At 41.6% G+C, this 121896-nt stretch overlaps 1 protein-coding gene and 1 long non-coding RNA gene across 3 annotated transcripts; one reads left to right on the top strand and one right to left on the bottom strand.

The window, feature by feature from the left end:
* Nucleotides 1-6596: 6596 nt before the first annotated feature.
* On the bottom strand, nt 6597-121221 carry LOC146704252 (neural-cadherin-like). Its single transcript, XM_085461273.1, has 33 exons — nt 120017-121221; nt 78657-78854; nt 72821-73046; nt 71730-71934; nt 70459-70570; nt 67388-67637; nt 63846-63988; nt 62174-62346; nt 60358-60526; nt 59629-59799; nt 59155-59327; nt 55892-56059; nt 53920-54169; nt 51712-51839; nt 51152-51338; nt 43095-43238; nt 41494-41777; nt 39410-41018; nt 38611-38704; nt 37641-37825; nt 29646-29875; nt 28908-29185; nt 26884-27098; nt 25376-25503; nt 25061-25188; nt 22790-22913; nt 21385-21568; nt 20988-21154; nt 18505-18769; nt 17828-18011; nt 14449-14696; nt 9071-9225; nt 6597-7638 (listed from the first exon to the last, which is right to left on the bottom strand). The coding sequence occupies exons 1-33, from the start codon at nt 121014-121016 to the stop codon at nt 7072-7074; spliced, it is 8742 nt and encodes a 2913-aa protein (XP_085317399.1). The 5' UTR covers nt 121017-121221; the 3' UTR covers nt 6597-7071.
* Nucleotides 97427-99659, top strand: LOC146704253 (uncharacterized). Of its 2 annotated transcripts, XR_014921154.1 has the most exons (7): nt 97427-97681; nt 98221-98316; nt 98413-98506; nt 98597-98708; nt 98801-98954; nt 99072-99199; nt 99313-99659. It is a non-coding gene; the product is annotated as an uncharacterized LOC146704253 (long non-coding RNA). The 2 variants fall into 2 exon arrangements; XR_014921153.1 differs by lacking the exon at nt 97427-97681 and having other exon boundaries at nt 98055-98316.
* Nucleotides 121222-121896: the final 675 nt, after the last annotated feature.

Genomic DNA, 121896 nt, shown 5'->3' on the forward strand with positions numbered 1-121896 from the left:
AAAGTATTTATCCATCTCCAAAGTGTTTATGAAATGGTGGTAGCTGTATGTATCCTTCAATACTACAGCTCCCAGAATTCGGAGGACTAGAAACACTCCACAAAAACTACTTTGTCAGAAATACTAAATAAAAGCAACCAAACAAACTCACACAGTAGATGCGAGAAACAAACAGTGAAATTTACAGGGCTAATTATAGAGAGTCAAGAATGACTTCTGTTGCAAATGTGCCACTGGTTTGATTTTAATTACAATCTGACAGACTTTAATTATCATTGTGTATTTTACAGTAAATAAAACAATCATAAACTCTAACCTCACAGTTATGTGTACATAAGTAAGTAAGTATATGTTTAGTGCTTTTACAGCATTCGGGAAACTTGCATTATGACTATATATCATGTCTTTAAGATTAATCTGTCATCTTGCCCTAAAATGTAAGAAGATGGTAATAATTAACATATGAGTGAAAGTAAGAGTAAAGAAAGAAAAAAAAAATTTACTATAATATTCCATTTCTTGGCAATGTTCGGGCTTACCAAGAAATCATGTTTACATGAACATAGCTAATATTTCGAGGTGTAATGCTCTGAAAAGAAGCTCTAATATTTTCACCTGGCTTTGTTTAAAAAAAACACACACACACATTTGCTTGCTCAGCATTGTTTGTCTGCAGTAATTCATCACGCAGGCTTTGAGCTATTGATGGAGCCAGCATCCTATAGCAGGCCCTTGTCAATGATTCACTCACTAAGCCCATCTGTCAGGCGCCCTCTGCTTCTCCCCCTCTTCGTCTCAAACACCACTGCTGTTCAGCTCGACCCTCCTCTTCCTCGGTGATGGATGGACAAAGTCCTCGATGGCCGCAAATGGCCGCATTCAACGCAAGAGCACCTCACTGATTCGTTTGTTGTGTAATCCTGCCTTAAAAATCCAGTTAGTTCTTGTCTCAAAGTCACCTGTGGCACAGACCAGAAACCATTTACAAGGCTGAAAGAGAAAGGCTTTGTGGGAAGGTGACTTCTGGAGGTGATTGGTAACTATTTGAGTATTCGCAGCTTAGCTGAGGAGAGTGATCAATAAATCAGCTGCTCTCAGAATCCATCACAATTGTGCCACTAAATGCTCTTAATGCAGTCAGTGATAAACTATGGCCAGAGCACTTCTGGAAGGATCCGGTGCATCCTTGCAGAGCACATTGCTCGAGCACTGAATCACATGGTGAGGGGATGAAGTAACTCTCTGGGACTGAAAAGAAACCTGAGGATCCTGATGTGAGCACAGATCAGTGGTGTGGGGCAGAGCTCAGGTGTGGCAAAGAGTGCCATCTGTGGGCTGATCATGAGAACTGCATAATGAGATGGGATAAAATCAAACTGAAATCTCGACTTTCCTTTTTTTTAAATCACTCTAAGTTCATTCTTAATACTTAGGACAGGAGCTGGAAAATGTTAACACAGCAGCTGTTTATTGGCTTTCTGGGAAATTTCAACTATATCACAAATAATTTAAATAAACACTTAATTGTCACATGTTTCTGATTGTTTGGTCAACAACTGACTAGCCTGATACAGGTCAGGTCAGAGGTGTAGGGCCCTAACAGTGCTCCTCTTATTCCTCCTTGCACAAAGGAGCAGATACTGGTCCTGCTGCTGGGTGGATGTTCATCTACCACCCTGACCATCATGCACTGGCCCATTTCTTGGTATCAAACTGCCCAGACTGTGCTGGGAGACATTCTCGTCACGGCATGAATGAATGCGCCATCCCAGGGGAGCTATTCAACCTGTGCAAGTTGATTGGGCCCCATGTGCCAACTCATGCTATCAGTAGTGACAAGGACACTTGCAAAAATCAAAACTAAGAAAAAGTCAGGAGGGATAAGGAGAAAGTAATGGTCTGTGGTCCAAACTCGCATAACTGTTGACTTTTTGAGGGTTGCCTTCCTGTTGCCTCTCATAGTTGTCCGATTAATTTGCACCTAAGCAGATAAAATAGGTTCAAGCAGTTTATCCTTAACAACTAGACCAACTCGATTAAACGTTTAACTGACTTTTAGTTATACTGTGACGATCAACTGTTTCCAAAATGTTTACTTAACTTTTTTCAGAGCAGTGTACAGGATATACTCCAAAACTAACTGCAACACATGCACACTAACATCGAATATAATACTGGGTTAGTGCAACATACATTTAGTTTTTTAATTTTATTTAATTTAAAATCTCGGTATGGTAGAAAGTTGAGAAGAAAATCCAAAGCAGAGAGTTGAAACAGAGCTCAGTTTAGTTTCAGTCTATTTTCAGAGTGTTTAGCTCTATTTAAAAAAACAAAAACAAAAGGAAACTATGATACAGAGGAATACATATTACAGTGGAACAGAGCCATTCAACCGCCCCAGTCTCATTAAACACTGAAGCACCGTGAGCAGCTTTGGTGTTGACAAACAGACAAAAACTAAAATTAAAACCTTTGCTGCATATTTTTTTATGTATTTCAAATTTGTGTGCTACATTTTTTAACACCTGCCTTTACATTTCTGTTTAATTTTAGTTACCTATGCTACATTTGGACTATTCTCCCAGCTGTTTTAATGGGGAAGATTAAAGATCTTTAAATATTTTCTTGCAGAGATTCCCTTAGTACCTCTATCTATCAGTTAGTCTATCGCCAACACACAACTACACAAATTCTTTCAAATACAGTGTTGAAACTGATTCATCGACCATATCTCAGGTTAAGTACAAACTAATTGATCTCTAATTCTTCTCGCTCACTCCACTTATTTGTTAACGATATTGTTGCAGTGTGCAGTGATTAATTGAGGCCATACATGGTGCATTTACAGTAAGAACCATGTCAGCAAACCTCTGGCAAAAGCAGATTTCCTTTCCATCCATTTTAAAACAAAAGACTGTGAGGTGAAGCATAGTTGCTGCATCTCCAGCTGTGCAGAGATCACCGCAGCTTTCACTCACCCTCTGAGAGCCTGGGCCCTCAGCAGTGACCCCCCTCACATCAAACTTGACTGCTCATGTCCTGTCTGCATGCCGAGTTGTCGTGTAGGCTGTGTCGCTCTGTCACAAGACATGTCCCACATTTGCAGCCGCCACCGTTGGCCAGCAGGAGGAGAGCGTCTGTCAGGAGAGCTGACACGCATGCCACTTTACTGGGCGACTGACAGAGGGCCACGCCACACTGTCACTTCTTCCAGATCTATTGCCTGAGGATAAACACGGACACACACACACACATACAAAGAGACTCACGCATGTTAATAACACAAGAGTAAACAGAGTTGGAATCTCAGAGAGTGACTGACTGACAGGCTGACTGGGTGACCGACCAGGGCTGAGGAAGCTGGAGCACTGTGTCACCCCTCATTCTTACAATCTCCAGCTGTCACATCAAACACTCTGCTCCTGTGTTGCTCCTCCTACTTACTCAACTCCACCACCTTCTCCCGTCCCCTACCTTACGTACTGATATCTCATCAGAAATATGTACTGCAGCGCTAAAACTCACAGTCCCAGCATGTTAGTCTTCATGTGTACTTTTTAAAACATCATTTATAGTACATGGCTGTATCTTATATGGTTCCTCCTCCTATTCATTCTGTTGGATCTGTGGGGCGTTGTGTTTTTAATAGTTCTTACAGACTTATGAAAGGGTTGATTTTACTTTCCAGTATGAGTCCCATTACTTTAATATTACTCCATAACACATGTAAGTGTTCTGAGACCAATTGATGCAGTTTTATTAGATCCTTTTTATTTATTTTTGCTTGATCTAAGGAACAGCTGCTCAGCACTTCAATTTAGTGTTAAAAGACATGCTGAATGTGTTTTGACACTGTCTTGTTAAAAAAAGGAAGTGAGACCCTCCCTAGCAAGCTGTCACCCCGATGGCAGCATATCTTCATATAGTACTTCATATATTAGCTATTTATCATTCAGTCATTATTATTGGGGTCTTCACAGGTGTGCAAGTTCCCCATACTATGCAGACTAATGTGCACTTTACCATCACGGATGCTGGCTTTTAAACTCTGCGTTCATGTCAACACTTTCCACTTCACAATTGAAGACAGTGAGCATATTTCTGTATGCATTTTTGGAGGGGTTGTATTGTTTTAATTTGCATCTGTGGTGACAAACTTTGTTCACTTGCAGCAGTTTTCAGATATGTGCCTGAATTCATCCAGGCTTCCACTTTAGGTGTCATGGTGGTGCAGTATGTAGCATCTCTCAGCAAGAAGGTCCTGGGTTTGAATCCACTGGATGAGTTCCTTCTGTGTGGAATTTGCATGTTCTCTCTGGGTATTCTGGCTTCTTCCCACTGTCCAAAGACATGCATGTTCGATTAATTATTGATTCTAAATTGGCTGTAAGCGTGAATGTTTTCTCTCTCTCTCTGTTTTAGCCTTGTGACAGACTGGCTACCTGTCCAGGGTGTACCCTTCCTCTCACCCCATGATATGCTGGGAAAGAAACCCCCAGTGACTTTCAGGTCCACAGGGATATTTTAAATGTTTTTATGTGATCCTTTATGCAGGTAGACGAGATCCTTTTCAAAGAACCCCACAAAACATTTTAGTTTAAAAAAAAATTTTACTCAAAAAAAGGGGGAAAAACACTCAATGCCCTCCCCCAACCAAAGATAAATAAATATTCAAATCAAATACATAAATGTAAGCAACAATTGTTGAATTTAGCCCCTCCATTGGTTATACAGCAGTGAGCCTCTATGATGCATCAATGCTTGTACTGGTAATTTCTGCATCGTAAATGCCTTATGTATACACTTTGTGTTCATTTTGTCCGGCAGCCTCGCCTCTGTCAGTGCGCCCCAGGGTGGCTGTGGCTACAATGTAGCTTACCATCACCAGTGTGTGAATGTGTGTGTGAATGGGTGGATGACTGCATGTGTAAAGCGCCTTGGGGTCCTTAGGGACTAGAAAAGCGCTATACAAATACAGGCCATTTACCATTTCACTTTGTCTGTAATGCTTCTTTGTTATTAGTAAAGAAATTATTTCAATGAAGCTTTTGTTTCTTTTTCTTTTAGTGTGTGTGTGTGTGTCGTATTTTTACTTACAGTAAATCTGGATACACTGTCTGAAATTTGATATAGGAACGTATGACTCTAATAGATTTTGTGGTACTTAAGCCCCTCATTGCTGGCTCTCCACTCATTTGCTGTGGTTTTCATTTGTAAAAGCCCCTCAGGCGCTGTTGTAGTTGCACCATGGGATTGCTGTGGTACAGTATATGGAACAACAGTGTCCACTAATGGCTGAAAGCTAAATTACGTCCATTGAAATAATTAATGGAAAGATAATGTTGTTGTTTTTTGGTAAAGTAAATAAATAAAATAAAAATAAAAAAGTAGTTTTGGGAGCAAGGCAAAATTTTTAAAAACCTCATTTTCAGTCTCAAACAAAACCTACAGGGATGTCGCATCTGTTCAACAGTGGGCACCAACACTGAGGTGTTTGGAGACTCCGAGTCTTGGAAGTTAATTTGTGATGATAAAAAATGCTGAAAGAGGGTCAGAAGCCAAGTTCTATTCAGCTTTTTTTTAAATCCAAAATTATCTGGTAATGATATTTAACTGTCTAAGTGGGTATACTTACTTAAATACTGAAGGAGTGAAACTGAAATGTTTACATTTACACTTATCGTGCACACAATACTTGACCGACTTTTAATAAGTGGAATATTATCAGGGCTAAACTGTGAATCATGATTCCAGAATAGAAATACCCATTCCTCGGAAATCAACCCGCGTGCTCTGCAGAAATGAACTGAATCAGAAACAACAGCTCATACTGAAAATAATGAGATGTTGTTTATGGGAAAAGTGGTGCCAGTAGCCTGCCAATAGATGGCAGTGTGCATTCATGCAATGCATTTATCTTAGACAGGAGTGAACAAAAGTAGAGCAAGTGCAATTTAGTAATAATAATATTAACACAGAGAAAAACATGTAGCATTACACGTATGTAACATGCAACAATGATCTTTAAGTTTAGGCAGAGATATCTGGTATTTCGTGTGTCTGGTTCGCTGGTTTCAGACTGACTACAAAACGAGTAAAGCTTTTTAGAGACTTACGGGGAGTCAAACCCGCCCTCTGAACCTCTCATATCTCTTTGCACGATGCATTATGTAGGTGTGCCGACAGACAGGAACATCAGGCCCAAGCAGCAGCTCTGTGCGCTTCCCCAGCGGCTTGCTCCAGTGTCACAGTTGTTTAACTCCAGTAATGCAGGCCAATTAAGTATGATGTAGGGCTGCCTGCTGGGACCCCCGCACTTTGAGTTCTGGAGACTCCCAGAAGCTCAGGTCAGGAGGCTATAGGCTCTGGACATGAATGATTAATCCTGAAATTGACTTTGTTTTTCTCATCAGAGGCCCCAGTTGCTGGTAATAGTTAGCTGAATAAGACAAGAACAGCTGTTCCAGCCTCATCATCTAAATAAAACCTGGAATACTGTTACTTCAGTGATGATGAAAGTTAGCTTCAACTTCAAAAGCTGAAAACTTGAGCATCACTAATTATGAACTCGTATTTGAATGAGAGCAACTTTGAAATATTATCAAAGATATTCATTTATTGAAAAGGAAATAGATAATACAAATGAAACAAAATCGTTTTTTTCACATAATTAATTTCATGAGTCATTGACAGCAAAGAAAAGTTATCTCACAGGAAACTCATTTGGAGTCTTGCTTTCAGACGTTACTCTTATGAGTTTTATGACATGAGTAGTGTTGACACAGAGTGCTTCCAAAAAGTGCTTTCTGCAGAGTAAATACTGTACAGTGCAATGCCAAGTAAACAATACATCACATCTGATCATTCATTGGTAAACATGGTTCATATCAAAGAACATAAATGTTCAAAGTTTCATCAATACAGTACATTTATAGCAGACTTCACAGAGACCAAACCTCCCAGTCTCAAAGTATATCACATTTAATTATCTCCCTTTGGATTTCAACCAACGACTTTTGATTCCCGTTGCTTTTTTTTGCAACTTTCAGTTCTGTTTCTGTGAGTGCAACCTCATCCGCTTTTCTCGCAGTTCGGCTGCCCCCTGCTCTCCTTCAGTTTGTCTCTCTGGCCCTCCGGAGTCTTGGAGTCTCTTCTTAAATCACTAACCACAGCTCGGAGGTTTTTGAACCTGTCCAGCCGAGTGCTCTGGGCTGCCTGAAGTCTGACTTCTGAACCCTGAGTTGCACTTAGGGAGCTGAGAGAGCGCACACCAGCGAGGCCGCGCTCCTTTCCTGCAGGACGCCGTGGTGTGGTCATAGTGCCGAGATCCTCAGGGTGATCCATGTCCCTGATGACCTCACACAGGTAGCGGGCCAAGTCCTGGCTGGAGAAGGACAGGGTTTTCTGGGAGCGGCGGAAGGTCAGAGGGGACGGCAAGGTTTCTGTCTCTGAAGGAGGAATTGCCAGACGTAGAGCAATCGCGGCACTGCCATTTCCATTAGACGTGCCATTTTTGTTGGTGTCCTGGGTGGGCTTAGTCTGCGGGTAAGAGATGATGCTTTGAGGATAACTATATCGGAGTGACTGTGCTGGGCTTGGCTGGAGGGAGCGCTGTAGCTCCACCATGTTAAAGGCATTCTGAGAGACCAACACAGAGAGAAGAAGGGAATGAAAAGAAAGAAGAGAAGAACAGATACGGTTTTCCTCTTGTGTAATCTTTTTTGGGAGTTTAAGAGATGATGAAAAACAACACTGGCACACCACCTTAATCTGAGCTGTGCAGCTCAGCTAATGCCTCTGCTAGCTAATTAACCCATTCCTAAGACTGAGACAAAGATCCAGCATGTAAGAAGAGATGTTGGCAACAACATGACCATTGATCAGCCAAGTAATTAATTATCTAATTGCAGAAAGAGGAAACTGCTACTACAAGCACTATTAAAACTGAGGCGTTAACAGCTATTGGTATCTACGTTCTTAATTTCTGCTAATTGACTCACAATTCTATACTCCAGGCAATTTGCGGTTCCAAGAAATAGTTTGTGAATTGAGACTAACAAGATTTCTTGACTATGACTCACACGATATAGCTGAATCTTTATCTAGGTCACGATTATACAAAATAATAAACCACAACACCAAAAAAAAACCAACAGAAAAAACCCCACAATCTGAGGATGAAACACAAATTTTGTGCTCCTCATTTCAAACAGATAAATTAGTCAAAGCGCAGGCTTGAAAAAAAAAGTGAACCTCTGTTCTAATTTCTTCAAATATTCTTTCAAATTTTTGCTGTCAGGTTCTCCAATTAAGAAAATATCACTCAAAAAAATGGGACTGACATGTACAGGTGTTTGCTACAAGAAAAACACTGAATAAGTGCTGCTGCTGGAAGCACACTACAAAGAAAATTACAGCTCTCCAAAAAGACACTGCACCATCTCTCAAGTCTAGAGCTGCACCTGTGCACATAAATGCTCCACAACATTTTTACCATAGTTTTTAAGATAAAAAAATTATTAAAAAAAAAAGCACTGGACACCAACACTGAAACTACGTCCCAGCTGTGAAGTACAGAGGAGGGAACATCCTGTTTGGAAGTGTTATTCCATCGAGCGCCTGAACGGTGAATTAAAAATGATACCAAGATTTCTTTTAAATAGAATGTCAGGGCAGCGGCACACTACCCGAAGCTTAAGTGATGATGGGGGATGATCCAAAGCACACACACAAAATCTAAAACCTAATTATTTAGAAAACAAGAAAAATCAGGTTTTGGAAAGACTTGATCTTGGACATCACAAAATCACACATAACATGGTTGTTGCTGTTAAAGGAGAATAAATACTTCCCTAAATTCAACTGCTTTATCTTGCAAATGTAGATTTTTATCTCAAAACACCAACAAATATTCTCCATCCAGTGTTGATGTTTTATTTCTGTTCATATATACTTTAAAATAATATATCTTAATGGTATCAACATAACCCTGGAAATAAGAACTTAAATAAGTACTCTATGTAAGTTTGGTTGTTATTTACTCTCTGTGTCAGAATGCATTTACGTTTACCTGATCTTGCTCTCCTCCACCTTCCTCGTCGTAGTTGAGCACATTCTCTCGGATGTCCTCCCACTCGCCGTGATGCGCAGACACATGGTACACACCCTCCTTTAAGCCCTTGTGTCTCCTCCAGCAGGAGTAGAGAAACAGGCCCAGCATCAACACTGAGGGGTGCCAGAGAGCAGGTTAACGCAGCAGGGAGCACTGTCACATAATTAGCATGAACTCCTGAGCTGAAAAAGCACGGCTTTGGCTGCATATGTAAATCGAAAAAGTTAGGAGGTTCTAGGAAATACTTGACTGCAGTCAGGATATAATTTAATTACAAATAAATAAGTAACGCAGACTCATAATACATGACTGTAAATACATTTTGCATCACACTGACTTGTCCCGTAAGGCCTGTTAGCTGCACTGACTACAGTTAGGACATACTAATAAAACATACGTGCAAACGGAGGCACCACCTTTCTACCTATATTCCCTTTGATGTTGCCTCTCTGTTTCCTGTCTTATCAAAGACCGCAGTTCCTCAGAAACCTATTAACTGAATTTGTACTCCTCCCAGCTTAAACTCAAAGCCTCAGTGGCTCGGAAGAACTCTGAGAGGAATGCAGCGGGAGCCGAAAAAGAAAGGTCCTAAAGCATACACATCAATCACAGCTATTGTGTGCTGAATTATACAACATGCTGGACTGACCTTTAAAGTCCATTAATCTCAACCAATATTTTTCTCCCATCTGCCATCCTTCTCTTTCTCTTTTTTCCTTTCTCGCTATCTGTTTTTACTAGTTCGCAACTTGAATCCCCCTTTTTATCTGTGTACGTTTTTTTGGTCTCTATATATTGGCGCTTGCCTCTGTCTTTCCTTTTCCATTCCTCACTCATTAATTCTCTCAGTGTTCTTGTTTTTCAGTCCCTCTCTGGCCTCTGCCTGGCCTTGGCTTTTATCTCTCACATGAGATGGGATCCATTTCAACTAGAATAGTTTATATGGTGTGAGTCAAGTATCAGTTTAATTGGAAATCTTCTGAGAAATGCGGGGTAATCACATTAGTCTGGATTTTTCAAGTAATTGCTTCGAAAGAGAATAATGCGGCAACGACTCATCGGGGGTCACGCTAAAAGGTACTCACAAACAAAGACAAAAACAAGTCCCGCGAGCTAGTCTCCACCAACTTCTTATTTCTTCTGCTACACTTTTCTGCTTCTGTTCTGCACTCATGTTAGATAGAAAAATAGAGTCTGCAAGCATCCCCCTCCCTCGATCCTCAGCTGACCCTCCTCAGTATGGGGTAGAGGGGAGAACGGTATTGATCAGCTGACCTGGCTCCTTCACTGTTACGCCAGAGTACCCTTGCAGAAAACATCAGAATTTTGATAAGGCCCGGCACCAACCAGACGGCAGCTTGAGCCCCTCGCCTCGAGAATTACCTGCTCTGAGGTGCTGCCTGCAGGCCCGCGCTCAACCCTTAAAAAATCACCTGAATTGATATGAAAAGAATCTCTGGAGGGGAGGAGTTCGATACACAGCGCAGTGGAGCTTAAGAACACTCCCTCCATCACACAAACACACACACAACTGCTAACAGGTAAACACTGACCACACCGCCCACCCACACACACCGAGGCTGCCTTCCCCCCTACACCTGCAGCCACTACTGCCTCAAGTTATATGGGTGTGTGCAGCTAAACTCCAGTGAGATCAATATCACTCAGGGTGGAGAACAACCATCGCACTCATTCATCAATCCATAACACCACTGCTGCCTCTTTGCCCTCTAACCATTACTATGACCAGGGTATTATGATGTTAGCCTCGATCGGACCGTGCATTATGAATGAGTATGGAGTAAACGACAACAGAGCCTGATCAAAACACTTAACCCTTTCGCTGTAGCTCCAGTCTGAGGTTAATGAGGGAAAAATGAGCTCCGAGACAGATGAAACATCAGCGGAAGACGAGGGAGAAAAGAAAAGTGACGACCGAGCAGAAGGAAATGAGACAGGTGAGAGATGAGAAGGAGTTGGAAAAAAATTTTTTATTTATAAAAGTTTCAGGGGATGAAAAGGACAGGCACTTTACAAGATCGTTTGGCAGCCAGAGCCCATATGGGTAGCTAATTTCTGCTATTCATCAAGAAACAGAACGTCAGATCTGATGCTGGATTAATGAGGATTGGTCAGACATTGGCTCATCTGGCTCTGTCAATAACACACACTGAACTCAAATTCTGTAAGCTTGTGATGGCTTATGTAAAACTTAATAATGAATGATCATTTTAACTTTTAATGCATGTTGAGGCAGAGTAGGAGTCCCCCTTTAATTTAGCACCCAGCTAGTGGTCTCACTTAGTGCAGAGAGCGTGCTGTATGCGAGTGTGTTATTGTGGTGATGGGGATCATCATTAAACAACTACATACAGTACAAACAGCTGTTCTCTGACTCAAAAAGTGGATTAATTTTGCTTCCACGTTCAGCCAAGACGGCCGATTTCTCTTTTTTCTTCATTATGTTTTAGTGAAAGATTTATTTTAGTTTATAGTGTGTGGTTTTTTAAGGTGCGAAAATGTAATTACGCTCACCAAAGAGTGCTACTCTAATCTGAATTGCATTAAGGAACAGTTTGTAATTCTTGGTGAGGTGAAAAGTTTGAGCCTTGAATATAAATGCCTCCGCTGCAACAGTGGACAAGCTATTTCAAATGGACTTCTTTTAGTTAGCATGCAAGCAACACATGAATTTTCATGATAGATGCCATCATCTTTGAATTCATTATCAAATATTGAAGACTGCTTTGTATGTTTCACTCTCGTGTGTCAGAATAACTGATGTCCCAATACTAGCCACATGCCCTGGAGGGAACACGAAGTTAGTTATAGCGGCAGGGACAGTGTATTGAATTGCCCGAGCGTTTTATAAGCCTGTATGTGACAGAAAGACTCATAAATAGCAACGTGGCGCTATAGAGAGAAGTGACTGCTGCTACATACACACACGGGCATGTGTTTAGCTTTGTGAGTAGCAGAAACAAACATAGTTCCTTAGTTAGAAACCCTTAAAGTAATGCCGTTAACTCATTCCTTTCCTAAACATTAACCATGAATTAATGCAATCGTCCTTCTTTTTTGACACAATTGGCGAGATATCAATGCATATGCATTTAAAAAGGCCCCGCTGGCAGCAGATGTGGGAAGATATTGAATCTTGATTCTATTAGATCTTAACACAGCTTATGAGACCATCAACCATGCAGCTTTATTAGACTGCTTATACAAGCGGGCCAATGCCATCAGTACTTAACTGCTTCAAGTCTAGAGCTGAAACATTAGTTGAATAATGAATTTGTTGATCAGTTTTGATGGCTGATCAAGCTGTTTCCCCGGTTCATTTTAGCCTCTCTCTCATTCGTCTTTCGACACATCGATAGATGTTATGTATTTTCAGCTTCTGCCATTTCATAGAGTAAACAATCAGTTTATGATTGACAAAGAAAACAAACACAATGTCTACCAATACTCAAATTATCTTGTGTCTTTTTCACTCTGAATGTTCTTTTGTGTTTCTTTATAGGCTTCATACTAGTCTAGTGATAGAAAGGAATTAAATTATCTGCCATTCTAAACAGACTCACACTTGTACCTTCTTCTGGAGTCAAAAGGTATAGTTTTCATTTCTTGACTGTTGGCTTTCACCTTTAAAACTGATCATCACTGAAGGTTCTGCACCTTAACAAAACGAATGCATATTTTCTGTTTTTAAAAACATTTGTTTTGACTTTCCTCAGCTAAAAAAAAAAAAAAAAGTAAACCTAATACATGGCTAGGAAAGGTTTTCCATATATGTATTTATACTGCCCCAATTTAATAATGCATGTACTCAGACATCAATCACGAACATGAAAATGTCAGAACGGAGCAGCTCAGTTCTCAACAGGCACAAAGAAAAGCCAGCATCGCCCTCATCTTATGATTATTGATTTTAAGATTCTGCTCCTCACATACAAAGCAGTCAGTGGCTCTTCTCTGGTATACATTTTTAAACTTATGACCCCTCAAATGTCAGAGCGCAACCACAGATCACCAGATGAGTCTTCAAAGGGAAGGTCTTTCAATGAAGGCTCACACACTTCATCACCCAAACCTTGACAAGTCTGTCTTTCTCGTAAAATATTTTCTAAAACCTTACTTTTTAAAAAGCAGGATTTTGAGGTTACGTGATCATTTTTTCTAGTATCAGTGTAATTAAAGTATAATATTGCTCATATTTTGAATCTTTTATACGACATGCATATCTGTAGGGTTAGGGTTAGGTTACCATCCAACCTGTTGTATGACATTTTTGCCTAACTGATGTAACAAAATTGAAAAACCTATAAAATAAGAATTGCAAGGCCAAAATGCATGTATGTATGAGACTTCATGTGAAAAGTAACAATCTCTAGATTATAAAATTATGTGCAAAATGCACATATTTATTTGCCCAATATACACACTCATCCAACTCAAAATTTTGCTTTAACGTGTAATTCTGTGACTCTAAGCCCAGTTTAAACCTTAAGCCTGAGAGTGATTCTGGAAACTTTGACAGCTTTTAACAGAATTTAAGTATGTTTTTTTTTTTTTTTGCCTAAATCAAACCCTTACTGTTGAATCAACCTCCTAAAGTTTTGCCTGTTGTGTGCGATTCTCATTACAGCTCCACATGCTGTATATTACAGTGAAGTGCACACTTTGGCCATATTAGGGTTGACTTGGGAAAACAGTAATGCACGGAAAAGTATGGGCAGAAATGGATAAAAAAAACCCATCAAGGGGTAAAATGAGTGGATGGTGGGATATAAAATAAGATGGAAAGATAAAAAGTAAGGCTGAGAGTGAAATTGACTGCTGAAGTCAGAGAATAACATTGGGAGAGACAGGGAATACAGGTGTGATGAGAAATATAGAAAAACACATAAAGAAACGCCCCTTTTCTCCAAGGAATCTTACAGCTTCCCCATGAATCACAAAATACGACATACAGTGTTTCTCTCCCCGCTTCTCTTCCACTGCAGATATTTGTTTCATGTTTTCACCAACCACCCATGGAGAAATCACATCCTGGCACAACTCAAGAGATCAATAACACTACAAGATATGTGTGTGAATAGATTTCACAGGACCAAACCTGGGTGAAAAACTAATAAAACAGTGGATGTTACAGATAAAACCATAACATGATGTGATAATTAAAGCGTGACAACAACAAACAGAAATAAAAGAACACAATAAATGAAAAGAAACACCTCAGACAAAAAAGCGGAACAAAAAACATACAAAAACTGAGCAGAGATGTTGAGTGTTGGGTTACCACAGGTAGAAGAGGACATAGTCGACATAGCTACCTAGAAAGGCCATGACACAGATACTGATGGCGAACATGGAGCTCAGGCTGAGGCTGTTGCTGTCTTCGTGGAACATGGCAAGCGTCACCTCGCAGTGCCGGCCCCGGTATCCCTCACTGCAGCGGCACGAGTATCGGGACGGAGAGTGAGCCACGCAGGTGCCGTGGCGACAAGGCCGGCTGGCACAGAGTGTGTAGACGCAAACTTTTCCCAAAGAGCTCTCTTTGGTTATATGGCCTGGGGGGCATCTGCACGGAGAAGACACAGCAGTGTAATGCTGAGACAAGAAACACTTGGGAAGCTGTCAGATAAAAAAAGAGCACTGCACTCCACAGAGTTATGAGACCTAAGCTGACAGTGTAAAAATAATACCCTGAAGAGTTACACCTCTTATATCAGATTCAAAGATATGCTCTTTGAAGGTTACAGTGTCGACTGTAACTGGAGAGGGGGGAAAAAAACAGTAAAAGAAATTGAGAAGCTAAGATTGGCTTTGCAGTAGTGGTTCCTCTGTATATTTGTACAAAATATCCCCTGAATATCATTCACCCCTACCCCCTGCCTCTCTCACTGGTTTGTATCCTGAGGCACTGCAGCAATCACAGAATATGGATGTCAAAGTTTCAAAATCACAGCCGGGAAATTTAGTCGTCCTGCAGAGTTTAAAGGTGCAGCCAAGGCCCTGACTGTCACTGCTGTTATACACTATTCTCTCACGTTCACACGCTATTAGACACACAGTATAACAGGCATGCTCTTAAAATAGCTGCCATCTGGTGGACACTTTGACTTCAAGTGTATACATAAAAATGGAGTTTGCACTAGTGTGGAACTCTCTGTGTTATGATTCACTGTCATGGCTTATTAAGGCACTTAACAGAGCCAAGCGAACAAGTGAGCATGTTTGTCATGGTAAGTGTCTAATGTCAAGAATGATCTGAAATTAGCACAGTGTTGGAATGTTTTTAATTGCTTCTTTTCAAAAGTCCACAAAAATCTTTGTATTATTATGTTGACGTAAATGTAATATTTTTTTCTCTGCTTCTTATCTATTGTTATTTTTCTATGTGCTTAAGTGGCGTGTTCCAGTATATTGGAATATATTGATTTTTTTTTAAATATATATCGCAGTGTACATCACTTTGCAATGATGTTTCTGAAAAGCGCTTCATAAATAAAGTTAGATCTATTCTTAACTTTTTTTATTATTTGGTAACTTTGATAAATACTCGGGCGGTTGTCACATAAAGAACAACCTACGAACAGTGCGATAAACAATAACACATCAAGTACTTATTGTGTAGGAAGCCATGTGTGACCAGGTCAGCTCATGCCGAATGAGCTCAGCAGTCGCAGATGGCTTATGTAGAAGCAGTTAGTGAAGCCGACCGAGGACAATAACAGCACTTGCTGAAACATGTAAAGCCTTTGTCCACTGTGAAAGCCGTCCTGATAACAGAGACCATTTATACAAAAACAAGCCATTCATGTGCGTTGCCACATTACTCTTCATACTTTGCATACAAGACATTACATATGTGACATCACATAAGGTATACTAACTGTGCATGGTATTTCTGCTTAACTCTGTGGCCCTTGGATGCTGTTCCTCTTGACATTTAGTTAACAAATTGAAATATTTCCTAATCCTGTCATAGATGACCTCTGGAAGTTTGCTCCTTTAAAACCTGACCACCATACCTTGTTTATAATGAATAGCAAAATGTACATTTAAACAAACTGCACTCATATAGCTCTTTTCTACTAGATCTGAGCACTCAAAGTGCTTTCTTACTATAACCCTCATATACACATTCATATGGGTCGTTACCACCAGAGATTTCAGGTGAAAGCACTGTGAGACCTTGTATCATGTGACCCGTTTAGGTCACTTGACACAAGATGTGAGCAAGAGTGAAGCGGTTGAGGCACGTGGGGAGGGATCTCAAGACTTCTTTAAGTTGCTTTCTTTTTCAACTACTTGGTCGACCATAAATGACTGAGAACCTACGCGATCATGTCAAGACTACATTGTAGGTGGCTGACAGCTTTTGTAATAAGCAGTCACCTCTGTTCAATGACGGTTTTTCGCAGTGGACACAGACGTCTTCTTGCAATCTGTCTTCACGGCCCAAAATGTGAACACTGGCCTCCTTGAAAGAGTGACCTTTGTACTCTGAGTGCAGATGTACAGCTGAATCTTGCGATACAAGACTCATCTGTACTTAGAGGATAATGGTTACAGATGGTTTGAAAGAGGAGTATTTCAAACCTCATGTGATTATACACATGAATAATAGTGGGTCAATGACAATGTTCTAAGGGACAATGCCCACTAGAGTTTAAAAACTAGCGACTCTCCACTAAAACTGAACAAGTCTCTTGGATGAGAGTTGAAATGTCTTAAAAAAACTTGAAGTCTAATCACCTTCTTTTCAAGCTCTTAAAACAACCATGACCTGGATGACTGAGAACCTACACAGACAAGTGCTTTTTTCTGTGCCCAGATTTTGTCTAACATTCAGACAACGAACCCCAATGGATGGCTACAGGGCAACTTAGGGTTCAGTATCTTGCACAAGGATACTTTATCATGCAGACTATGTCACAGACTGAGGAATGAGGATCCAAATGCAGACTCTAAGGCTGAACAGGTGAATATAAAACTGACCCTTATTTGAGTTTGAAACCAAAGTCCATGAGATGCAAAAAGCTAATAGAAAACAAAAGGATCTAAACAGCTCCATGAAACACAAGGCAGTATTAAAAGAAGCAAGAACAGACTGGGCTTATATACACACACACACACACACACACACACTGAGCACACGAAACACAGTCAGGGAACTAAACACGCCTAAACTAAATCAGGGTAATGAGACACAGCTGAAGTAATCCATGATGGTAAAACAGGTAAAGTCAAACTAAAGAGAAAGCACGAGAGACAAGACGGGAAAACTAAAAACAAGATGGGAGACATCAGATACTTTACACAGGGGAGCCAGGATAAACTGAAAAACCTATAAAAAATCTATAACCATGAACAGAACCCAGATAGCTGGCATTTTAATGAGACTATAGAATGTGGCAGCAATAACTCACATATCAATACACAAGGAATTCACAACACCATCAACTTGTAATAAAATTAGTAATGTCAGCACTGAGCTTCCAGTCCTATATAACAAACAATATTAAGACTTATACACTTAAACACAACAGTAGTTGCTTGTGCTTTAAAAATGTACGTGTGCTCTGGCTCCCTTAGTTTGTCACGAACCCTGGGGTTGTGTGCTTGAGTTTGAGGTATTGTATTTCGGACTCTTCTGTCTCCTTCTTAGTTTTAGTTCAGGTTTTTTATTCTGTAAATTTGCTGCACCTGCACTCATGGTGTCTCCAGAGGTCCACGCAGACCAAGGGAGGGGAGCAGTGGTGCTTCCTGCAGGCATCTGAAGCACAGCCGACAGAGACCCCCTGTGAAGTGACCACCTGAATCCCCTCTGAAGGCTGCTCCTCATCCAGGGAGATGGAGTGGCCATTAAACCTCAAATCCCGTAAGCAACCTAGTGTAAAAAGGAAAAAGAGAAGGAAGAAGAAAAAAATTGTTTACAAATCCAAAAGAAGCACAAAACCAGTCCTCAGGCAAAATCTTTTATAGACACACATTTACTCTGTGGCAGGGGTTTAAAGTCAAATAAACAGACACACTTGCATTAAGGCACAAAAACATCTGCAAACCAGTGCTCAGACATGCTCTCACACAGGCAAACACATGAACAGCCTCAGGCCAGGTTGTCATCATAGGCTTTTATTTATGGATATTTTCCTCTTTGCTGGCTAGTTTGCTCACAGTTGGAAGCATGAGGTTCAACACATTACTTAAATACACACCAGTGCCACTGACTCACTTCTCTTATCTGCTGGAAACCACAGCATCAACACACCAGTACCAGTAAATACCTGTTTGACCACTAAGTCATTCATAAATTATTCATTATCAGATTTTTCTCCACTCATTTATCTTATTCTTTCAAAGACAGCTGCATAGCAACCTACCCACAAAGCTCCTGTTATGTCCTGAGGGAAAAGAGTTTCCGAGCATCACCACAGCGGGGTCAATGATGATCTCCCGACTTTGTCCAGGTGAGGCCGTTACCTCTCGCCGTCCTCCGCCTCTGTCAAGTCGCAGGGTGAACTCTCTCCCATATCGGTACAGCTCCAACTCATGCCAGTCTCCATCATCCAGGCGATGGTAAGGCAGTGTGATGTTATAGTCTCCATCTCCAAGGTTGTAGAAAACAGCCAGATGACCCTGAAAAACCTAAAAAGCATAGTAATGCTTAATTTAAGATTCTGATGAGGAAGCAACAAAACTCTGCTACTGGAGACTTTAAGGCTTTTGTCTAAAAAGCTGGTCATTTTTGATGTTAGTCTTTATGTTAGTGTAAACTTCAAGAGTGTGACTCAAACTGTGAAATGAGGTGACACAAATACTAACTGCATTCCTGCTGTACTGTACTGTGTTGATGGGCAAAAACAGATTGTGAGCATAACAATATCATAAGAGTTAGGCCAGTTCCCACGATGTGGAAAAGGTTAGGTTGTGAAATTTAACTATCTGGACAAGTAGACCCTCCTTGGTGGACTAGCCAGAAAAATGTCGTGAACGTTTCAGTGGTAAAAATTAATTCAGCAATTTTGCAGCCATGACGCTTTTCAGAGATGCTGTACACATCGCTGCATGGCAGAGGCCAGAATCATCCCGAAGGGAAGGTATACAAGAAACAACAATTATCTTCAGCAGTTAAGGATGAGCGAGCAGAATGGACTCAACCAATGAGCGGCTCCCGCAACTGCAGCTTGTACATGTCCACAGCTTAATTGGAAACAGTGGTGCAAGATAATTCACATTCAGCGCAGCCAGCATTAACTATTGCTCCCTCAGCATGAGTATCTCAAATGTGCCTCACCTACTGGTCAAACACACACACATGCACAAAGTAAAGGCTGACTGTGCGCTCCCTATTGCCTCATCCTGCCCTCAAGTCCGCAACAAAAATGAGCAAAGGACTCAATCGATACTTAAAGGAGAAAAATCAGATTACACAAACTTTCTGCAGAGCCCCCAGAGATCTACGCAATCACCACTTAGCACAAAATCTTCAAGTAAATGTCTAATGCCTGAACCTTCACATTTCAAATCCCATTCAATAATAAAAATGTCAGAGTTTTAAAGTTTTACTGTTTCGGAGGGGTGTGATGATCTTTGACAGTATTGCGGTTCATGTTTGTTACTGCCCCCCCAAAAAAGCTTCTTTGCAGAGTGCATTAGATAAATGTTTTCTTTAAAGAGCCTCCATACTCCTTGGAGAGGTACATGCTGTTTATACCCAGCTAGCCCCTCGTAACCTTTGTGTGAAAGTGTGGTTATTTATTCAGTGTGCACTCTATTCCATATCTACCCTTAAGAAAAAAGGGCAGAGAGGCAGCCCTTTAAATTAGAGTTTGTTGTCAGAAAACACACCAGGATGGTGCTCAAGTGTTTCTAAGAGCTTTGAGACAACTGGGCTGAAAATGTTTCAGTGTGCCGCTGCAGACAGACATCAGATACTTTATACAGCTCACCAATTCAGCTCCAGAGAGGGTTTCACACAGAGGCTTCACAGCCCACATACAGTAAAGGCTACAGCATTTTCCTTTTCCTGTCACCGCTGCACGGCGGCAAGGGAAGAGGACAACACTGTTTCTCGTCGTGTAGTGTAAAGACCCAAAGAACAAGATTTGATTCTTTAAACAATGCTGTCGGACAAATAACAAGCATGTTTTCAACGACAGACCAGTGGTGTGGAAACCATAAAAACGGTGACAGGTTCACTGCAAACAGGTGACCTGTGAGTTCACCAAAAGTGGCAGCCCTAACAGAGATGTTTACTTCCAGGTGCTGTTCACAGTTGGCCTGTCAGTGAGTGAGACAGAAGGCTTTGACAACAAACACTGGCTTCATATCCACTCAGGCAAGAGAGGCATGCTATTATGGAGGTTTGGCAAAGAGAAGCAGACTTGACTCGGTGTGAGCACCTTTCCACCCTCGCCGTGGCACAGCAGCAGCATGTATGCAGTCATCACTTTGAGCTGCCCACTTGAACTAAGCTGTGTTGAAACCCTAAAGCTCAGAGCGAGGGATCTGACCTCTGCCTATTACAGTACACATCGTTGTTCTCTTGCCACCCTAAATTGTGCTTCAAATATTAACCAAAGGCAGAAATAAGCCTGAACAGAAGAGGCATCATTTTTTAAAATAGCAATCTCTCAATAGGAGCATTCTGCCGACTTACTGAAAGGCCTTTTTGAGAACATACATATGTCAATCACCAGCCCCCTCTGTATCCACCCCTATGTCTCAAACCCTGGTATTAATCACTCTTAGTTTGACAAGCATTTTCAGCAATCATTGTCTGGGTCCTAATCATCATTTTAAAGCTCATAAACAAGACAATCATGGCTGTCAAGGTTGAGGGGAGTGACCGGTCATGACTCACCTCTAAATGCAGGTATTCGTTCTGCTCCTGGGAAAGCAGGCTGAGGATAACGCCCGTGGCTGCACGTGTTCGCACCCCAACCTCGACACTAGTCTGTCGCGCCGGTAGGGACCAAAGAAGGTGGAACTGAATGTGGCTCCGGCCGTCAAAGGAGAACTCTCGAGCCACTTGTCAATCAAAAACACACAAAGCTTGTTCAATTAATTCAACCGTCATAAGGGAAATACACGAGGTTATCACAGCAAGAGCATGCTGCTCTGCAAAAACACTTTATGTAAGGCAAGGTTATCTTCCCACAGCAGCAACTTTCCAAATTGGTTTGTACACTTTGCAAAGTTTTAGATGTAAAACTGACTGGAAACGTCACAGTCCACCGAAACGTATCCGGCATGCGTACCTTGATCGCACTGTGGCCCTGTAAAGCCTTTTTCACACAGGCAGCTTAAAGAGCCCCAGTCCCCATGACAGTGACCCCTCTTGCCACAAGAGGAAAGCTGCTCCAGGCTGGCGCAGTGGTCATCAATGAGAGTGCAGCCTGGCAATGTGTTGGAGGATTCAGCAGGGGAACCAAGGTCATATAGCTGAATGTAAGAATAAGAGGAGAAAAATGTGAAGATAGTGAAAATACAGCAACGTTGGAGGTATCTGTCCTTGTAGTTCTAGTGGATGGGATGAAAAGAAACATGACTGCAAAGAACTTTGTGTTATTACCGTAAATGAATGAAGGATACTATAGCTTTACATTTGATTTTTTAATTGTTTAATAATATCTTAAATCTTGGCTTTCTTAAAAGTGTTAGTTTTTACACTAATGGTTAACAAGAGCTACAAATATTATCAGAGGCACTATGCAACACATAAATGCTGTAGAACTGTTGCTAAAGCACAGAAAATCCTGAATCATGTCACACTGATCAATAAAAGATGTACTTGACACCTGGATTTAGGTGGCAGGCACGGTGTCTTATTTCTGCAGACAAAAGCGTTGGCTGCATTAAAATGAAGGCGCTGCACTTTCAGCAGCAAATGAAAGGGTGTAAATTCTTTCAGTATAAAAGTGGTTACAGTAACGGGTTAGTGTTGTCATTACTGTAGTAGCAGCTGTTATCTGTACTGATTCCATGTACTTCTGGTAACAATTTAAAAGTGCTTCCAATACAGTATTAAATACGGCACAGCATGGGGAAGCATGGTGGCACTGTGGTTAGCACTACTGCCTTACAACAAGAAGGTCCCAAGTTCAATTCCACCATCAGGTGTGTACTTTGCATGTTCTCCCTGTGTTTGTGTAGGTTCACTCCAGTTGCTCTAGCCTCCAAAGAAATAGCAGCTAGTGGCGATAGGTTACTCTAAAATCGCCCGTAGTAATAAATGTTACTTTGCACATTATTACTTTATAGTTTGCAAACTATTCGTTTACTAATTAAGCAATGCAGCATGTGTGTAAGGCAAATACATTTAGATGAACTATCATCTAATACATGATAAAGCATTACCGAGTATAATACTGATAACATTCTGCATCATTACTGGTACATTTACATTTTAAAGACAGAGACACCAGAAGAAAAAGGGATAAGTAACCAACATCAACATTCATAAGGTTTCCCCGCACTACCTTGAGGTCACATTTACATTCTTATTGAAGTGGAGACCTCCATCACCTACACGGCCTGTCATCCGAACAGGTAAACAATAAGAGGTACAGTACAGTAGTCAATTCACCCATCTACCCAACCAGCTTTATAAAAAGGCTTCATGGTAATGCATATGTGGTAATCTTGACCTGCTCCAGACTTTACCTTGCTGTCCACACGCAGGTTCCTTATACATCCAGTATAGTGTTTGTGCTGTAGCTGGGGATATTCATATGACATGTTCTCATTGATCCCTCCGAGCTGCAGAACATGACTTCCATTGAAATACCTGAAACGCATGCAGAACAAAAACTGAAGAAATCGAGCAGAAGAAAAGGAACCAGGCACAGTATGTTCTCGAGGCTACAATTAAAAACACAGCTCTCAATATAACGAAGGACACAGCAGTCAAACCAATGCATACAAAGCACATTGGCCTTTCATAGTAGAGATTCACAGATGATTCTGAATCTTTCTGAGGCTTTCATCACCTTTACATCTTTAGACAGCAAATTGTTCCTTTTCTATTATTTTTAAAATATGCATGATGGGTCAATTACATTTGCCTGAAACAACCAACTAATATGCTAACTAATATTCTATAATACTGGTGGTATTTTCAAAACGAGATGTACAAAGTGATCATTTTAGCTTGTTAACCTGGTATCTGACCTGCAAATGTCGTAACTATTAATGTTCCCTATACAAGTCACAACACACACAGTTAAATGCTTCTTAAAGGTTCACAAAATTTAGAGGTTATTACCAGCAATAGCAGCAGTATAGCTCTGATGTGCATTGTTAACTTCAGAAGCTCACAGCTTAATTACACAACATAATAATGAGCACAGTGGCAAGCCAAGGCCGCGATAGGGGGGAGGGGACAAATGTATAGCTGTGACAAAGCGAGCGCCACTATTAACAGAAACATAGTGAAAGATTAGTTTGGCATTTTAAGGATTATATCTGAGGCTTTTATCAACAGCTCCCCTCCTCCAGAGAGGCCTGCTTGGTACACAGAGAAATTGAACGCTCTGAACTCAGACTAGTCTGAGTCACTATCTGATCTCATTTACAAATAATGCTCGTGCATAAACACAATTTCTGATATTATTTATGCAGCATGAAGACTAAAGGTTTTACATGACTGCAGCATCACATACCAGACATAAACGTATTGTTTTAATGTTTTATTTATTTTGCAGAAATAGAGAAAAAACAGACTGTAAATGAAGTTTTTAAATTGTTGCATAAATGCAATTAGTCTGATTTCCAAGTGATGTGTGTCCAATGGGCACAGACCAAAATGCCTCAGGATACAATCTGATAGACATAAAACTAATCAGAGCAATGAAACATGATGGAAAAATGTAAACAGACTGCAGCATGCAGAAATGCCAGTCGTGAGAGCAATTACTGCCAGCTTGGACAAAGCCGGTTGGAATTCTGCTTGAATGTGACGGGAGCTAGACTCATTCTTCCTGAGTAAATGAAACATGAGCTGCCCGATTTGTCATTTTTCCTGCTAAGATATTGAATCTGAAACATTTAACTGAGTATGAATAGAAAATAAATCAGCAGCAATTTAGATTTTGATAGCAATGGTTTAAATTATTTATTTATTATTTTTATTATTAGTCAAAGCAAAGGATGTATTACAAATGGCACTTTCATAGTAAACTAAGAATCCAACATTAAAATGCTATGAGTTTGCCGGCAAGCAAAGATCAGCCTTTATCTACTAAAGCTGGTCTCTGGTTTCCAATAAGACATTTCCAAGCAGTGTTGACATGATGTACAAACATCCTTATCATTTCAGTCACCTCCCAAACAATGTCAATAGAAGCTTGGTTTTGGTGGAGACATCTTCCTGTTAAAAGGTAGTTTTTCCTCCCTACTGTCACCGAGTACTGGCTCATAGGACAATGTCTCATTGCTTTTTTTAAATAAGGTCCTTAACTTACAGCATTAAGCATCTTGAGCTGCCTGCTGTTGTGATTTGGCACGGCATAAAAAACCCTCTATCAACAATTGTGTGCATTCTTTGATTTTTTTAATAGTATTGCAAACTACTGCTGCTGTTGCTAGAGAACTATTTAGTCCTGTGGAAACACTGGGCATTTAGACACTGTCCCATGGGTCAGGCAGAGTTTTGGGTTTAAGACCAGCAAAGAGAATGAATAATTAGCATTTAGGCAAATTTCCCCTGAGAAATTACAAAGCCCAACTGTTAAACAAGTTAAACAAGTGCAGCTATTGTATTTTTCTGTGTGTGCACTTGTGTGTACGGTAAATTATAACAGATTAATTGATTATCTCATTATTTATCAGTGGTGTCTTATTAAAACTGGCTCCCTTCAAAATTCAAAGGAACCACTTGATTTGTTATAATGTGCAGCATTGGTCACACTTTCTTTATTTAAATATTGATCTTACTTTCCCCTGTTGGGTGTGACTCCTCGGATTTCACAGGATGAGCGGTCCTCTGTCATTGCCCACGAGTCTACGCCTTCTGTCTCCATGACAATTGCAGTGGAACATCGATCCAGAGTAAAGCGCACTTCCTTTAAATTGGGCAAGAGTGAAGAGAGAGGTCATCTCTAATTTATGTGTAGATGTGTGAGTGTACTGCTGCCTGGCACTCTCTTAAAACTGTGGTGTATATGTATTATAATCTGATGTCTTCTGCGTACTCAGGAAGAAAATGGGGAATACATGCAGAGGGATTTGGCTTGAATGTGCATGTCTTACTTTACTGTTGCTCCTCACATCGAGGCGATGCCAGCGTCTATCAGCCACCCCGACATTATTTGTTAACTGGAGCACCAAGGTCCCAGAACCATGGTTAATTTTCAGGCTAGGCGTCCCTCCAATCAGCTCTGAGGAAGATAATGATGAGCATTTACATCAACTAGTCTAAAAATCAGCATAAAACTAAAAAAAAAAATGCAGAATATTAAACTTTAAAAATCTAAAGGCGGAGTGAATAAAAAACTGTGATGAAATGCATCACAAACAAACAAAACAGGCAGGAAAAAAATGCAAGATGCAAATAACCAGTTTGTGTAAACACAGGAAAAACCCAAGGGATGTATGAAAGCATCTCACTTCAAAACAAAAACACAGTGTGAACCAAAAAGGAGGGTGACAATACAGTAACAAAGCCAAGCTGTACAACGGAATCAAAATTGCACCAGAAACAAATAGCTTTAAAATAAGTTGTCAAATTGTAAACAAAAGCAGCTTAATAGTCAGTTTCTCTGAGTTACTATTCCCAATGAGCTCTGTGCAAGATTTCTGAAATTAGAATTAAATTTTTTTAAATGGTGACACAAATGACACTGAATTCACCTACAAATTCACCTAAAATCTGAGAGTTAAATATCTGAAAACCTGAATAAAATATATATGCATGGCTCGATATCAGCAGTGGTAAATTAGAAAGCATGTTTTCTGTAATTTCCCTGAATCAACCCCTTTGAGTAAAATACAAAATTATGGGTTGAGGGAATAGTAATTTGAAACTGTATGCATGTGAGTGCATGTATCACAGCACAAATATTTATATCATGATGGCGACAGCACTGTAATCCAAAAATACAATTCAGACTGGTTTCTATGGATCTATATCTACTCGAGGAAACTTAATTTATCTGCACAATTACAGCACATAATTTTAATTACATTAACAATAACATGAATCGCTGTAGTAACATCATTTCAGTTTCATTACCATGATTCTTATGATACTGAATCACTTTGTCTAGATGCTGCATAGTGTAACTATAAAGCTTTATGCATAGCTGTCCCAATGCAAAATAACCTATTCACTTTGATGAAATATTTACTGCTGTCCTTCACCTGGCAGATTGAGTTTTGAGCCTCTGTGTCAGCAAGAATAAACCCCACTGATGTGTCCTTGAGTGAGACACTGAAAGTCTATAAGGCTGTTCTAAAGCTGAGCCGCCACTCTGACGCAAGGGGTAAGCAAAACAGAATTCGTTATGGCAGACGGCAAACTATTACATACACATTAAACAGTGAAACGGGGTTTCCTGCATAGTACCACATTAACGGTATAACTCAGTCAAGTGAGTGCTCCTATCTCTCAGTGGTGCACTAACGAACGAAATTTGCCTCGTATATCTGATTAGCTACCACCCAGTAATTAAACACACAAAATTAAGTCGCAGGTTTGAGTGCAGTAATGGCCCAGAGGCCCCTTGGCACACATCTAATTATACAGACTCTTTCTTTACCTATGGCCATGTAGTCTTCACTGTCCCCAGGCATAAGAGTGGCCATCGGGCCGGCATACAGTAGCAGTCCGTCATCTTCCTCAGTCATAAACTCCAGTGAAAGATGGCTATCAAAGCAAGGCCTTATGGGGGGAAACCAGGCATAGCCGTTGCCAAGGAAACTAACTCTCATCTGCTGACAGTCTGGCCCCTCAAGCTGTGGGGGGCACTGGCACCTGTAGCACCAAGGAGAAAAACAGTGTGGAAAATCAAGGGGAAAGAAAGAATCAGTGTCATTCAGTTTTGAGTTCGGAGAAATCTTCACGCTGTCCAATCTCTGGATAAGTGCATGGCGACTTTTCTCCGGCATACGTGACAGCTTTGTTGATTCACGCAGACAGAGGTTTGACTTTGCTCTAACATGCTGGCTGTCAACAGACAGCTGGGAAAGCACTTTTTCAAATCAGCATTAGCCACGAAGCCCCAAATGTTCAACTCCACATTAAATCAATTAGCTATGAACACAACATTACTCTGATCTATTCTTTATCTATCACAGCTGTCTGAGCTGAACCCTCTGGAGGGAGTTCCTGCTCAGCACATCACATTTCCTTTGTTGGAAGATAATTATTTCCATTTCTCTCACTTTTCTATGTGTCGAAGCACCACAGATTTTCTCTTAAGGTATTACACACTGGCTGATAACTGTGCAAATGCTTCATCTTGTAGTTATCCACTTTGATTAGGACTTGAGTGGACTGGAAACCGGAAATTAAATGTGTTTTATGATTTTGCTGACTCTGTTTGTGAGACCACAGTGTTAAACATAAATAATCATACATAAATGCCATACAAAGATACACGTAGTAAAGAAAAACAGCTTATTTTTGATGGTGGGGATTGAGGGGACCAGTTGATCTCATCCTGTCCTCTCCACTGCAGGCATGTGAGACAAGCTGGCTTTGCTGATAATGTCAAAGCCATCTATTTTCATGCGGTGTCTGAGGAAAGCTGTGTGTACTGAGACTGTTAAGGGATATTTCTCCCATTGCTGTTTATTCTGCAGAGGGGCAACACATGTCAGGAATACTGATCCATATGCAGCAAAAGGGGCGGCTTAGGCAGAGTGTAGCCTTATGCATACATATGCACACGCAAAGCACAGTGCACCTCGAGAGTCGTGCCGGTCCAAATCAGGAGGTGCATGGCATGTTTTTCTTACTTCTGACTGACAATATCTGATCAGCTGCTGTCTGAGGTTTCCTGTTAAGCTCCTTTGACAGAGAATAGAAGCAGAAATTGGATTCTTTACGGCTGGACTGCATTCACAGGAGCTCATATATGACACATACAGGGAGATACTCTTCTTACAGAACAAAGGCTCCTTGCAGCAATATACAGATCAATTGGAGCAGAGACAATTTAAAGAAAAGAATGTGTGCACGCTGCTATTGACAAACTTGCATGCTAACTGAAATTTTAAGAAGTTGTGTGCATAGAGGGGGAAGGGTTAATCCCCTTGCCCTATATATATTTTTTAATCCAAGCACAAGTATGTGCATGAAACAAAGTGCATGCTGTTTCTTCGGTGATATATGCTCACAGAGACCTACACCTGAATATTGACTGCAGACATTTATATATAAGGTTAAATTCAAAGTACAGGTCTATAACCTTGATACCGAGGTTAGACTCATTATTTGCATCCTGGCAAGATAAACTCAGACTTCAGTTTTCAAAATCACGTGGACACACTCAAACATTGATTCCACGGTATAAAGGCAAGCCTTTAAAAAAATGATGTAACTGCAGATTTAGCTAACAATACAGCCGAGCTCCTCAAGACTTTTAGTTCTTTTCGTTGCAGCTGAAGAAGATTTTTTTCACAGGGGACCCACAGTAATTCTGGGCTCAATTTCCAAGGTATCACTCTAACAGCAAATCTACTAGGACTAGAAAGAAGACTGCTGCTCTTATTTCCGTTAAATATCTTTTAAGAACCTATTTCATCTTAAGTTCTTTACAACTGCAGAAATGCCTCTCACCTGTATCCGTTCTGCGTGTCGATGCAGGTTCCCCCATTAAGGCAGGGGTTACTGGAGTAGGAAGAGCAGCGTTGATGGGTCATTTCTCTGGCAGCGCAGCCACACACAGCCAAGGATGTTACTTTCACTGAGACCAGGGATAAAGCACCCGAGTCTATCAAGGTGGGTGAGTCACTGATGCTTAACTGTGTGGAGCAGCCACCGGATGTCTTGCAATCGGTGTGCACACACTCATCTACTTGCACCTGGTGCACGTTCGCACGCAATACTGACTGCAGCTGCAGAGAGGAAAGGAAGAGCGCAGCAGATGAGTGAGACAAAAACGAGAATTACAATAATTGTGGCTGAAGATAACAGGGATTTGTATCACCGATGCCGGTGGCGCGCGGGACACGCTGATTTACACTTGGCGAAACAAAACAGCTTCACGAGAAATGCAAAAGAGCAAGGCAAGGCCTTCATCATAAATATTTTAATATTCTAACTGACTACTGTTAAAGAATCATGATATGTCATTGGGTATGACAGATGAATCACAGCGATGCATAATGAACACATGGACGAAAGAGGGCAAGACAAAGACAACAAATAAATGGGAGAGACAAAGAGACATGACAGGGGCAGGCAGTAAACAGACACAAAGTTGGTGTGAAATCAAAGGGCAGATAAAAAGCTGCTGGTGTATCACTTGATATACAAGCACCGATGACTATCTATCCTACGTGATAACATATGTACCTTCTTTTTATGTGCGTCGAGGACACCGTGCAGCTTCTCTGGGCGCAGGTAGCCATTATCAGTTAGCACATTGAAGTGGATGTCCACAGTTTTTTCGTCTCTGTCTGCGATGCTAAAAACGTTGATACTCCCTGGTCTGACAGACAAGGTTTCAGACAGGAAGTCCCAGAACGCCTCGAGCCGACTCTTCCCCTCGACACGAGAGTCGATAAAATCTTTTGCTGTAATGCCTTCAGGAGACAAAGAGAAGGGAGGTTCGTGAAATAAGAACTACTGACTTGTCAATGACAACTATAGAGTTGATCAAAGTCTACCAAGTTCCTGATTCTATTAGCGTGAGACGTAGCCGAACATCCTTCTCTATTGATCCTATTTCCATTCTGAGTCATCCGTAAGGCAAATGAATCATGATGCACATAACACAAATTGTTTACTTTTTCACCGAAACAATGTTAGAGTCTTGACAAACTGTCTCGAACAGGATATTTTAATGACCGCGAAGGCAATCGCATTTGGCGTTTCACCTTCCAGTGATATGTGGAGAACGCGAGCAGTCACCTTTAATATCCCAAAAATGGTAACAACCTGGAATCAGACGCATCCATAACAGCCTTTGACTCTGTTTGCTGAATGACTTTTTAAATGTCAAGGACTTTACCTGACACTTCCAAACTGACCTTTATAACTCAAATGTACTCTGAGAGACTGTCAAAAAATGAACACTCTGACATAAACTTTAGAATGTTGAAGAAGGAGGAGGAAACGATTATCAACAAGCAGTATGAATGGTTGCTTTACAATGCTTAGAAATGTTAAATAATGCAAGTATAGAAAATTCTTTTGACAGCATATTATTTTTGTGTTAACTGGATTGACAACCTGATAATCATTCAATGAAAAGTACCAATTTATTCTTGCCTGTGGGAGATGCTGTCTTTTTCAACATCAGCCTCGAACAAGAATTTAACAGCAACAACAAAGAGCATGCTTTTTTTTGTCTGCGGAGGATGACTGAGAACAAGAATCCAATTGAAAACTTATTGTTATATAATTTTTTTTACTTATAGTCCTGGGGTCACGTACAAGGTGCAATCAAAATGTTCAGTTACTCAGCCCAAAATCAAAAACCTCCCATTATAGTTAGTCTCCTTGGGCATTACCATATTGCCTTTAGTGTGGCAGATATTTTTAGCTTGCTCCCTCAAAGTCCAGCTCCTGTCCCTAGTATGTGCTAGAGCTGGCCAGAGAAAAATCCTCAACTTCATCTTTAGGTTAAGGATAACCATTAACCCCATGACCAGAAGGTTGGGGGTTCAAATCCAGCAAACAGCTACTCTGAGGTACCCTTGAGCACTGCTCCCCCAAAAGATTTCTACCATGTGGGACTATAAGGGGTTTAAAATAAAACAAAAAAAAGTTTAGCTAACAATGCTTAAAATACAAACTGGACTGTTGAAAAACAAAACTAACTGAAATGAGGTTGTGAAGGCTGGAAAACTAACTAAAAAAAATAAATATAGTGGAATGAGTTTTAGTATTTGTTGGTTTCATGTAATTTTATCACAACATGTCTGAGGAAGCTTTTTTAGAAGTCTAATGAGAGACTGAGAGTAAACTGCCTGTACTGATTTTCCTAAATCTGGCCTTAACAAATGCCCTCCATGCAAAAGTAAATAAAAAAAAATGAACTAAAACAAATCATTTTAAACAATAAAAACACTGAGCTTAAATGACAAAATCTACTTTGGAAACAGAAAAAAATCCAAATGAAATAAGAATAAAAGGTTAAGAAATACAAAACTGAAATAACTTTGGTAGGTGAAAGTAAAATGCTGTTAAATGTTTCAATATTCATGGTACTGTGTAGCAAAAATTGGAACTTTTCCATATGTAAACACTGAGTGGAAATTACAATTGTTACACTTGAACTTCTGCAGCTGTGCTATGCCGTCTATTTTCCTCTTTTTGTCATAGCTGTCATGGTCTCCGCTCCTCGTCAGCTGACAGCCGTCAGGTGTTTTGTTTTTGTTACCTTTCTCTCTCACCTCTGCTCTCCCCTTCTCTCTCGCCCTCTTCCATTCGCTCTTTCTCCTGCCGGGGCGGAGCTCAGTATGGGCTCCTGCCCCTGGCCTACGCACCTGGAGGTGATCAGCACATCTGTCGCTGATCATGAAAGATTGGAACCCTTCTTAAGAGGGCAAGTCTGCTCTACTCGTCGCTGGATCGATGAGTCATCAGCGTCAGTCGTCCTGTATTTTGTAAAGTCAGTTTATGAGCATGTCTGAACCAGGAGACTAATGGTTTTTTTTCTGCCTGTGCATAGATTGCCTCTGGACTTGTTCTTCTCCTGTGCCTGGCGACTGAACGGGAGCAAGAGAGATAAAGGAGAGGAGATGTGCTAGGACTGAATGGAAACTTTCCCTTCCTGGACTCCTGCCTCTTTCACTCCTGGACCCTGGAACCCCGGCCCCTTTTTCCTTTGATACCATTATGTGTATATATGAATTCCACTGTAGGAAACACTGTAAATAAATGCACCTTTTGAAGACACTAGTGGTCTGCGCGTGAGTCCGATCTACGAAACCTGACAGAACGATCCAGCCACAACATGGACTCAGCAGATCAGAATACCATCGGTCAGGCACTGGCTGCCCAAGAAGCGGCGCTGACTCGCCACGAACAAATGTTACATCAGCTGCGAGGTGAGATCGCTGCACTAACTCAAGCTGTTTCCGGTTTGACTACGCCAGGGGGAGTACAGCCAGGGACCTCCCAGCCGGCTCGCCCTGCCCAGCAGGAGACACTCGCGGCGTCTACGGCCGGTCCCTCATCGGCAGCCACCCCATCCTCTGACGGTCCTCTGCCTTCGCCTGAACCCTTTTCGGGGGAGACAGAGAAGTGCCCTGGCTTTCTGGCCCAGTGTTCATTGATTTTCCGCGAACAGCGGCGTTTTCATAACAATGACGGGGCAAAGATTGCGTTCTTGGTACAGATGCTTCGTGACCGGGCTTTGAAATGGGCCCAGGTCGTGTTAAACTCCAACCCGGAGATCTCTTTTGAGAGGTTTGTGATTAACTTTAAAACTGTGTTTAATCAGGGCTCTGGAGTCGAGGCTGCGGCGCTCCGCCTCCTTAACTTTAAGCAAGGTAAGCGGAGTATGGCAGATTATTCAATCGATTTTTGGATTTTGGCAGAAGAAACCGGCTGGGGACCGGATGCGCTCAGGAGCACATTGTTAAATAACATCCGGGAAGATCTGAAAGATGAATTGATTATGCGGGACCTACCCACTGCTTTTGACGAATTGATGTCGTTATGTATTAAGGTAGATGAGCGGCTACGAGCTCGTCGGCAAGCACGGAACTCCAGTTCCCAGGAGGCCGCAGGGCCGCGATGGGCGGAGGCTTCGGCCGATTACCGGTCCTCCCGGACATCAGGGGGCGCCGACGGAGAGGTACAGCCCATGCAAATCGGCAGCTCTCACCTAACTGCTGCAGAACGTCAGCGACGCATCACGGCCGGTGAGTGTCTGTATTGTGGTAATAAGGGACACATGATTGCCTCCTGTCCGTCGCGAGCAAAAGGCCGCGCCCGCCAGTGATGGTAGGAGTACTGGTGGGCGGTTTGAATCAGGATAAATCTCCTCCACGTTTAGCCCTGCCGGCTAAGCTTCTGGTCCATTCCGAGTGTCATTCACTTTCTGTGCTTATTGATTCTGGAGCAGAACAAAATTTCATTGACTCTGAACTAGCTAAACGACTCTGTGTGACTGTGGAGTCACTACCCCACGCCTTACGCGTCACGGCTTTATCAGGGCAGCGCCTCCCCGACATCACACACATCACTGAACCGCTCACCCTCACACTGTCTGGCAATCATTCGGAGGAGATTAGTTTTTTTGTTTTTCACTCTACTCAGACGCCGTTAGTTCTCGGTCATCCCTGGCTCCAGCAACACAACCCCACGATTAATTGGCAGAAAGGAGGCATTACGGGCTGGGGAGAGGAGTGTCATATGACTTGCCTTAAGGCTGCCGTACCTCCTAACAAATCTGTCACCGGCCCAGAGCCACCGCGGTCTTCCGACTTAGCAGATGTGCCGTCTGCTTACCACGATCTCGCTGTGGTGTTTCGGAAGGACCGAGCCCAGTCGCTGCCACCCCATCGGCCCTATGACTGCGCCATAGACCTGCTGCCGGGAGCTCCCTTACCAACCAGCCGCCTCTATAGCCTCTCGCTGCCGGAACGGGAGGCTATGGAGAAATATATAACTGAATCTCTCGCTGCCGGCATTATCCGGGCCTCTTCCTCACCCGTCGCAGCAGGTTTCTTCTTTGTGGAAAAGAAGGATAAGACCCTCCGACCCTGTATTGACTTTCGGGGACTCAATAACATTACGGTCAAGAATAAATATCCACTGCCCCTGCTCACCTCCGCTTTCGAACTTCTCCAGGGCGCCGTCATTTTCAGCAAGCTGGACTTGAGAAACGCTTACCACCTGGTCCGGATTCGGGATGGCGATGAATGGAAGGCGGCGTTTAATACCCACCTTGGACATTTTGAGTATCTGGTCATGCCGTTCGGCCTCACTAACGCACCTGCAGTATTCCAGGCTCTGGTCAATGATGTTCTAAGGGACTTTATTAACCGATTTGTGTTTGTCTATCTAGACGACATTCTGATCTTCTCTTCCTCCCAGGCGGAACACGAGACCCAGGTCCGGCTGGTGCTGCAACGCCTTCTGAAGAACCGGCTGTTCGTCAAAAGCGAGAAATGTGAGTTTCATGTGCCCTCGGTTGCCTTCCTAGGGTACATAATCGAGCGGGGAGATCTTCGACCCGACCCTGTGAAAGTCAAGGCTGTTGTGAACTGGCCAGAACCAAACAACCGTCACCAGTTGGAACGCTTCCTTGGCTTCGCTAACTTCTACAGGAGATTCATACGGGACTTTAGCAGGATTGCCTTACCATTAACTCAGTTAACCTCTCCCAAGCTTGCTTTTCAGTGGAGTGACGCTGTCCAATCAGCCTTTCAGGAGCTCAAGAAACGGTTTGCTTCAGCGCCCATCCTGGTCCAACCTGATACCACTCTTCAGTTCGTGGTAGAGGTCGACGCATCCGACTCAGGGGTGGGGGCCGTCCTTTCCCAACAGAGGGAAGGTAAGATGCACCCTTGTGCCTATTTTTCTCGTCGTCTCACCCCTGCAGAACGTAACTACGACGTGGGCGATCGGGAGCTCTTGGCGATTAAGCTCGCCCTGGAAGAATGGCGGCATTGGCTGGAGGGCACCACTCAACCCTTCGTGGTCTGGACCGATCACAAAAACCTGGCCTACCTTCAAACGGCGAAACGTCTCAACGCTCGACAGGCCAGATGGGCCCTGTTTTTCACCCGTTTTCACTTCTCAATCACCTACAGACCCGGTTCCCGAAATGTCAAGCCGGACGCTCTCTCCCGTCAGTTTTCCGCTGCTGACGAAAAGGCGGATCCGGATTCCATTCTGCCGGCAACCTGTACTATTGGGGTCATCACCTGGGAGATCGAGGCGGCCATCCGGGCGGCTCAGATAGCCGAACCGGATCCGGGAGGGGGGCCCGTCCACCGACTCTATGTTCCGCGCTCTGTCAGATCCCAGGTTCTGCAATGGGCTCACACGGCCCGGTTCTCATGCCACCCAGGGATACATCGCACCGTCAAGTTTCTCCAGCGGTACTTCTGGTGGCCCTCACTCACCCAAGATACTCGGGAATACATCACTGCTTGTACGGTCTGTGCCCGAAACAAACCATTGAACCAACCCCCGGCGGGTCAGCTCCATCCGTTATCCACTCCTTCCAGGCCATGGTCTCACATAGCACTGGACTTCATCACCGGGTTACCTCCATCAGCAGGTAACACTGTCATTCTCACCATAATCGATCGTTTCTCTAAAGTGGCTCATTTCATTGCTCTGCCTAAGCTTCCCACAGCTCTAGAGACTGCACGCCTACTCGCCACTCACGTCTTCCGCCTGCATGGGATCCCGGAAGACATAGTGTCCGACAGAGGGCCTCAATTTACTTCTCGGGTCTGGAAAGAGTTCTGCAACTCCCTGGGCGCAAAGGTCAGTCTATCCTCGGGCTATCATCCTCAGAGCAACGGCCAATCCGAGCGGGCCAACCAAGAACTGGAGACCGCCCTGCGCTGCGTCGCCTCCACCAATCAAACCATCTGGAGTGAGGAGTTGCCGTGGATCGAGTACGCCCATAACAGCTTGACTGCCTCTGCCACCGGCCGGTCTCCATTCGAAGCTTCCTTGGGATATCAGCCTCCTCTTTTTCCTGCTGTGGAAGGTGAGCACTCTGTACCCTCCGTCCAGGCTCATCTGCGCAGGTGTCGCAGAGTTTGGCGGGCAACTCAAGCGGCCCTACTGCGCACGAAGGAGAACAACAAACGCATCGCAGACCGGCACCGGACTCCAGCACCCGAATACTCTGTCGGCCAGAAGGTATGGCTTTCTACCCGCTTTGTTCCGGTCAGGACTGAATCTAAGAAACTTACACCCACCTTCATTGGCCCTTTTGAAATCTCCGCCTTGGTCAATCCTGTCTCTGTGAAGTTAAAACTCCCTCGCAATATGAGAATCCATGATGTTTTCCATGTTTCACAACTCAAACCTGTCCGGTCTAGTCCTCTGTGCCCTCCTTCCAGGCGCCCTCCTTCCAGGCCCCCTCCTCCCGCCCGGCTCGTGGACGGGTTGCCGGCTTATTCCATCACTCGCATAATGGACTCACGGCGCCGGGGGCGTGGCTGTCAGTATCTGGTTGACTGGGAGGGCTATGGCGTGGAGGAGCGCTCCTGGGTCCCTCGGGCGGCCGTTCTGGACGTGCCTATGCTCCGGGAGTTTCACCGCCTGCATCCGGACAAGCCTGGTGGGTCGCCGGGGGGCTCCCGTTGAGGGGGGGGTACTGTCATGGTCTCCGCTCCTCGTCAGCTGACAGCCGTCAGGTGTTTTGTTTTTGTTACCTTTCTCTCTCACCTCTGCTCTCCCCTTCTCTCTCACCCTCTTCCATTCTCTCTTTCTCCTGCCGGGGCAGAGCTCAGTATGGGCTCCTGCCCCTGGCCTACGCACCTGGAGGTGATCAGCACATCTGTCGCTGATCATGAAAGATTGGAACCCTTCTTAAGAGGGCAAGTCTGCTCTACTCGTCGCTGGATCGATGAGTCATCAGCGTCAGTCGTCCTGTATTTTGTAAAGTCAGTTTATGAGCATGTCTGAACCAGGAGACTAATGGTTTTTTTTTCTGCCTGTGCATAGATTGCCTCTGGACTTGTTCTTCTCCTGTGCCTGGCGACTGAACGGGAGCAAGAGAGATAAAGGAGAGGAGATGTGCTAGGACTGAATGGAAACTTTCCCTTCCTGGACTCCTGCCTCTTTCACTCCTGGACCCTGGAACCCCGGCCCCTTTTTCCTTTGATACCATTATGTGTATATATGAATTCCACTGTAGGAAACAGTAAATAAATGCACCTTTTGAAGACACTAGTGGTCTGCGCGTGAGTCCGATCTACGAAACCTGACAATAGCAACATGTTTGATTCTCAGATTTGCTACATTTGCCTCCCTGCGACTTGGACCACTTCCCCAAAATGAAATTTGAAAATAAAATTAGAAGGATGCAGTTATAATAAACTGTAGGAGATCCAGTACACATCATTAATGCACAAAAGCAAATGCTCACAACAGTGATATTAAAAGAGCAGCTGTGCTAGAAGCGATGTGGTGCTGCCCAAACAGGCTACCTATGAGGTTAGAGCAAGTCAATTTGAATCAGCTATGTGCTTTGATTTTTTTTTTTTTTTAAAGGTGGAACATTTTGATCACATGCTGTACTGATGAAACAGGGAAAACAAAGTGCAACACATGTCTACCTGCTGTGCCAAAGGCACCCAGGGATTCAAAATTAACCCACAGCATTCATGCCAACATTTAAGTCAGTGTTTGTGCAAATGCTACCGGTCAAACGCAGTGAGGCAGACGATAAGATGGCCTTTTCCTCCAGCTCCCAGACATGAACTCTGACTCCTGAGATTACATCAGGCCACACACCATCAGACACCTCAACCCTCAGCCAGTAGCTGCCACCTGGAATGTTCTGTCGCAGGTTTAGCTCTCCTGAGCTCTGGTCCACACTGAAGTATCTGAAGAAACAAATGAAAGCTGTAAAGTAGGAAACTGTTGCTTCAGTATAAAATGAGAGAAAGAGAAATTCAAAAGCAGGGTTCCTTTTGTTTCTTAGCTCCTGTCTGAAAGATATATACGAAACAGATGGCAGACAGACATGTAGAAAATTGGTCAGTGGTACCTGGGCTCACTCCGACAGGAAGTGAATACAAATTAATGTTAAAAAACAAAAAGCTCAGAGAAACAGGTAAACAAAAAGTGCCAGGAAAAAAGACAGACGAGAAAGCAAAATGCTTCTGCTCGAAAAACTCATAAAAGGGCTTGATAGTTGTCATGGTAACTGTCAAAATTTGTTATATGAATAAAACAAATATGCAATTGGTATTTCTAATCTGATCTTAAGGGTGTGAACACTGAATAACTGCACGGTTCTGCAAGGTTCCTACGAAGCAGCCTAGTAAGAAGGGCTGTTTCATCCAAGGAACATAACACAAGTGGATCAAGGATTGCTTAGGTTTTTTTGCTGGGGGTGTTTTTTAATCTGATTGTATATTCCAGAATATCGATCAGCTTGCATTAGAGGCCAAGGAAATAAGATTAGGAGGATTAGGAAAAACTAACTGTGAGACGGGCCCTTGTTAGCAATGCGCCTACAGCATTTCTTTTAGCCCACATCCTCTTTATTTTACAGTTTGGCAGTTCTTCTGATACATTATTACGTTAGCACTTGTACCACTGCTACACACTGGGAGATCAGCATGTTTTCAGAGAACATTAGATGCATTTAACAGTGAGCTCTTACTTAGCTGCACTCGTCTCCAGAGTGTAGGTTTTGTTGTCCCAGTCATCTGGATCTGGGGCATATGCCTTCCCCAGTGCTGCATTCGCTATCCTTCCTGTTCAAGGTAAACACACACACACTGACTCAGTCTGGACAGAATCTGCTGATGCCAACACTTATCTTTTTCGTCCCTCTCTTCTCCTTATCTTGCATCCTTGTGTTCTGTTCTACTTATTATGCTCATAACTGTGGAGTCCCACTGCTGGAATGAATAGGCTCTCAGTGCTCCACTTCAGAGAGCGTGGAGCTTAAGGAAGCGAGGCTATCTCAGTATAGATTATGTTATTATCGACCTGCAGTGCCAGAGTACTGCAGCTGGGTAAACAATGGCAGCCTGGATGAGTCACGCTGCTCCTGTTTTCCACAATTACCAAAAATGTCATGTAGCTGAGTGTGTGATCAAAACACTAACAAGCCAATGTGCCTAACCAACTTACCTGGAGGGTAGAAACACTATAAAGAAATAAGAATCATGATTCTTATCATATTGTGATGTTCAGATGAGCTTTAGGCATAGGGTTGGCAGGGGAAGACTCTGCTGGGAGCTTCAGAAAGGATGTGACAATGATATTACCATAAGAAAACACTGCTAGAATGTAATAGAAAGAAAGCAATTATGAATTCCAGACTACTCTAAGCACGTATGGTGGTGAAAACTTTCCCTTAAAGCTGTAGCCTCAGTTTTCCCTCTTGACTCAAGCTCTCCTTGCGCTGTAAAAACAAAAAATCAGGGGCAAAAAGAAGAGAACAAGCATCTCACCCTTGTAGCTATGTACGTAGACATCTTTCTCTCCTGCCTGATGGGCGTTATCATTATGATCGCCAATAGTGATGGTGAGAGTGTTTGTGGCTGTCATCGGTGGCTCGCCGCTGTCAATCATAATAACAGGCAAGTGGAACTCACTCTGCCTTTCCCTGTCGAATCTCTGCAGAGCGGTGAGCGTGGCAGAGCCATTCCCATGGTCCTGTAGGTGGAAGTCAGTAGAGTACACAGAGGGCAGGGAGAGATAAAAAGGAGGCCCTTGCTCTGGGGAGTCTTTGTCAGTGACATACAGAAGAGTTGAACTCCTATTGAGCCAGACCACTTGAGGCACTGGACTGTTCTCCCACAGCATGGGAATGTAGGCTGTCTCCAGCTCTGGCCCGTTGTCATTCACATCTAGCAATGGCAAGCGGACCGTGACACTGCCACTCAATGGCGGGGTACCCCGGTCTGTCGCCATGACGACCAGCTCATAACCTGCCACTGTCTCTCGATCCAGCGGCCTAGCGACTGTGACCACACCTGCACCGCTGACTGCAAAATGTCCATACGGGTCTGACTCGGGGAGAATACTGTACGAAATGTCACCATTCGGACCAGAGTCAGAGTCAGAGGCCACAACCTGGATGATGCTGGTTCCTTCAGTTACATCCTCCGGCAAAGGAGACAGCAGATACGAGTCTGGGGTAAAAACAGGGGCATTATCATTCTCATCCTCCACCAGAACCAGACAGTGGATCTGGCTGGAAAAGTCAGTGTCCTCCACTTTGATGGTGAGGTTAAACCTTTGCTCCCCTGGCTGCTCAAAGTCCAGCTTTTTCTTCAGCCTCAGAGTGCCGCTCTGCTCCAGTCTGTGGCTAACCATGTAGAATCTCTGCTCAGGGTCTCCTGCTATCACACTGAAGGCCAAATGTCCGTATGAGCCGGCATCGGGATCCACAGCACTCAGCTCCAGGATAGGAGCGTCTTCATTTGTGCTCTCAGGTACACGAGCGCCGCACCAGTCCTCTTTAAACTTTGGCACATGGTCGTTGATGTCTGTCACCACTATAGTGACGGTAGCGGTACCCGTCATGCCGCCACCATCCCGAGCCTCTACCACCATACGGTGCGTGTCGGCATGCTCACGATCGAGGCCCTCTGCTGCCACAGAGATGGTCCCAGTGCTGGAATCAATCATGAAAAGATCTGCACCGTCTGCATTTTGTGAATTTTCCGTGATTTTGTAGGTGAGGATTGCATTTTGGCCTACGGCTGCATCATCAAGGTCTACAGCCATCATTTCCACAACTAATGTTCCAGGAGGGGAGTTCTCAGCTACACTGCTGTGGCAGTTATCAGGCGCACATGAAAAAGTGGGGGCGTTGTCATTGATGTCCCACACGTTGATGATAACATCCGTAAAGCCGGTAAGTCCCTCGCCCTCCTCGTCAGTTGCCATGACAACAAAGCGCCAGACAGCACGCTCTTCTCTGTCCAGGGTGTGCTGGACGTACATCTCCCCCGTGATGTCGTTGATCATGAAGTGTGACTCCGCCCCTTGGCCATGAATGGAATACCGTATGGCACCCTGGTCTGCATCTTTGTCTGGGTCAGTAGCTGTCACCTGCAGAGATAACGACAACTTCCTGAGAAAATGGATATTCATTCATCCAGTCAACCCCAAATTACTGCTTCCTCTTATCTCACCTCAGCCGTCACCCAAATCTTCTTTGCTTTCGGATTTTTTTAGACAGCCCATTTAAGTGTTTGCACTTTTCCCTGACCACCCAAATTAAAGCAATAAGCTCTGATCGGGCATGTTTCTTACATCTGGCGTCGGAGTAAGTCTGACAGCTGCACTGCTGAATTTCCCCGCACAACATCTATCTCTGTAACTTAAATGAAATTTCTAGAACGTTTTAAGCTAGGGTAAAGCACTAACAGTAGATAAACTGAAATAACATGTCACATTTTAAAATTGTGATCATTACTTAGCCGCAGCTATGGCCACACTAAGAAGGCGGTGTTTTAAGGATTATTACAGATGCTTAAATTACAGTAATTACTGAAAGAAGCACAGTATGTGTGTAGCCTCGTACCTGTAATACAAACACGGGTGACCCATCAAGCTCCTCTGTGACAGATCCGTAGTACTCATTCATGGAAAACACAGGCGCCTCATCATTCTTATTAACCACAGTAACTACCACCGCAGCGTAGTCTTCCCATTTCCCATCTGAGGCGAGAATCAGAAGCTTGTACCTCTTCTGCTGCTCATAGTCCAATGGCTGTGCAATAAAGATTGTCCCAACCTCTGGCTCGATGTCAAAGACACCACCTTTGTTGCCAGATGTTATCTGGTAGCGCAGCTTGGCGTTGGCCCCTGCGGCAGGAATTAAAAATGCATGTTTGAAAATGCGTTTAGTATCATTTTTACAATGTAGTAGAATTCACAGTGGGCTTTGTTCATGTCATTATTTCTTAAATCTCTGCATGCTGATACCTCACTATTGTCCCTTTTCATTTGTTGTTGCATTCCTCCAAAAACAAAAGGGTGTAACCACAAGGGTATTACACCTCATTTCCTCTAAGACCTGACTATTAGTAGGTTTTCATGTCTTCCTTTCTTCTTTTGATTACTTAATTAAATGGAAACTTTGTACCTCGTCTCCCTGGCTTTAATCAGATGCTAATTAAAAAAAAGAGTGTCGAAAAAAGTAAAAGGGAACATGAGAGCGAAAAGCAGCATAATGCGCTCTGATAATTCTCCCTAGGGAATGATTGTGAGGCTTGGGAGAGGGTGGGGGGAGGATTGTAGTTGTAGGAAGTCAATATCTGAAGCTATGTGTTGTGTCTCTATGGTCACCACCCGGTGTGGTGGTTTAATACTGGAATATTTAAGATAATCTCCTGCAATGTACAGTCTTTGCTTTCAATCATTTTGTTGGGTTAAAGTAGCTTCAATCCCATGTAAATACACTAATCTGTACTATTAACACAACCCTTACTGACAAAGTGCTCCCTGTCTCCCACAGGGCCCTGGTAGGCTTATTGCGGTCAAACCCAGGGTGGAGTTTTTAAACAAGACAGATTGAGTAGAGCCTCTTAGGCACAAGTGCAACAGTATTGTAACTTTAATGTTGGTGGTTGGAGTTATTCCACAGTTATTCATCATTAGTGCTGCAGCCCAGCCTAAGCTGCACCCCCGCTCCCCATAAATACTTGATTAACGGACCTAAACATGTCTGATAAAGGGATCTTAGGCTACTGCTATACAGAGGATGAGCATCCGCTTTATTGCTTAAATCCCACCCACCCACTGTGTGGGAGCGTGTCACTCTTTTTGGAACATATGTGCCACAGTGCATTACCGAACACTTAAATGACTACTAAATCTAGCACACTGCTTGATTTCAGCAGCATGATTTCAGCAGAGCTCAGACCGGATTGGAAAGGACTGCCCACAGGGTAACTTTATGAATACTGCTACAAATGAGGACCTATCTGAAGTAGTTTTGCTGTTTGCAGAAAGAGCCTGGCCAAACTGCAAACTGGAAATGTCTCTCTCTCTCAAAACCCCCCCATCCTAAATATAAAATATTGGTTGTGGTTGGCTAGCTTCTTTAACCTTTATTTCTAGAAAGTGGAATCAGTAAAAATGCCACGGGACTCAATCGTTCTGATGTCATTTCAAACTTACCTTCATCCTCGTCATTAGCACTAACAGTGACAACAGCCAGGCCCACATCTGCATTCTCATCAACGCCGACTTCATACAGTCGCTGAGCAAACACCGGTTTGTTGTCGTTGACGTCGCTGATGAAAACTCTCACATACGCTGTGTCTGCAAGAATGACAGAATGGCAGAAGATTAAACGGCACGCACAGCTCACACACATACATACTCGAACCATTACTGTAAGTGTGTTACTCTCATTCCATCTGTTTATTGATTCTACAATTCATTGTCACTGTTTAGTGGGGAAGAGGTACTTAACCCAGCACAATGTTGCTCAATGACGTATAAATTAGACAAAACATTACTCACAAAGATCTGCTGTAAATTACATGAATTATTCATTTTGTCAAGAGTTTATTCTTTTTACAGGGGGGACGGTTCTGAAGAGAAAGAGTAACAATAATGGGGCTAAACCTCGTCAACGAGCTACTTTCCTTTTTTTTTTTAACCGAGCGCAGATAACTAGGAAGGTTAAATATTTATAAGATGACAAGTGTTTGTGTCTTATCTGTGGGCTCCTCATTACATTGTTTATTCCTTTAGTTAAAAAGAGTAAATTATCTGCTCACAGAGCACATGGGTGACATGTTTATTTGGAGCTGCTGCAGTAAAAGATGGCAGAATGTGGCTTTATTTTCTTGGCTTGTTTTTGCATTTGCCTCCTCCGTTTGGTGCATCCCGGGGGTAACACAGAGACAGGTAATGTTTGCAGGGGAGATGAGCCCTTCTGGATGCGGTAGATATGTAGACACAACTAAGGCTCATCGCAAATGCTAAGCAGCCCTGGCAGCCTGAAGAGAGGGTTTTGCTACTCCAAAACACCACCCGGCACTCCTAACACCTCCTTCACAAACAGAGGCAAATACCCCCGTCTAAATACAAATGTCATAGGACGTCATTCTAAACACAGATATTATTACTGCGGAAATGTCACACTGTGAACAAGGTAAACAAACAAAGGCCTTTCTGGTTAAATTGTGAAACGAGAGAGTTAAAAAGGGGAAGAAATAAGGGATCGCTACAAGAAAGAGAGTTGGAAGAAATCTCTGAGCTATTTTCACATGGAAGAGAGTGTTGCTGTCTGGTCATGGCAGTAGAATAAATCAAATTAAAATTCACTTTTCAAAGTCAATCCCAAGGTGTAAATGAATGTATTGCCAATGCAGCCTTTTTAAAACACAGTGCACAGAGGAAGCACTCCTCACAGTTTAGAGTTACAGAGTTTCAGTATTGCCCTGTAGGCATATAGGGAAAGAACAATGCTGCTTTTTATGAACTGAACATCAGACCGGGGCAGAGGTCACCCTAAAGTTAACTCTGCCAAGTTATAAAGTTCCTCGGAATGCCACAGTAGTAAAAAAAACAACATATTTTTGCATCAATTTAAGGCACAGGGACACAATGAATCGGAAGTAGCTGTCGCTAATCATTTATGTCATTGTAACAAAAGAGTAATTTACACAAAGCTGGATTCTCAATTGACTTAATTGTCTGGAATAGTTTGACATTTTGGCACACACGCTTTTTCTTGTATAGAGTCAGACGAGTCGATTGAACCCGTCAAGTCATTATGTTAAATACAAAGCAAGAGACAGCAGCTTGATACTTCAGCTCTAAAAAACATTCAGAAAATAAACAACCACCAACATCTGTCCAAAGGTAAGAAAAAAAAAAGTGTAACAAAAGAAAAGTGTAACAAATATATCTAAAAAAATGTAACAGTTACAGATTTTTGTGGAATTTATGTGCCTGCTTCTTTCTGGCTGTGTGCCATAACAAGTTTTTGCACAGAACAAATCAAATATAACATTTTAATTAGTGAACTCTAGGGGTTATGATAAGCAAATTAGCCAGCTAGTGCAGCCCCGAGCAGCTACAGCATTAAACTCAGGTAAATTGAACATTAACCATGTAATCCAGTGCTGTGCTGGGAAATCGTGGGGTCCTGCCATTCATTTCGATGTAATTTTGACACATGCCAATCATCATGAAAACATTGTTGAACACCTTGCACACTGCACTCCCCATGGATATTGTAACGATGGTTAAGTGTTACTGGACAGTGACATGTTGGTTTTCTCTGCACACTGTTGTTGTTCCTTTAAGATTCATGTTTGGTTGGGCTGCAGGAAGTAGTGAGGGTGGTGTACAGGAAGGGGTGGGGGGACCTGGTTGTTCTGTGTGTGTGCCAGGCTGAAGAGAGGTGTAGTTCGAGAGCGCTTCCCCCTGAGTTAACAACCCGCTGGCTTATGTGCCGAATAAACGGACAAACTGAGACCCCAACCGTCTGGTTCTTGTGAACGTTACATTGGTGTCAAAAGTGAAGAAAGAAAAAAGAACCCCAGAACGCCCGAGACCCTGTTGCCGGCGACGCTTGCCGTTACGAGACGAGGATGTTGCCGGGCAGGATTAAGAAGGAGACGGAGGAGAGGGAGGTTCGTCCGCGCTCGCCCGCCCATGGAGTGAGGGAAACGGCGCTGCGGCTGTCTGCCGAGGCTGGAACTGTTCGCACAGCGGCCGCGATTCCGGCGGGAAGGAGTCGACCTCGCTTGGCGCGCCGTCACGTGATGTAAACAAACATGGCGGCGCCCAGCAAGCTGCAGCGAATATAAAAACGCCTAAGTTCAGCGGCAAGACGCCATGGGAAGTGTTTATCGCACAGTTCGAGCTGTTAGCTGTTGCAGCTGGCTGGTCTGAGGAACATAAAGCTCTCCAATTGGCTTTGTGCCTGTGTGAGGATGCAGCTGCACGCCTGCTGCTGCTGACCGAGGAGCAGAGGGGAGATTATAATGCTCTGGTCGGAGCACTTCAGAGGCGCTTCGGGCAGTATAACCAACCAGTGCTGCTGAGGTCGGAGTTCCACAACAGACGCAGATTTCCAGGTGAGCCCCTCCGCATTTTGGCCCATGAAGTCGAGTGCCTTTGCCGGAGGGCGTATGACAGCATGCCACCATCAGTGCAGGCGGAGTTAGCTCGGGACCAGTTCCTGCAGGCCCTGAGCCCTAAAGAGCTCCGCATGCAAACTCAGCTTGCTCGGCCGGCCACACTCAGTGCAGCCCTGGAGCTAGCGTTGGAGAGGGAGATGCTTGCAGGATCCTCTGGGGGCGCTGACGACGCACACGTGGTGAGGGCTGTGTCAGCACCTGTGGAACAGATGGAGACGCCAGCGGGCCTGTGCAGTTTGGTGCAGACAGCTTCGCTGCAGTCGCCTTCCCCTCGGGCTGGCCCACACCGCCGACCTCAGAGCTGCTGGGGATGTGGACAAGTCGGACACCTCATCAGGCAGTGCCCCAAGCTTGCAGCGGTTCAGGGAAACGCCCACGGGCCCGTGTAGGCGGGAGTACACGGGCCTGGGAGAACGACATCCCCACACCACCGCCACCTCCACCCGGTGCGGCCATCACTGTGGGCTGGACCCAGGTTGGCGGCTTTTGCCATGTTCCAGTGACGATTGCGGGGGTGTCCTGTACGGCCCTGCTGGACACGGGATCCAATGCAACGCTGGTCCGACCCGATATTGTCCCAACCGGAGCTGCTGTACAACCGACTAACGTGCAACTTAAGACTGTGACCGGTGATCTGGCCCCAATGAGAGGGAAGGGAGTGTTCCAGTTCAAGGTGGGGGACCTCGGTGTGTCTTATGCTGCCTGGGTGGCTGACGTGCAGGACGCCTGCATCCTTGGGCTGGATTTTTTACGAGCCATTGGTGGTGTACTGGACTTAGGCAAAGGCCTCCTCGTACTCCCTGATGGGAAGAAGGTGCCGCTTATTCCTCCCCCGGTCTGCACAGCATCTGCCGCGGCGTCCACCTCCACCGCAGAGACCCCTGCAGACCAGCCAGCAGAACAGCGAGCGGAGGAGGAGGAGAGGCTCTCAGCAGTGAGGAGTATCTGGTCAAAGAACTGTGAGGGGCTGACTCCACAGCAGCAAGAGAGTCTATGGCAGGTACTAAAAGAGTTTAGTGACATTTTTGCCCTGAAAGAAAGTGATGTTGGCTTGACACACTTGGTAGAGCACGTCATTGAGACCGGGGATGCCCAGCCTATTAAAGTGCACCCCCGCCGCCTGCCCCTGGCTCATCAGGAGGCTGCAGACAGGGAGCTGTGTGAAATGATGAAGGCGGGCATCATAGAACCATCTGATAGCCCGTGGGCCTCCGCGGTGGTGATGGTGCCTAAGAAAAAAAGTCCTAGGATGCGTTTCTGTGTGGACTACAGACCACTCAACAAAGTGACGAAGAAAGACTCTTACCCCCTTCCCAGGATTGATGAGTCCCTCGACTTAGTAGCCGGGTCCTCCTGGTTTTCCACCCTGGACCTGCGGAGTGGCTACTGGCAGGTGCCACTGTCCCCGGAATCCAGACCGAAGACAGCCTTCTGCACTAACAGGGGACTATGGCAGTTCAAAGTCCTGAGTTTTGGCCTTTGCAACGCTCCTGCGACCTTCGAGAGGCTCATGGACAGTGTGCTGGCTGGCGTCCCACGGCAACGGTGTCTGGTTTACCTGGATGATCTTCTAGTGCACGGGAGCTCCTTTGATGCTGCCCTGGATGCCCTGAGACAAGTGTTGGAGAGGGTGGCGGCTGCAGGCCTGAAGCTGCATCCCGACAAGTGCCACTTCATGAGGAGGGAGGTGGAGTTTCTGGGCCACAAGCTGGGTCGTGAGGGCATCAGCACTTTGGAGGAAAAAATTCACACCATTACCGAGTGGCCCACACCAGCAGACCAGAAACAGCTCAAAAGCTTCCTAGGACTGGCGTCTTATTACAGGAGGTTTGTGAAGGGCTTTTCCTCCATAGCCGCACCACTCTTCCACCTGCTGCAGAAGGACCGTGACTTCATCTGGACCCAGGACTGTCAGCAGGCGTTCGACACCCTCCGCAGATCGCTGACAGAGTCCCCAGTCCTTGCCCCCCCTGACCCCACCCTGCCTTTTGTCCTGGACACTGACGCAAGTAATGTGGGGCTGGGAGCGGTGTTGTCGCAGGTTGGACCGGAAGGGGAGAAGGTGGTGGCGTACTTCAGCCGGGTCCTGAACAGGAGCGAGCGGCGCTACTGTGTCACACGACGAGAGCTGTTGGCTGTGGTGGCGGGGGTGAGACACTTTAAATACTACCTGTGCGGCACAGCATTTGTTGTCAGAACTGATCATGCTGCCCTTCAGTGGCTGATGTTTTTCAGGGAGCCAGAGGGACAGGTGGCTCGCTGGCTGGAGGAGCTCCAAGCCTTCAATTTCACCGTGGAGCACAGAGCAGGGACGCACCATTCTAACGCAGACGCCCTCTCTCGCCGCCCATGTGCTGCAGCTGGCTGCCGTTACTGTGAGAAGCGAGAGGAAATAGAGCGGGAACTCACGACAATAGACGGAGCAGCACAGCTCGCCTGCAGGGTTCTTCTGGTGGTGGATGCAGCGGAGTGGAGGGCACGGCAGGAACAAGACACAGACCTGCTGCCGGTCCTGCAGTGGCTGGAGAAGGGGGAGCAACCCCTTTGGGATGAGGTCACTGGGTTTTCCATCTGTACCAGGGGGCCGTGGGCCAAGTTTGCAGCTCTCAGGCTGAAGGAGGGGGTGTTGGAGCGTGCCTGGAAGGATCCTGCCACGGGGGAGGAGAGGTGGCAGGTTGTGGTGCCAAGGTCGCTGAGGTCAGCTGTGCTGGGAGCCTGCCATGGGAGCACTGGCTCTGGCCACTTTGGGGTCTCCAAGACTCTTCGCCGCCTCCGCCAGGGCTATTACTGGGGTCAACAGCGGAGGGATGTGGAGGACTTTTGCCGCAGCTGTGATGCATGTTCCTCACACAAAGGGCCACAAGACCAGTCCCGGGCTCAGCTTCAGCAGCAACCAGCAGGAGCCCCAATGGAGCGAGTAGCTGTGGACGTCATGGGCCCATTTCCTCGCACAGACAGAGGAAACCGCTATGTTCTTGTGGCCATGGACTATTTTACCAAGTGGCCGGAAGCATACGCCATCCCAGATCAGGAGGCTGAGACGGTCGCTGATGTATTAGTGGAGGGGATGTTCAGCCGCTTTGGAACAGCAGAGACCCTCCACAGTGACCAGGGGCGTAACTTTGAGTCCAAGGTATTTGCTGCCATGTGTGAACGCCTTGGGACTAAGAAAACCCGCACCACCCCACTTCACCCCCAAAGCGATGGGCTGGTGGAAAGGTTTAACAGGACGCTGGCCCAGCAGCTAGCCATCCTTACCTCAGAACACCAACGGGACTGGGATTACCATCTTCCCCTTACCCTCATGGCCTACAGGTCGGCAGTGCAGGACTCCACCCAATGTACGCCTGCCCTGCTCATGTTAGGGAGAGAGCTGAGAACTCCTGCAGAGTTGGCTTTTGGGAAACCCCCGGACGCGCCAGAGGCACCACCGGGCTGGCACTACGCAAGGAAGCTGCAGGACCGGCTGGATTCTGCACATTCCTACGCCCGAGAGCAGCTGGCGAAGGCAGGCCTGCGCCAAAAGAGGAATTACGACATCACCACTAAAGGGAGGCACTTCCGTGCTGGGGAGCTGGTGTGGGTCTACAGCCCAAAGAGGAAGAAGGGACGGTGTCCTAAACTGGATAGCAGCTGGGTGGGGCCTTGCAGCGTCCTAGAGCGAGTGGGGGAGGTTGTTTACAGGGTGCAGTTGCCTCCTAGGGGGAGGATAGTAGCGCTGCACAGAGACCGGATGGCCCCCTACAGAGGACAGTCCCTCCCCTCCTTTCCAGAGGGACGTGTACAGAGCGTCCATGACCCTGCTCAGAGGGGCCCCCGACCGGGGCTGCGTTCCCCCCCCTCGGACTCTTCACCCCAAAGCCCCGAAGCTCCGCGTCCTCCTCAGGGGCTCAGGAGGTCAAGGAGGGAATGTAGGCTACCGCCCCGCCTCAGAGACTGTGTCGTTCCCTCGGGGACGAGGAACTTATTGCTGGGGGGGCAGTGTAACGATGGTTAAGTGTTACTGGACAGTGACATGTTGGTTTTCTCTGCACACTGTTGTTGTTCCTTTAAGATTCATGTTTGGTTGGGCTGCAGGAAGTAGTGAGGGTGGTGTACAGGAAGGGGTGGGGGGACCTGGTTGTTCTGTGTGTGTGCCAGGCTGAAGAGAGGTGTAGTTCGAGAGCGCTTCCCCCTGAGTTAACAACCCGCTGGCTTATGTGCCGAATAAACGGACAAACTGAGACCCCAACCGTCTGGTTCTTGTGAACGTTACAATATGACAAAAGTTTTGACTTGGCCTCCAAACTCCCTAGATGCCACTGCGATGAACCATTTATGAGGCAGGCCAGAACAATCCGGAACAAACCCAGTCTATGGAGGCCCTAGCCTGCAGCCTAAGACCCAAAAGAATTAGGGCTGTGTTAGTGAATGATGATGATGAAGGGGAATATTTGATAGCTCACTAATTAAAGTGATTTTTAGCTCATTTCCACATTGATGATAATTATAACAAATTTAATTAGCCTTGCTTTAGATTTATGTTGCATCTCCACATAGTATATCCAACACTCTGGCTGTTTATGTGCCTTTTGAGATGTGCAGAGACCAGTTCATGCTTGGACTTTTGCACGCTTAATTGTGTGTTAAACAGGTAGACTGATCCATCATCACCAAGTGAGATGAAACAGGATATTTCTGTCTGATGGTTTGATTTTTAGATTTGAGCGTAACAAAACTGCACTAGAAGAGACACTTGTTTATTTTATGTCCTTTACTTTTATTTTCACGGGTGGGAGGGCGAGACAAAGAGGGGAGGAAAGATTGGTGAGCCATTTTATACATATAAAACAGACTGGATGAGTTAGCAGAACTGCCCAACGACACACACAATATATATATTTAAATATATTTTTTTAGCTTATTTATAATGTTGCCAATAATACATCGGTGCAAGAATAGTTGCTTCAGATTTTGAATTTGCCAAACATGAAACTACTTTAATGAAACTGGCAAGAGTTTTAAGTCTAGATAAAAACTTTTTACCTTTTTACCCATCCAACTATCCAGTCACTCATTCTTAAAATTTCTCACCTGTGTTGGGCTGTTTGTACTTCCCAGGTCGAGCTGACTCTTGGCCATCTTCTGACTGAACCTCCAGTAAGTAGGAGCTACGGGCCTCACGGTCAAAGACAGCTTCTGTGTAGATAATCCCAAGTTCTGGGTCGATACGAAACAGATTATGGTCCCCACTGCTGTCACTCAGCAGAGAGTAAGTGATCTGTGGAGCACAGGGAATTTGAAAATTAAGCTAAAGTAAAGTTTCAAGCAATAACCTGCAGAAACAGCAGAAGTTACAGGCTCTGTAGCTGAAAATGTCAAGAGGGCTAAGCAAATCAATACGCTCCATTCAACCAATATCGCCACAATCAGTGAGACAGCTGATGAAACAGCTCCCAAACCCACTTCAACAAAACTTTGAAAACAGTGGAACAAAAGCTTCCACACTGGTGGGATTGTTGTGTGATGTTACATAATGCTCTTTGTAGTGTAAATGGATGCTTTAGCAGGGAAACAGCAGTCTCTAGATTTTTGTAAAATTACTCCATTTTGCCATACCTTCACAAAATGATCATAAGTGTATAACCACAAACCTCTCCATTAAAGCCCAGGTCTTTGTCATGGGCGGATACTTGCAGAACTGAAGTCCCTATCTGGGCTCCTTCGGTCACTGAGGCCTCGTAGATGGAGGATGTGAAAAACGGTACGTTGTCATTGACGTCTTAGGATAGAAATGACATAGTCACCGTGACAATGTGTTAATTTCCTGATACCACTCACAATATCCTTTTTCTGCATTCAAAAGTGTAACCACTGATATTTTCTCAAAAATGAAATGAAATATGAGAACAAGAGAACAACACGTTCACCGCATCAGCTATAGAGGTAAATAACTTCTCTTTAGGCAAGACCAAGTAATCCCTCTTATAAGTAATTAGAATCTGTTTTTACTTTTTTAAATAGGTTTTAATACTGTGCCAATTTTATATTGTGTATTTATCCCCAGTGTGCTGCTTGTTAACTTCTTTTGTCTCTGAAGCTACATGTGCAAATATACATTATATTATATTAAATATAATATAATATACACTGTTCCAAAAAATAGTAATGTCAAAGTATCTTACTGTATATTTTACAGTTTTGTATTGTCTTTCTAGAATATCATTAAATTTACATAAGTAGATGTGATTTTACAGATCATTTTCTCACATAACAGACAAATATTTGTGAAATTATGATACATTTCTGAATGTATTTTTACAATCTAAATATGCTTATGTACAAATTATATATTTAAAAAACACGTAAATTGTGTTTTACTATATGTACAGTGATGTTATCTGTTAAATTCAAATGTAATACTATGGAAAAATATATAAAATGATCGAAAATCAATGAGAATAATAATTAAAGGAGTAATTTTGCTGGAAATGTCATGTCATCTAGGTCTGATTCAGTAATTCAGAGGTAACCAGTGAAAATATAATTAATATGAATAAAAACAAAGAAAAACATATAAAACATTGCACGGCCACGCTGTGCTAATTATATATTTTAAAAAATAAATGTAGAGGTAGGAATTGCAATTAATATAAATCTCAAAGTATTCACAACATTCCTGAACAGAAATAGGCCTCTGCACCTGGGGTGAGGGTGTGGCCATGAAAACAATGTGACATGCCATTGGATGTTGGGACACATAATCATCGGCCAATGAATGTGAACTAACAACCACAATGTCGTGGGTATGGCAGCACTGTAGGAAAACATCCTAATATAAAAGTATTTTACTGCATTTCACAGTTTTGTTCTGTTCTTCTAGAATATCGTCAAAGTTACGTAAATAGACTGATTTCACATTTCAAATGTAAATTAACGTTAAATCACTGTAATGTAATAAAACATAATTTTCATGATTATTAAATGTATCTGTCTGTACATATGCATATTTAGATTGTTAAAATACATTCACAACTGTATCATGATTTCACAAATATCTGTCCGTTATTTGAAAGAGTGAACTGTTGAATTCAAATGTAATGTTATGCAAAAGTATATAACATGATTCCTATAAGCTTGTGTTACATCACATAAGTATTATTATCATTGCTCTTTAGGGCGATCGTAGCTCAAGAGTTGGCAGTTCGCCTTGTGATCAGAAGGTTGCCGGTTCGAGCCCCGGCTCAGACACGCTCGGTGTTGTGTCCGTGGTCAAGTCACTTCACCTACTGGTGATGGGCCGATGGTGCTATATGGCAGCCTCGCCTCTGTCAGTCTGTCCCAGGGTATGCAATCCATTATTATTTAAACCAACTGTTAATTGTATATTTCTGTACATTTACGTATTATGATTCATATTGCCACATTCATTGACGTTGTTTATAGGTAATTTCATTGTTTGATCACGTTAAAATGTTCCTAATCTAAAAGCACTTGGAAAAGGCAGAATCCCATGTAAAATTAGAGCAACAAACTGTATTGTCATTACTGGAAATAACCGTATTTTTATGAGGAAATTATTTTCTGTTATTTTACGGTAGTATTTTGGCACCCCAGCTGCCGGAATATTACTGTTTTTTTAAGATGTTTTTTTTTTAACAGTGTAATATAATATAATACAATATAATATAATATAATATAACATAATATAATATAATACCAATTAAAATGTACTCAGACACAGTTATTAAATAAATAAATTAACATACATTTCAAGAATTTCCATAAAGTCTGCTGATGTAATGGTGAAATCTATTCAATCAATTAATTATATCAAATGACAAAGACAGCGAGACATGTACCTGTAATATTCACATAAACTCTTGTGAAAGCTGCAAGCGGCACTGCAGCCACATTTTGCGCCCGGACTTGAAGAGAGAAAAATGGTGTGGTCTCATAGTCCAGTGGCTCGGACACCAGAATGGACGCAGAACCATCTTCCCGGTTGGGAGAGAGGTAGAAACGGACGGGCATGTTGGTTTCAGGGACCATCCCATCCTCAAGGTTGTAGGTCACTCTTGGGTCACCCAACTGAGACGTTGCCTTGACTGTCTGAATAGCATCAGAAGTTACATCATGACTGTCTTGAAAACCTGGATTTTAGGTATCAAATCAGTAAGGACTAGCTCCTGAGGCAGAAAGTGATAAATGGAGCATACATACATCTCATGATAGAGCAAACCTCTATCATCTATCATGAGCAAACATCTCATAATAGGAAAAAAAAACATCAGCGAGTTTATGGATATGTAGCTGATCGCTCAGCTTATATAATATCATTCTACAATCTTGCTATGCACATTTGGAAAACATGTTTTTTTGAGGAGTACAGGCATTCAGGAGTCCCCTGAATGCCTGCTAATTTCACGGTTAAATCACTGCTCAATAATATGAGGTCAATGAGTCAATCCAAGAAATAATTAAAGCATTTAAGCACTTACAGCTAGACATCTTTAAATCTCTGGACAAATCATAGAAGAAAATTATTCTATATTAATTAGTTAGTTTTAAAGATGGTAGTGAGCATATTTTGTAGTTTTGGACAGAGCCAAAATGTTTGTGAAGGACAGCAGGTCTAATTATTGATGTCATCCATAACAGGCTTAACTAAAATGTCTGGTTAGGAGGAAATCATGTTTAACAATTTCATGTGTGATTTTGTATAGTCATCCATTCATCTGTCGATATCTTTCTATCAGTAACTAAATAATAAAAAAAAAATAGTAGTGAAAGGCTCATGGTCACGTTTTCTTTTTTTAATATTAAGTTTTTTCTGTTTTTTAAGTAGTTTCATAGAGTGACTCTTACTTGTAGTCTCACTGTGTTATCTCAGTACTTTTTAGTCTCTGAATTCTTTTCCCATTACTGGGCAGATTATATTAGCCATTTTACAGTGATTAATTATAAACACTTAATCAGAAATCAGCCCCTGAAAATGTTCTGTCCCCTCTGTGTTGAGAGTTAAGCTCCACCCCTGAGCTGATGGGCACATTTTCTAACTTTACACAGAGCCAGGTTAGCTGTTTTTCGCTTCTTTTGCTGAGCTAAGCTTACTAGCTGCAGGATACAGCTCTATAACTAACTCCCAGAGATTGAGTGCTATCAGTCTACTCATTCAAGTCAAGACAGTGTCAAGTCAGCATATTTCCTAAAATGCTAAACTACTTTTTCCTTTGAGATTGGTCAAGTAACATTTGTTCACATGTGACAGGTTATAAGCGGTCAGACTGCAGTACGGGTCAGCAGCCTGAACGAAACACAGGTTATATCAAATTCTGATTAAATTTTTGCTTCAATGACTGATTATCTAAGAAAGACATAGCGTAGGATGAAAGTCAAACCTGCTGCCTGAGTCCTAAAATAACCTCTTATCAAGAATTGAGCTGCCTTTTGAAGACCTTGAACAAAAGGACTTTTTTTCCATCTCAGATTGACAGCTATAAATTTTTCACATCAAAGGAGACATTTTCAATGAATTTAATAAGTCTAGTGTCATAAAATTTGCCAAGCACATGGGATTCAATGTCATCTTTCTGCCACAGCATCACATTAGAACTCTTTTACAGGTTTTTCAGCACTGAAGAACCTTCTGAGGCATATTTAAGCTCAGTGTTAGCAGAATGTCTAAATAATGGTCAAATTGCACTGATTCAGGTAAGCAAGCATTCATCTAACGTAAACAGCAAATAATAAGATTAATAAATAATAATAGTGATAATAATGATAAAGGGAAACAAACATTGTAACAGAAATTGAAGTTGCTTGCATCCTTACCACTATGGGCGTGTCCCTGGCAGTGTTTTCAGGGATGACAACACTGTAGCTTTCTTTTTCCCACTGTGGAGGCTGGTTCTTCACATTGGTGATGGTGACTGCCAGCTCCACAGAAGTGCTACGATTCCCACCATCAGTTGCTATGATATCCCTTGTAATATAGGTCCGCTGTGAACAAAGGGAAGAGTTCAATGGGGGAAATTATCATCATATTTGATGTTGAAATGATTACTACCCTGAAGTAAGATATTACTTTAATCTTGTGACTCTCAGTGAGAAAATGAGGCCCTGTTGACACCGTTAGCAGCAACTACCACAATGGCAGGTTTCCGTGTTTATATCTATCTGTGCAGACGTTTTAGCTGCATTATAAGTGACATTAAAAACTTTCACCATCACCTCTTTGATTATGTGTTTACTCTTTTATTAATTACATATAGGTCCAGAAATGTTTGGACACTGACATAATTGTCAGTTTTTTGTCTGTACTCCACCAAGTTTTAAGGGTCTACAAACATGTTTCCTTTACTGCTTTGAAATTAGTTAGTCGTATACACAGTCACCTGTTGTCTTGGGTAAAACATCATATTTCTTTTAAACCCCTTGAACAGTAAGTTTCATTATTGTTTCTCTTAAACTCTATTGTGCTTGCATACAAAAGCAAAATTGAGAAAATTGTGTCACTGTCCAAAAATGTACAAATCAAGCTATTTTTGTGATAAAAAAAAGTTTTTTCATAGCAAAGTGTAATATTTTGCTTAATGTTTAGTAGAAGAGTTAGACCTCTGCGTGACTGTGGGGGCAGCTGTTTCTGGCAGCACAGCAGCACTAAGAAAAACATGTAGATCTGGGCGTTTATACGGATATGTCTTTGTGCGAGCAGATGCAAGCAGCGATAAGCTGTCGATCAGCTAATTGGACGACCCAAACGTGGAAACCATTTAGTTAGACTCAAAACAACAAAAGCAGCAGAATAAGCCATAGAAAAATACATTAAGCCATAATTCTGACTCCATAAAAACCCTTTTGTTACTGTGCCATAATTGAATTCCAAGGACATAAGGGAGTAAATTTGACTTGGGGACTGCATTTCATCAAAGTGGACACCACAAGAAAAAGTGAAAAGAGTCCATTTACCTAAATTAAACAATGAGTAACATTAAAATTACACTCACACCAAAGTGAAGAAGAAGAACATTTAGAAATGTGTCCTTTTACCCACATATTATGATTGTATTTCATAATAATGACTAAGTCACAGTTACAGAGCTTAAATGAAAAATTGTTCACTATTATTTCACCACGAATTCAATCGTTCAGCTTTAACATTTCGACTACCAGCTGCATTATTCTGTTAATGTAAATCAGGGCCGGCGACTCTATTATTGTGCTGCAGTGGTCAGATAAAAACCAATCTCCCTGAAGTTCAGTATTAGATTTTCTATTTGTGGGACAATCCAATTAGTATTTTTAAAGCAATGCAACTCTTTTCCAAAGCTTGAAACCAGAGAACAAAGATTGCAATCTGCAATGCCCAATATGGACCCAGCAGCTGCTGCTTTTACATTAAATGAATATCTGACTTGGTAATACTTGGAAATTAAATTTGCTGTAATAGTGTCAGATCTCTACCAGAACATATAAAATATTCTGGATACGGTCATGGCAACCTTTTCCATCTTTTCCACTTAATTCTCTGTGGAACCAGTGTACAGTGTGTTGACACGGGATGAGGTCGGCTCTGGCTGTGCATGTCTTAGGGCATAAGAACATTCATAGCTGCTCAGTGGCATATCTCTTCCATTAAAGTGCTTCGAGTCAACTGGGAACAGTGCTTCACATTTTACTGTGAAGTTTGGCTTGAAAATTTAGCCTTAATTCTTTTTCAATGTAATCAGAAACTGCGATGAGAAAATCAAAAAGAACAAGGTCCCAGACCAGCGAAGACATTTAACATTTAATGAAGTGCTTTTATGGTTACAGCACAAAGATTGTTGCAGGATCCAAATAACTTCTGAAACCACCCTAAAATATGCAACAGCTTTGTTAGGCGAGGTTTTGTGCTTAGCGTTATCAATTTTGCATGAAGTCAGCAGCAAAATTGCCAGAGACTTCCGACACCAGTGCAGTAAAAAGTATGTTAAATAATAAACAGCCCTATAGTGCAATAGCAGGTTTCTGGCCAAAGAACAGCTCCTGTTGAATAAATTAAGGTGAAAACTGGAAGCCGAGCACTGATAGGTCTCAGAAAGGCTACGACATACTTGTGAAGAATGTAAGAAATAAAAAAATGTGTTACATTACTGGCATTGACATTATAAATCACTTGAAGTTAGCTGACAACACTCAGCTCAGTAAACTTTGAAGATAGCGTTTTTAGGTAGTTTTCATACAGAAGCGAATTATGCATACATGTAAAATAACTTGTATTCTGAAAACAACTGTGTAATTTATCTTAAGGGGATTCACCTTTGTATTTCACACTTCTCCAAAGATTGTGGCTTAGTGTTTTCATTTTTCAGAAGCTGTTAGCAGGGAGGTTAACTTTGCATTCATAATCTTCCTCACAGTGTTTCAGTTAATCACTTCAAAATACAAAAATCGTTTGTTGGTGCACACTGTCAGTCTTTTTATCAAAGTCTCAGATGATAAACGACGATGAAAGAAAGCTTTTTTATATATATATATATATCAAAGCCACAGCATTTATAAGAGACAATGAGTTGCAGAGTATGGTAATTAGCTTCTTTTAAACCTGTGCCATTAATTAAAACACTTTTTTGACAGCTACTGCAGGTAAGAGGATGTTTTTGCACATTTGAAGGAAAAGTCTTTGTAACGGAGCACTAGAAAAATGCTAGTCATTAAACAGAACCAAAGGACACACAAGCTGTTAAAATGTATTTTGAATAATTTGTTTAGGCTGAATTAGTCTCCCTCCATCTTCTTTCTCTGTGGTATTTCCACATCCAGCACCTCCGGGAGTAGACATACTCAAGACTGGTAGTGGCAGTTAGAGGCACTTTGAGGTGCCTCATTCATTAACTTTGTTGACACAGACCCACAGGCCACTGTGTGTGTCGTCCTGGTATAACTCATTTTGCGGGGACATAATCTACTTACACAGTCTCATTACGAGGACATGCCTTCGTTGTACGCAAAAAAGTAAATCCCTAAAAATGAAGGTGAAGACCCGGAAAAGAACAGTTAGTGTCTCTGTGTGTGTGTCTGCACTGGCTGACAAAGACCTGTGGTTGACTTGCCTGTGAGATGGGCTGGTTAACATAGACCCATCCAGTGATGGGGTTGACCTGCAGGTACTCAGGCTGCTCCAGAGACATGGCGTAAGTGATAGCTGCATTAGTGCCAAAGTCATCATCGTGAGCAGCAACACGCAGAAAACTGGTACCGACCAAAGTGTCTTCCCTCAAAAAATCTGCACGGGAAAGAAATAACGTATGTGCGCTCACTTTACTGGTCAAAGAACTTGCATTGTAGTAGCTTAGGGCAAAGGATGATGAAGATCCTTAGGAACGAAAATAAAATGTCTCTAAAAACATCCTCAATTAAATCAAATTACTATATAAAGGTGCACAAAGTCAATCAAATTCTCTATGACTTAATATCAGTTTTATTTACTTCTGCATTTTTAATGGTCCTGGTTGTGCCCCTGCTTTATTAATGCTATGCATATTTCAATTGGACATCAACAAGAATAACATTCATCCCAAACTTACACTCATAGCGCAAATTCTCAAACTTGGGGCTGTTATCATTTTGGTCCAGTATTTGGATGGTTAGCTGACAGATGCCGATCAGTGGCTCCTCTGCCCAATCAGTAGCCGTTACTGTGATCGAATACTCTCTTTGCCGCTCCCTGTCGAAGCGCCGGGCTGTCACAATCACTCCTGTACATACAGAATAATGATCAAACATACGCACGGCAATACCACACAGTGCTTCAGCACCCCGGTATTTCCACCAATCGACCCAAGATTTTGTAAACAAGTAAACAATTATGAATTTATTCGGAGAAAGTCGAGTATTCCTTTCAAGTGCGGTGACTTTGCTATTAAATCTTGAGATGAAGAAAACTGAGCACGAGCCTAAAAGAAAATGACTGACAGAATAACATGTTGCCTGCCCGTGCCAGGACTTCTGAACAGCTTCTCTATTTGCCTACCCCTTAATTATGTACACTCATTTTTTATAATCACACTGAGCTTCTCCCAAATTTAATCAAATGTTAATCAGTATACAGGTTTTGGCATTTGACTTAAATTCCTAAGAATAACAAGTCAACGTATAACAGTTGATATTGTATCAGTATGCATCCTCCTCACGTCTCCACGCCTCAGCTCAAAATTACCATTAGAGATGACAATTAACATTTAAATACAACACATTCTACCTACAGCAGACTAATTGAGACCTCTTTTACCCCAGACGAACTGAAACTGTTCTACCTGTGTCCGGATGGATTCTGAAGGCAGGCATTGCGCTGTCTCTGTGCATTAGGCCATATTTGACTTTTCCATTTGCCCCCTCATCTGCATCCACGGCATGCACTTGCAACACAAAAGTCCCCGTTGGCTGGTTCTCCAGCACCGAAGCCTGTTCACGATATTGCTGGCACTGAGATAGAGAGGGGAAGAGGAAACAAGGAAGGAGAGATAAATGCAAGAAAGTAGTCCTATATAAGGGATTGTATCATCAGAATACGATAATATTAATAAGAAAAAGGGGATCAAAGAAACTAAACTAATTAAGTAGAAGGTCACTACACACACCACACAGGGAGATTCTGCACATGAAACACAATATAGCAGTTATAGATACAGTAGACCACATCTTTGGAAATGAAAACACTTGAACTGATTTCTTTTGAAGAGCCAACAGCGAACAGCTTTGTCTTTGCAAAGAATTCAATCCATTCCCCCTAATGAACATATGCCCCAGATAAAGAGCAGCTCTCTGGAGTCGTTCTTTTTTGTAATCAGATATAAAAGCCAGCTACTCTTTCAACAGAATGACCATGAAAAAAGAAAAACAATAGACAAGGAGGAGCAAGAATGAAATGGAGAGAAGGAGATGGATCAAAGGACGTGAGCATGCAATTAAAAGAAGAATAATGCAAGAGTTCATGGGCCGCGATGGCACAGACAGCATGGCCGGAGGCAGCTGTTCATAAAAATCACATAATATAAAGCATAAGGTCATGCTGGCCCAGGTGGTTCTGAGGCATAACTTGATATTCAAACAAATCAAGTTGCCAAGAGTTCAAACCCGCCCGGAAGACCCAGGAGCTCCAGCTCTGCATGAATATGTCTTCTGCCGAAGTTCAAGTCATTCCTAATTAAGGAGGAAGTTAATTAAACAGGTACAGTATATTGTGATGATTTTGCAATTTTTTCCTAAATTAATTGAAATCCCACTAGACTGCCTAAAGATAGAGTGGGTGTGCAGGCTAATCGGAACTCATGGGAAAACAGAGCAGAGAGAGACGGAGGCCAGGGAAATGAGAACAGAGCAAAATATAAGAGTGCTAGAGAGTGAGGCGAGAAGAGGGAGGGAGGAAGGAAAAGGGAACAGCTGAAATGCAATGAGGGGATAAGACTGAGAAAAATACAACAATGGATTATAAAAGGTTCACGTTGACAGCAACAACAAAAGAAGGAATGCCTGAAAGGTCTGACATTTTGGGAAATACATTTACAGACTCTTTTGCTAATAGTTAGCTGAAAAGATCAATACAACTCTCCTTGCATGGCCTGCATGGTGAATATATAGCTTGAACCAGTAAGTAGTTAGCCTATAAAGACTTAAAACAGGTTGGAAGTGTCGACTATCCAACGGTGCTGGAAAAGTCTTGAATAAGAAATAGGTAAACAACCGCCCATAAATACATTTATTTTGAAGGCACTACTTTTCTTCTTTGTCCTTGGCTGTTTTACTTTCCTTCCCTCCTTTCTGATTTTCTCACCCATGACCAATTAGTTATACCTGCTCGTCGATACCCCGTCCTTCTTGTGTGTTTAATTTGTCTTTGCCATCAAGTCTTTGTCAGATCGTCTGCGTCCTTTGCCCACCTCTGAGCTCCTGAGCCTTTGTCCATCATGCTGTCTACCCTGGTATCTGCCTGCTTTTGCACCTATAGTTGTGCTAAGCTTCCGTGTGTTTTTCCACTTCCATTTTTGTTTATCTTCTTGGATTTAACCATTTTTTTGTAGGGAATAAGTAAAAAACTAAATGTACTAAAAGTACCAGGGTTGTCTTCCTCACCTCCTCAAATATAGGTTTGTTGTTGTTGACATCATCAACCCCAACGATGACCCGGGCAGTCGAAGACAGAGGGTGTGGTCCGCCCGAGGCATTGTCATCTGTGGCCGTTACATTCAGGACGTACTCCAAACCTTGAAGCTTGGGCAGGGGAGTCGAGCGGAGACGGATCAATCCTGCAAAGAGCACAGACCACTTAAATTACTTCTTGTATAGTATATGGTCTACACTAACAGAGTACATACAACCATTCTATAGCTGTTAAGTAGGATGTTATTGCTGCTGAGGAAGTGGACGCATAGTAAGGGATGTGCTATCAATAAGAACACACTAGAAAATGCATACTGCATACTGTTGTTCTAGACGTTGGAAGCAAGATAGAGAGCTGTGAAAATTCAGCTCTCAAGTCCACAGAAAGGTAGAAATCTGATATAGAGACTAAATCCAAAAACCAATTTCACAGTAGTGATTTTGTCACATTTCTAATCTAATAATTGCGTGCTTTCCTCTAAAGATGCCCATCCAGCTAAAGCACTTGAGCGAAAACATAAAGCAGTACAGTGAGTCTGGTCAGAAGTTAACGAGGCTCAGCAGATGCCTATTAGCTGTTCCTCTTGCCCCCTTTGTCTGCTTTCATGTAACAGTCAAGATAAAAGGTGGGATAAAAGGATGGAGCATCTGAGTCAACATCTTTCTCGTCAACAGAAATACAAAAACATCAGAGGTTGCAGAATGAGCAAGCAGCCTGTGATGTGGGGAAAACCTATTGAACTGAGAGCATGGGGAGTTCTTTTATTCTCTTGTTGTGTTTCTATTCATCCCCTTCAATGCTCTTGATTAAAGACAACACAGCATGCTGATACACACATATGGGAGCGCCTGACATCCCTCTCTCCTGTATTACTTGTAATTTCACCTGCCCACAGAGCAGAGAAGGATCCAGGTTCTAATGACAATGCATAACATTGACATTGCTGCACCGCTACATTAAAATACGCAAACTGTGGGATGTGCGCAGTAATTGTCTCGCCTTAAATGTCAGCCTTGTTTACAAACGCAACACCAGCTCAACCAGCTATTCAGCTAGCAGCATTCGTTGCATATACAGGAAAAGGGAACCCATATAGTGATAGTGATTTCCCCGCACCCAAAGGATATCAGCCTTAGCATTTTCTTTCTCGGAGGATACACAGAAAGGGTGGAAAGAAATATAAAACGATGACACAAAAGAAAGAGGAGCTGGCGGAGCAGAGCTTGGAGATTGCGAACTATGATAGAGCAGTTGTTGTGAAATTGAATTGAAAGGGTTGGGTGACAAATGTCACAGAGATTGCCACTGGTTTCGGATCAAAGGGTAAATAAAAAAGATAAACTGTGCAGTCCTCAATGCTAGAAGGCTAAGAAACATGTGGAACATTCCTCTCTGTACCTGGAAAAAGCCAAACCAAGGACAGAAATGTCCTAAATAATGTTATAGATTTTATTTATGACCCTAATAATAGAAAGAGCAGCATGCGTATAGGAAATATAGCTTTTATTATCAGCTTTCAATATCTTTTCACACTGCCTTTGAAAATAGAGGCCGTTCCTTGAAAGCGCAATTTGACAGAAAGCCCATCGATTACAATGAGAGCTGAATAATATGACACCTGGTTGGAAAATTAAGAAATATCACCTTTCTGGCTGTCAATGACAAAATTTTCTTCCTCGTTGCCTGCTGTTATGGAGTAGAATATAGCATCGCCATCTGGATCTTTGGCCAGAACTGTTGCAACCAGGGTGTTGGGGCCTGCATCCTCAGAAACGAATGTTCGATATCTGCAAAGAGGAACTCAAGTTTAGAGAAAGTGAGAACACATACTTGGTGGAAGTCAATAATAGAAACCCACAAACAAAGAGACTAGAGATATGAATCATTTAGACAGTCCAGGGCATCGAGAAGCTGATTAGACTTATGGTTGTGGCTTTTACTTGTCACTATGATTTAACCTGTCCTCTTAGCTGGCCAGACCAGAGACAAATGATAATGTCTACTGGGATTTTGAAGCCATTGAACAAATGGTGCTTCTACATACCCTGCCCACTGTGGGCCATTTGATCCACTGCCTTTTAAAATGTCAACAGTGATTTGCTTGCTCTGTGGTGCTGGGTAGCAAAATGCCCAGCAAGACACAGGAGACTGATATACCGCTGTGGTACAAAGCACAATGGGGAGGAGATTAACTCTGTGACTAAGAGGACGCACAGATGAAGAGAAGAAAAGAAAAAGGTGAGAAAGGAGCAGCTAGGTGACAAAAACGAAAGCTGTCAGTGAAATGACAAGTAAAGTGACATGTGGGAGTGGGAGAAAAAAGAGAGGAAAAGAGGACGGCTGACAGAGAGGAGCAGGCTATAAGAGGGGGCGGTGTTCTCACAGAGTTCGAGTTGATTCGTCAGCAGAACTCATCCCCTGCGAGATTTTGTGCTGTATCCTCTTCTAATGCGTGTGTGTGTGTAAGTATGCGTGTACGTGGGGTGGGGCTGCGGTGTCTATGGTGAAAAGTCAGAGGTGATTGATGGTTTACAGAAGAACGCTGATGGGTGATTCATCTCCGCCAGCCTCGGCAATCTCCGTGGCAACATGAGTGACCTGTAATCTGTCACCCGGCTCAGAGGCCACCTCTCCGCAGCTCTGAGGGGATGAAACATATAAACTCCCTTTGCTTTTCTTCCTGAAGCGTCTTCCTACATCTCACTGAACTGTGAAGTTGTGCTCAGACACGGTACGCCTGCCTGCCTGTCTGTCTGCTTCCCTGCATGTCTGGACATTTTGCATTTCCATGGAGTCTCTCGCTGTCTGTCCCTCACTTCAATCACATTTAGCCACTCTGTGGCTCATTCAGATGCAAACTGAGAGGAAAAAAACACTAGCCCTTCCACTCATCTGTCAGGCAAGTATCTCAATTAATCTGAATGTAAGAGTAATTTCTTAAATGTTAATGTGCACACTCTACCTCCACACGAGTCTCTGTTCTTTTTTGAGCACTACAGCCCAATTCTAATCTGCAGCCTACAGCCTCTCGGTGCACTTGCACATTTACATGGAGGCTCCGCCACATTAAGTGTCATTCCAACCCTACTAGCCTTAAGTGTGAGTGGGTTATGAATCCTTCCAACACTGAGACTGCATCAGTGCAGGCTTACTACCCACAGTGCTGAAAGGTGAAGAGCTTGTTTTGTTTCCTGCATGAAGGAAACTCCACGCATATGATTGTTGTGGTTTAGGGTCTTTACCTTACAATTTAAAGTGCCTTGTTGTGATTTGGTGCTACATAAATAACACTGAACTGAACTGCATTCATACAATTGAGTTATATGTGATTATTTCAGTAGGACTGCATCTGTAATGAAGAAAAATGAAATGGCTTCCCTTAAAACAAAAAACCCACAAGTTTTTTGTTTTTAAATCTTACAGTAAAACATTGTTGCTTCATTTGTTCCTTTTTGCTTTCAGCAACCAAATCTTAACTTTATTCTGCTGAATGTATCTGAAATATTCTGTTCAGCACTTTCCACCTTTTTTTAAAGATTACTATTTTCCATTCTAGTTATAGAGGTCAAGAAGAAGTTGGAGAAAAGAATGAAGAAAAGTAGAATAATTTCAACAAATGCTGAATACTGTCTGTGCTTTAAATGATTGAATACAATTCAAATGGAGCACACACTTTTTTCAGTAGAAGATAGACATCATCTTAATAGACCTACTTGGCACATTCTCACAGAAAGCACTGTTACTATTAAATAATGGCGGGTCTTCCCAAAGCTTGCTGGTATATTCTACACTACCCCTTAATTAAGAGACTCTCTGCAGACACAAGTGTGACTCAACACAGAGTTTCACTCATCACTGAGTTGGAGGAAGTAGCAGTCGAATTCGAATTGGGCCCCTGCTCGCTTCCCTCACAGCATTTATCTACATCTCAGAAAGCCATAGTGTGAGGAAGCGCCTAACACATGCTACCTGGCAAAACGTCTGCATTTCTAACTATCTGTCTGCTGGGAAGAATATTTGCCTGACTGCCGACAGGCTTCTCTGTTTATCTGCATATCTGACTGGCTGTCTCCTGTCTACTCGCAGTGTATGTTTTGGCATTCTCTACTTGCTTGCCCTGCAACCGTGTTTCAGTGTGTTTTTCTTTTCAGTTTTATGTTTGTCTGCCTACATCTCCACCTTTCTGCCCACCTCATTGTTTGGCTGTGTGTCTAGCCAGTCACTGAGACTGACACCTGACAATGCAACAAGAGCAGGTAACAGAGGTCTGCAACAGTCTTGTGTGAAGGTCATTGAAACATGACTGACAGGACAAGCAGCTTACTTGTTCGATAGAATAAATGTAGCAGAGCCACAGTGACAGTTGCTGCCCACCCACTTATACAGCTTTGCCAAAAAGCCACTCTGGGACACACTGGATTGCATCCATATGTCAGTTTACTGCATACCTTTGGAAAAGGCCAAAAATAAAACCCAGAGAGTGTGAAGTGAATGCTCGAATTCACTACAATATTGGACCACAAACATTTTGAGCTATCCATCAGAACATGCTGTGAAACTAACAATGTCACACTTTGTGATTAATGTGAGTAACAGGCTGTTTTGATGCCAGATGGCTGTGATTAACACGCCAAATAAAACATATTGAGTTTGTCTTATGCTGGTGGATTCACTACAGCAGTTTGGAGACGAGTTGGCCACTATTCACAACAGGACTCCCAGCATCAAATATTATTGCAACGGATAGCCTCAAGGACGGCAGGTCTGTGATGTATGATGTAACAGCCCATATAAGATAAGATAAGATCTATCTTATCTTATCTTATCTTATATGTCTGTGATGCAACTACCTCGTCTGCTCAAAGAGTAAAGCTTTGATAAACTCAAATATGATCAGCTGGTGGATCAGAATTTAAGCAGTGGCAGCAATGGCAACATTATTTAAACTCTGCTTGAGTTTGATGTTAAAAAATGTTCAATTCTGCATAAAGAAAAATGCAACAACACAAAGACATCCATGCATTGGATATTTTTTATAGCCATTTATTTATTTATTTTTTCATTGCACTTTTGTATCTCAGCCTTAGTTTTTTGATGCAGCTGTTTTATGTTTTCAATGAATAGTTGCAAATTAAGATGATAAACCACTGATTTTGGTTTGTGATGGGGAAAAAAAGACTACTTACACAGGCTGGGAGAATTCGGGGGCTTCATCGTTGACATTCGCCATCCTCACACGGACGGTGGCAGTGCCAGAGTGAGGTTCGTCCCCACTGTCCACCGCCATCACCACAAACTCATACAGATGATTAGGCCTCTCATAGTCAAGCCGTCTCGCTGGGAAAACAGTCCCATGGGGTGAAATGCTGAAGTCCGGGCTCAGGGTGTAATAGGTGAGTTCAGCATTTAACCCTGAGTCACAGTCCGTGGCTAACACTGGCAGGGGGAAAGACATCACACGAGAGCCATCAATTACGAGTTAATCGAAAAGGGCTGATGAGATGTGATCAGCTCATGAATATGTTGACATCTGTGTAGATCATTATCTCTTTATGGCCTTGCTAAACATGCGATAAATCACGAGCTATGACAGCTACTATTACTTGAACAGAAACGGTGCCCTTCCAGAATGATTACTATCATTTGACAATACGAGCTTAAAGACAGCAAAAAGACAGAGTGGAATGCACAGTGTTTGTGTGTGGATTTGGAAATGATTTTATTCTGGGGTAATTATAGAGAAGAAACAAGTATAGATTGGTTTCCAATGTGTGGTGTGATTTTCTCTAAGAGTATAGCCACAAACACTGTGTGAGTTTCACTTAAAATCCCTGTTTCATGCACATTCCCTCAAGCTTATAACAATTGTCTACTGCATATTCTTTTGATGTGTGTATTTTCTGTGTGTCAAGTATCTGCACCAGCAAGCAGCCTGTGTGTGTCAGTGCCATCTGAACATCTTGTAATACATTTCCAGACAGGTAATTCACTACGCACCCTTTGCATTTAACTGTTACAGTGTGACTGACTCATTAAAAGGTAAAGACAAAGTGAAAGGGAAGTAAATCTCCTTTGAACCTTGCTGTTACTGGCTCAGTCTGCACAGTTTCTTTTATCTTCTTCAATCGAGTTTAGCTATAGTTTGGTCCATACGTCTTTGGACAGTGATACGTTTTTCTAAGTCGGTCTATGTACACCACCACAGTGCATTTTAAATCAAACAATCAAAATGTGATTTTATACACAGTCCTACTTTTTCAGAGGCTCAAAAGTAATTGGACAAACTAACATAACTATAAATAGATAAATTGTTTCAATACTTGGGTGGAAAATCCTTTGTAGTCAATTACTGCTTGAAGTCTAGAACCCAGTGGCATCACCAAATGCTCTGTTTCCTCCCTTGAGATGCTCTGCCAGGGATTTTCTGCAGCTGCCTTCAATTGCTGCATGTTTGTGGGTCTCTTTGGCCTCGATTTTGTCTTCAGCAACTGAAAATCATGCTCTATTGGGTTGAGATAAGATAAGCTATTTGGCCATTAAAGAATATCCCATTTCTCTGTCTTAAGAAACTCTTGGGTTGTTTTTGTGGTAGCTTTAGGTCATTATCCATTTGGAGTGTGAAGCACCATCCTATCAATTTTGCTCAGAGAACAGGGCTCTTTAAACTTTAGAATTAATTCTGCTAATTTTATCAGTAGTCACATCGTCAATAAACACCTGACCCGGTTCGACTGGCAGCAACATATTCCTCCACCATGCTTGACAGATGATGTGGTATGCTTTGGATTGAGAGCTGTTCTTTTTCTTCTCCATACTTTTCGCTTCCCATCATTCTGGTACAAGATCGTTATGGTTTCTAAAGTTTTTTTCCCCCAGACTGTGCTACCTTAGATGTGTCCTGACAAAGTCTAATCTGGTGTAACCACTGGTTCCCACCATGTTGTAAACCCTCTGTATTTCCATTCATGAATTATTTATTCCCTGATTGTGGACTTTTGTGTTCTTGACTTGTTTGTATATTGTGAAGAAGACGCACTGTAATAGACATTTCATTCCATCACTTTGACATTTTAGTTACCTGTGCAGTTCACCAGTTTAAGTTACCTTGTTAATCTAAATTAGGGTGGTTTTACAGAATGATACAGTCCTATAACTGCACTGAATATCAGCTATAGTCCTGTTGCTGCATAAAGGTCTCCCTTTTATACTTCTGCTTTTCAACCCTTTAAGATGACACTTTGTCTCCATTTTCTTTTCATCTTTGATTCCTCTGCTGCCACCACACTGGTTATGTTATTTTTTTCTCGGTGCATCGGTTTGTATTGGTTGCCATTGTCTCCTGCCACTGGCTTTGCAGTGCCAACAGTCTTTACTGCTCCAGGCTGTTTATTCGAATGTTTTGAGATTAAATTTGTTCCATTTTTCTCTGTCAGAATGCACCAGAAACAATTGCCCAGCTTGAGATTCCCACTGTAGCCAGTGGGGTAAAGAAGTCCCAGAGGCACAGCAACATTTGACAATAACTAAAGAGAGAGCAATGTGAAAGGCCAAACAAATAGCCCCGAATAATGTTTTGTTTTGGGGTTTGTTTTTGCATATTATGTGGGGTGTTTAACATTTCAAGGGTTAACTTTGTGAGTTAAATATCACGCATGGTGAAAGAATCCCTTTCAGATAGTTCTGTATCTGTGGCTGTGGCTAAATGCTGAATCTCATACATACAGAATCCCAAAACACTCAGATCTCATGAGTGCAGTTAAAAGAGTAATTTTAATCACCAGCGACAGTGGCAAAAGTGTGTGAGAGATACAGGGTCATGAATTATGAAGCAAACAACTGTATCTGATTAAAAACACACCACACTCTGTTTCTACACTTCCCTCAATAGGTTTCTTAATTAGTGTGTATTTTTACAAGTTAAGCAGTGATGACAGCAAAACATATTCTTTCAACCTCATAATTAAAAATTATAAGCTAGACCCATGCAGTAATAGATAAACTGCCATTATTCATACAAAACGTAATAAATCAAAATGTATGGTGGGTTTTTTTTAGCAGCTACACTGGTTCAGTATGTAACAGATTATGATGTAAATACAAAACACTGTCACTGGGAAACTCAAGGTCAGACGAGAAACTCTTCTGTTAAAATTCAGTTGCTGTTTTACCCTGGGAAAAAGTTACTTTTTATAAAGTTTCTTTCTTTAATTCAAAAAGAACCAGATGGATGTGACATATGGGGTCAGAGGATTCTCACCCTGCAGCAGGGATGTTGCTGTGGTTACAGTCTCGGGGACTCCATCCACACTATAGATGGACTGAAGAAACTCTGGGACACAATCATTCTCATCCGTTATCAACACCTGAACCTGATTAGTGCCGGCGTGATGGGATAAGAGAGGAGAGGAGAGGAGAGGAGAGGAGAGGAGAGGAGAGGAGAAAAGAGGAGAGGAGAAAAGAGGAGAGAGGAGAGGAGTCATACAATCAGTATATAAGAAGACAAAATTAAGCTTTTGTTATCAACTCTCAATTCTAGAAAACAACCATATGAAGGTTTCTGTACAGGAAGCTGACCCGAAAACTTAATCTAAATTGCATTTTATAGCTCCCCAAGTTGCCAGTTCAACACATTCTTTATCTTCCACTCCATGATTTTCTTGAGTCAAAAATAGAAATGTTCTTAGCATGTGTGTGCCTCACTGTGCGCATTTGCGACAAAGGCCCTTAGTCGCCCCTCCACCCTACAAGCTCCCTGTCACCACTGTGTGTAAAGTGTGAAGTGACAGCTGAGTAATAGTCCTGAAATAGCTGGGATAGGTTTTCCCAGTTTCCATCTCTTATTCCACAACATGCAGCTGAGCAGAAGGAGGTTGTGCCCGCTAAATCTGCGGTACAAAGTAAGAGGCTGACATGATAATTGGGCAACAAAATCTTTTCAATTAATAATTGAAATCACGCTGCAGTTGTAAATAATTTATCTAGAAATATTCATTTATGAAGGATATTTTCAGATTTTGATTTCTTGTGCCTAAGAGGGTGCTATATTTTGCAGCGTTCATCTCTAGATAACAATTGACAAAAAGCACTTAGTGTGAGACACGAAGGCGAAGAGTGAAACCGCAGAACAAAACTTCACTTGGGTCACCAGTCTACTTGTTAACATTTAAAAACCATTCAGGCGTGCCACTGCTGTAGACAGTTGCAAACTATGCTGCTCCTCTTTTGTGGTTATTGCCAAGCAGTGTGATGTCAACAGGTCACTGTCGTTAACCGTTATGAGCTATTTAGATGAAAACCTGCCTGCCTCGGAGTGTTGTGGCAGTCCAGTGGGAGAGCGCGACAGACAAAATCATCCAAACAGCAGAACATATTTTGTTATTTCATTTAATTCTCCAAAGTAATAGTAAATGCCTGAGTCGCAGTCACAAACATCACAGTGGACCTCAGCTTTGGCCTCAGATTACAACAGAGCTTGAACTCTTACATGACTCCTATTTGGTTCCCGTATCTCTGTCTAATTAAACTAACCTCTGTTGCAGCGCTGAGGCTGCCTGGCTCTTCACTGGCTCGCACCATCAGAAGGTAGCGTCGCTGGTCATTCTCATAATCCAGTGTCCTGGTCAGGCTGATCTCCCCCGTCTCCTGCTGAATGCTAAAAAGGCTACTGGGATTGATCAGCAGACTATAGCTGATTTGCTGCTTCTGGAAGGAGACAGCAAACACCACCAGGAAGCTGTAGAACAAAGAGAAAGCGATTAAAAGAAATGGAAAAAAGAGTCTTTATTGTTTGATTTTAGCTGCAGCCTTGTTGAATTAGAATCGAAATCCTCTTCTCCTACATCAGCACTGTGCTGTAATGAAATCAATTATTGTATGGCCCATTGGCTATGTGCTATAAACACAGTCAATCAGTGATCGTCAGTTCTGTGTAATAATATGATACTATTATGTAGATATCAGTGTTTGTTTTGACAGTGAAGAGAGTTTGCATTCCCTAATAGTGTGTGATGATAATAAGTCAGTTCGTGCTTGAGTGCACTGCTGTGAACAAATGAATATTTATTAACAAATTCTTAACAAGTTATGCTTGAGATCTGACACCTTTTGTGTGTTTTTATGCATGTCTGCATTCATTATTGTAGGACTTGTGTCAGCAGCTCATGTCATAGCAGAGCTATACATACTGGAATTTCAGTGATTTACATTATTATGCTAAAGTCTGCATGTGTAACTGTCCTCATGTGAGTCACTCCGTGAGACAGCACATCGTCTCATGCCTGCATTCATCTTAGTCTTTGTTAATTTACAGAAATTAAGTGTATTAAAAATATGTCTTCTATATTGTTGCATTTTTAATGTTGTGCTTGCAGTATTGGGCAATTAAACATACCGAGGCAGCAATGAAGAATCTGACACAAAGTGTTTGCTGATAACCAGATGGGAACAGATGAAGATCTAAAAAGGCCTGGCATATGTGTTTAACAATAAATGATTTGTAAAGATATAATAATTTCAGCTTTACAGAATGAATATAACACAGAATATTTTGCTCCTAATATGCAGCTGGAACGTATCCCTGAGTATGTTTATAAGAGGATGCAAACACAGGCAGTACTCACGGCTGTCCCTCAGGTGTGTTTTCTGGTATTGAGATGGCATAGCTTGTATTGGTGAATTGCGGCGCTCTAGCTCCCGCCACCACAGAGAGCATGGCAGGGGCACTGCGGCTCCCCATGCCGTCAAGGGCCACCACGCTTAACAAGTACTCCCTCTCCCTCTGAAGTACCAGCCCTGTGGTCACCACCTGGCCTGTTTTCTTGTCAACAGCAAAGCAGCCATCACCGCCTACAGGGAAATACAATGACATTATTTTCCACAACTGGATCCAAACCAATGCACGGGCGATCGCCTGAATGCAAACACAGAAATGTTTCCTGAATAGCCTTTTGAAAGGGATTTCTGTCTTACTGTGTTTGTGGAATTAAGATTTATACAATCTGTTAAGCTCTAATAGAATTAATAAATATGATTTATGTATAAACACATTTAATTTTATTCATTCTGTGCAATTCCTTAATCATAATAGTCAACAACTGTTGTCACGTTTAATCATTTTTGGACTTTTTACTTATATTAAAATCATTTGATAGTTTATTCACTGTCAACAAGAACTTCAATTATTTTTAACTCTTATTTGTTTTTAGGCAGTCTGATAGATATTTAACAGCAACTGCATTTTTCATTTCACAGACACTTTGGACCAAAGTAATGAACTAATGACAGGAAATTGAAGGTAGTGTAAAAGAATTCAGATCATAAACAGTTTAAACTCTTAAAAATTACATCTTAGTTACTATAAAGCATGTTAGTATATACCTTAATGTATATTTGCTCTTCACATTTAGATGTCAGAATCACAGCATACTGAGAAGAGAAGGGAACCAAGCACAGATCCTTTAGGGACCCCAGATGCCATGAAGTAATGATTGCATTCCCTCACTTATTATTTTGAAAGAACACCATGTGAAACTAAAGAGCAGCTCTGTGCTCAAAATGACGATAAGCTTGAATAGAGGGGCCAGGAATATTTGGTGGCTCATCAAAAACCTCATATATATATATATATATATATATATATATATATATATATATATATATATATATATATATATATATATATATATATATACATATATATATATATATGTATAAAGTCAAAGCACCGGTTCTGCTCGGTGAGAATTGATGACTGGTTCAGGTCAGGTCTCACTGATATGACTTCCATTACTAACGGCAGTGCAGTGTCAGTTGAAATTTCAGCCTTGGTCCTCAGTAGTTTGCTTGTTCTCAAGGCTTATACTGACAAAGAAGCCTTTCCAAGCGCTACATTTTAAATTGTAAATAGCGATTTTTCATATTCAAAAATATTCATATTAAAAAATAGCCAGAAAATCTTTTCTGTGGAATTTAGAAACTAAATTACAGCTGACTTTTTATTTATTGACCTTACACCTTACCTTACAGTTTTAAATTATTTAACCCTTGTATGGTGTTCGGGTCTGTGAGAACCGTTTTCAGTTTTTTTCAAAAGAAAAATTAAAGAATTAATTATTTTTTCAACCTGAAATTCATTGGCTTTGGCTTATTTTCTGTGAAGAACATAAATCCGAACTAATTTTCAATGACCGCATACTGTACCTCCCCCCACGCATTTACATTACATACAAGGTGTTCGGGTCCACTGGACCCAGGTCTAATAAAAGTGTTGAAAGTGTAGGTCCTGTGTTCCCATACTCTGTCTTCCTCCTTTCTGGTGCTGCTGATAGTGTTTTCTTCCCCTCCTGCTCCGCACAAAGTTGCAACATTGTTGAAAATTCAACTATAAACACCGTCTGCTCTGACATCTCACACACATTTTACCCTCTTTCTTGAGGGATCCAAATTTTATTTTCTCATACCCTGTCCCACCTGCAAATTAGGGGCATAATACTATAAATAAGACTTTGCCAGTGTGGTTCTTTATCACAACTGATCAAGTTGACAAAAGATTATCTGCTGCGAGGGCCATCCAATTGATTTTGGAAGAGAGAGGGGCTTCTGATGATGATGTTGACAAAGAGGTTTCAGAATATTTCGCATTTCTGAAAATTCAGAGTCTGACAGTGACTTTGAAGAAGAGGATGAGGTTGAGCACCATTTAGTAACAAAACGAAGATGAGTACCCCATCTGCAGCCAGCTCCAGGACCAGAACAAGCCCACCAGACAGCAAGTGAAGAAATATGGATGTCAATAACTGGTGAAATTGAATGGTCTTCTTGCCCAAGAAATGAGCCACCCTGCAGAGCTGTTACTGTGATAAGCCAGGGCCAACACGGCTGACAGGTACTCATGTGCAGGACATCAAGTCTTCATTTGAGCTTTTCATCCCAGATTCCATCCAGAAAAATTTTCTGGATTGCAGTAATCTAGAAGGAAGGTGTGTTTTTGGAGAGAGGTGGAAGGAGATGGACCAAATTCATCTAAGAACCCCAAAGGCCAACTTTGGGGTTCTTATCCTTGCAGGAGTTTTCAGGTCCAAAGGGGAATCGACAGAATCCCTGTGGGATGCAGAAACCAGCAAGAACCTTTCCGTGCATCAATGTCTCTGGAAAACTTCCACAAAATTTCCAGGATTATCCGTTTTGATAACCGAGACGACAGACCAGCTCGACGGCAGAGAGACAAGCTAGCTGCCATCAGGACAGTGTGGGATAAGTGTGTGCACCACCTCCCCCTGTTTTACAACCCTGGGCCTAATGTCACCATTGATGAGCAGCTGATCCAATTTAGTTGTGAAACATATTGCTTCACGTGTAAATGTGTTGTGTCTTTCCACTCACTCCACTTGATTATAACTGATTTATTTTTTTATAACATTTTATTTAAAAAAAACAAAAAAAAACGAGAAGCACATTAATTCATAAATGTGATCTAACAAAGGTAAAGGGAAAAAATTAACCATGTTTGCTGTTCATATGGCTTGTAATTGGGATGAAGTAAACATCTGTTGAGTAATTTAACATAAAATTGTTTGATAGTGTTAATTTGGAAAGCCAAAACTCTAGCGGGTCCACCAGACCCATGAACACTGGCTGAGTAACAAAAATACGAACACCACACAAGGGTTAAATATGTTTTATTTTATTCTGGTATAAATTGGTCATTAATAATATAAATGGGGGTTAGGAATAATTGTTGTTTTATTGTTGTTTGCAACAAACAAGTGTCAGAAATGGAACTGAGGATCAGTTTAGGAATGAGAAGGTACATGCACATCTTGCACTTTGTGTTGTACTATCTGGATGACCATCGTGTAATTAAATAAATTATGATTAAATTCTTGTATAAAAAGAAAATCTTAGAGCAGTAGAGGTTCACTAATCTGCAAAACACTGCATCTACAAGTTGTGGAACAACTTCAGAATAATGTTTGTCAGCACAATCTCGTGAAGGCTTTGAATATCTCATCATCTAGCTCGTCTACAGTAAATAATATCATCACAAAATTCCAAAATTCTGGATAAACCCATGTGTGCAAGCTGAAAATCAGTCCTCAGGATCTTCAAGCTCGCAGCCAGCACTGCATGTGCTCGAGGAAGATTCCAGAAATCACTATTTGTGGACACAGTGTGCCATTCCAAACTGTGTCCACAAATACAGGATAAAGCTCTATCATACAGTCTTCTTCAGTTCAGAACGGAAGAATCCTCTTGGATGATATAAGAAACGTCTTCACAAATCAAAAAGAAGTTCAGCCACCTTCCTTTAAAGCACTTGAGATGATACGCAGCGGTAAACACGGCTCTGTTCCAACGTAACTGAGACATGCGGCTGCCATCAAAGCCAAAATGGCTTTATTTTTTTATTAAAATGGTGCATTATCTACATTTAAACATTTTAATTTATCCTGTTTAATACTGTAAATAAACTAAGGGGTTATGAAATGTTTAAATGATTGCATTCTGTTTAAATTTACATTTTATGTAGTGTCCCCACTTTATGCCTTGGGGATTGCAGTAATTAATAAGTTTTATAATATTCAGGCTGTTGACAAATGTTATAAAATGCCAAATCCAACACTGTGTTCTTAATTCTCTCAATAATGTGACTTAATAATATGAACCAAGCCAACTTGTAAATATTGGAGACAAAGATTTTTAAAATCACACAGAAAAAAAGCCATAAAATAGGCAATAAAAATGTATTAATACACAATGAAGTAACAGAACAATGCATATGGGAATGACTCAAAATGAACCACGGTGCTAATGTTTATTGTAACAAAGGAAATGTCTCCCTTTCAGCAGTATGCCTTAATGACTTATTGATGGGTTTTTTTTAATTATTTTGGAAATATATGGAGGTTTTGGGATCAGAGGAATAAATCAGGCAGTGGTTACACAGGTTTGATAAGATTTGTTAGGATTGTGAGAAATATAGCGTATGACCAAACTCCTTTTTATATACTCTTTAGACATTCTTAGTTATGACTTTCACCTTCTAAACATTAGTAATTATACTGACGAGTGGCTACTTTTACTTTCCAATTTAAGTTTTCATCGAGCTACTCAATTTCTATTTTCCTTAAGTTATAAAACATTTTTGTCTGACTGCGGTGTTTGTAGAAATTTTAATTAGCAGCTATGGAGAAATGTTTTAATTACTGAGTCCCATTGTTGTTATGATCATCCTGCCATTGGTTTCCCACTCTTCCACAGACTGACAGCCGGTAGGAGCAATGCATCAACAAAGGTATCAGTGTGCCAAAGGCAGTGAAGGAAGAATGCTAGCAAGTAAACATGGAAGTAATCAATGTAAGACTCTAAATATTTTAAAAAAGATGGGTGAAAAAATCCGTCCAACACTATTGTTAAACCACAAGGATGCACACCATGCATTAGGATGAGGAAGGCTGTGTGTAAACATAACCAAGTGTTTCTATACAAAAAAAAAACAAAAGCAAAAAACTCTGGAGGGCACTTTTTTACTTTTTCTGCTGCCGTTGAATACTAAAAAAAATTGGGTCAATCAGGGTGACACTGATCAACTGAAGGCTGGCTACTGTCATCTCATCTCATCTTCAAGTTTTTAAAATTAAGCACAGGATAAGAGGGTCGTTTTTTACTGTTTTTTTTTTAATCTAGTTCTTTTAAGTTTATGTTAGCTGCTTTGACAAATGTCGCTGCTTATATGAGTTCTCAGCATAGACAAGGGGCGAGACAAAGACAAGGGCCGCTTTGTAGTATTTGTGGTTTAAAGTCAAAACGTGAAGCTGTGCGATGTACTAATGCGAGTCAGAGGGAAGTCAGTAGTGTTTTGTAAAGCCCCATTGGCAAGATTAGCACATCCCCCAATCTCTGACATGTGAACAAACCTCTATCCCCTCAACCACCAGGGGGTCTACTATGGCAGACTTCCAACAGCCAAATGCGTGTATGAGTATTTTAGCGTGTGTGTCTGCAGAATTTACTCTGCGTATGCAACATGGAGAATTAGAGAGATAGATAGAGTGCATGATAAGTGCATAAACAAATGTGCGAAGGCCTCTGGCTCTGTGTGTGTGTGTGTGTGTCTGACTGCTGCGATTGTGTATGTGTGTGTAGAAAAAGAAAGAGGGACAGAGATACAGAAGAAAAAAGAAATAGGGTGACAGAGAGATAGAGAATCTAACGGACACCTAAAGAACCTATAAATGCATGAATGAATGTGTGAATGCCTCTGGCTGTCATGTCTGAGAATTGGTGTCTGACTACTTGCATTTATTTTCAAGTCTCTATAGCTTGTCAACTTATTTTAACAACAACACAATCTATTTTAATACAACTTACCTTCTATATGCGTGTGTGTGTGTGTGTGTGTGTGTGTGTGTGTGTGTGTGTGTGTGTGTGTGTGTGTGTGAACAGCAGAAAGCTTACCATCTGACAAAAAGTATTCCACCTCTCCACTTTTACCCTCATCCCCATCATGAGCCTGGAGCTGGTAGACAAACGTTCCCGCAGGGGCCTCAGGGGATACGACAGCCAGGTAAGGGTACGGCTTCATACTCCACTCAGGGACGTTGTCATTGACATCAGTGATCTTCAACTTCACCTTGTTCAGGTACCAGTCTGGGCCTGGAGGATAGTGCAGAGATAGTGATGGAGCTCTGGTTACAAAAAGTGACAGCTGTCATGTAACTGAGTGTGCAGCAGGGAGACATGTTGCCAGGGGAATGTGAAGCGCCAACAAGCATAGAGTCAACTAAGGGTACAGGTATGTGAGATATACATCCTCTCCAGTAGATAGCAAAAACCAGGACTGCATGATTAAACTAAATGTTAATGGGGTTTTTTTCTGTGCCTGTACTGTGAAACTGATACCGCTACAGTCTCAATTCAGCTCAGAGGTCTGGTCAAAGTCAATTACCACACTATCTTTAACTTAGTAATTTAACGGCTATCTTTCCACTTTCTTTTGCTACACCATAGCTGCCAGAAGCTCAGGAAATTGTTGTAAGTGGATGTCAGGAGGTATGTTTGGCCCCAGGGTTGAGGACGGTGGATATGACATCATCCATTCATTCTCCATCAGGGTTTCCATCCAAGCATCCAGACACCTTGGTTCCCATGGGAGAGAGCCTCAGCCACTGTCTCATCTACCATGTCTAGGGTAAAGCTACCTTGATCTTCCCACAGGGGCGTGGGGATGATGCCTCACGACTGCAGGCACTTTGTCGCCTGCACAGTGCCTCACTGAAGTGAATAAGAAGATTCCAGGAATCCAATTACCAACTCGCTCAACCTAAGCCGGGGCAGACAGCAAGAGAGCACAACAGCACCCAAGGAGAGGCGGTGTAAAACTGTGTCTCTATGACAGAAGCATAGCGTGACTTTTCCTGGAACTGATAGTAAGGGATCGTTATCCACATTAAACACAATGACACAATCTGGAAACAATGTTCACAAGAAAAACTCGCGACACTGTCACAGGCCCCAATCTAGGACACATTTTCTGCAGAATATTCCTGCGATGTTGAGCAAGTCACAGAATTGTAGGCTAAGACACTATTTTCGCAAATATTGGCTGTGATCTTGTGTCAACGTGGCATGAAGGAATATGTCAGAAGAGGTGCCAAACAGTTCAGTAGACTGCAATACACAGAGGCCATCTGCCTCACCCCAGAAAAGAAAAAAACCCCTGCCAGGACAAACACATTGACACACACAAATGCATGCACATACAGATCTGAACACAACCCCACACATGCGCAAGCAATCCCGTCTCAAACACACACTTGCATGTCTCTTTCTATCTTCCTGTCTTTCTCTCACAAACACACACCATGGACACTTAGGAACAGAGGTGAGTTACCTAAAGGCTAAAAGTAACTATGGATTTCAAATCCCATTATGTAAAAGGTTTCATGTTTCTATCCACAGGCTATGTATGTACTTTTTAATCCAAGACAAAAGCAGCAGGAGTGTGCGATGCATCCTTTCACTACCTGAGGGCTGCCTCGACAGATGTGCTGTCTGTATAAAGCAGTTCTACCTAGCTGGTTTCCATAATGTTCTGCAACACAATGTCTTTCCAAAGTCTATTATAGCTGATAATGTAAAACTATATACCTCTAATGAGTACATGCACACAGCAAATGGTATGAAGTCTTCAAACTGCATGAAAATATTTGACAGCACCTTGTGTTGGCTCAAATGAGTTGGAAAAGAGAAGGTGGATGCGGAGATCACAATTCCTATTTCTTTTGGAACTCTTTTACAGTTAAGATGCGTTTTGATGAAAAATGCAACGTTACACTCCATACTAGCTCGTGAGTGTTCACAACTGAAACACAATAGCTATAAAGTGTGTGACAGCTCCTAAAAGGATTGTTAGAGGGATAATAACAGAGAGAGGAAGAAGCTAGAGGAGAGAATTAATCTCGCTTTCTGCTCAGGCTTTAAAGTTGCTCTGTGGAGAGGAAAGTTCTGACTGGGATCTGACGATAGTTCGTTTTGGATAAATAGCCACTGTATCGTGGGGGCAGAGAAACTAATCAATGTTCAGATGCTATCTCCTAAAATGTTGACAGCGGCAATTTATGCGCTTTAAGCCAGATCATCCTGCTCTGTAAGACGGAACAATCCTTTCGTGATGAATAATGAGAAAGGATAAAGATTCTATTGCAAAGTAGACGGGTTTAAAAGGCACTTAATCAAAAGAAATCAGAGCTCCAGCACTTAACATTTAGTTGACTATCAAATCTTTGCGGGGAGTGGTGCAAGACACATTCCTCGCCTCCTGCTTGTTGGTGTCTTTCCCAGGCATGTCTCTGTGGTAATGGTGGTGATGATTTTACAAGGCTCCATCTAATTAGCTTGTTACAGAGAGACTAATCAGAGCCAAGGCAGATAATTAGAGCCTATCAGCTCTGGAATGATAATGAAGAATGTAGTAGTAAGTGCGTATGAGTGTGTTTGTGTTGTATGCGTGTACGCGTTTGCGTGTGCAAGGTGAGAGTCCATACGTGTGTACGGGCAAAAGAGAGTGCACGCCGCATGTTCCGAGGCTGCAAATGCATGCGACTCCTCTCTGATCTAAATAGGGAGATGCTGTGAATGATGCCCTGTGAGCACCAAACCGACACGAGTTGCCTTACCTGACCAAGACAAAAGATGTGATCAAATAATGGGCAGGGGCTCACAGGCTCCACTGGATCTTTTAATGTCAAATATGCTTTCTGTGCCCAGTGTGATGAAAGGCTGGTCTATATTTTACAATAGAATCCCATATGGATAAGAGCATATACTGGATGACTAACATAATAATGTATCATAAAAAGTTGGATGGCAGAGGTGCAATGTGTGGTTGGCAAAGGCTCAGTAAGTACAATGGTGTAGCTCCAAGTGAATGCGCACACGTCTGTGCAGTATTATGCATGTGTGTTCTATCACTGCAAGCCATTCTGTTGATGTTTCCTGCTGTTAATCCTCTCCTTGGGTACTTGCTATATAAAGCTGCTAAGTGGCTTGCCTGTATGAAAAAAAGTTGTCTCAAGTGCTTCTGTGCACATATACACTGCCCACAGTACAAGGACAGTGAGGGTGTGTGGGAAGGGGATGAGAGGAAACAGAGTAAAGGAGAGAGGCACAGCTACAGAAACACAAATATCTACAGAGAGAAGGAAAGAGACATAGAGAGGGAAGAAGGAGGCAGCGTGGTAGAAGGAGCATTGTGTGATGGTTAGCACAGAACGCCAAATAACATTGCAGAGACAAGAGCACAGGGGAAGCACAACACACAGCATAGCACAACAAAAGATGGTGGGAGAATCTATGTTTGGAAAGAAAACATACAGTAGCGGACCGTGAGAGGAGAAAATTAAGACAGAACACACAGTATAATTAACAACCGTTTTTTTCTAATGCATCCCCTGTTCCTTGTACTCTCATCGAGGGGAGAAATTAAGATACAAATATTTCTGTGTGGAATTAAGCAAATTGCGTCTGCAAGCATAAATATCAATGGCCCGTGTGAGACGTGGAATTTCAGGGGTGCTTTTTTAGCAGCAAGTGAATGGAAAATGAAAATCAGCTCAAAGGGGAAGTAATGAGGTACATTAGCCAAATGTTTGCAGTGTTAAGGAGGCTCTTTTCAAAGCCGCCCACCACAGCCCCCCATCTCTGTGCTTAAATCAGAGTGTGAAGCCATCAGCAGGAGATCAACACGCTAAAAGCACTGGGGACAAAAATCTATTAACTCAGGGATTCCGGTGCCGCACACCACGGACTCTGCTCGGCTCAGAATGGCTGACACGCTAAGCATGTAAATACACATGCAGGCACTTTCATCCCAGAACAATTAGAAATGGTAGACGACCTCAAGTTCTGCTCATTTCTTCCAGTCCGAAATCCGCATCACTGCAGAAATTGTCAAAAACTGTGTTCAATGAAGCGGTAGGTACGTTTTTTGCAGACTTTGCAGCAATATCATCATTTATCTGTAGGTACTATACACCCAAACTATACTCAAAAATTTAAAAAGCAGTATTAAAATGAAAAAAGTTTTGATATAGGGTTTTGTATTTTTATTTTTTCAATGGCTATTAGGCTTTAAATGAGAGCAGGCCATTTGAGAACACGTGTAGAATTTTGTTTGCAGCTGGCTTCCTGACATAAGCAAGACCTTCCCTAAAAAGACCTCATCTGGATAACAGAACAGCATCTTTTGCTCTGTCTGTAATGATGCCTTGATGGATTCCGTGTGCATAATGCACCCTATCCGATCAGAGATTCTACCTTCTGCTAAAGCCAGATTCTGTGCTGTTCCCAGTTGATGTCTCTCTTTTTCTGTTTGATTTTTATGTTGTCTACAGTCAAAAATCAGACACATAATAACATTCCTCCACTGCCTTTGAAATGAGGTGTGGGTCAAATCCAGTCCTCTTATGCTTGTGGGGGGGCTCAGCTTTAACGCAGCAGGAGAGCTGCTAGGGCTTGCCATCAGCTTCATATGTCTGGGGTCGGCATCTGTCCATCTTTGGTTTTAGATGGATTAAGCTGAAAGCTTTTATTGCACTCGCAGAAGGTTAACTGTAAATTCAAGTTGCACCACCTTCTCTTTACCCTGTGTCCTCTGCTATGCTTCTGAAAGTATTTCCAGCAGAGCTCTTTTTTTATGCCCAATCATACTGCTGACCTGTTGCCAATTAGCATTAATAATGGAATACGCTACCAGGTTTTATTTTGTAATTGTCCAGCCTTTATTACCTTAGCTGGGTGACACAAGGTTTGATTTGCATCCCAACTGTTTTGGAAATTGAGTTTTACATTTATGGAAAATCTTACATTAAGTATAAAAAACACAGTAAATCAACATATTGTGCTGATAATGAAGTTGTAGTACTTACATACATCACACTCCTAAAATGTTTATCAATGCTCAATTTCTTAAAAGCTCTATAAAATCTAAAGAAAATTCAGTGATTCTCAAATTATATATAATAATTTATTTATTTGCTACACATAATACCAGTCCTGAGAAAACATCTATTGTTTGATTTTTTCAGTTTATACAATTAAATGTTTGTGTCTGTACTGTTTTCAGTTTTAGGATATTTGGTGTTTAAATGATTGTATGCTGGGATTAACACCACTGTGGAGGACCCATCCAGCTTTACTAGTGACTCACAGTACTTAAGTCAATAATAAGAGTATTAATGCTTTTCGGAAATACAAAAATTAGGTATTAATAATTTTTCAGTCTGTCTCTCAAATTTCTGGTGTCAGACCCATAACCTTGTTAGAGCCTGATTGATATACTGGCAGGGTCAATATTAGGTATTTGCCAAGATATCGGTACCAGCATTTGTAACAGAAATAGAAAAGTCCAGAGAGATTGGAGAAACACCCTTCAAATATCTTATAAGTGTGGACATTACATAGTTTACCCGCCAGAGTTGTTGCCCCATGATCAGAAGGTTGGGGGTTCAACTCCACTGAATGGCTACCCTGTGGTACCCCTGAGCCTGGTACCGTCCCTACACACTGCTCCCCGGGCGCTGCATCGGTGGCTGCCCACTGCTTCACTGGATGAATGGGTTAAATGCAGAGGAGTAATTTCCCTACGGGGATTAACACATACACACATTATTAGCGTGCACTCTGCAACTTCCCTGTTGGTAACGCAACAAAATACAACCAGCTGAGGTAAGCATCACTAGCCAAAGTGTAAATGAGTAACTGTACATAACTGCCATATTACCTTAGTAAAGACATTGTAACTACAGGTAACAAACGTCAGGGAAATCTGTCTATGTTTTGTGTGTCCGAAAGAAAGAGAATATATCAGCTGCTACATCAGATTTTCAATTCACCAATTACCAGTATCATTGTTAAAATTTCTCTGAACCCCTGTATAGGTATCCAATAATACCTAAATACAGTATTACAGACTCACACACTCAAGAACAATTTCTTCCCAAAGGCCATAACCACCCTTAATTCATACACACACCAATAACACAGACCCCCTCCCCAGTTTTCTATTTCCCTCTATAATCCTGTGCAATACCAAATTCTATGTGCAATAACCAGAATTGTATATACATAACACTATTGTACATTTTATATTTTTTTTTCTGTTAATACTGTTCATATGTATATATGTGGCCCCCCCAATTTATTTGCACTGAGTTGGAGATGCTCTGTATCTCACTGTACAACTGTATAGTGACAATAAAGGAATTCTATTCTATTCTATTCTATTCTATTCTATTAGCATGGTTAACTGTTACTTTTACCTTGAACTTAAATATTAAATAGCTTAAGTATTAGACATCTTTGCTATCAAAGTCACTTACCAAATTAAACATGATGGGCTGAACACACATTTAATAGGCTGATGTGTCTGAGGACTTGGACCTCCACCCACCATGTTCTGTTACATGATTGTGTTAAACATGCTGGAACAAAGTGGCTGTGTTTGCATAGCGCTTTATTCCCTTCTGAATTGTTTTTACTGAAGCCATAGGGTACCCATGATTGCAACAGCTTCTCTTTTTCTTTCTTTCTTTTTTGTCTTTTGCAGCCACTTTTTCTTGTCTGCATCTGTTTCTCTAAATCTGGGCTGAATTTCAGGGAAGGCTAGGTGGGTGGGGGTGTTAAGGCAAATACACAGAACACAAGCAAACTAAGGAAACCAATTTTACAAAAGAAAATGCTGCAAACTGCAAATCACATTTACTGAAAGAGATGCAAATACAGCAAAAAAATGACAAATATTGCAGAAAGAGTAAAATATTTTTAAAAGGCACTATAGAGACAAATGGGATGGGATACACTTGTTGTTTTAACTTTAAAACTGCCTTCTGTTCACATTTTCTGTTTAGGTCTATCTCTTTTCATTCAGTTTCCACATGCTTCTCTATTGATTTGGTACTTTAATTCTTGAACAGCACTTTACAACTTTTATGCCAGAGAAAAGCGCTTTATAAATACTTACTTAGTTATTTACTTACACAGTTCTTGTTGCCACGTTACCACTAGACAAAACTATTTTTTAAATGTTTGTTTGTTTGAGCACAGGATTCAGATGTAATCTCAGATACTTGCTGTTAACCCTGCAACCTTTGTAGCATTTGGCTGTTTTTTTCTTTTGTGAGTTTGTTTTCTATTGTAGGGTTTGTGTGGGCATCTGAACAGGTTGTTTTGGATTTAAGTGTAAAGTGTGTGGCACAAATCATTTTACAAACATACCTATGTGTAAATTTTTAGTATTCCATTAATTGCCCAGCCATATCCTGAGCAGTATAATCGGTTTAGAAGATGGATGAATGGATCTTTTCTAGCTGGCCCCTGACAGCTACAGTCTCTTTTCTGGTGCCTGGGTTCATGTTTCTTGTATTCCAGCCAAACGAATTCTAAAACTTCTTCCATCCCTTTTGTTTGTTGCTTTGAGCTGAGAAAAAATGTGCCCTATTCACTTCTATTCACCCGCACAAAAGAGGAGGATTTAGTGAGGAGCAAGTGTTGAATAGAGATATACTGGTAGTGTGCAGCCTTCTGGGAAAGGAAAATAAATAATTTAGCTAAACATTTTCAATTTCACTTAAAACAACTGTGGTTTATGAATTACTCTTTTTGGTTTTGCATATAAAAATAACAACATTTAATAAGTTTAATTTAACAATTTTGTTAAATAAGCTTAACAAAATTGCTTTAAAATATTTCATGTCTCCAGCAAGCTTTCATATCCACAAGATATTTTTCATCTAATTACTTTCAAACAGTAATGCTCATTAAATAATAAATACCACAATTCTGCAGTTTATTCAGCATAATCAAGCATAACCTCAACCAATTTATCAGTGAATACAGTATTAAAGTCTCAGAAAACACAAGCTGACCTCTGACTCACTGACTCCTCTTTTTATTGCCTGCTGTATGCGATGCTTCGGACCAGGAGAAAAAGTTGTAGCGTCACATTACCCTCACCTCCATCCTCATTTCCTCAGTGATGTGTGTGCTTCTCTCTAGAGCCACAGGCAAGGGCAGAAGTAGCTTCCCGGCATTCACATGACGAGAGCTATATGCATCATGCACTTCTATCTTTGGGATCCTCCACAATTCTGCAGCTTAAGGCTTAAACCCCAGGAAGACCTTTCATTGCAGGCACTACCCACACACTTTCAGTCAAAAGCAGCCTGTTTTTAAAAATGCAATATATGGTATAAGACCAGTGCTATACAATCGTAAAATTCACGGTAAATTCTAACTAGCTAAAACAACTGTTTTCCCTCTCTTGACGAGCCAGACTCTAGAGTTAATTGACTATAAATGGAAGTCTTTTCAAGACCTCCTTTGGTATAGCCTTTGCCACCCATAAACTGAATGTAGATTTGAAAGTGTCTTTGAACATTTGTATGATACAGATATTTCACTGTTCATTTTGTCACTGGGTTAAACAAAATGCCATAGACTGTATACAAATTATGGACACAGGCACTGTGGTAACACCCCAGTTTTACATTTTGTTACTGTGAACCAGGAGAGATCTAATGGAGAACCCAAGGACAATGCATGTTCATATAACTCAGAAATCATACCTTGCTTTATTAGCTATTTCACTCGGAATGGGACCATAGTTTATAATATATACACCATGCTGTGTTAAATAAGATCTGAAAACAGCAAGTGACAAAGTAAACGCATTAGGAAATTGTTTACTGAGGCATTTGATTGAGGATGGCATTTGAATGAATGTTGAAATCTCTTCTTTTCACACTTTTCTGGCCAAGTGGCAAAGTATAGATTGGGTGAAATTTAAATGTTTAGCCATGCAGTATTTTTTTTATGAGGAAAAGGTTTTGTTTGGTATTCATATCACAAGATATGTTAAGGTCAAGGTCAAGGTCAAATTTATTTATATAGCACATTTCAAACAGCCGATGCTGCACAAAGTGCTTAACAATATAAAAATGGTATTAAAAAGCAACAATGTAATACAATAATAACAATAAAAACAATAATAGGACAATAAAAGAATTAAAACAATAACTAAACTAATTCAAATAAGACCAAAATGCTTGGGTCATAGTGTGTTAAAAGCCAGGGCATAGAAATGTGTCTTTAGTAATGATTTAAATTGCTCAAGTGTTTGTACAGATCTAATATTTAAGGGGAGACTATTCCAAAGTCTGCGACCTGCCACAGAGAAGGATCTATCACCACGGGATTTGAGATTAGTCCGTAGGATGGACAGCATTAGTTTTGAGCTAGACCTCGTGGTTTTTCCTGGAGCATAGGCAGAGAGGAGCTCAGACAGGTAAGGAGGGGCTCGGGCATTAAGTGACTTAAAAATAAAAAGTAAAAGTTTAAATTGGATCCTGTAGGAGACAGGAAGCCAGTGTAAAGAAGCTAAAACTGGGGTTATATGCTCTCTCCGTTTGGTACCAGTTAGCAGGCGAGCAGCTGCATTTTGAACAATCTGAAGACGATGGATGGAGGCCTGATCTAGACCATAATACAATGAATTGCAGTAGTCTAATCTGCAAGTAAGAAAAAGGTGAATAACACGCTCAAAGACGTTAGCCGGAAGGTATGGCTTTACCTTGGCTAGCTGTCTTAACTGAAAAAAACAGGACTGAACTACTGCACTCACCTGCTTATTCACTTTAAAAGAACCATCAATGCAGACACCGAGGTTTTTTACATGAGTTTTACAATACGAGGAAAGGGCGCCCAGAGTGCTGTCGATATGATTAAAGTTGCCAAAAATGACAACCTCAGTTTTATTTTCATTTATCTTTAAAAAATTTAATGACAACCAGCCTGCAAGACAGGAACATAACATGCTATATCAGGATTTTAATAAAGAGTTTACTTGTAAACTGTGTTTTATTTGCATGTAAAGACGTGTTTGGCCTCCTTTTTAATACAGCTAAACAAGTTTTATTGATCATTTTGAAGATTTAATTATCTACATTTTAAATTAGCGATGATGCTGATTATTGCAAAGATATTTCTCTAAAGTCATATTGCACCAGTAGCCACAAAATTTGGTCTACACAATTAATTTCAGGGCATTTAATGTTTCATATACAGCGTCATAAATATGGAACTACGGTCACTCTGTACCAAAAAGAAGCTCCCAAGATGTCCTAATGGGAGGAGCTGCATACATTAATGTAAAATTAAAAACTGCACTTACTGCTGAGTAGTCATGTAGTCATACCGCTGCTCCATTGAAAGTGTGCTGACATATTGCATCGGTGTGTGGTTCTCCAGCTGCACCACAGCACACAGAAAGGCACTCCAGAGGGTCATCAACATGGCCCAAAAAATCATTGGACATCCTCTTCCCTCCCTGAAGGACCTGTACAGCACTCGCTGTCTCAAGAGGGCACGCAGCATCCTACGGGACTGCACACACCCAGGACACCGGGTGTTTAAGCTGCTGCCGTCTGGCAGGAGGTTCAGGCTGCTGAGGTCCCGAACAAATAGACTCAAGGACAGCTTTTACAACAGGGCAATAGCCCTGATCAATGTAAATAGCTGACCTGACTGGATACCTCCCTGGACTTTTTTAGGGGGAGGTAACAATGTTTAAAACGATAACAATAATATTTATATTTATAACAAGGTGCAATAATAATTAATGTGCAATAATAACAGTGTGCAATACACATACACTTATTCTTCTTTTTTATACTAAGTTAATATACTGTGTTGTGTTGTTTGTTGCGTTGTGATGTGTCATCTCGTGTCGTGTTGTTTTATATGTAGTGCCGACGTAGGACAGTTTTTCCAATTTCATTGTACTACTGTATTATGTATGATTGTGCAATGACAATAAAGAGTTATCTTATCTTATCTTATGTGCAAGTGTTTGGGGTTACAGCATCAACTACTCTGATGGCATGTGCCCTCTTCCAAAATATGCTAATTTTGAAAGCCCGAGGTGCATGCTCCTTCTGTTTGACATTCAGTTAGCGCAGTATGTTAAAACATGAGACAGCAAAAATAGGGTCGTGGGTGATGTCTGTCTGGATGTTGTTTTTCTTACGACACCCCTTGCTAAATTTTTCATTTTAAATTTAGTTCAGTTTTTGTCAATAATTATGATCTTTATTATTTATGTAAATTCTGCATTTTAAAGGCTCAATGAGGGTCATATATTATTCTTCAAGCATCTTATGTTATTCTTCAAAGTTAATTTTTTCATCAAAGTGGGTTTTTTTTCCAATGTTGTACTAGTTAATGAGAAACTGATGAAAGCCAGAATGCCCTCAGAGGGTCAAACATCTTCAAGGAAGGATGGTGTAATATGAAGTCCGTATAATGAAGTATTCACAACTTTAAGTTGGGCGATCGTGGCTCAAGAGTTGGGAGTTCGCCTTGTAATCGGAAGGTTGCCGGTTCGAGCCCCGGCTTGGACAGTCTCGGTCGTTGTGTCCTTGGGCAAGACACTTCACCTGTTGCCTACTGGTGGTGGTCAGAGGGCCCGGTGGCGCCAGTGTCCGGCAGCCTCGCCTCTGTCAGTGCGCCCCAGGGTGGCTGTGGCTACATTGTAGCTTGCCATCACCAGTGTGTGAATGTGTGTGTGAATGGGTGGATGACAGGTTGTGTAAAGCGCTTTGGGGTCCTTAGGGACTAGAAAAGCGCTATACAAATACAGGCCATTTACCATTTAAGTGGACATAACTTAAACATTTGAAGGCTACAGATCATTTTGGTGCTTGCCTTGCTTTCACTTATATTGTCTGGTGTAAAAGCCTCTTTTGCAATAAAACTGTAAATTCCTGCCTGAATGAGAATTAATAATAAATTCTTCAGCATTTCTGTTGAAAAAAAAACCAAACATGCATGAGCACAAGTGCAGTTTTTTTTTTCTTCTTTTTTTGGCTGTACCATGCAAAACTTCAAAGTAGTAACATGCTGACCAGATATCATTTGAACATGAACTGACAGAAGAGTGGAGAAGCAAAAAATACATCCATGATGGGCACGTTAGTCACATTCAAAGTGACTCATCAAATCCCTGCAAGCGATAAAGATGAGAATATAAATTTGCCCAGCTGAGGTAATCAAAACGTCATGTCTTTACTCAAAAACTTCTTCCTTGCTTCTGTCTGTGGAACCTTTGCTGGTTTTATCTCAGTAACCTGGCCCAATTGAATATATAATACAAAAAGGGTTTAGCTGTAACACTTTTTTATATTGTGGTAACAAATGATGGCATGGTGATTATTAATGTAGACTTAGTATTTGAAACTTGTTTCATAAACTATCTATGAACATCTGGATGGCTATTGTAAAGTAACAGATGTTAAACCTTGTAAACTATTAACAGGTTGTAAATGCTGTGTAGGGCACTTATAAACATCTGGGTGACTAGCGTACGGTTGAACGTGATGTTTACAGTAGTCACTTTACAGAAGTGAAAGCATGGGGGAAAAGCTATTATGCGAACAAAGATGGAGGAAGAAATGAATCTTATGTTTGGACAAACAGTGGGGTTGAAGTATTCCTCAATACATGAAATATCTGTCTGTGTGTGCTGTGTGTGCAGGAGCTGAGCAAACAAATTTGGCATACAGGTGCATCCTGGGCCCCTGAAGGTTCTCATCTATATTAGATATTATGATGTTACACATGTTGCCTAGCAACCACCTGCGAACAGACTAAAATGGTTTGCTTCTTTGCTCATACAACACCTCATTGTTTTTAATTAGGGCTGGGTATCGTCACTGACTTCTAGAATGGATTCTTTGCCGATTCACAAGGTCCTGAATTGATTCGATCCACGATTCGATTCAATTCGATTCGATTCGATTTGAATCGGAGAAATTTTGCCTCAGACAGTCAGAAATATTATAATTCTGCTGACTTATCAGTACATATCGATATTTTTTATATCTATAAAAAGAAAGCTGACACTTGTGAGACTTTATCAAAGGTGTGAGCATCACAGCAGATGTCTTTGTGTCAAAGTAACTGAGGATAAAACACAGAAAAACATGAAGGCAGTTTTCCTGGTCTGGGTTTTTATAGCAGATGACCTTAAAAATATTGTGCAGTCAAAAAGAAGTGAAGCAGAGCAAAGTTAAAGAGGTTTGATTAGAGACACAGCTAAGCATTTTGCAATTTTGCATAATTTGTTTACATTTGTTCAGTATTGAACAGCAGAAATGAGGCTTTATTGTCGGAAGTAAGTTAAAAAACAAACAAACAAACAAACAAACCAGCGGCTGGTGGGTAATAAGTAAGCGAATAATGCAAAAAACAGAGATTTTTAGATGGGAAACTATTCCTGAGAGAGAGAAAGAGAGAGAGCTCTACATGAAGTGAGATTTTATCGTGGTGGAAGCACAACAGCAAAAGTAAGAGGAAATTCGTGACGATGTTTAAGTGAAGCGAAATGTGAAGCATAGTTTGGATCTTCTTTGGCTGCTGGTTCAGTCAATATTGTTGTTTTTTGTTTTGTTTTGTTTTTGGGGTTTTTTTGCCTGTCCCGTTTGGATCTTTAGCCGTCAGAATTGTTGTCTGAAGGCCAAGAAAGATGCCAAGTGGATTTATTTTACCAAGTGGATCATCATGGCCTTGCCATATTGATCCATTTGATTGACCTTTATTATAATTATGTATTTATTTTATTTTTCGTTTTTTAAAGACGGGACAGACATGATTGGGGGATAGGACAGGGAGAAAGAATGACAGAAAGAGAGGGAGAGAAAGAAAAATAGAGGGGGGAAGAGATGGTGAGAAAGGGGGGAAGAAAAAAAAAGAAAAACAAACAAAACACCTGGATCACCTGTATGGAGATAAAAAAAAACAGAAGAGACAACAAACAACAAAGAGCAACATAATAAAAACAACACCATCACAATAAACTAGCTAACAGTAGATATTACATGTTATTGTTGTTGTTGTTTTTTCTTTTTTAATTTCACCTGTTGAGAATGAAAAAAGAAAACAAGCAGAAGAAAACGAGAGCAATAGAATAAACAACATCACGATGATATATGGGAATATAACAGTAAATACTAAATATTAAACATTATTGTGCAGCACGTAAGATCGACAGCGCACAGTGTGCTTTGAGGTAGGAGCCAAAAAGGGTGTCGTTTGTGTGTGTGAGCACCTGTGTGTACACCTGTGAGCATGGACGCGCTTGTTTTTAAAAGGTTCCTTCATGTAATGATCTGCTAGAGCAGGGGTGTCAAACTCAAATACACAGTGGGCCAAAATTCAAAACTGGAACAAAGTCGTGGGCTAACAGTAATATTTATTAAAAAAAAATTCTTCCTCCAGATATAAAAATGAATCTTTTCTTATGGACTCAAACAAGTTTTGCTGAAAAACTGAATTTGGAACAAGCAAAGCTTAATACTAAACAATATATATATTAGCTGTATAATACCAGTAGGCCAGCCAAATTTGGCCCGCGGGCCAGAGTTTTGCAGTGACGTGCCCGTGAGCTCCGCCGGCAGCCAGCTGCGCCAGAGTGACCGAGCCCCAGGCCGAGAGGCCGAGGGCACCCCACCCCCGAAGTGGCCCGAGCGAGCCCCAGGCTCCAGGCCCCGACAAGCCGCCACCAAGGAGTGAGCCGGTGTGTCAGTCAATATTGTTTGGAAAGAGATAAAACCTGCAGCTTCAGAATCTAGCACAAAAAGGATGTAAACACAAAGCGCCCGCCGATGCTTCAAAATCAGTGAGCTGTCGGCTTTCAGCCCCGACGGCGTGTCCGTGTCCGCTTACGTGTACGTGCCGTCGGGTGAGAAAGGCGACATCTCACTGATTCGGATGCGTTGGGTCTGCGTTTTGTGTTTACGTCTTTGTGCAGAATCCATGTACCTGCTTTCATTTACTGTTTTAGCTGTTTGGTGGTTGGAAGTTTAACCTGAGATTCTGGCGTTTCGGGCAAAATAAATTTATATTTAAAAATCGATTCAGGATTTTAATGAATCGATATCGCATTATCCAAGCCAGAATCGATTTAAATCGATCATCAAAACCCACCCCTATTTTTAATCTGATCTATAGCTATAAAAGCTGGACTATCGTTTATCGTTTATTTATGTATATAGTACATTTAATTACAACAATAGTGTTGGCCAAAGTGCTGTATAAAGATAGAAATTACACAATAAAATGAAGTAACAAAATCAAATAGCATCAATATCAAATAGCAAATGCCAAATAACAGATAAATAAGTAAATAGGTACATAACTCTCATGCTGCGTTAGAAGCCAATGAGTAAAAATTTGTTTTGAGATTGGATTTAAAAAGGTAGGGGACAGCAGGGGCCTTTCTAGTGTGGAGAGGTAAATCATTCCACAATTTAGGCGCCGCGACTGCAAACGCACAATCACCTCTATGAACCAGCTTCGGCTTTGGTATCACAAGGAGCAAAAGATCACCTGATCTAAGAGCTCCAGGGGGCCAATGAGGCTGCAGTAATTCAGACAGATACTCTGAGGCCTGTCCATTCAGTGCTTTGTAAGTCACCAATAAAATTTTATACTTAATTCTAAAGCGGACAGAGAGCCAGTGGAGTAAGGCAAGCATATGTTTGTATCTCTTTGTTCAAGTCAAGAGATGAGCAGCAGCTTTCTGGACCAGCTGGAGCCGTGCTAAACAAGTCTGGTTAACGCCTGCATTTAAGAATGACAGTAGTCCAGTTGCGGTCGAATGAAAGGGTGAATTGCCTGTTCTAGGTTTTTAAAAGATAAAAATGATCTCACCTTGGATAAAAGTCTCAGTTTAAAAAAAGACCGCTGTACAACTGAGCTAATCTGTTTCTCAAAGGTGAACTTATTTTCAAATATAACCGCCAAATTTTTAGCATGCGATCTGACGAACAGTAATAATGGATTGCATTTATATAGCGCTTTTCGAGACCCTCAAAGCGCTTTACAATTCCACTATTCATTCACTCTCACATTCACACACTGGTGGAGGCAGCGACAGCTGTAGCCACAGCTGCCCTGGGGCAGACTGACAGAAGCGAGGCTGCCATATCGCACCATCGGCCCCTCTGGCCATCACCAGTAGGCGGTAGGTGAAGTGTCTTGCCCAAGGACACAAAGACCGAGACTGTCCGAGCCGGGGCTCGAACCGGCAACCTTCCGAAAAGACGAACCAACTCTTGAGCCACGATCGCCCTCTACTAAAATGCGCAGATCAAGATCTGAGGTACTAGAACTATATATGATATACCGTGCTGCCTAGCAACCACCTAGCAATGGGCTAACGGGCCAGTTTCCATCTTTATGCAAACATTGTATCATTTTAGTTTCACAAACAACAGCACAAACAAGCCAAACATTACTTTAGCATAGCCACATTCTATTAAAAAGATTCTGAAACAAAAAATTATTGATAGATTATAAAGTGATTAATTAGTATAATTAAAACTGATTGAATGTAATTTTAATAATTTTTAGAAAAAAATAACAATTTACTACTAAGTTTAATTGACTATAATTATTATTATTTACTTCAAAAATTATGCTTTATTGTTTCGCCCACAATGTAGAATTGTGGGCAATTCTACATAAATAAATTCTACATAAATACACTTCATGTGGTTTTTAGCGTGGTATGTCCAGGATTACTCCTCAATTAAAAAAAAAACCCTAGGTTTGGGTTTGCTTGTCAGTTGGGAAGGCTGAAAAGCTATTGAGCATGGGCTAAAAGAAAGTTCGTCATCCAAAATATTCCTAAGAAATACATAAATTGTCAAGGTTGATCAGGAACTCCACTAACCTTTCATACAGTCAGAAGGCATTTTTGTGCGGTGAGGCAGGAGAAATCTTATTTTCTAAACCTTGGAGATATAAATTTCATACCATCTTTAATCATTCTGATATGCAATCTTCTCATAGTTTATTTAAGCACAAGTAAAGGGGAGATTACTTTCAAGTCAAAAGCTTTAAATTGAGCCAGTTCCAATTTCCATCCCAGCAAAATGTTTGGCATGCTCTTAAAAGCAGTGTTAGTCATTCTGTCATGGATCTTTTTAGTCATGCTGTTATATTCGTCGCATAGAAAAGTCCGATACACAAAGAACTCTTTCAAGAGAAGACACATTACATTTGTTTTATGGTTGATTTTTGTTTATTTGTTTTTTGTTGACATAACCTAAAAAACGGTCTCATACGTGACATCAAAATTTTTTTAAGACTGTCAAAAAATCTGGACGTTAGAGGCCACGTTCATTAGAACACAGATGAGAGTTTCTTTTCTTCCTTCTTTATGTCCTTTATATACAAAGGGCACTTTATTGATTGTTGACTTTGTGTCTAGATAATAGAGTTGAAAAATGTGCTATTTGTTTCTGAAAGCCTCAATGGGAATAACAGTTTTAAGTGTCTATACACAAAGAAACAAGCTACCAAAGTCAATGATGAGGTCTACTGACAAAACCCACAGTAGAAGGATTTTCTGCTTTGCTTTCACACAGATGATAATGGTTACTGCGGCACATGAGCTTCATTTATATTTAGACAATTAACTCTTCTGACAGTTTTCTTTTTGCTGCTTCCACATCTACCTTGGCCACAGCGTGTTGCAATAAAGAGAAATGATTATTCACAGAGGTAATGACCTATTACACACCACTGGCTTGAAGCCTTTCAGCTTTATTGAGAATTAAATAAAACATTTACAATAAAACGATTTTACATTTTACCGAACAGTCCTTGACTTTGTCCACCTTGTTACAGAAATTCACATATATGTGCCAACATTTATTTAACCCTGTTGCAATAGCATATGGTATATTGTTTTGATTGGTACAGAAAGAAGTGCTGAATGAATAAGCTTTGTGTGTGCTGAGTTTTACAGCACTGAGAAGGTGTGGATGACAACAGGGAAGGACAAACCACTGTCCCATCAGTACTGGAGGGAGCTCAGAAAGGTCAGTGGACTTCATTAATAAAACAGCTTATACGCACAAAATCTGCGTGTAAATCATGCATAGGCATGCTTCGCACACAAATCAGCGATTTATCAATATTTTCGTACCTAAATTTGTAAAGTACAAACAACACGAGGGTGTGTTGGTCTGCTTGATGGATGAAGTCCTCCTTGATATATGAGCAATGCCTATCTTTTGCAGCTCCTATATATTGACATTTCCACCCCCTTCTTGTCCAAAACAGGAGCACAGATTACCACTGGTACTGTTGTAGTTTTCATGTCCCACATCTTCTCCATTTCTCTTTCCTTCTATGTTCATATTTTGAGAGTTTTTCTATAACTTTCAGAGAGATTTCTTTCAGTGAGGACAGATGTCGATAAGCAGACAAGTCAGCTCTATTAGTCTTGATTTCTTTATCAGTTTGTATTGATATATCCCATAGTACAGCAGCCTCATCACTTTCAGTTACCATTGAGGGTATGTGTTCATAATAACATTTATCTGATATCTATTTTTTGTTCTTCTGGCATAGCTGGTGGTTGGCTTGTTTTCCATTATTTGTATCACTGGCATGTTGAGCTCCCTTTGAGCTCTATTCTGGATTTAGCAGCTTTGTAACGTAGTGGTAATGTTTTCTTAGTTCTTTCATGGTCTCTAGCTATCTTAAGGAGATTATCCTCTTTGTTTTTGAGGTATGTCCCAGCCAGTCATTGTTCTTATAATGATAATAATAATAATCATAATAATTTTTTTAGGGTTTTCCAAAACCCCGTTAGCCACAAAATGCTTAGAACTACACAGTAAAAAAATGGAGTGTCAATATTTCAGAGTAAACCTATTTTAACCTAGATAGAGTATTTACAACTCTAAGAGGAGTAAACCAGCTCTAACATCAGAGTTAAAAGTCAGTGTAAAGTTTGTTAGTCACACAGTGAAGACTTAACTCCACACAGTGTTGATTATTACCAGTCCGCAGGCGTGTGCGGCCTCAGAGCTCTAATGCGCAGGGAATTTTCTCCGAAGAGCTGCCACAGTCAGGTAAGTGAAGTTAACATTCCCAGACTGGTAACATTGTTTAAAAAGGTATTTTTAAACTAAATAGCTCTTTATAGTTTCACTGATGTCGAGTGAGGACATGTTAGCAGCATTTACCCATAGGTTTAATGGCATTCCAGTAGCTACATGCTAGCAGTTGCTAAAAGTTCAGATGTTCGTTATCTTCTCACTGCGTTAATATGAACCTAAAACATTTTAACTATGTATTTCTTCTAAATGCTGTCTAAATAATATCATTGTCACATGTCAAATCGCACAGTTTGAACAACTAAATTACCGTTTATTAGTAAGCTAATAATCGCTAATTAGCTTACGTAAGCGAACATACTTTCAGAAAAAGTGGGTAACATTACCATAAAGTTAACTTTACTGGTTTATATTATTTTAAGCAAATACCAAAGGCATACACTACTTTAGAGTTTTGCTCATTATTTAGTAAGAAATATGTATTTTGTGTAAATTAACTGATAGCAATGTTAATGGCATGTTAAGTAATATTAAGTAATGTTTCTATTTTATAGAAAGGTTTAAGACTACGTAAAAACCAAATCTCTGAGAGATGCAACCAGAAGACGGATGAGAAACATACTTGAGGCTGAGATGACAGAATAACATGGGTAAGAATCAAAAATGTAAGATATAAAGAAACATTTTAAACATTGTATTATTTTTAATTGTGATGTTTAATGCCAATTATTGAATTTATACATTAGGACATCTCCCCCTAAAAGCGTAAGAGTGATGTATGCGCAGGGCATTGTTGCTCTGTCTCCATATCTGGAAGACCCATATTCACAACATGGATATGTAAGTAAAGGGAACTTTTCAACATTAAATACATAATTGCCCTCAGAAATGTTGATAACATAGTCCTTCTTCGTTTATTTAATTACATAGAAACATTACTACGATCCAGAGAGCAGTTCAGGATACATTGCATGGCGGTTGAAGACCATTCAAAGAAAAGCTGTGGAGGAAAGAAGCGTCTCAGTTTGCAAATCTCCCAAAAGTAAGTTCACTTATCATTTAAATGATACTGATGTAATTTGTAGGCAGGATTCAATCAAACACTTCTCTATGTTCGGTATTTTTGCATTACAGATAGAACAAGATTTCCGACTCCTGTTTTGTGAGGTCACTGGGAGCAAATTCTTGGAGAGGTGGCTCACCAATCTCAAAGCAAAGGTTGTAAAGGAAAGTCATAGACTTGTCCCCACCTCAGAGTTCTTGGAGTTAATGTGCAATGCTGAGTCAGGTACTGAAGTTGAGAATGGTATGATTGTGACTGTTTTTATTTGCCATTGTTGGTTATATAGGTAATTCTGTCAATTCAATGTATTTTTGGAATAATTCTTTGTTTATTCGTCTGTAGGCTGGGACAGTGACTTGTCTACTATCTTGCTGCTGCTACATCTGCTACCACCATCTGCACAAGGGCGAAAGAGACCAGGAAAGATGTCTGCATCTCAAGCTGTCAATAACCTCATCAAATTCCCAAAGGTATGTTGTTTAAAATATACTTTCCATCACCTCTATTTTCATGGACAGTGAGTTGAGCTAATCTACTGTCAGAGGATAGTCACTTAATACTGTTGTTTAATGTGTTGTTGTAGGCTGGAACCAGTGTACAGCAGCATCTGACTTACCCGAAGCAGTCAGCCCTACCTTCTTATTCAGGGATCCACAAGAAGCAGCATTCACACCTTCATTGTGATTGAGAAGCATGCACTTCCATGTAAAGCGACAGGTTCAGTAGGAGCCCTTAATGAACTCTTTAGGGCCCACTATGTCTTATTATGGCCCAACTTTTTTACTTTTCTGCAAACAACTACGACATTGGGGAAATGTCATATTGCTTTCTCTAGTGAGCATCATAGAACTGTGAATTGTAAAGGTTTGTTACGTTAATTAAATGACATTGAAATGAGAAACATAATAAATGCTGTTACTTTAACCTATATATTTGTTGTTATTTCCATAATGTAGGATAGATCACAGTTATTTAGTAATATAGCATCATAAGATGAATATGAAAAAATCACACTACAGAGAAATAAAAATGATATATTATTACACATCAGAGTGCTATTATTAAACTAAATTTTGAGTAAAAATAGCTCTATAAAGTGTAATCAAATTTCTCTGAACAGTGTGAATAACCCTCAGTGTTAAATATTTTTACACATTTTGTTGTTAATTTTGACACTAAATTGAGTACAATTAACACTGAAAAGTTAACACTGGCCATAGAGTAAATTTAACTCTAATTTTAAGTGGGACCAAATGTTATCTGAAGCAGAGTTAAAATCAACTCTGTAAGTGTAAAATTGACACTTGGTTTTTTACTGTGTACACATTTTTTACAGCTACACAAAAAAAGATAAATATAAATGCATTTAAAGAAAACAAAATACTAAATCAAAGGATGTAAGTTTTAATTTAAACATATTCTTGTATTCATTATCTCATCTTAAATTATCTCCCATCCATACATTTTCCTGTACTTATCCATTTCAGGGTCACAGGTTAGAGTGTGTGTGTGTGTGTGTGTGTGTGTGTGTGTGTGTGTGTGTGTCTTTGGACTGTGGGAGGACGCAAACCCACACAGAGACGAGGAGAATTTGCAAGCTCCACAAAGAAAAGCACAGGCCTTCGATAGTTTAAACACCGTTATCTTATCTTTTGTTAACAATTACTTCCATCATCACTGAATATCATCACTTACAGTCACATTTCTTGGTACTTTCCCACGGATGCTGTTTTTTTGTTGTTGTTGTTGTTTTCTTTTGTTTTTTACGCTGCAGTGATCATTTCAGGCTGACAGACCACATGCTCTGTGTCCTCCACCTTTTTCTTATTTTTCCTCTAGTCTGTTAGTCTTTTTTATATTTGGACTTTCATGTCTGCAACCTTTGTTTTTTTACTTAATCCACAGTGAGTGTCTCATGGGAAATGATATGCTCGTCTTTTTTGTTTTGTTTGCTTTGTTTTCTTTTACCATCTTACTTCCACTTACAAAGCATTTCAAGACTTTGCCCCTTTTCTTACTCAACATAGGACAGAGGTTCTGGTTCATGCCCTGGTCACCTTTTGCATGGATGATAGTAATTCTACTCTCTCTGGTGTCTGCAAAAAAAACCCATCTTAATCTGCTCCAAATTAGACAGAACTCTGCAGCAAGGATCACATCCACACCAAGTTCACAGATCATACTACTGGTCATCCAGCTTTATTAGCTCCCCATTCTCCAGTGAATCCAATACACAGTTCTGTTTGTCACTTTCAAAGCTCTCCACAACTTGGACCCCTCTTATCTATCAAATTTCCATCATCCTCACACCCTTTCCTGTGCTCCCGTGCCCCAGTCGTTCGCCTGACTGGCCCTTGTTTCAGGCTTGAGACCATGGTTGCCACAACCATCATCTATTCCACCTTCATCAGCCAGGCACTCTGTTACACAGTTGCATCTCAGCGCAACACCCACCTGTTCACATCTGCATATCAACTATAACCCTCATGTTTCAATCATTATTCCTGGATTTTAGAGCTTTCTAGCTTTTGTGTTATTAATGTTGATTTTGTTGTTAATTCTGTGTTGTAATGTGACGTAAGGTGAAAGGTGCCAAAAAATAACATTTATTTATTTATTTGTAATTTCTTGGATACATTTCTTAAAACCTTTCACCCTTTTCTTAAATCCTGAAACACAACCAACCAGCCAACTTGTAAAACTATATTTCTTTTAAATACCCTCTGACAGTGTGCTCAAATTCCCATGTTTTCAGATCACACACATAACTAACTCGAATAACATTTGAGCATTTATTATACACGACATCAGAAAATGTCAAGGACATCTAAGTCAAGTCCTCTTTGATTGTTTTGCAAGTCTCCAAAAATACAAACACACTTTACATTTCATCCACTTCTCAGTACCAGCTTCTTTTAGTAAACCGCATCCACATCATTCAAGACTTAAGATTCTGGATCCCTAGTTTGTGAGTAGTAATTAGTGATTACTTTGTGATATGCTCTTTAAAAACATCGAGTTTTTTTATTTCAGTTTGATACTTGTAAAATTGTGACGTGATGTCTAATTTTCCCCTACTTCACAAACAGTCCTTCCAAAAACTTTCTTGAAATGAATTCCAAGAGTCACATTTTTTCACAATTGCTAAGACGTATTTTTCAAAAGATTCCTCCCTTTTCTCAAAACTGGAAACACAAAAGCCATTTTTCAGACTACATTCACAAAACCTTCTGGCAAAACCACTCACATCAAAACAGTTTTATCTGTGCTCAAAACCACACAATGTTTTCAGAACATGCACATACGCACGCACACATACACACAGCCCGTATAAATAATGACACTACTGAGCATTCATTATATACTACATCAAAAAACAGGGGGTATGCAGCTCACAAAAAGAAAATCAATGTAACATTCCTGCAATTCAGTCAAAAATTCAGTGATTATGGTGACTATCTGCTGAGATTAGGTTACATTCTTTATCTCTTATTATCCTGCTTCCCATATTCCCATGTATACTATTCCAGTGTACTATGATTTACTCACAAAAGTGGCCACTTTCTTATTTATCAATGACAAGTAAATCAGAGAATGTGGCAAAGCCTATACACCTTGATTAGGTATATACAGCGTAAACATTTTTTGATCTATATTGTCCAGTACATTAAGTGTATTTTAAAATGTGTTTATAGTTTTGCAGAATAACTAAATGGGAGACTATGCAAAGGCTTTGACACAAGAGTGAGTGATTCAATGGTTCACTGGTTCAGAGCACCAAGCGTTCAGGATTTTGTATTTTAGAAATTTAGAGAAAATGTTATGCCCTCTGGTAGCTTAGCTTACTAACTTTAGTTAAGCTTGACAAAAGTGTGACTTTTTATTCTGCCACTGGCACCTTATGGTCACAGGTAGCCACATAACTGGATAGTTCAAAATCTTATCAAATACCAAATAGTGTCAGAATTACACAAATTATTTATACAAACTGCACCAATTGCAAAGATATGAACTGAAGGATATCGTATCTTATGCAGGTATAAATTCCAGCCAATTCACCAAAGGTTTATTGACATAGTATGTAGCTGTGCTGCTGCCTGGTGTGGTTAAAAACAACAGTGATTCAGGCAATAAGCAAAACACAGTTGTGCTGTATTTGGAAAAGCAGGAAAAAAGAGCTGAAGGTCACTTTAAATGCGCTGCATAGCTTTTTTATGTATATAAAATATTGATCATAGTCCCTTATCCTTGAAGATAAAACCGTTAACAATGCATCAGCAATGCCAGCAATAGTCAAAACAGACAGCAGAGAAGTACCACCAACACACATGAAAAAAAGAAAACACTGCAAATCCTCCTAACATTTCAACAAATGTTAAATACATCATTAAAGCCAACAGAAGCCTGTGCTCCCAGCAAATCAATATTAGCCCCTACAGCATAATGAGGGCAGTAACAGGTTGACTGTTGAATGCAAGATAATTAGGCTTTCGGTTGTTTCTTAAAAGAATATACAGCGTTGCTGTTCACATTTCTTCAGGCAGGTGGCTTCAGTGTTTAAAGACCCTGGATGAAAAATGCTTTTTGTGCTTTGTCTAGGCTGTGAAAGAGTTTTCTCTTTGGGCTTTCTCTAACATTAATGAAGATTGGAAGTTGAAGTCGCCCTCACGGGAGCTATAGACAGTCCATTTATTGCGTGAGAATAAACTGTTAAAGCATATCTCGGCTCATTTCTATAAAGACCTGTCTACTCGCTGAGCCTTTGATGGGCAGATGAAGAAAACTAAACAACTGGAGCTTCCTGGTGGATATTTGAAAATGAAATTCAAAGTCCAAGTGATTGACAGTGTGTGGGATACCTTGTATTTTCTCAAATCAAATTAAACTGGGGAGGAATAACTGTACACACTGGTATTAGGTTAGATTTACATAAGCGCTCCATTAGTAGTCAAGTATTGTAACTTCGCAGCTATGTGTTATGTAGATAATTAGAGCTGGTTGTGAAGTGTGCTTTCTATTCTCAAATTTGAGATGGAACGATACGGCTGCATTTCAAATTGACACTTGGGGTGGAACTAATATTTACTCAAGCATATGTACAGTACAGTTTACAGTGTTCTCACCCACCCTTCCACTCAGCAGCCCACCACCCTGTGAATAACATGATGCACAGTGGCACATATGCACACCCTGTCATACAGTTCGCAGTCATTTGGAAAATTGGCAAGGGGACTTTATCTAAATGACACTGCAAGACTGAATATTCCAGTGCAATCTCTCAGTAAGAGGATCTGATATAAATTGTTTGGACTCTCAGTGCCCTGCTTCACACCTTGCTTTGGGCTTTTATTTGGCTGCCTGGAGCAAGGAATATGCGGTGTAGTTTGGTTTGTTTGTTTTTTCTCTAACTTGTACTCACCATGCATGCGTTTTTGGGTATAGTTTACACAGAAGTTCATTTGTGTCTTGTTTGTGCATTCATGTGGCGTGTGTGGGCTTTCATGTGTAAGCATATCTATATCTGCCTGCATGCATGGTGCTTCATTTTGGCATCTATGGGCCATACATGCGTGACCAATCAGCTCACAATCACCTGCGGTTAAGTGGAAAGTATACAGTGTTCCAACCAACCCAACTGTAAACAAGAGAAGAGAAGAGAAGAGGAAATACCGGTTGATACCAGACTGCTCTCTTCCATTCCAACCAGAAAGGTGTACGGTTCATAGCAGAGGCTTTCATTTGGTCATTAGTCTCTATCAGCTCCCGTCTGTTAGTGTTAGTATGTGTCAGAGAGCTATCTTTCTCACTCTCCAAGGTTTGATGATGGAGAGGTAATTTCAGCTTTATGGCGGTGTGACTCTAATGATGAGGAAGCCATAGCTGAAAGCATGCAAAGGCAGTGAGAAGTGCTTTCTGTCTTTCCCCACATGTATATACAAAAAGACACATCTGAGCTTTTTATGTGTACATAGGAAGTATGTATGTGTGGATACAAACGGGAAAGGTTCCAACTTGTACTGCTGTCCCCATCACTGAATAGGCTTTTAATGGAGAGTAATGAGGAGCACTTTTGCGGCAGATGTGCCCTCCCTGCAACAGCGTTTTACCCCGAGACTTTAAAAACTGACCCGAGTGAGACGTCAGCAGGCACCAGTCTCTCCTTGCTTGGTACGTGTTGCAGGAATTTGAACAGGCTGTTGACCAAGTTTGCCTCGAGCACCTCGCTGCACCCAAGCAAGTAAGAGTAAGTATCATTTCAGCATAGCACCTAGAGTCACATTAAATGACAAAAGCCCTAGCAGTGTTGGCCAGGCCCAAAATCTGTTACAGGGCCATCTTCTTCACTGGAGTGTGAAATTATTTTAGCTCTTTCCTCATTATAGGATTTTAAAATGCATTATAGTTAGGGCCTTTATGGTGTGCCGCAGCATTAATTCAATTTGCCCCATTCACGCTTTCTTATTATCACTCTCAGTTCAAGCTACAGGGGGAGGAAGCTGCTGAGCAGTGCTCCCCAGCCTTATCTATAAAGGATATAAACTACACTACCCAGCTCAATCAGAGCCAGCCTGGACTGTTCCATCCATTTTTCCTCTGACTCCCCTCTCCCTCGTTCTGGATGCTTCTTTCTGTGGTGACCTCCATCTTTCTTTCGATCGTCTATCCCTCTCTCCATTTCCTTCTGAGTTGGTGATTGATGGGGGTGGTCCAAGGAGCACTTTCGATATCTTTCCATAGACACACTCGTGTAGGCAAACCAACAAACACACAGCCTGTGCACGAGCTCAGATGCTACACACATGAATACAAACGCAAAACCAGGGCCAGGCAGAAGCAACAGAGGCAGCCGCACAGGTTTAATGGGAAAACAAGCCACAGTGTATGGGTGAGACAGCATTAATCTATCACTGAAACCAGAACTGGACTGTGTTTGTTTAGCACACCATAGAAGGAGGCATTCCGGGAACACCCCATCACTATCTGTTATGTGCAAAAGTACAATAATGTATTGAGCACAGCAAATGTGTTCCTGCGGAAGTACAGCAGATTAGTATGGAGCAGCTGCGTGAAGCGGGACTTGAGCTCTGACAGTGCTCCTCCACACTTGCATGAATGCACTTCGATTAAACACACACAGACATGTTTTGTCCATGTGTGTTTAGACAAAGATGCACAGTAACATGCTATACACTATACTAGTCCACATGCATTAAACTGTAACTCAGCATGCGATTGCAGGCGGGCTTACTGGCAATGGGGGAAGAGGAAGAGAGGATAAACTCCTCATTTAGATATCTAATCCCGTGAGCAGTCTGTCCTGTGTGGACCATCATCTCCCGTCATTAGCAGCAGGCCAGCAAGATTAAAAAAGATCAATGTTTATCACCCACTGTGTGCGAGGAAATCCAAGTCTTAAACCTCCCCATGTCATCACAATTAATCACAATATCTGCTATCACAGCTATGTTAACAACAGAAATTCATGATTATAGTAAATTCATAATCAACCTTAATGCCCCAAATCTGTGATAATGTTCACGCGCTCACAGTGGATGAGCTCATACTAACATTATTAAAAGTAGTAACACTCCATCAGTTGGATTTAGTGTAAATATAGGGTGATCTTGCACTCAATCCAAATATTAAGACAAGCTGAGTGACTCATTTGTAACTTTGAACGCACAATTATTCACGGGGCGGACTGAACATTTATGGTAAGATCCTCAATTTAGTGTTTGACAAACGCAGCCATTTCTCAGTTAGAGATATCCATCAAAACTAACTTATCGCACATTCACACAATTAATTATTGAAATTACTCGATTAAATGGCAGCTGCAGTGTCAGGGCAGAAAGGGCAGAAGTAATTATGAGTCGATAACTTGTGAAAAATGACATGCAAAACTGTGGACAGAGCCTAGGCAACAGAGTTCTTGCAGAATAAGAAAGCTGAAAGCAAAACTGAAAGGATCCCTTTCCCTGCCATTTTCTTTATTTAATTTTCAACAAAAGCGGGTTTAAGAGCTGCAGGAAACTTAATTCTAATTCTTGATCCTTAATGCGTGGCAGTGGTGCATGCTTCCCTGTTTCCACAGCAAGGCTGGCACTACTTATGACACCGTAACATCCCTATCCCATCCTTCTCAGCACATCATAAGACTGTGGAGACCATATGGTCTGATTAGTCGACAGAATTAAGCTCTACACTGTCGAGGCAGCGAGAAAGATAGATGAGGAGAAAAAAAAAAGCCTTGCACGTTCAGTGGTTCCGCTGAGAACAGACACAAATTCGTAGCTGGAACACATTTAGAGAAATAAAAACGCATGCTCCACAAGCACATGCCTGAGCCAAGATTGGAACAGATAAAGCAGAAATGTCCAAGTACAGAAAGGAGGAACATAACAGAAGCATACAACAGACAGATCAGGAAACAATCAGAACAAATACTGTCTTTTGTGTGTCACCCACAATCTTAAGATCCTTTGTCTGCATATCATTCTTCATCTCTGCAACTGTCTCAAACTCTAATTTTAAACATCCATATAGCAATGTAGCATGTAGCTGCTCTCCCCCCTCGATGCCCATCAGCCCTGAGAGGCACTACATTATCTCCACATCTAAGACACCTGCTCCTGCAATCAGTTGGACTCTCTCTCTCTCTCTCTCTGTTTTTCTGCAATGGATTAAATAACCGAACCATGAGATGGACATCATCTTCAAACACATCTTCTAATCTGGGCCTCAATTCCCTAGTCTTCTCTATAGTCTTTTTGATCGCCAGTGAGACGAAACTTTTGCAACCCTTTTTCTTCACTCTACCATCTCATTTTGGATGGCACTGATTTTCATCTTCTTAACAAAAGGATGTGAAAATTGGTGCCACGCAATTACTACAATTTCTGCAATTTGCCCGCTTTGCTCCAAAGCAAAGTTCACGGCATGTCAAAACATCTCACTAGGAAACTTGGCCAGCCATGTGATCTTTTGCACAGCATTAAGAAATCTCCTTGTTCACAGTTCACCCGGCAGAGATTTCAAAGTTGTCCATGTCCTGTGTGTTTTTCAGTGCCTTCTTGAGCCACCGAATGCAGGGCTGCAACCATTGTTATGCTCAGTTAATTGGACCTTTGGGTACAAAAGGTTGAAAAATTCAAGACCAAATAGATAAATAAACACGAGCACTGAATTCCCACGACATATCCCAGCGCTAGCTCCAATTTTCCTTTGCTCATTCTAGCCTATAGGCAGGCTTGTCTGAAAGGCTGATTCATTAGAGTGCTTCAGGACAGTTCTATCAGCCCTTCGACTCAATCACACACCTACCTCTCTGCCAGTTTGTAAACTATCAGCAACAGTCTGTCACAGCCTGTTCGGCGACATATAAATTGTTGTTTAAAGTGATGTTTTGTGACTGTGAGCAAAACTGCTCCTAGTTAATCAATACCACAAAATCAATTCAGCTCTCTGGGGAAATGTCACAGAGAGACTACCCAGCATGCAAAGGTGGGGCAAAAACAAAAGTTTTAGATGGATGGAGGAAGTGGCAGATGAGGCAGCGAGCCAATGAGCTAAAGCATAACCGGTTCATTACAAATCATTCCGCATTAAGGGAAACAAGGCAAACACAATAGCAGATGATTAAATTCTGTCAACAAAACCCCCAAACTCACACCTTTGTTTCCCGCTAAGCTGGTGTCAGAGCATCATGGATTAGATTTATTAAAACAAAAGCTTCTCCACTGGTGATAAGCTTCTTGTTCAATGTGTGAGCTGTGCTCATTTATCACACAGGTAGACATCGGGCTGCACAGAGGAATACTGAGAATCTGTGCTATTGGAGGTCAGCAAGACATTTACCTGACAGCGCCTGCCTCTGTGCAATGTCTTGAGCTGACAATGTCTGTGGTAATGGGCATCAATAATGCAGACCCTTGGCTGAATAAAAACTCCCTGTCGCCATGACTATCCTCACAGCCCTGTGCGACAGCACATATGCTTGCACTCATCTCCTGCTGCACCACACACAACATGTGTGATATACAGTATGAGTGTGGGCTGAATGCCTACGTTTCTGTAATTCCAAGATGGCCCACAGAATAACAGAAATAGTCCACATTTCTTGAGCTTTAATTATTTTTGGGGGCTGACATTGAGTAAACGTCTTAACTTCCTTCCTTAACAGCTTGTTCTGGTACACGGGGTTTACCAGTCTGACCCCAGATCAGAGCAATGTGTGATCTTAAACTTTAGTTAAAGGCCAGACGTGACAAAATCACATTAAACGCCAACTAAAAACTGCAGTTCTTGAAATGGTCACTTGGGGGCTGGTTCCAAGAACGATTCAATCCACATACATCCCATTTTAAATATGATAGCAAGCTGATACAAAAATAATTATTTCAGTCCCTAAAGATAATTTTCCCTTAGTGACACATTCATCCCAATTGTAAAGACAGTTATGCAGTCACCTCCACCCCAGCTGAACACTGACATTTTAAAGGCAGAGTGGCTAAAGCTAAAGCTACACAATGCTCAGAGCCAATCACAAGACAGCAGCCTCAGTGAGAGTCTTAGGTATGAGCAGTGAAAAGATCAAAGCAATTACGAGGAAAATTATGGAGACGAGTGAAAAAGAGAAAAGGGCGGATGTCTTGTTATCTGGTGAGGTTCTAAACATACTAGAAGATGATGTAAGTAACTGACATTTGGTTTGTTATATAAATCTGTTGCACCTACTTTTGTTTGGTAAGGTAAAAAATGTCAAGGTGACTGTACAGCAACTCATTCTTAGTTATTTATTTGTAACAGCGCTCCTTCTTATAGCTGAGTACTTTATTTTCAGTTGTTTCAGTCAGAGATCTACTTTACTGAGATCTGGAGGAAATAGTAAAGTTTTAACTATTTATTTCATTGTGAAAAGAATATTTTGTGTTGTTTTTTCTTTGTATATGCTGTAAATTACAGCGCTTAAGAAAAGAAACTCTAAACTGGCAAACACTCTTTATTGACAGGCCAAAAGAACTGGACAAGAAAATTGCAATCACTGCATCTCTAATAATTATAACCCTGTGATAGACTGCCCAGGGTGTGCCTTGATTTCTGCCTTGTGACAGTGAGTCTGACTGAGCAAGTGATTGGGAAAATGTGTAGATGGATTAAAAAAGACAATTTTAAATAAAAATAATAATATCTAGAATTCGCAACTCCAGGCGAAGGTGTTGGGATACTTGCTACTTGCAGACTCGGACTGTGGCTTGCTGTCGATGGGAGCAAAAAGTTGTTGATAAACAGCTTGTTTATGAAAACAGGTGTGCCTAATAAAGAGGCAGACATTCTGAAATTGAAGTGTGTTTCTGTTAATCATACTGTAGGTTCATGGGAGCATGGTGAAAAAAGTGGGCCAAGCTGTAGTCGAACTCACAACCTTCAGCTTCCAAAACGTTAAAGAACATGTATTAACCCACTAACTCAAACGGCAACGCAACAAAACTCAAAACTTGCATGTCCCACATGAGTTAGTGGAAAGTGTGCCACAGCAGGCTGCAGCCACACTATGGTGAGACACAGGTCAAACAGTCCACCAAGGATATTCAAATCAATGTGGCGTGACACGAGAAAAGTAGCCCTTTTCTCTCGGTATAATCAAACAGCTTGTTGCTGTACAGTGAACATAAGTGTACCTAACAAAGTGGCACAGTGTCCTTTTAGAGTAGTATCATTCCATAGAGCATACAGCTCTGCTTGATCATGAAGAGTGCCCCATGGTACACTTGAACTCAGAACCTTGAGAATACAAAGGAAGAAGAAGTGAGCAGTAATACTACTATGCACCGAAGCAGCGGCAGGACCAGTGCACAAACGAGCCAGTCATTCTGAGGTACGAACAGCGTCTCTACGACAAACGGTTACTACTACTACTAATAATAATAAATCCATCCATTTGCTTCTGCGTATCCTTTTTCAGGGTTGTGTGTGTCGTGTCGTGTCGCCTCTCACCCAGTTGTCTTTGGGCGAGAGGCAGGGTACACCCTGGACAGGTTGCCAGTGTGTCACAGGGCTAACACATAGACAGAGACAACCATTCGAACTCACATTCACAACTATGGGCAATTTAGAGTTTCCAATTAACCTATCCCCACTAAGTGCATGTCTTTGGACTGTGGGAAGAAGCCGGAGTACCCAGGAAGAACCCACGCAAACACAAAACATGCAAACTCCACACAGAAAGACCCCGGCCTGATGGTGGAATTGAACTCAGGACCTTATTGCTGTGAGGCAACAGTGCTAACCATCGTGCTGCCCCGAAAAATGAAGCCAATTCACAGACCAGTAAGTGAGTAAGTGGCAGTCAATAATTGTCAAGATTCAAAGCTAGTTACAGCTAGTTCTGTAACTAGCTAGTTCTGAGCTAGTTACATTTACTCAAAGGGAAACGCTGTTCCAAGACAAAACCTGCGATTTCAGCAATGCCCAATTTAAAAAAGACAAATATAAATCCTGAACTTTTCAGTCAGCAATAGCATAGCAAAAAACGGTAATTGTGGCTAAAGAAGGGCACTGACTGACTGTTTACAGTGTGGCAAAAAAGTATTTAGTCAGCCACCGATTGTGCAAGTTCCCCCACCTAAAATGATGACAGAGGTCAGTAATTTGCACCAGAGGTAAACTTCAACTGTGAGAGACAGAATGTGAAAAAAAAATCCGTGAATCCACATGGTAGGATTTGTAAAGAATTTATTCGTAAATTAGGGTGGACAATAAGTATTTGGTCACCTCAAACAAGGAAAATCTCTGGCTCTCACAGACCTGTAACGTCTTCTGTAAGACGCTTTTCTGTCCCCCACTCGTTACCTGTATGAATGGCACCTGTTTGAACTCATCATCTGTATAAAAGACACCTGTCCACAGCCTCAAACAGTCAGACTCCAAACTCCACCATGGCCAAGACCAAAGAGCTTTCGAAGGACACCAGGAAAAGTATTGTAGACCTGCACCAGACTGGGAAGAGTGAATCTACAATAGGCAAGCAGCTTGGTGTGAAAAAATCAACTGTGGGAGCAATCATCAGAAAATGGAAGACATACAAGACCACTGATAATCTCCCTCGATCTGGGGCTCCACGCAAGATCTCATCCCGTGGGGTCAAAATGATCATGAGAACGGTGAGCAAAGATCCCAGAACCACACGGGGGGACCTGGTGAATGACCTGCAGAGAGCTGGGACCAAAGTAACAAAGGTCACCATCAGTAACACACTACAACGGCAGGGAATCAAATCCCGCAGTGCCAGACGTGTTCCGCTGCTGAAGCCAGTGCATGTCCAGGCCCGTCTGAAGTTTGCCAGAGAGCACATGGATGATACAGCAGAGGATTGGGAGAATGTCATGTGGTCAGATGAAACCAAAGTAGAACTTTTTGGTATAAACTCAACTCGTCGTGTTTGGAGGAAGAAGAATACTGAGTTGCATCCCAAGAACACCATACCTACTGTGAAGCATGGGGGTGGAAACATCATGCTATGGGGCTGTTTTTCTGCCAAGGGGACAGGACGACTGATCCGTGTTAAGGACAGAATGAATGGGGCCATGTATCGTGAGATTTTGAGCCAAAACCTCCTTCCATCAGTGAGAACTTTGAAGATGAAACGAGGCTGGGTCTTCCAACATGACAATGATCCAAAACACACCGCCCGGGCAACAAAGGAGTGGCTCCGTAAGAAGCATTTGAAAGTCCTGGAGTGGCCTAGCCAGTCTCCAGACCTCAACCCCATAGAAAATCTGTGGCGGGAGTTGAAAGTCCGTGTTGCTCGGCGACAGCCCCAAAACATCACTGCTCTCGAGAAGATCTGCATGGAGGAATGGGCCAAAATACCAGCTACTGTGTGTGCAAACCTGGTAAAGACCTATAGTAAACGTTTGACCTCTGTTATTGCCAACAAAGGTTATGTTACAAAGTATTGAGTTGTATTTTTGTTATTGACCAAATACTTATTTTCCACCCTGATTTACGAATAAATTCTTTACAAATCCTACCATGTGGATTCATGGATTTTTTTTTCACATTCTGTCTCTCACAGTTGAAGTGTACCTCTGGTGCAAATTACTGACCTCTGTCATCATTTTAGGTGGGGGAACTTGCACAATCGGTGGCTGACTAAATACTTTTTTGCCCCACTGTATATGGAAAAAATGTGGTACGTATTATTTATTAATATTATTAATGTTTATAAATAATATTTATTAAGTCTTATACCATTTACTCCTTTAAGTACCAATTTCTAATATGCAATATTGTAGGAGAAAATTGTGAATGCAGCCATTTTAAAGTATTTTTTTTCCATTTGTTTTTCATTTGAGAGAAAATCCATTAAAACTTGAACGTTATGTCAGCAGAGAGTAACTGGTTTCATTTGTAGTTGTCACACTGGTTGCTTTGAGTTCTCTCCAACAAGAGTCAGCGTTACTATTATTAATCATGACAGTTATGTTCCCCTCACTTTAAACAAAGCAGTTTAGGTTACCCAAACCAAATCACCGGTTTTCAAACAATCCTTAACAGAAAACCGCATAAAAACAAATAATGAATACATTGGATAGAGGATCTTGTTCTTCTGTATCGAAAATCTCTGACAACCCCGCAAAAAGATTTTATCCAAAAGAAAACTCTAACAAAATAACTGTCAGGAAAAGGCATGTTTTATCCTGCATGTCGGTGCTTATATAACAATTAGGCGAACGTGATGTTAAACGTTAAAAATAAAATCATTAGAAACAACTAGAAAAGGCATAGATTTCCATTCCTCCAAGCTTTTTTCCACTGTGCTCCTGTGATGCTTGTATTCGATGCGCCAGTCGTTTAGCTGTTTCACATGGAGGGCTCTGTGTAGAACTTTTCTGCCCTCATCCTACCCACTGTAAAAATGATCCCACTTAGTCCCACATATAATTTTCTGTTAAAGATAGCACTGCTATAGGATCAGCAGTAGGATCAGTATCTGCAGATAACCCAGCTTAAGGTGTAGAACTTTGTTCTGAGAGAGAAAAAGTTCAACCGAACATCTTTGCTTTCTCTCTTCGTGCCACTCCAAAGGGCAGATCATACTTTCCTCCTCATCTTCCTTCCATTTGCCCCCAACAATCTTCAGACAAATACGAGCACACGTTGCCCTTTTCGCAGCTGCACAGCGCTATATTTTTTCCCCACCCCCCTGTGCCCTGTAGCCATCCATTCAGCACTACAGACTAGAGTACATGCACACCTCATTCCCCTACTGCCACCCCAACAGTTTCTCACTTCTCCCCTCTAACCATCTGACAATTATTTTTCACCAAGCTGACCTCTCATCAGCAGTATACAACTCCCTGTCTCTCATCTGGCTGCCCTCTACTTATTTTCAGTGAAACTTAAAAGGGTGCGGAAAGCAACAATCTCACACATTGGCATGTATTTACACACTTCTTCCATCTTTTTCTGCCTCCGTGCTTCTCTGTTTCTTTTTTATTTCATGTTCGGTTTTGACACCTTTGCCTCACTTAACTTTCGTGATCTTAAAGCCACGCGGTGTAACCATGCCCTTAGCATTTAAGTTTGTCCTGACCTTTCTGTGTCCCTGAAAGTAATGTCTTGTATCCACATTAAATATCTCTTCAAGATGTGCACTAGAGCTCCTTTCCTTCTTCTCTCTGCTCTTGTTCTTACTACTTAATCCCATCTTTTTTAAAAAGCGGCACCTACACCCTCTTCCTTTCTCGTGTCAGATACATGAGAGGACTGTAGAGAAGAGAGGATGGCGAGGATGTTGCTTAGACACATACGTTTGATATCTGAGAGACCACAGAGCAGAAATATAATGCTGCAGGCATGTTATGGCTCCACAGCATTTGTCAGACGCAATGAATCTGAGAATCTTTGCCATGGGGAATCTGGATACCAAAAAGCCAATTGCAAGATTTAACATGAAGCAGACTGGTACACAAACAAATTTACAGAATCACATGTGTAGATGAAAAATAATCCCCATCTATACGCGCATGCAACCATATGTACATGCTCACGATCACTAGAGGCAATATTTTTAATGAAATTTAATAAATGCAGACAGCTTTTTGTGAAATTGTTTTCTACTTACACAAACAGCCCCTCAGTCACAAATTACAAACAAAAATGAGATCTCTTCTCAATTCATTTCACATCACAAGGGGAATATGCAAATATAGCTGGGGGGCGGGGGCAAGTAGGAAAAGGGGAAATTGGATTAAAGACAGCATGAGGCAAGATGCTGACTATGAGACTGAGACAGGAAGAAAGACGAGGGTGGAGGAGAGAAAAAGAAAGAGTGCAGGAGACAGTTCTCTTACAAAATGGGCTGAGAAGAGGTGATTACCACAAACTGAATGCCACCCTTCCCACAGATACCCAAAGGAGCGGGAGAAACCACTTCAATATTCCCCATTCCAACTCACAAAGGAATGCACCACTTGCTCGATACTCCTCCTAACCCGTCAAATACCATTAACAGATTCCCACTCAGGTGCAAAGAAAGGGATTCTTCGAATGGGACAACCAAAAGGAAAAATTCTCCACCGCAAATCTAAAGTGACATCCTCTGTGGGGCAGCAAAAATCCTTTACAAGTGAAGCTGTAGAGGTCCCTCACTCCCTCTTCACAAAACAACACCACATAACCATTTTCTGTGAGTCATGAGTCATGGCCTATTTCCATTGCTTTTACTTTTTTTCTTATACTGCTGGTTTGATACATAGAAGCTATGTCAGAAAAATATCATTGTTTTCTCTGGGGATTTCTGCTCTACTGAATATAGTTTAGAAGGTAAATATTTCTCCAACATTAGCAGGGGATCTAGTCAAGGAGAAAGCAAGGATGCTTTGATTGGCCCCCGAGAAAGAACAAACTTCTTAAATAAACACAGCGATGCTACTGTGTGCTAAATGTGATGCAACACAGCTGAAGGACTAGTGTCAAAGCTTGTCCTGAAATCCTGACTGCGTGCCTTCGGTAAGGCTCAAATTTGATCCTAATTTGATCTATGTGCATACATTCGCCATACATAATGCTGATGATGAGATGCACAAAATGCTTTGCTTGCACAGTTAAATAAAGTTTGGAGCAAAGTATAATTAAATGAGAAGAGATTATGCAAAAAAATCTTTTCTGATTGTTTACTTTTACAAAACAGAAAGTAATTCCTAACTTTGCGGGTGTAATTAAAAAAGTAAGTGGTGTAATGAACCACGGCGCTACGATGGTGGTACGTAATACGAGGACATTTCTTCAGAAATCAGCAAGAGTAATAAACAAGTCCCAACTTGTTAAAAATGGAAGCAGTCAGACACGACAGTATGTTGGATGATTACATTAACTTTTGTTGCAGAAAATACCAATCACAGCAATGACTAATTATATGAGATGGGATCACAGCACTACATATCAGTAGGGTAATTTCAATCGAGTTCATGAGACTCAACAGCATTCCAGTTATGATCAATGGGTTTCCACCCGAAAAGATGTTGGTACTTTGTTAACGTGGCACAATGTGCGGCACTGTGTGGCAAAGCCAGAACAACAAAGCTATGTAGATTTGCTGCTGGTGCGAGAAGGAAAGAGCAGTGAATGATTTACCTTACAGTAACTCGTGCATATAAATGAACAGATAAACAACTAGGTATATAAGTTAAGCCTTAGCACTTCCCTGGGTTTCCCTGAGTGGAGATCACAAGTATCTCTGATTAATTGTAATCTGCACTACAAGTTCCCTACAAGTTCCCCAAGTGGGCTATTAGTGGGCTACTGACAAAAACCCTGTCATCATATTCCTGGATGACAAACAGCAGTTCCGAATTATATCCTGAAGTAAAAATTTTTTACATGATAATCTCAAATTAAAACAATATTCAACTTTAATCCAAGTAAAACATTTTCCCATCACTGCAAAAACTCAAGCAGAATGCTTAGTGTTCAAACATTTCATGTCGTAGACTCATGCATGGAGCAAAGGCTGAGTTTTTGGTAAGCGGATGCTCTTCTGGGTAAATATGTACGTGAGGATGGACCCCTGCTGAGAGTAATCAAGAAACACTGTTCCCCTAATCTGCAGTGTGCCAGAATAATTTATCCGAGATGCATTTTCATTATCATTTCATAAAATGAAAAGGATCTCCATCCAGAGGAGCGCTATAGTCCTGGTTAAAAAAACAAACAAACAAATGAATCACTGCAAGTATGCCTTACAACACATAGACTATCATGCGATCTGTGTACTGGTCATACACAGAGTACACAGAGTTTTTGCTTGCTCTTTGAAAATGCTATGAAGGAAGAACAATTACAAAAATGCTGGAGATTTCTTTGCTTTGACATCTGGGAAGGTGGAACTGTTACTGAAGGTAATACACGAGTATAAGGTGGTCAGGCTGGTGTAAGAACACAGACAGGCTGTTGTTCCAAAGAAAATGCAGTGACGTATTAGATCATGACCGAAAAATCCTCCACTGGCAAAGGAAAGCCGTGACATTGAGAAAGGAATACCTGCACAAGAAGGATGAAATCACAAAAGGTATCTGAGCCTAGCTTTAATGTTCTGGTTTATTTTTTATGACTGATAAGACCCAGTAAGGAAGCAATAGGTGTCATTATTTCCAGTAGTCTGTCTGCCCATCCAGACTAAAACAAAATCCCAGCACTGCCAAAGTAAAACAGCAGCATTTTACACATTTTACAACAAAAAGGCTGTGGCATTGATGCAACCAGAGTGTCAAACTAGACTTTTTATCTCCTTTTTCAACAGCACTAATAACAGCTCTTCTGATGACTCTAATCATAAGGCAGTACCCACAGCAAACCCATTAACATAAGAAAGCCTTACACCAGTGTGATTAGCATTTCATGGCCACATTAACTAGTTAATGGACACATTCACTACACATTTAGAAAATCTGCATTCCCCCGCTAATTACAGAGAGTACTTATTGTCCCACATGGACTTTAACCTGTGTGTTCTTGGAATCATCCACCGAAGCGTGCATTAAGCTGTAAAAACAATAAATAAATCACACATTTAATCTGCGAGCAATGGCTTATGGTAGCAATGGGAATAGAAGTAGTGGTTAAAAATACAAGACGGAAACATCAGTAGTGTTGCTCAAAATGAACAGAGGCTTGATTTTTTTCACGAGTACTGTTACAGCCATATACAGGAACTGAGGCCATGCACAAACTTACAACAAGAGAGTGGAATCCCACATTGTTGCAGCTGCAACGAGCAACCTGCATCATTATAAAAGTAATGCAGAACTTTATCTTTGTACAGTTTGTTAAAATGCATTTTCAAGCTCTAGGATTTATCTCCATGGCCTTGTTTTTCAATTCAATTCAATTCAAATTTATTTATATAGCGCCAAATCACAACAGTCGCCTCAAGGCGCTTTATATTGTACAGTAGATCGCACAATAATAGATACAGAGGAAAAACCCAACAATCATATGACCCTCTATGAGCAGCACTTTGGCGACAGTGGGAAGGAAAAACTCCCTTTTAACAGGAAGAAACCTCCGGCAGAACCAGGCTCAGGGAGGGGCGGGGCCATCTGAGAATGCTGTTGATTATTTTTCCACATCACGGACATTTTCTTTCTTTCTTTTTAAGGTGAGCGTTAAATGTTCCTTCCTGGAATGCTGTTTGATCTGTTTATTAGACTGCTGTCTGACAGCTTTCTATTTGACATTCAGCAGGTGACCATCAGCGCCACGGATGGCTCAGTGCCACGGAGAGTTCAATAAGTAAAATAACTCAAGATGACACAACGCATGGGGCCTCATTAAAAATGTTGTTTTTGTGCCTGAGGTCAGTCTTCGTGTGACTATCCAGCCTCATAATTGCACACAAACATATAGGAAGAGAGAAACACAATTTAGAAAACATCTCACTCCTTCTTTCTCTAATGTCTCCAAGAGCACTCTCCTTTAACTTTGAGACACAGCACTAATTTGCTGCAGTACCAAAGCAGATCCTAATGCAAAACCACACGGGATATTAGGTGAAACCTCTAAAAATAAAAAATGGACTCATTCTATCAGAGATGTGTGTATGCAAGGATTGGGAGTGAGACGAGCAGAAGAAAGGCCTGTCCTCCCAGACTGCCGTCAGGATTCTGTCTGGCAAGCTGTAGTCACAGGATATAGGACATGCCATGCCTTTGATCAGGAGAGGAGAGTTTTGCAGGTGAGAGAGGTAAAATGGAGGAAGATCTGAATATCTGTCAGACTGGAGCGGCTGAATTCTGTTACGCATCAGATTTCTGACTGTTTTTGCTTGTTCTGGTGGGGGAATAAAAAAAACTGCAGACACCCTTTACAAGAATGTGTCCCAATCAGCCATGCAATTACCATCCAGAACATGCTGTGCAATGAAGCAGCAGCAGGCAATTCAAATGAAAACAGTGCAAACTGTTTCCTGCTCACTGTGCAGCTCAATTACAAAGCAAATCAATTTGATCCCCTTATTTTATTTTATTTTTTTTACTTGTTTTTAAGCTCGACGGTAAACTTTTGGAGCAGCAAAACAGAACTCGAATATCTGATGCACACACGACTTTCACCTTCCCTCCGATATTTGAAAGGTTTCCTGACTGTAGCAGAGCTTCTTCAAATCCCTGGGACTAGAGAGTGAATGAGAGGAGGATTAGAGGGGTAATGTGAGTAGATGAGAGAGTGAGGGTCGCTGTGATTTGCCACTCTGCAAGGATTAGCTCGGAAAACATCTTCACAGTCACAAACTATGTCAATCAAGGATGTGATTCAGTCAGTTTAAAAAAAATTAAGTAAAATAAATCTTTAACCTAAAAAATACTCTTCTTCTCGTTGCCACAAGTGTGCCCCATATCGCTCACCATTATTTAAATATCGTATCCATATCAAAATAACTGGAAGAGCCATCTAACAATGTCTCCACTGAGTGTGTCACTAATGGGGATTCTGGATGTATAGATGCCATGTGGCACACCTGTGGAATAAGCCTATAGGCTGCAGCTACACCTACCGCCCTGAATGAATGCACTCCAGATGTCAGGCCTATTCAGGGGGCTCCTCTGATGAGGGGTGAGCGGGTCCAGATGGCGGCACAGTTTTACCATGTGCTTATAATGTGCAAGCATTCCGTTTAAATAGGGCATTATCACCACAATGGAAATAATTACAGTCAACAGAAAGGGGGGTGGGAGAGAAACATGGCCTAAGTTTAGCGCCGATTAACAGAAGAATAATCAACGCACCTCTTTTATCTTGAATCTTTACAGTGAGCTCCACGAACGGCTCTGCCTCCCTATCCAGCCTCCTGGTTATTGTGATATCTCCGCTGTCGCGGCCCACGCTGACCGGAGAGCTCTCTGACTCCGGGTAAATCAACTCGTAGCTGGCTGATTGAAATCTGGTGGGACTCAAGCTCGTTATGACCGAGCCGATGCTGGCGTCTTCGGACACGTTAAGAGAAACCACGGAGCCAGGGTCAAGTAATGCCCTCGGCGAACGCCCTGCCCTCGCTGTCCCCGCTAATTCAGCAGGACGCGTCGCCCACCGCTGTGGAGCGACAGTAACCAACACAGCCTTACTGGTCAGAGGGGGCCATCCGTGGTCTCTGGCATAAACGCAGAATTTGACTTTAGAAGGGAGCCCCAGGATTGAGTCGACCAGTAAAACTTCGCCTGTTTTCGGGACAACATAGAAACTGCCATTTTGGGGGACAGAGATATACGTCAACTCTGCGTTTTTTCCGCTGTCTGCGTCGACAGCCTCCAGCCTGTAAACTACACTACGGAGGGCAGTGGTGTCATGTAAACTTATGTGAATGTTGTCTGCACTGCGAAAAGTCGGTTTGTGATCGTTGGTATCCAAAACGTCCACTTTTACCGACGCAACATCGAAGACGATAGACCCAGGTGCGCAGGTCTGGCAGCACAGACCTAAGCTCAGCAGGTATTCTGAGCGAGTCTCTCTGTCTAAAACCCTGGAAGTTCTGAGCAATACACTTCCCCGCTTGTGGTGAGCGAAGGCTCGGAAAGCTTCACTGCCGTTTCCATACAGTTTGAAGTGCGTTCCGGAGACCGGGCACCATTTTTGCGCGGTGATGCGCCTCACCGGAATAATCAGTCCGTTTACTTTAGAACACGGCGGTGAGTTCTCAAAAACATGCCCGTGGAAGAAAGGCAGTCGCTCCTGTGCTTCATATCCAGCAGCTGGCGTCAGAAGGCAGCATAACAAAACACCCCAAATCATGTTGGTGGCAAGTTATGTACCCCCGAGTGTCTCAGAGGGGTTGGTAGGAAATCCTTAAAAAAGAAAGGAAACACACTTGAGAAACATTTCCTTCATAGCCATCCACGGTGCGGTCCTTCCAGGAGAGCCCTCTGAACTTTAAGCTGTTTCATCCTGGGAGATCCGCCTTTCGGCTCCATGTAACACGGCAGCGTGCAGGCAGCCCACAGCGCTGCAGGCAGTTTGTTGTGTTCGCACCCAGCGTTCAGCACTAGAGCACCGGACAGCGCCAAGCGCGGGGGCGTGGCGGCGCACGGGGACGGAGCTCCTCGGTGCACCCCACCCTGTGTGATGGTCAGGAGGGTCTCTGCCTCAAACCTCTGCACGGCGGCACAGCGTGAGCACGCGCAGCCGTCCGAGCGGTGTGCCACATAAATCCGCTCTCTCGACTGAAGGATAATCACTCGTGCTTCCTGTCCAGAGAAAGTCGATAGAAAGCAGATCCACCATTTCCCTAGACGCTAAATAAACAGCGGTCTTCAAACACGGCAGTTAGAGGTGCCTTGCTCGAGAACACTGGCGCACAAGTTATGAGGAATTATCCATGCAGCACTCCCATGTGTTCAGTCCGTTCACAAGTCTTCTCTGAACTTTAGATTACTCTTCTTATCAGGCATTACATTTCTGAGCTGCTCGCACTCATGGCGCAGAGAGACAAAATAAACTGAAAATGCACCTATATGAATGCAAATCCGAGGATCTGGGCTGTTAAACTGTGTAAACATGACTGCTTTACGACGGGCTGTGCTGAGTAGCGTCTTTGCCTCTAGCGTTATGGCGTTATGCACACCAGAGTTCAAATTAAGACTGTCACCCTGATTGCTCTTCCTTTCCCTCCCCA

This window comes from Copadichromis virginalis, linkage group LG7, assembly GCF_057382275.1.
Source record: "Copadichromis virginalis isolate Kocher_CV1m ecotype Utaka linkage group LG7, C_Virginalis_male_GT1.1, whole genome shotgun sequence".
NCBI lineage: Eukaryota > Metazoa > Chordata > Actinopteri > Cichliformes > Cichlidae > Copadichromis > Copadichromis virginalis.

What these genes read in the sequence shown, in the direction of transcription:
- LOC146704252 (XM_085461273.1), bottom strand. Translation starts at nt 121,016, where the DNA reads ATGATTTGGGGTGTTTTGTTATGCTGCCTTCTGACGCCAGCTGCTGGA. An exon ending in GTACAAACAGCCCAACACAG is followed by an intron (nt 43,239 to 51,151) that starts GTGAGAAATTTT and finishes TCATTCTTGCAG; the next exon opens with ACACAGCGTATGTGAGAGTT. An exon ending in CACCCGTGTTTGTATTACAG is followed by an intron (nt 41,019 to 41,493) that starts GTACGAGGCTAC and finishes TTATCTCTGCAG; the next exon opens with GTGACAGCTACTGACCCAGA.